Raw genomic sequence first — 144,179 nt, forward strand, 5'->3', positions numbered from 1 at the left:
AATCTACTTTGACTGACTATGGAAGCAAGATTGTTTCTGCTTACTGTATCATAACTGTGCATACATTTAGTGTGAGTAGGACCTAGCAGAGGGGAGAATGACTTCTAAGGTATAAAAGACATATATTTTTAGTTCTTGGATTTAGTGATGTATTATTATTTTTTTAGTGGCCTTTTCCTGGCCCCGTTCTTAATCTCCCCGAATTATTTATCTGGTTTTTAAAGTATAGTTGATGTGTAATATTATGTTAGTTTCAAGTGCTAGCTAGTTAATTAAGTTGCTTAGTTGTGTCTGACTCTTTGCGACCCCGTGGACTGTAGCCCACCAGGCTCCTCCGTCCATGAGATTCTCCAGGCAAGAATACTGCAGTGGGTTGCCATTGCCTTCTCCAGGGGATCTTCCCGACCCAGGGATCAAACCCAGGTCTCTTGCATTGCAGGCGGACGCTTTAACCTCTGAGCCACCAAGTGTACTACATAGTGATTTGACATGTGCATACATTACGAAGTAAATGATCACCGAAATAGGTCTAGTAACTATCTGTCCTAATGCAAAATTATTATATTATTGACCATATTCCCTGTGCTGTATATTATATCCCTGTGCTGATTTATTTTATAACTGGAGGTTTGTACCTCTTAATCCCTGCCACCCATTTTACTGTCTGTTCTCTCCCCCTCTGGCATTACCTGCTTGTTCTATCTAGGAGTCAGCTTTCATTTTTTGTTTTGCCTTTTAGATGACACACGTAAGTGAAGTCATACAGCATTTGTCTTTCTCTGTCTTATTTCACTTAGCCTAATAGTTCAGTTCAGTCACTCAGTTGTGTCTGACTCTTTGTGACCCCTGGACTGCAGTGCACCAGGCTTCCCTGTCCATCACCAACTGCTGGAGCTTGCTCAACTCATGTCCATCCAGTTGGTGATGCCATTTAACCATCTCTTCCTCTCTTGTCCTCTTCTCCTCTGGCCTTCAATCTTTCCCAGCGTCACGGTCTTTGCCAATGAGTCAGTTCTTTGCATCAGGTGGCTAAAGTATTGCAGTTTCAGCTTCAGCATCAGTCCTTCCAATGAATATTCAGGACTGATCTCCTTTAGGATGGACTGGTTGGATCTCCTTCAGTCCAAGGGATTCTCGAGTCTTCTCCAACATCACAGTTCAAAAGCATCAATTCTTCAGCACTCAGCTTTCTTTATAGTCTCTCACATCCATATAGGACTACTGGAAAAACCATAGCTTTGACTAGATGGACCTTTAGCATAAAGCCACCTATATTCATCCATGTTGTTGCCAATGGCAAAAAATTTTTAATGGCTGAATACTATTCCTATATATCTATATCCATTTCTTTACACATTCATCTATTGATGGACACTTAGGTTGCTTCCATATCTTGGCTATTGTAAATAATGCTTCTATGAACATTGGGGTGCATGTATCTTTTTGAATTAGTATTTTTGTTTTTTTCAGGTAAATACCCAGAAGTGAAGTTGCTGGATTGTATGGTAGTTCTATTTTCCAAAAAAAATTTTTTTTTGGCTGCACTGTGCCACTTGTAGGATTTTAATTCTGTGACCAGGGATTGAACCCTAGCAGTGACAACATGGAGTGCTAACCACTGGACATTTTTTGAGGACCCTCCACGCTATTTTCCATAGTGGCTGCAACCAATTTCTATTCCCACCAACAGTCCATGAGGGTCTTTCTTGTTTGTTTTTTAAAATTGAAGTAAATTCTAGATAGGAAGCATCCCAAGGCTACTATTCAAAACCAAAATCCCTAGTAAGATGATGATACTATTTAGTGGGGAAAATGTACTATTAATAGTTTGAAGGGAGAAGCAACTATTAAAAAAAAAAAGCTTAGAAGTAGCATTATAAACTGCTATAAAGTACTGTATATGATGAAATGGTAAAGCCATCCCCCCCCTAACAATTCCAAGTCTACATACAGAAATATGTGACTTCATAAATATATAGGAATGCTTTACAGTAGCAGTTTTGCAGAAACCTAAATGCTCAATGGGCTTCCCTGGTGGCTCAGAGATTACAGCGTCCGCCTGCAATGCAAGAGACCTGGGTTCAATCCCTGGGTCGGGAAGATCCCCTGGAGAAGGAAATGGCAACCCACTCCAGTATTCTTGCCTGGAGAATCCCATGGACGGAGGAGCCTGGTGGGCTACAGTCCACGGGGTCGCAAAGAGTCGGACACGACTGAGCGACTTCACTTTCAAATGCTCAATAGGGGAATCGTTAAATTTTGTCATGTACGTATCATGAAGGTTTTCTTTTTTTTGCAAGTCTTTGTAAAGAAGACTATCATGCAGTCATTTAAAAGAATAAGGTAGTTCTCCACATACAGGTCAGAGTGGTTAAGAATGCAAATTCTAGAGCCATGCTATTTGCGTTCAAATTCCTCCTTAACCACTTACTAGTTTCTGGCACTTTAGAGTTGTTCCTCAATCACCCTATCTCATAAAAATTCCTACTTCATAAGATCTGTAAGGATTAAACAAATTCATCCAAGTAAAGCACTTTAAGTAGTGTCTGGCACAATTAGTATTAGCTATTATTACTGATAAAGAAGGATACCTGTGATATATTGTTTGAAAGGTAAAGTTACAGAACACACATTGTAGGATTCCATTTTTGTGAGAATGAACATACCTATATGTGATTTGCACACATGTGGGAATCTGGAATTTCTACATAGGAGGAATTTGTAAGTTGCTAACTGGCTTTGTTTGGAAGTCAAAATTACAAACGACTCTTTTTTGAACTTAGATTCTATACTTTGGAGGTCACAGAGTTAGATACACTGAAGTGATTGAGCACACACAACACACACATGTACTTTGGAGGAGGGGTAGCTTTAAAAGGATCTATTGGAGGTTTTGGGAAATGAAAATTTCCCCATACTAGTCCTTGGTAGTCATGCTATCTATACATTCATAGAAATGATCAGGAAAGGTTGTATACACCAAGCTGTTAACAGGAATCCTCTCCAGTAGGTAAGACGAGGGGATGGCGAGCAGGGAGGTGGGCGACAAACTACTTTATATTTCCGGTATTGTGTTATTTGCAAATAGTTCGTCGACTTTCGTGTCACCATCAAACAAAAGAAGCAAAACGTCCTCAAAAAAAGGGACTGATTAACTTAACATACTATGAAGTCATCAACAAAAACAGTGGTGGTGGTGGAGAGCTTTTTGAGATAACGCGGCACAATATTTACGGGGGGAAAACAGTGATACAGAATTTTTATCATGAATCTGAACCCCCTCCCCACTTATTTACTTTGGGGGCTTTATACATGTGTACACAGAGACAAGGCCTTGGAGGATGTACATTCAAGTGCACCCGTTAAACTGCAGTTTTCTCTGGGGAGTGAGATGGTGGGAGGGCGCAAGGGCTTTCACTTTCAACTTTAAATTCTGAATATTTGAAAATTTTGCAAAGATCGTGTATAATTTCTATAGTAAAAGCAATAAAGGACACAAACGTCTTTACTGTTGTGTAAGTATCTTGTACTTGCACAAGTTACATCTGGAATGGTACGTATTCATTTTTCAAGAGATTAGGTTTTTATAGATTTCTTTTAGAGATAAACACAATTTCAACTCACTTAGGATCTTAATTTCTTCTTAAACACACACAAAATGTACCTGATCTTGTACCTAATTTGTTATGCCAGTACTATCACTTGAAGTAAAGCAATTATGCAAACGCCTTAACTAAGTGACGTCACGGGCAAACAAGGCGTAAAGTTTAAATCACTATATTCAAACTCAATCACTCGGGTTACCAAAAAGAACGTAGGGATTGCAACAAAAATGTAAGAAAACAGCTCCTGTAAGCATACAAACTTGCATTTGAACTTTAAAAATCCTAGTTTATTGAACTTTTAGTTGGAGTAGTGATCTTCCCTCACTGGGTAGTCCTAGTTCCTAAGAGCATCAGAAACCTACACGCTATGACTGCCTTTAAGTATAAAAGAAGCCCAGCGAGCAAGGTCGAGGGCCGATCGCCGCGCCGGGGCTCGCCCGGGACTGAGTCAGCGGCAGGGCTGAGAAGTTCGGCGGGAGGCGCAGGGCGGGGCTTCCTCCCGCCGACTCTGAACCCAGCTTTACTTTTCCGAGTCCACGTCTCTTCCTTTGGACGGGCGTGTTTCTCCAGGTCGGGACCAGCCAACGTGACAGCCACAGACCTTTACAGAAAGAGCTCCGGCCCGGCCTCAAGGATTTCCCCGGTCGGCAGCCCGGGCCAGCTCGGCCAAGCCCCTCACGGACGGCGGCGCGCGGCTCCCCGCGGGCCGAGCTCGCCGCTCGCCTCACTTCTGGGCGCCCGCGTCGCGGCGCCGAGCGCAGCATCCCCGGCATGGAGACCGGCTCGGACTCAGGTCAGAGGCCCGCGCGTTTGTTTCGCTCCGGGGCCGCCGCAGGGTGCGCGGGCGCGGAGGGGCGGGCGAGGAAGCGGCTAGGCCGGGCCGCCCGCGCAGGCCGCCGCGTGCGGGGTCCGCGCGGGGAGCGCACGCGGGGCCGGCTCCCGCGCGCGGGGCGGGCGGCGGCAGGTGGGCAGGACGAGCCGCGAGCGAGCGAGCGAGCGAGGGCGGGCAGGCGGGCGCGCGAGGGGCCCGGCGGGGGGGCCGCTGGGAGGATGGCTCAGCTCTTTCTAAATATAAAACCGGCGTGAGTCGGGCGAGCGCGGCGCGGAGCCGCAGAGCCGCCGCGCGGGCCGGGCGCACGGGGGACTCGGCCGACCGACGGCGGCTGCTCCGCAGAGGCGCCGGGCTGCGGGAGCGCCCCAGCCGCGAGCTCGCGGGGGACTGGGAGAGCGACGCGTGCAGCGAGGAGGACGCAGGCGGCGGCGGCGGCGGCGGCGGCGGGCGGGCGGGCCTCGCGGGCGCAGCGCGGCCCACGCCGAGCGACCGGAGGCGGCTCCCGGCCCCCGCCGCACCGCGAGCGGCGAGCCCCCCGCGCCGCCCGTCCGCACCCTCCCCCTCCGGCCCCTCCCTCCCTCCCCGGCGCAACATGGCTGCGGCCGCCGCCTCCGCCTCCCAGGACGAGCTGAGTAAGTGCCACGGCAAGCCTGCGGCCGCGAGCCGGAGTCAGCGCCGCGCCGGGCCGGGGGTGCGGCGGCCGGGGCCGGACGGGAGGGTCGGGTCGCCGGGCGGGACGGGCTGGACGGACGGACTGGCGGGCCGCGGCTGCGGCGTGTGGGGGGCTGGGGCGCTCGGGCCTGGTGGGCGGGCGGGCCGGCCGCCGCCGCCACCGCTGGCGTTTGTAGGCCTCAGCTTTGCACCGTCACGTTGCGAAATTGAAACCGGAGCCCCGGGAGGAGCCCTCTGTGTGCGATCCGCCTCGGCTCGGTGTGTCTGGGGGGGAAGCCTAGCTCCCCTGCCCGCTGAGGCTGGGCTGGCGGAGCGGCCGGAGCCCCAGGGTGGCGGGCTGTGCCCACCGTCCCGTCTGACCTCTCCGTGGATTTCTCCGGTCCTAAGTGTGGGGCAAGTTCTGGAAATAGCGCTTTCGGGGAGGGGGAGAAGGTGCCGTGTTGTGACACTCTGGAAATCAGCGGAAGGTCAAGAATAGGCGGTGACCCTCAGGTGGAGCAGGAAGGACTGGGGGGCAGAGAGGGTCGCGGCGCTAGCTGCAGGGAAAGCCTCGGGGTGACAGCGCTCTGGGAAAGGAGAGCCAGTGCACACTTGACCTTAAACGTTGCAGTTTTCCGGGGGACGGCGATCTACGTTCGGGGAAAGCGGTGGTCACCCTGAATCACAGGCCGCTCCGCCCGCCGCCCGGGTTCGCCTCGGTGCTTTGTGGGAAGTGTAGTTCCCGGGCGCCGCAGGCCCACGCTGGGGGTCAAAAAAAAATCGAATTTTCCTAGGACTTGTAAGATAATTTCTGATTGCGTTTTGGGGTGTTTGGATATAAAGCTTTAAGTTGAAGTGTTGGGTTTCTCCGTGCTGCCCTTCAGTTTATGATCAAAAACAAGAAAGGTATTATTTAGGGATGCTGTGAGTTTTAAATGGAATGAAACCTGGGACAGGTGTAACAAGCCTTGGGAAGTTTCTGTTGTTACAGCCTCCCCTCTCTCAATTTCCATATGAAAGTAGTTGTACACATAATAATAATTTCTGTTTCTTTGGTCTTTGGCTGTTTAAAGCTACTTTAATATGCATGATCTCACTTTTCCCCTCGTAACAGCCTACTAAAGCAGGTAGGTAGAAATTATCTTTGTTTTAAAGAGGAGGCGTGTTTAGAGAGTTAAATTTCCCTGCTGCTTTGACACAAAACTGGCGTAGCAGTAGTGGTGTTTGGTCATTTTGAAGCTGAAATAAAGAATTGATGTGACCCTGGTTAGGATACAGAGCCTGAGTAGATTGGGTCTCTTGCGGTAGTTAGAGATAGACAGGGGCTGATAGTCACAGAGTTGTCGCTTGCCTGTTATTGTCAAGCTGGAGCACCACCACCAGGCCTTCTGGGGAGGTCAGCTCCCTGATCTTTTTTCTTCCATTTTTTGTTATTGTGGTAAAATAAACGTACCATGAAATTTACCGTCATAACCATTTTTAACTGTATAGGCCAGTGGTCTTAAGGACATTTCATATTGTTATGCAACCATCACCACCATTTACCTTGAGAATACTTTTCATCTTGCAAAACTGAAGTTCACTGCTCACTAAATCCCTCCTCCTCCTCCTCCTCCCCCTCCCAGCCCCTGACAGCCTCTATTTTACTTTCTGTCTCTATGATTTTGACATCTCTAGATATTTCATGTAAGTGGACTCATACAAGATTTGTCTGTGACTGGCTTATTTCATCTGGCATAATATCCTTAGGGTTCATCCATGCTGTAGCATGTGACGGGATTTTCTTCCTTTTTAAGGCTAATATTCCGTTGTAGGTATATTTCATATTTTCTCATCCACTCATCTGTCTGTTGATAGATACGCTGGTATGTTTTATCTGTTGTGACTATTGCTGATATGAATATGAATGTGCGTGTATCTCTTTGAGATTGTGCTTCCAGTTCTTTTGTATGTATACCCCAAAGTGGGATTGTTGTGTGATATGATAATTCTATTTTTAATTTTTTTGGGAACTGCCATCCTGTTTTCCACAGTGGCTATATCATTTTATGTTCCCACCAGCAGTAAACCAAGGGCTCCAGTTTTCTTCTAGAACCTTGCCAACGCTTGTTATTTTCTGTACTTTTGATAGCAGCCATCCCAAGGAGTGTGAGGTGGTCTGACTTTTTAAGTGGTTCCACTGCTAGATGCCTGAATTCATGTTATACCACTAAACACATTAAACTATAAATTACTAGTTGGAATGGGGAACAAAACTGGAGGAAGAATTGGGTCTCATTCTTAAGTGGCTGATGTATTTCTATACGTGTGTACTCCTCTACATCAGTACCTGTTAAGATGTTTGCAGTTCTTCTGGTTAAGGAATTTATTGGCTTTAGCAGCTACTGGAAAAGTTAGGAGGAAGTTATTCCAGTCCTTGCCTTTTCATTCTGTTTGGCCAAATCCCCAGTCATTGACTACAGATGTCTGTTGACTTGGTTTCTGTATTTAAGGAGAGATTAAGTACTTGGTAGTTGATACCTTAGAATAATTTAACTTGAAATTACAGTCATAATATACTGCACATATATATAAGGAACTTAAAATCACTTTCAGTTTCAGAAAGGCTGTAATAAAAGGAGAGATGGCTGTAAAAAAAAAAAGGAGCTAAGTATCTGAATATTTGCTGGTTGTTGTTTATGACTAGTAGATGCTGTGTGTGCTCTATGCTTAGTTGCTCAGTCGTGTCTGACTCTGTATGACTCTATGGACAGTAGTCCACCAGGGTCTTCTGTCCATGGGATTTCCCAGGCAGAAATACTGGAGTGGGTTGCTGTTTTCTTCTTCAGGGGGTCTTTTGGACCCAGGGACTGAACGGCACATCTCCTGCCCTGGCACACGGATTCTATACCATCTGAGCCACCAGGGAAGCCCCAGTAGATGATAATAAAAGCAAACTACTAGATGCCAGCATTGTTCCCTCCCCCCGATATTTTATTATAAAAATCTTCACAGACATACAGAAAAGTTGATTCTACATATGATGTTTCACTACTGGCTTTATCACATATCTGTCCATTTTCAAGCCACACTTTACAGTGTTATTTTAATTATTTTGTTATTTTTATTTAAAAAAGGATTGTGGTAAGATACACATACGTAACAAAATTTACCATCTTAGCCATTTTTAAGTGTACCGTTCAGTGGTATTAAGTACTCAATCCATCTTATTTTGATGCATTTCAAAGTGAATTGGAGACAACAGTGCACTTCAGTATTTCAGCACTAGCATTCTTTTTAAGTGGTTTGTATATATTGTTTTATTCGTCAGTATAATCCTAAGAGGTAGGTAAAGTTATTACTGCTGTTTTATGGCATGGAAAACAGGCATTTTAGATTCCCAAGATCCCACAGCTAGTAGGTGGTAGAGTTAGAGTTGGATCGCAGATGGCTCACGGACATCGGTAGCCAGCCTTTAGGCTGTGTACCTCGGTGTACCATAGAACAGCAAGCCTCCACCTTTTGGGCACCAGGGACCGGATTTGTGGAAGACAGTTTTTCCATGGACTGGAGGTAGGGGGTGGTTTTGGGATGATTCTCATAAGGAAGGAGCAAACTAGATCCCTTGCATGTACAGTGCACAGTAGGATTTGCACTTCTTTGAGAATCAAATGCTGATCTGACAGAAGGCGGAGCTCAGGTGGTAATATGAGCGATGGGGAGTGGCTGTCAATACAGAGGAAGCCTCGCCTGCCTGCAGCTCACCTCCTGCTGCCTGGCTGGCTTCCTAATAGGAACCTGGAGGTGGGGGACCCCTGTCGTAGAGTGTTCATGCTGATGAAGAGATGAAGTCAGATGCATTCCTAACTTCTCAGCGACAGGTTACTTTAGTCCAGTTATCTGACTGCTTTTTTTACACTGCTGTGGGTGACAAAAGAAGTCTGCTGATGGAATTAAAATACTATTGAGAAGAAAGAGGAAGAATACATGTAAAGAGATATGTCAGGCCCAAACTGTATGAGTTGTTATAGATTATACTAGAGTAATATTAACAGTTTTGGTCCTCAGGTCTGTTATTTTGAGATGTGTAGTTGGTAACACTGCCTTTCTACAGATTTTAAATCATTGCGTTTTACCATTGCATTTGAAGTGATATGCGTGTTAAAAATTTAAATGGAATCTATAGCTGCTCTCAGTGTATCTGCTACCACACTCTAGGAGCTCCTGAGGAGGAAAACTGATGGGTAGGCTTGTCTTTTACTCTTCTCTTCTCTTTTCTCCCTCTCCCTCTCTCTCTTTCTTTTTTTCCGAGTAGTGTCATGGAGTGGTATCATGTATGAAGGTTGCCAAAAGGTAAGCAGGATAATCTTGGGTTGGAATTTGTTAAAATTTTTTATCCTTTCACAAACATCCTGTCATTGTCACTTTGAATCAGGTGATTGTAATAGAACAATGGTAAAGCTAATGTTTATTGAGAACTTACTGTTGTGTTCTGATCACTTTGTACATGTTAATTGGTTGAATCCTTACAACCCTGTGACTTTGGTACTGTTACTGTCTGGTAGAGCTGTCTCATATTACAGAGCTGGGGCTTGAACTCAGAGTCTTTGATTCCAGAGTTTGTGTTAATCCCGTGCTACTGCTGTACTACTGTCTCTAAAGGGGAAAATGCAGTTTATAAGAAGATCAGCATGGCTTTTTTCCCGATGTCTTGCTAGCCTCCAGAAGAAACCTCTTATCGTGTATAAAATGTTATAAGATTCTGATGTTCATTGAATAGGACATAATAGATTTTGGGGGAAGATGCTGAAATACAGAACAATTATTTCTGACGGCTAAAGGCAGTTCTGAAATCTAGTTTGTAAATTAAGATCACAGTCTGTAGTTTTCTTTCTTTATATTTAGGGTAATGTAGCTGTTTGGAATGGGATGAAATTCAGTGCAAGGCATGTCTAGTTTTTCTTCCAATATTATCCTCTGCCAATGCATGGAAATGTTGACATTGTAGTTATATTTTAGCAGTGGGTAGGGACATCTGACAGGAGAGGAAGCATTTGAGACTTTTCACCTGGTCAGCTGTTCATTGGTTTCATATTTTGGGCTGTATAATTCTAAGGCATCCTTAGAACCTGATCTTCTTTGGGGTAAAGGCAACTCAGGAAGGAGCAACAGCCTGGACTCTCAAACACATGGATGCTACTCAGCTTGACCGCTCGACACAGCCACTTTAGTTTTCAGATGTTGGCTGGATAGTCGTCATGTCATATGTCTTCTGAGAGAGTCTCTGCCAGTGCCAGGCATCTTAGTGGCTCTTTTAGGGAATGAGACAGGGAGGCTGTGTGTGTAGCTGTGTAGGTGAGCATGAGTCTGTGAGCACACTGAAACAGCCCCTGAGAGACGGCTGTTTTAATGGCAGCCATGCATGCAGCTGAGCTGAGCTGTGTAAACAGGCTAAATCAAGCCAGTATCATCTCCGTTTTGATTACTTAGCTAAAAAGGAAGGTTAGAATGGAAAATAGTGATGGTATTTCTGCTTTTTATAACTTGTCGTTTTTCACTTCTACCTCCTCTTGTTTTAAATTCTGCTTGCACTAACTTGTAATGTTTCATAAGGGCCAATGTAGGCGAGAATAATTGGCACTGGGGCATTCGACTTTGTTCAGAAGATAGATGTTAAAATTGTAGGCACTGCCAGTGTGCCCAGATGGTTTGATTCAAGTTGCTGGTCTCTGGTTTCGGTCCTGACCAGTCTCTGCCATGATGCTTGCTGTCTTAAATGCCTTGTTTTCCCCACACATTTTCTGGTTCAATAAGCAGACTTTAAAAATGGAGTAACTAGCTTATGGTCCTGGCCTCACAGAGCTTATCATTCAGTGTAGTATTTTTTGTTAGTTGCTCATTCATGTCTGACTCTTTGAGACACCATGGATTGTAGCCTGTCAGGTTCCTCTGTCCATGGAACTCCAAAGATTGGAGTTAAGAGATTGGCCCTTTCTGCCTTTTACAGTTTGAGATCTTGAGCAAATTGTATTTCTTTACTAAGTCTCCGTTTCTTTCCCATAAGAAATGCATGTTAATGCAATGTACAGACAGTTAAATTCTGTATAAATTATTATTCTTGGTGAGGGATGGTGGTAGGAAGTAAAGCTGGGAAGATAGGTTGGGACTGGCTTGCATACGAATGCCCACGCAACTAGTCTGAACTTTGTTCTGTAGACAGTAGAGGACCATCAAAGGCTTTTAAGCAGGGAATGTAACATGAGTAGATCCTTTTATAAGTTTAACAGGTGGCCGTAATGTTAACATTGATTGCAAGGGTCCAGAGACCAAGAGCAGTGAGACTAAAAGGAAGGTAAATATTAGAGTAGCCAAGTTAGCAGAAGCTTAAGGTCTGAACTGGGATAGTGGAAGTGGATTCGACAGGTAATATAATCTAAAATCCTGAAAATAGGCAGAAACTGTTGGCTGAAGAGTAGGGAGTTATTCATTGGAGGAGTTAGAAATGATTCCAAGAATCTACCTGAGAGATTACAAGGAGAGAGAATGTAGCCTCTAGACAGATTTTGGGAGTTAAGAATAGAGATAAGAGAGAACAGGATTGTGTTCAAGAAATAGTAAATCATTTGTTGAATGAATGGCTTAAATTATTGAGGCACCCATGTTGAGTTGTCTAGGGAGACTGTTTTGAATAGTGACTAAAACCTCTGGCCTTGAAGTCAGAACTAGTTTTGAATCCTGACCTTGCCACATTTTATTTTTTTTAGATATTTATTTGGTTGTGTCAGGTCTTGGTTGCGACTTGCAAGCTTCTCTCTAGTAGCGTTGCACAGGCTTAGTTGGCCTGCAGCAGGTGGGATCTCAGTTCCCAGACCAGAGATCCAACCCACATACCTTTCATTGAAAGATAGATTCTTAACCACTGGACCACTGGGGAAATCCCTGCCATTTTTAAGTTTTAATGTCAAAGGACCTAACTTTTGGGCCTGGATTTCTCATTTGTAAAGTGGGATAACAGAGCTATTTTACAGGGTTGTTCTAAGAGTGGAAAGAGATGATACATGCTAAGGACTTTGGTATAGTGCTGGGCACATGGGTTGCAGATGTGTGGGAACTTTGATTCTGAGGCTTGGGAGAATGTGGGGTGATGTGGACAGATTGTCCAGAAGACAGCTGTCTGGGGGCTATGCATAGATAAGGATGAGAGGAAGTCAGAAAGAACCAGGGAAGGGGATCAAAAGTGTCAAAAGAGGGCAAAGGTTTCCCAGGGTAATGACTATTGACCATTTACATTCTCAATTGTTGTAATGTGTTAATAGCATGTGTGCCCAACCACTAATGCTCCTATAAAAATATGGTATAAATCAGACACTTTGTTCTAATTTTAATGTAACGTTTTGTATGTTTATGATATATATGAACACGCACAATGTGTATGTTTATTGGAGTTTTTAGCCTTAATACCTACCAGTATGTGTGTGTGTGTATATATATATGTGTATATATATATAATATAAAGTATTAGCATATTACTTCTACACACTCAATTTTTCTTTAACTTAGCATACTTGATTTACAATGTTGTGTCTGGTGTACAGCAAAGTGCTTATTATACATATTTATTCCTTTTCATGTTATTTTACAGTATGGTTTATTACAGGATATTGAATATAGTTCCCTGTCCCATACAGTAGGACCTTATTTCTACACACCAAATTTTATTTATGGACATGTTCCTTACTACTTCTCCAATTTGGTAATGACTATAATTTCCCCCCTTATTCTGAATTTGCAAAAGCAGGGCATGCATCAAAGTAGGAGATCTTAGCATAAAAATGAAAATTGCTTATTTTGTTCTTTTAAATGGTAGCTGTAAATATAAATCTTTTAATTGTTTTTTTTTTCCCTGGTGTTCTAAATAATAGATTCTTTATACAATTGCATATGTACGAGTGGATGAACATACCATTGGTGATCCAGAGGATTTTTGCCAAGACTGGATAAACCATGTATCACATTGATTGTAGAGGTTAGTAGATTTAGTTCCTTAGGATGTGTGCATTTTTTGTAGTAGCATTTAAAAATGCATAAATTTATCAAGTAGCTCTCCCCCACAAGATCTTCATGGGTTTTTCTCCTCTGACTGTCCTGAGATAACCAGTGAAAGTTCATATTAGTTTTTATTTATGTGAAGCTTCTATTCTCTTGTCATCACATAAACATTAACATTTAAAAAAATTATCAAGAAAAAGATAAAACTTAAAGGTGCTACTCAGCAGTGTGTGCAAGGAAGAGGGTGTGGGTGTCAGTTCACAAGTAGCATTGTATACCACAACCAGAAAAGCATGACTTTATGTGCTCCAGGAGGGTCATCATGGGTTTAATTGTTTTATTTATGAAAAGAGGTGTTGAGAAAGGCATCATCAGGATAATTGGGTATTCCTAATTCTGCCAGTTTGACAGGTACTGTGATGGAAAAGCCATTAATTCTACTTCATCCTGAGGCTGAACAAGAATATGGTGTCGGGTTCACTCTTGGGTGACGCTGAATAGTCCTGTGATTGAAACTCTAAATTCAGATTGTAAAATTCTCTGATATTATGAGTTCAATATCCATGAGTACCTGAGATTTTGTAGCTTCAGTCTGAAGGTACATTTTGTTGCTGTCTTTCAATTTAACTACTGGATTCCTCTTCGCCCAGTTCATTCTACTGTTTCTTGGTGTGTACTTTGCTGCTAATGGTGTATGATGCCTTAATTCATTTACGTGGAATTTTGAGTGATGGAATGAATGGAATATTTTATAAACCAAAGTTCAACTTTAGAATAAACTTGAGTTTATTTTTGCTATTTCACATATTTTTGTTCCATAACAGAGGTGGAAAATGGAAAGGTTGGGGAAAGGGTTTAGGAGAGAAATGAGGACATTATTTGCGCCTAGATTCTTTTCTTGGAGCTTTTTCATGGGCCTACATGGATAGATGTGTTAATTACGATAGACTGAAGGCAAGCAGGTCAAACCACAAATGCTGGGATTTAAATAATGACTTAAATAAAAAGCTTTTCAGAGTTTACACATCCAAGTGAGCGTTGTCGTAAGTAATTAACTGCTTTGGGTGGATCTTAACCAGCACACATTTGACTTTTATGCAGTCTGACCTCTTGCATAGTATGTATCATCTCCTTTAAGCCGACTTTCATAAGCTGAACTAATCTTTCTGCTCATCAGTTTACTAACACTGATTTCTGACTGGGCCTCTGCCAGCGGCTGTCTCTGGGGGAAAGAGCCTCTTTGGGGGTTGGGAGTGTTTGTGGCCTCAGTGCATCTGGAGTTCGGCCCACATTCGTTAAATCTAGGGGACAGGTGAGCACTGCTGTTTCTTCACTTGACCCAGCCCTGCCAAGCCGACTGTGATTTCTTCCACCCCACCCTCTTTGTGTGTGCTGTTGCAGGGGTTGGTCAGCGGGGGAGTGAGGGGCTGTGTGTGTGTGAGCAGGGAGGGAAGAGCATTGCTCTGGGCTATCATGGGTTGGTAGTGGGCTTAAAGTAGCCTGACATTTGCAGATGGCTAGGACTTCTGAAGTAGCTGAAGAAGAAAGGCCACTTTCCTCTTCCCTGGAAAGAGTCTAGTCACTAGTGCATCCTGATGCAGGGGTTTCCACACAGGAGTGTCTGCTGGGGCCCTGGGGGTATTTGAGACAGGTGGATTGGGGAACAGGAAGATGGCTTGTCTGATTGCCTTGGTTCTGGGGCGAAGGAGTCTCAGCAGGGACTTTGTCAGCTGGAACCTCCTGCTCAGGACATCATTGCCTGAGAAGGCTCTTATCTACTGCCCGCTGGGTTCTTGGGCTGCCCTGGCTGGAGGGAGGCAACTGCTGCAGGCAGCATGGTGGATTATCTCCTACTGGGAATGGATTCCACACCTTCCCTTCCCTCCCTACCCCCCCTCCCCCAGCCACCCATTTTACTATATTTGTATTTACTGCTGGACTCCTCGACATTTTCTTTTTAATACGTTTGTGTTTAATGAGTTCCTTAAAAAAAAACAAACTGGGAAATAGGGGCAAGCCTGTCTTTAGAAACAGAATGACATCACAGTTGTAAGCATTAATTCCCAAAGAAGTATCCTACTGACCTCATTTAGATTTTGCCAAGTATTAGAGTGACATTTGGTGACCCAAAATGGGTAACAGGAATCTATAGATGTGAAGTTGTTCAGTCGTGTCCGACTCTGCAATCCCATGGGCTGCAGCCCACTGCAGGCTCCTCCGTCCATAGACTTTTTCAGGCAAGAGTGCTGGAGTGGGTTGCCATTTCTTTCTCCAGAGGATCTTCCTGACCCAGGGATCAAACCCAGGTCTCCTGCATTGCAGGCAGATGTCTGAGCCACCAGGGAATTTCAATAGACGATGTAGACTGGCACTTCCAGTGAGTATGTGGCTAGATTTTTAAATTCTGGTAGATTGATCCACCGGAAGAGATTGAGTATTACATATAAAATCTAGATTCCAGCTAGGGCGTCCATGTTCTTTGTAGTTTTAGCCTTTATCTCCTAATTGCAGAGATTGTCAAAGTCCAGAGGGACTCACTGCACTATGCCTGTACTCTATCACATCCAATTTTTGTGAATTTTTTAGTTTAATTTAACTTAATGCTTTTCTTAGCTTCTGGGCCCCATTTCTGAAAAAAAGTGTTTTGGTTCCACCCTTGTCAGTTTGGACATGAAACCCATGTGTTTCGCTGGTGATGCAGACAGACACAGACACATACACACCCTTGTTAATTTGGACATGAAACCTAACGTGTTTCACTGGTGACACACACACACAGATACACACAGACACATAGACACACCCCTCTTTCCCTAAGCATTTCAGGAATTCACTTAGCTCTAAAGCAGCTCTTAACTCATAGATGTAGTGAGTCATGGGGAAAGGCCTTGACTTTCTGCCCTTTCCTGGTCTGTCCTCCCCTTCCATCTTTCTTTTTTTCTCCTATCCTTCTCTTTGTGATAACTTCTGTACTCCTCCTTATTTGGAGCAGAACAGATCTGTCATCTTCAAACCTTCTGGATTTCTTTCCACCTCTTCTTTCTTTTTTAAAAGCCTTAAGCACTTGTCATGATATTAAAAACATACAGTCCCTTTCCCAAGAGATTCTGATGTCATGTGTTATGAATTGTTACCAATCCCCTCCTTTCCTTTGCTGCAGAGTTATCAACCTAAATAGCTTTTCCAATGCATGAGGAATTAATATTGCATACACCCAACAGGAATTTGAGCAGCTTCTTTCTGTGAGGCACTGAGTTAAATGCTGGGATACTAAGAGACTAAGTCAGTGTCTCAGCCTGCAGAGTTCTGGAGATGGATGAGCAAATGGGCACCGTCATGTGGAAGCACATCTCACGGAGCTGTACGGTCTTGGGAAGGAGATTGGCCGGTGGCAAAATGCACAGTGAAAGATAACAAGTGCCAGGGAGATGTAGAAAAGGGCTTTGAGAGTTTGTGGAGCCAGAATAGGTGTGAAGCATGTAGTATGTGAGCTGGACCTCAAGTGGGGAAGAGTTGGGTATGTGGAGATGGGGAGATGGTCAGGAGAGGTTGGGAGGGCATTCCTGGATGAGGGACTAGGTCGATAAAAAGAGCTGGGCAGAAAGAACACATGGCGCACTTAAGCAGCTCTTGCAGTGTGGACTTCTGGTGGGGAGCAACGTGATGCATGGTTGAGAAGGTCCTTTGTGGCTGGACTGGTCCACTCTTAGGAAGGACTTCCTGTCTCCTTTGATATTCACCCCAGGCATATGCTACATGTTCTAGCTGCTACTTACATTTTTAATGTCCTTTTTCCTTGGAGAAGGAAATGGTAACCCACTCCGGTATTCATGCTTGGAAAATCTCATGGACCGAGGAGCCTGGTGGGCTACAATCCATGAGGTCTCAAAGAGTCGGACACGACTGAGCGACTTCTGTGCGTGTGTGTTTCCCTAAGATTTTTTTTTTTTTTTTTTTATGCGGACCAATTTTAAAGTCTTTTAATCTGTTACCATATTGCTTCTATTTTATGTTTTGGTTTTCTGGCTGCAAGGCATGTGGGATCTTGGTTCCTTGACTGGGAATTAAACCTGCATCCCCTGCGGTGGAAGGCAAAGTCTTAACCACTGGACCACTAGGGAAGTCCCTTTTAATGTACTTTAATGGAAATGGATCTGGTTTTTTTTTTTTTTTGCCTCTTGGCAAAGGCCGTCCATTTGCGTTTGGACCCAGTGGTAAGGTGAATTTCCCTGAGGCTTCCCTGGTGACTCAGTTGGTAAAGAATCTGCCTACAATGCGGGAGGCCTGGATTTGATTCCTGGTTTGGGAAGATCCCCTGGAGAAGGGAACGGCTTACCCACTCCAGTATCCTGGCCTGGAGAATTCCATGGACTGTATAGTCCATGGGGTCGCAAAGAGTCAGACACAACTGAGCAACTTTCACTTAACTTATCTGGTGGTAAGGTGGTATAAGCAAAAATGGGATACTTACTATAAGGAGTCAGGGAGTCTTACAGATATAAGAGGGGCTCTCAGGAGGGGTTCGGAACTAAGAATTAGAGGTCCTCTAGTTCTTCCAGCTTCTCTGTGCACCTGAGGAAGAGATGGATGAGTCAGGGGCCATTCCTGTCACATTGGCTGTGGTCAGGGTACAAAGTCACCTTGTACATCGTTGTCTAGCAAGGCTTAGCGTCATCCCCGCCCACTTTCTTGTAATGTAGCATATCAGAAGGAGCATTGGGTTTGCAGTTGGACCAGGAGGTTGAGTCCTAGCCCTGCCACTTCCTACGTTTGTAAGCTCTGTTTCCTCATCTGTACGTTGAAGCGAATATTCCTACTTCAGTAAACAGCAGTAATACTTTAGAAGGTGGTAACTGTGTTCTGTTGTGCACTTGGAGGTTAAAGACCTCTTGGTTCAACTTGTGACTCTATGTCATTAGCTTTGACCTTTGGCAAGTCAGTCAGGATCCTGATCCCGTTTTTTCATCTACAAATGCAGACAATAGCTGCTCACCTCGCAGGGTTTTTCTGAGGCTCAAATAGCTGTGTAAAACTGCTTTTTGACTGTAGTATATTTACATACATGTGAAGCAGAAGAAACTGAGTACTTTTAGGGAGTCTGTTTCCTTGTGAAATTATTCTATTATAGTCTAGTGTATTTCAGTGGTGACTTGACAGATCTTTCTCAAAATATCCTGTAGTGTTGGACTGTTAATTGATTAATGATGCTGTGAGCAGTGGTCCAAGTATTTTCAGCTTTCCTTTTCAATCTCATCTTCCACTTCAGGCTTCTCAACCTCATTTATAATTTAAAATTTGCTTTCACATTCAGAAAAAAAAAAGTAATGTTGTTTGTAGAGAATTTAAACAAATGTAAAGAAATCTGAAACCTGTCCCCCTGGAATAACCATTTTTCTCTTTTAAATTTACACAAGTAATTCATGCTCATGAAATACTGATAAATTAGTAATGACATAGAATTAAACCAGCAAGCCAGAAAAGAATCCTCTGAAATTTGACCACCTAGGGGTAATTACTACCTTAAATGTAGTCCTGGTCCTTTTGACAGAAATGCTTTTCTTACATACTTTGTAAGGAATGTTTTGATGTGTAAGTTGTCATGAAGAGGTGATTCACCTAAGGAAAATGAGTTATTGCTTTTTCTTTTCTTCTTTTTCATTTTCTAAAATATTTTTTCCTTAAGTGATGATACGAGTGAAAGCCACCTTTTATAATTCTGTGAGAAAATAGCGTTTCTTCCCTGACTCAGAGGCCAAAGTTATATTTTTTGGAGAGCTACGAAGAATGAGTGATTTATCTGGACAGTTTTATTTCTCAAGGATAATGATACATTTTCAGAATTATTCATGACTAATGGTAGATAACACTGAAATGAAGCCCTTAAACGTTTCCTGGGTTATTTCTTCCGTGAGGGTTAGGAGGAAGGAAGGTCCTTTCTGTCCCTTTAGCTGGAGAAATTGGAGACAGGTGAATAATAAGAATCAGAAATATTTAATGAAAAGTGAATGAATATATTTATTCTTAGTAGATTTTTTTTTCCTACATGAATGTAATAGCTGATATAAGCTAAACTGAAAATTGTTTATTTGGGGATTTAAGAATCTCAGTTTCTGATGTGTTTCCTTCGATACTAAGTGTTTTTTACAGGCTTTTTTAGGACAGTTTTAGGTTTGCAGCAAGACTGACAGGAAGGCACAAAGGTTTCCCATATGCCTCGCCCTGCCCACCAGATGGCACGTATCTTACCAGGGATGGAGCTACACTGATGCATCATAACCACCCCTCTTCTGAAGTTCACACCATGGTTGACTCTGGGTGTTGTGTATTCAGTGGGTTTGGACAGATGTATAATGATACATATCCCATCATTGTAATATTGCAGAGTATTTTCACTGCTTTACAATACTCTGTGCTTGCCGTATTCATCCCTCCTCCCTTCTTCTTCCCTGGCAACTGCTGGTCTTTTTACTGTCTCCTTGAAGAACATCAAATAGTTAGAATCATAGTATGTAGTGTTTTCAGATCGTCTTGTTTCACGTAGTAATATGCTTTTAAGGTTCATTCTTCCATGCCTTTTCATGGTTTGACAGCTCATTTTTGTTTAGTGTTGAGTAATATTTCATTGTCTATGTGTACCAGTTTATTCATTCACTTGTTGAAGGACCTCTTGGTTGCTTCCAAGTGTTGGCAGTAAGGCTGAATGAATAAAGCTGCTGTAAACATCCGTGTGCAAGTTTCTCTGTGGACATATGTTTTTCAGCTCCTTTGGGTAAACACCAAGGAAGGCATTTGGCGGATTGTATGGTGAGAGTGTGTTTAGTTTCCCAAAGTGGCTGTGTCGGTTTGCATTTCTAACAGTAAATGTTCTTATTTTTGTTCTCCCGTATTCTTTTAAGGCTCCTTTCAAGTTGTAAATTTCTTTATCCTTGAAACATGGATTCTTTAAAAAAAATTTGCTCTGTATGATATTTTTCCTGAAAGAAATATATTTTTACTGAAGAATATTTGAAAAGTACATGAAAATATAAAGAGAAATTACTGATACATTTTCTTTTTATATAGTATCATAAAACAATTATTATGGTATGTATGCATATTCTTTTTTAACATAGTGAAATATTTCTAGTATGAAGAAAAATATATCGAATAATCTTAGAAACGGTTATGTCCCCACTCATCTTTGTCAGATCTGTACATTTTTTGCTGTTAGCTTCAGGTCTTTTATTTTTTAATAAGACTAAACATTACTGATAAGATTCAAACTCCCTGTGTTACCCCATACAAATTTTCCTTTTTTCTCCTCTCCTCTCCCCTTCCCTTCCCTTTCACCTAGGGCTTGTCATTCCTGTGCAGTGTATATCATAAGCAGTACACACACGCACACACACTGAAGAACTTGACATGAGTGGAATTATAATGTACAAATCCTGCAACTTGCTTTCTTTGTTTGATCTTAGTTTTTAAGGTATTGTTATGTTGGTCCATGTGACATGTGACTCTTGGTATTTTCATTGTTATGTGCTGCTGCTGCTAAGTCGCTTCAGTCGTGTCCAACTCTGTGCGACCCCATAGACGGCAGCCCACCAGGCTCCCCTGTTCCTGGGATTCTCCAGGCAAGAACACTGGAGTGGGTTTCCTTTTCCTTCTCCAGTGCATGAAAGTGAAAAGTGAAAGTGAAGTCGCTCAGTCATGTCTGACTTCACTGTTACATGAGCCTGCGACATTTGCTTTATCCATTTTCCTGGTAACTGACATTTAGATTGTTTCTGTTCTTTCTTTGATTTACTGACCCCATGGCAGTGAACGGTTTCTTTCTATTTTTAAAGTTTTTATTTATTCACTTATTATCGGCCGTGCTGGGTCTTTGTTGCTTTGCACAGGCTTTCTCTAGTTGTGGCAGGCGGGGGGTCGTCTTCTGTTGCGGTGTGCCAGCTCCTCGTTGCAGAGCGTGGGCTCTAAGCACGCAGGCTTCAGTCATTGAGGCGCATGGGCTTAATTGCCCCGCAGCATGTGAAGTCTTCCTGCACCAGGGATCCAATCCATGTCATGTGGCATGCATTGTCAGGTGGATTCTTATCCACTGTGACACTAGTGAAGTCCCGGAGCAGTTTCTTACAGGTGTCCTTGTGCTTGTCTCTCCCTGGGAGTTTTTCTCCAGGACTGTGATACACAAGTTGTTTTCTGAGGACTGGGGAATTATGTCTTGCAGATGGGGCACTCATGGCAGAATGTAAATCAACTCTCACTGTTATTTTATTTAACATTTCTTAGGCTGGTAAGACTTTCCTAGTGAAGGAAAAAGTGTTCTTTCTCTCTTAGGGGGCTGGTGGACTAGTTTGACTAGCACTGCCCGAGAGTATATTCCGCTGGAGGAGGGCTGCCAGGTTGAATGGATGTGCCTGTTGAGCTGTAGTGGAGACTGCTTACCTAGAGACTTGTTGCTTAGAGACTGTATCACTGTAGCCTGTCAGGCTCCTCCACCCATGGGATGGGATTCTCCAGGCAAGAGTGCTGGAGTGGGCTGCCGTTTCCTTCTCCAGGGGATCTTCCCGACCCAGGAATCGAACCCGGGTCTCCCGCATTGCAGGCAGACGCTTTACCGTCTGAGCCACCAGGGAAGCCCTCTGTCAGTGTACACCGCATGAACAGTGAGCCTCAGTTCCTCCTGGTTGGTTTCCAGTCCTTACCAACATTTGAAGATTTTTTTCTAATGTGAAGTGAAAGTCGCTCAGTCGTGTCCAACTCTGCAACTATACAGTCCATGGAATTCTCCAGGCCAGAATCCTGGGGTGAGTAGCCTTTCCCTTCTCCAGGGGATCTTCTCTACCCAGGGATTGAACCCAGGTCTCCCGCAAGATTCTTTACCAGCTAAGCCACAAGGGAGGCCCATTTTTCTAAAGTAAAAGGTGCGAAATTGTATCTCATTATTGTGTTAAGTTTGCGTATTCCTGATCAGTGTGATCGAGCATCTTTTTATGTGTTGTTAAATATATGACTCTCATCTGTGAATTGCCTGCTTATGTTCTTTGTCCATTTAAAAAGTTTGAATTAATTTGCTTTTCCTTGATTTGTAGGAGTTTTTAAAGTATGTTCTTTGCTCAAGTTCTTTTCATGTAATAACATTGTAGCTATTTATAATTTATTCTTTTACTTTATGGTGTGTTTTATGATATTTTAAAATCTCAACCTATTAGCCTTTTGTGCTTTGTACTTGAACTTTAGTGTTCCCTTTTCACTTTTCTCTTAAAAGCTTTAAAATCTTGCTTCTTACACTTGTGTCATTTATTTATCTGATGGAATTTTAAAATTTTTTGTTTTTAATACAGGCAAGCAAATTTTTTTCCAGTTCTTCCTGACTAGTCCATTTTTTCTTCCCTGAGTTCTTATGACCTCATACTCCGTTTTCTTCCTGTTTTTGTGGGGTGCCTGTCCCTCCCTTTCTCAGACTCTCCTTCTTCCAGCCTTAAATGCTCTTGTCTTGAGCAGTCCGTCTCAGGCCTTTTGTTGTTGTTTTCTCCTGCAGATGCCATACATGTGTGCTAAGCGTGAACACCAGCCTCGCCTCTTTCTTCTCTACTCTGTACCCATGCCCACCAAGCTCTGGCACACAGTAGGGCTTCGATTCATGCTGGAATGAGTGTGTGAGTGAATGAGTGACCTAGATAGCGAGTCTGCTTCATAGGGTGAGAGTAGCAGGTTGCTGGGCCTGGGAGGAGGGGCACATCTGGAGGAGCAGGCAGAAGGAGGTCAGTTATAGGTTGTCACGTTTGGTCTTAGCTTCTTCTTATTCATAGTAATGAGCTTTCTCTGGTGGTGTTTTCTGACCTTTGAATTTGTACATTTTCCCATCGTCACAGATACCACCTGAATCTGGCAAGTTCTTATGATTCTCTTATGATTCTCTTATGATTCTGGTGATTCTCTCAAACAGGGCTCCTTGTAGAAGGTGCAGTGTACAGGGACCCTGCCCTATAAAATACAGGTCATCATGGTGGAGGGTTGCATGGGTGGCTATGTTCAGCGGCTCAGTCGTGTCTGACTCTGTGACCCCCATGGACTGCAGCATGCCAGGCTTCCCTATCCTTCACTATCTCCTGGAGTTTAATCATACTCATGTCCATCGAGCTGGTGATGCCATCCAACCAGCTCATCCTCTGTTGCCCCCTTCTCCTCATAGGTAGGCAAAGGTTTTTAGACTGAACATCAAAAGACCCTGTTCTAGTTCATACATGGCTGTGATTACCTCTGTGATCTTAGATGACGTTGAAATTCACAGTGCTTTTGAGTGTTCGACAGTCTTTCAGTCCTCTCTAAGTCAAATAGAAACCTTTCTTTGTGTGAGTTTCAAAACAAATTTTTCTTCTTGACTTGGGCAGTAGCTACATAGGTGTTTATAATAACTCATTAAATTATAGTTACATCTTGCACACATTTCTAAATGTTTTATTTCATAATAAAGGAGATTTAAAAAACCCACAAAAGACAAGGTTTCTTTACATCCCTCATGAGCCAAAAAAAATTCAAGTTGGATTAAAGAAAGGAAAATTGTAAGAGCTAGAAGAAAACATAGGGGGGGTGGTGTGGTGTGTGTGTGTGTGTGTCTGTGTGTGTGTGTCTGTGTGTGTGTCTGTGTGTGTATGTGTGTGTGTGTGTGTATGTGTCTGTGTGTGTGTGTGTGTGTGTGTGTGTGTTGTGGTTGCCAGGACCACCCCCAGGCTCCGTGACTTGCTGGGATTCACAGGACTATGCACTTACTTGTACTCATGGCTAATATTTATTACCATGAAAGGATAAAAAGCAGCAGTCTGGAGGAAACCAGGTGCATGCTTCTGAGAGTCCTCTCCCACTTGAAGCACGTGGGACATGAGTAATTCTTCAGCAGTGAGTTAGGACAACTCACACAAGTTATGACAACACGTGTGAAGTGTTGTCTGCAGGGGGGGTTCATTAGAGACTCATTACTGAAGGCTTTTATTTGGTGCTCTTCACGTTGGCACCTTCTGCCTAACACATTCCAAAATTCCAGATTCTCAGGAGGAAAGCATGTGTTGAGCATACAGCATATTGTTTGCACAAACAGTTCAGACACAGCGAGTCAGTCTTCATCAGCCCTGGCAATGGTGGGAACCCTCCTGAAATCCAAGCTTTCCTGTGGCAGCCAAGGACTGGCCTTGACTGACAAAACCTCATAAGGACAGCAGTCTCAGGCCCGCTGTGTTAACTCTTTGCTGTAGAATATCGTGTTTTCATAATCTTTGAATTAAAAAGGTATTTCTAAGCATGGCTAGAAACTCAGAAGCCATGAAATGAAGGAATGGTACATTGATATTTGAAAAACTTACATACAATAAGAAAAAAGTCACTAGGCATACTGGGAACAAAGCATTTTAATTTAAGGGGGAACAGGTGGAAATTTTTTCACTATTATATAGAAGCTTTTAGAACTTAGCAGGTCAAAAGAATAAGGTAATTCACTGAAGAAGAGATTTCAAATGACCAATAAATATTTAAAAAGATACTTTACCTCAGTAATAAAATATATATGAAACAATAGTGTGGTTCTTTCTCATCTATCATATTCAGCTAAGATGGATTACTTACGATCTTGGTAAGATTGATTAGATTACTCAGTGTAGGCGGGAATACAGGGAAATTGGTATTTACAAGTACTGCTAGTGGTACAAAGGATCATAACCTTTTGAAGGGCATTTGTCAAAAATCTCTTAAACTTGACACTCCTACACTTTACCTCAGTAGTTCCATTTCTAGGGTTTTAGCTTACAGAAACCCATCCAAGTGCACGGATACACAGGGATAAAGATGTTCTTTGGAGCATTGTTTGTGGTACTGTAAATCTGGTAATGGGCTTCCCTGGTGGCTCAAAGGTTAAAGCATCTGCCTGGAATACAGGAGACCTGGGTTCGATCTCTGGGTCGGGAAGATCCCCTGGAGAAGGAAATTGCAACCCACTCCAGTACTCTTGCCTGGAGAATCCCATGGAGGGAGGAGCCTGGTAGGCTACAGTCCATGGGGTCGCAAAGAGTCGGACATGACTGAGCGACTTCACTCAAATCTGGTAATAGCACATAGTTGAATAAATCATTCTTCTAAAGTTGCTATTATCAATTTGATCTTTATTTAGTGTCGAGTGACTGAACTGGACTGATGGAAAGATACTTAAAATTTTATGCATATCTCAAGTTTTTTGTCTTTTTTTTTTTAGTGTAACTCTTTTGATAGTAAAACCTGACCTGAATGGATGTGAGTGAGGTTCTTTATCCACATAGTAAGACATATCCATATGTCTTACTGCAGAAATCTGAATGTATCTAATTATAGGAACTGCCCTAGAACGCACAGTGTGGTTAGGGTTATATGAAATACAAAGCATATACACTTTATTTTAATTAAGAAAATCTGAAAAGTCCTGAGACATGCATTACTCCATGTATTTGTGTTAATTAAAAGGAAAAAAAAGGCAAATTGTAAAATGGTATATGTTATATTCCAGTTTTTACGTTAAAATAATGTTAGTGTATGAACAGGAAAAAGTAATAGCTCAGAATATATTCCCCACATTGAACGGTGATGATCTGAGGGTATGGTGATGTCTTTAATTTACCCATAAGTGAAATTAAGTCAGTATGGGTTTGACTAAGAGGAATAACATCACCGTTGATGGAACTTGCTCTTGACTCTAGAATAATGTCTGTCATACCTCAGATGCTTTGGTGATGACCTGGAGGATCTCAATTCCTACAACTGAACACTAAGTCTTTGCGAAGGGTGAACTTGAACGTTAGATTCCTCTTGAATTTTCAGAGCCTGTGGTTATGCTTCTTGTTTCTGAATAGGCACGTCCGGGGTTAGAGGCCTGATGCCGACTGCCACTTTTCACGGGGCTCAGTGTCCAGGGTTGAGGGGAAAGTCACAGGTTCTCCTCCTCTTGTGCCTCTGACAACAGGATTCAGCCACCATCCTGTTGCCAAATGTTTCCCCCTATTTTCTTGACTTTGTAGGCTGAAAAGGTCAGTGGTTGATTATACCTGCATGTTTATTTACATTTCTTTTCATAAAGTTGAACAGGATTGATGATGGCTTGTTGAAAGTGCTGCTGTTACTCAGATGAGGCATCAGTGTGACGCTGACCTCCCCAACGGGTGCAGAGGCATCGCCTGTTCCCTAAGGGCGCTCGGCTTTTCCGACAAGGACCCCCATGTGATGTCTGAGGCCCTTTCTTTCCGTTCCCACATTCCCATCGTCTGCAATTTTACTATGTTGGGATGTTATCTTTTCCTTTCTAGTGAGGGAGAAAGTGTTTGGTGCTCTGCTGGGCATACAGAAGCAGCACCCAGATGATTGTATGAAAAATGAAAGGGACCAGATGTCACTTGATTTTTTTTTTTTAAGCCTTTGGCACAGGTTCTGCAGATGAGTTTCTTATGAAGAATCTAGCCCTGCCTTCTTCCACCGGACAATTCCAAGTTTCTGTAGCTAAAATCTGTAGTTTCCACTGCCTGAGATCTGTGAGGCGCTGAGGCAGGGCAGAGACGCCTTATCTCTAGTTTGCACAGATACGCTGGATGAATCCATTGTTCTTAAAAGCTACTTTTACAGCAGTGTTTCAACTACTAGCAAATCGAGGGGTTTGGTCTGCTAATCTCAGAGGCAGCATGCGCACCTCCCCTCCATTCCTTCCTTTACTATTTTAAAAGCTGAACTTGAGACTTTATTTGGATTTCACCAGTTTTTCCACTAATGTCCTCCTGCTGTTCTGGGATCCAGTGCAGGTTGCCACACTGCGTTTAGCTGTCACGTCTCCCCAGACTCCTCTGGTCTGTGACGGTTTCTTAGCCTTTCTCTTGCACAATCTTGAAAATCTTGGTCAGTACTGGCCATGTATCCTGTAGGCTGTATTTTGACTTGGTGGTGTTGGTTTATTTGTGTTACCCCATGTCTAGATGGAGGTCGTGAGTTTTCGGAAGGAATACCCCAGAGGTGAAATGCCCGTCTTGTCACATTTGGGAGCCTGATACCCAACCATGGCATCACCTGGTTAAAGTAGTGTTTATCCAGGTTGTAGTTGTACCACTGTGAAGTTAACGTCTTCCTCATTCTCTCTTCTATTCTTTGGAAGCAAGTTGCTAAATCTAGTCTACCCTACAGGGATGATGGGTAGAGGCAGGAATTAAGGTCTATCTCCTGTAGGGGGAAGTATCTACACATAAATTCATTGAAATTCTATAAGAAAGACTTACCTCTTTTCCTCCATGCATTTAACCATTCAGTCATTTATTTATATCACTGGGTCATGTAGATTTCTTTTATACTTTGGGTTAGAATCCAATACTGTGTTATTAGTTCCTCAATTTGGTCCAGCCTTGACTGTGATGGAGCTCTTTCAGGGTGGTTCCTGCATCCTTTTGACTCATTCCAGGCCCCCTTTCCTATCTGGCCCCCTTTCTTTTCTGCAGGACACTTCAGGTCCACCTGGTTTTTTCCTCACCCTGACCCTAGAGTCGGGCTACTTTGCCTGGAAATGTTTTTAAAAACTAAGATCTGGGCACTGGGTGTGCTTGTTGCTACTCGATTGTGCCAGGTTGTTGCCTCTAGGCTCCCCATAGAGATACATATCTACATACCTATATTTATGTATCTATATCTTTATGTGTGTGTGCATGCATATATATATAAATCTTTCTCTGAAAATTATTATGGAAATTTCAAGTATACACTAAAGCACAAATTCTCAGTATCTATCCCATAGCTTATACAGTTATCAACTAATGACTAATCTTGGTGTCATTTATATGGCTTCTCCCTATAGCTCACCCCAGCACCCCCAATTATTTATTTATTTTAAAATGAGAACCTACCTGAATGAAGCCATGGCTATTTTTATTTATTTTTACTTTATATATATATATTTTTTTTATTTTTACTTTTTGAAGTATATCTAAGGTGTTCAACATGATAATCTGATATTCATATACATAATGAAATGAATAGTTCAGTCAAGCTAATTAAAATATCTTTCTCACAGTTGCCTTCTTTTTTTGGTGAGGTGAACATCTGAAATTTACTCTTTAAGCAGATTTCCAGTACATCTTTGATTATTTGATGTAAATCTAAGTTGCTATGTTATTTCTCTTGTAGATATTTCAGTCTTTATCTCTGGAAGGAAAGAATTCTTTTAAATTTTTAAAATTTTTAAATAACTTGTAAAGTTGAAGTATAGTAGATACAGTAGAAAGTATGACAATATAGAGACTGTGACTTTTTATAATATATATTTTGATAATCACCACTCAGAATGTGAGATGTAGGACATTTTCAGCCCTTTAGAAGGCTCCCTAATCACTACTGATCATTTTCATAAGAACCTCTAAAAAAATAAACATAACCGCAATACAATGATAACATCTAAAAAATGAACAAAAGTCAAATATCCAGTCATTTGCCATTGGTAAATTCCCCTTTCACCTCTCCCCTCCCCTGTAGTGTATTGATTGAACAGATGTAAACTTTGAGTGTGTTATTTATTTATCCTAAAGTTTATCACAGACTGGGTTTTGCTGAAAGCATCCCTATGGTGTTAAGATGTTTCTCAGTGGCTTTCTTGGTGGAAATTTATCTTTCACAGTCTGGTTGGCTAATTCTAGTAGTAGTGGGCAGTGATTCTGTCTTTGCAGAAATTTCATCAGTAAGGTGGTTCCACCAAAGATCTATTATCCCTGGTATCTGATTAAAGTTCTCCTCCCTGACTCTTTTATCTAGAAAATTTCTTAAAAACTTCTGTATCTTTTCTGGTATCCACATCCTTTAGAAACACTGAATAGTTTTGTAAGTAGGAGAGAAATTTTGCCTTGTTTCCTTCCCTTCTAGAGGTTAAATGACCAGGACAGTTCTAAGACAGTATAATTAGCTAGTAAAGCTTTTTAGTGTTGTTTCACAGCGGGGCCAAAATCATCTGTACACAGGGCCAGCTATGGTTAAAGTTCTGACTGCAGGATCTGCATATAGGAAAAAGGATTAAGTAAGAAAAGTGATTAGTCTCGGTTCTGTTTGATTTGCTAAGTTCTCCTTTTTTCTTTTTATGTTATAGATCAGCTTGAACGAGTCTTTTTACGACTTGGACATGCTGAAACAGATGAGCAGTTACAGAATATCATATCTAAATTCCTTCCTCCTGTTTTGCTCAAGCTGTCCAGCACCCAAGAAGGCGTGCGCAAAAAGGTAAGCATGCTGGGATTATTGCGGGTGAATTAAATGGGGAATACATGGATGTATTTTATGAAGTGAGTTTTCTGTTCCCATTATTGAAATCCAGCTTCATGAACCCAGTTAAGGCCTTTCACAAATGGACAGTGAGTCCATAACCTCCTTCCATGATTTCAGAGTACCTTTTGAATGCTTAGCACAGCTACTTTTAGCTCCAGCTGTAAACTTGGCATCAGTACTAGATGATAATAGTTGAGATAATTGTTCTGGAATGCATGGAGGCCTGATTTAAAATCCATGCTCCTGAGTCCAGTATGAAAAGTGGTGGTTGTTCAGTTGCTAAGTTGTGTCCCACTCTGTGACCACATGAACTGCAACACGCTAGCCTCCTCTGTCCTTCACTATCTGCTGGAGTTTGTTCAAATTCATGTCCATTGAGTTGATGATGCTCTCTAACCATCTTATCCTCTGCTTCCCCCACTTCTCCTTTTGCCTTCAATCTTTCCCAGCATCAGGGTCTTTTCCAGTGAGTCAGCTCTTTGCATCAGGGGTGCAAAAATCTTCTTTAATCATTGGTTATGAATATGAGCTTAATTTAAAGGGATTACCAAGGCACCAGGGATTCCCTGGAGAAGGGCATGGCAACCCACTCCAGTATTCTTGCCTGGAGAATCCCATGGACAGAGGGTTCTGGTGGGCTACAGTCCATGGGGTCACAAAGAGTCAGACATAACTGAGCAGCTAAGCATGACAATGAATATGAATTTAATTTAAGGTAAGCAAAAGAGATGTTTTTAAAAGCGAGGCAGTCTTGCATAGCTCCTGTTTTAGGATTTTTATAAAGAACTATACTAGAAGTTGCATAACCATGACATCAAGATGTTCTTTTTTAACCTAATGTTCTACAGGGAACATTTGGACTCTTCAGTTTAAAATAGTTCATTAGCCTTCCAGTGTATTTATACTAGACTTTCGGGTTTTTGAGCTATCATCAGATTTCATCCCTTGGGCCACTCTAATTGATTGGCGATGACCTTCCTGGAGGTCTGCCCTGAGAGGGATTTTGAGTTCAGTGAAGAAAGAGTATCTTTCAGAATGTCTGTTATGTTTACAGGAAGGAATAGGACATTCTTGTCATATATTAATATTTGACATGCCTGTTGTTAATAACTGCTTTGCTGAGATAGATATGTGTTTATGTCATTTTCCTATTTAAAACTCTCCTATGGCCTTTTTTTACCCTCAGAATAGCAAGGTATAAAAGGCCTTCATGCGTTGGTTTCTGTTTCTTTATTTAGTCTCATCATTCATTTGGCAAATATTTGCTGAGTACCTTTTATACGCCAGGTGTTAGGAACACCTTGGTGAAGGAAAGAAACGTCTAGTTAGGGAGACCATTATTAAACCATCAGGCAAACAGTATAGAGTTGAAATTGCAGTCAGTGCTAAGATGGAAAAGGACCCTATGAAAGAATATGTTTGGGGACTTGATTTAAGTTAAATGTAGGGTGTAAGGGAGGCCTCTGTGATGTGTAGGAAATAGCCAGGCGGAGAAATGGGAGACCAGTAAGGGCAGAGAAGGCCCCATGCAGAGATTTTGAGCTGGAACTGAGTGTAAGGCCAGCGGGGAGCTGAAGAGGGCCACAGAGCTGCACCCAGCGCATCAGAAGGAAGGGCTGGGAGGTCGGGCGTGGGGAGTCCAGTGGCAGCTCGCCAAGGGTGTTGGTGATAGTGACTCCAGCACTCTGGCTGTGGCATGGAGAGAGACTTGCAGTGGCAACATCAGTCGAGGTTTCTTGGCTGAGTATTTTCAGTAAGGTGGTTTTTTTTTTTAAACTTGTTTACTTAGGATTTTTACGTTTCCTTGTGTTTTTATCTTTTATAGAAAATCATTTATCTCTAACCATCTATATGTTCCATTGTTTATTATTCACCTCTATCATACTATTTCTCTTAATATTCTGTCAACCATTCAAGTGGAGAAATTCCATTCTTGTTTCTACTTTTTTTGTTATTACCAAACCTTTGCTTTTTTTTTTTTTTTAAAGGCGAGAGAACACCTTTTAAAAAGAATTTGCAGTCTTTTTAAAAAATGCACTTGTTTATTTATTTGACTGCATCAGATCCTCGTTGGCACCGTGCAGGATCTGTCGTCGTGGCGCGCAGGCTCAGTAGTGCTTGCGGCAGGCTGTCTCTAGTTGTGGTACCTGAGCTTAGTTGCTCTGTGGGATGCAGGATCTTCGTTCCCCGACCAGGAATTGAACCCTTGTCCTCTGCATTGTAAGGCAGATTTTTAACCAAGGACTACTAGGAAAGTCTCAAAAAACAGCTTTTAGATTTTTTTAAAAGAGTATTTTTCTTCTGTTTGTATTCAAATATTCCTTTTTTTGTTTTCCTTTAGTATATTTTTCTCACATAAGATTTCAGTTTATATAGTAATGATAAAGGTTATTATGTGCCAGGAAAAGTGCTAATAACTTAAATCCTCACAGGATTACATGAGGTATAAATATGATTTTCATTTTATAGACTAAATTGAGACTTGGAATGATTGTCATTTGTTTAAGGTCAGATTAAAAAAAAAAAAAGAAACAGAACCAAAAACGGGTTCAGCTGAGGATTTCTTTTTGATTACAATTTTGGTTATACGCCTTGGGCTTCCCTGGTAGCTAAGCTGGTAAAGAATTTGCCTGCAATGCAGGAGACCCTGGTTCGATTCTTGGGTTGAGAAGATCCCCTTGGAGATGGGAATAGGCTACCCACTCCAGTTTTCTTGGGCTTCCCTGGTGGCTCAGGTGGTAAAGAATCCATCTGCCTGCTTTGCAAGAGACCTGGGTTCAATCCCTGGGTTGGGAAGATCCCCTGGAGAAGGGGAAGACTACCTACCCCAGTATTCTGGCCTGGAGAATGTCATGGCCAGAGTAGCCTGGCAGGCTGTAGCATGGGTCGCAAAGAGTCAGACACAACTGAGCAACTTTCACTTTCACTTATACTCCATTGTTATACTGATGAGCAGTATTAGGTTATTTTAATTTTGACTTAATAATTAGTTTATAAGAATATTGTTTTCAGTTTCAAAATTGTGTAAAATTTGCATGGTTTTATTGCATTCTGATTGGAAACCACAGTGAGCAAACAAACGCTCTAATCTTTTAAAGTATATAATTTCTGATGTTCATGAAAGCTATTCATAAGATTGAAAAAAACAGTTCCTTTGTGTGCAATATGGGAGCTCAGTGTGTGGAAAGGCCACTCAGCACCGCTCCCTCATTTCTCAAGAAGCCTGTCCTCTAGTCCTGTTGTGAACTGATGGTGAATTACGGTCTCCTGCTACTGTTGTGAGAATAGTCATTTCACCTGGATGCCTTTTGGTGCACAAATTGAAGATCTTGGCTTTCTTAGTACTTTATAATATGTTACATACTTTTCTCATCTTTTAAATCCCATTTAAGATTTTTTTTTTAACCCCAATACCTCTCCTCTGAGATAAGTATTGTAACCAGTGTTTTCCTTCCAGGTAGGTTTGATCGGTGAATCTTTGGCTCAGCTAACCAGTTTAACTTTATTGACTTTGGCTGCGTCTCTTCATCTGTATAATTGACATGTCTCTTTCTTTTTTTTTGAGGTTTGGATGGAGGGCATTTTACATCGGTTGCTCTGGTTATTAACCTTGCTCATCGCTTGATCCGTTCTCAGTCTCTCCATCTCTCCCTCTTCTCCTTCCTTACCTTCTCATCCTGCCACACATTTTCTGTGTAGGCCTTTGGTCACCTGTATTCTGTTTTAATATAATGATTAATCAAGCCAGTCTATCCACATTCTTAACCTTTCAGTCATTAATTTGTATCCGAGTAAACAAAATGTTTTATTCAGTTACCAGCAATCACATTATTTTTATCTTGATGAGATTTCTCCCCTCTCCCTCTCCCCTTCTGTTTCTTCCTTCTTTAGAAAGCACTGAGGATCTGGTGAGCTGTTTTGTGGTTGGATCCTGTGTGAAACTTTGAATCACTTAACTGTTGTTAGAATTCTAAGCAATATCCGCCTTTTTTCTTCATTTTACTTGTTACGTTTGTTCTCTTACTGCCTCCCCAGTCCTCACTGTGTGTTCTCCAAGATATTTGTCAATAAAAATATGTATGTTAAAGATCTTTTCCAAAGAAGGCATAGCTGCTTCTTTGTTTTTCAAGCTGTAGAATTCAGAAAAAAATATTTCATTTTTATATTTCATTGTGTAGCATGTCAGGTTTTTAGAAACTTGCTAATTTGAAAAAGGACCTTTGGAGTCTTTTCCCTAGAAGTTTGCCTTTGATTTTCTTCTCATATTCCAAATAATGCTGACTTTGATCTGTTGGTGAATTTTTCTAACCTTTTTACAAAAAACTTGAAGGAAATATGTGAACATGTATTTGAGTGATGAATAGTACAGGTGAGTTTTTGAAAACAGCTTTGAATCCTGTGGAATATTATGCAGCTATTAACAAAGAATGAGTTAGGTCTAAATTAAGAAGCTTATATATTTTTAACTGGAAACAAAGTGGACTCTATGCTGATGTTAATGATATATAGCTCATTTTTGTAAAAAGTAAAGATGTAAAATCTAAAATGTAAATATGTTTGTAGAAGTTTATGTGACTGCAGAGAAAGATGTGAGGAAGAACACTAGACGGTTAACACTGGTGTCTTTGGCTGTGAATGGGCTAGGGAAAAGGGATGATTACTTTTTTTTTCGATTTATTGTAATAAATGGGTTTTTCTATTATAATTTTGAAAAGCAGCAAAATAAAATAAAGTATTAAAGATATAATTATTATGAACTTTGTTTCATATTATAAAACATCGATTTTATTTGCTTTTTTTGCATATCGTTTCTGTTGATAAAGAGGTTTTGCTGGTAAGTAAGTGTGAAAACTTCCGGCCTAAGGGAAAAGAGATTTAAGAGCTGAGATACCTGTTTACATTCTAAGCAGTGTGCTAGACTCTGACATATCTTTTCATTTAATCCTCACAATGGCCTGTGAAGTGTTATCATTTGATTTCTGCAAATGAGGACAAGTGGTTCTGAAAATGATATAATGCAAAGCATTAAATGCCTATGTGATCATTGTCTCTCAATTCATTACAGCTTACTTAACAGCTCTGCCGGGTATAGATGCTCATGTTTTTCCCGTTTTATTGAGGAAAAAGCGGAGGCTCAGGGAAGCTAAATAATTAGCTTTGTGGCACATGGGATTTTATACCTGAGAGATGATCCTAAACTAAGTAATTTCTGCCAGGCTTTGCCTCCACTTGATGGCAAACATGTTCATTGTTTCTCTTACGAATGAAAGTGAATTCAGTACATGAAGGGTCAGTGAATGAAAGTTGGGGATGAGAGAATGACTGAGAACAGTAACATAATTTGCCTGCATGTTGTTTTGACTCCGGGCTTCCCTAGTGGCTCAGCTGGTAAAGAATCCGCCTTCAGTGCGAGAGACCTGGGTTTGATGCCTGGGTTGGGAAGATCCCCTGGAGATGGAAAAGGCTCCCCACTCCAGTATTCTGACCTGGAGAATTCCATGCACTATGTAGTCCATGGGCTTGCAAACAGTCAGAGACAACTGAGCGGCTTTCACTTTATTTTGACTCCAGGTGGTGGAGACTTGATGTATGTTTCCCTTTTATTTGTTTTGAAGTATTAGATACTTGGTCAGATTTTTAATTATTTTGAAATATGGCTATTTGGTCAGACTTTCATGATTTGTACAGTCCTGTGTTTATACTAATACCTTTTGCAAATAGAATCAATATAATAATTGGACTTTTGATTATTATGTTATTGTTAATAAAGGATATAGATGTTTGTCACAAATCTGGAATTCAGTTATAAACATTAGACCTTTTTTTTAATCATAAAAATAAGACTCCTATAAAAGCAGGGTAGTTTTTAGTAAAAGCTTATGTATAAATAGTTTCAGCATGTAAAGTTTTATCATCAGTGAAACTAGGAGTTAGTTCCTGACCAGGGATTGGATTTGGGCCATCTCAGTGAAAGCTCCTAGTCTCTTAATTACTGGACCAGCAGGGAATTCACAGGAGAAATAAGTTTCAGATTTCTGCTACCACATCATTAGAGTACATTTCCTGTTTTAAGGAAAGTGAGATATGGTATGTAGAATTCTAGTTTACGTAAAATTAAAATTAGAACTGACCACTGCTGGTGGGAGTGTCAATTAGTATAACCACTTTAGAAAACTGCTTGGAAATAGTCTAAGGTTTATCATACATATACTTCATGACCAAGCATTTCCAGTCCTGGGTTTATATACAATAAAAATGTATATACGTGTGCACCCAAAAGACATCACTAAGAATGTTCATAGTAATTATTCCTAATGGTCCAAACCTGGAAATAATCTAATCTATATCATGATGGAGGAGAATGGATACATTCTGGTTTTCTTCCTAGGAGAGCAGTGAAAGTGAACCATTACTGTGTGCAACACCATGGATGAATAGCAGAGATAATACAGAATGAAAACCACATAAATCTGGTATTAGGAGTCAGGAGGAAGCATTAGTGAGTTGAGTGCAGGAACTTTGTACTTCTGGTGTTACAAAAATGTGTTTCCTTTGTGAAAATTTATTAAGCCATACACATTCTTAACTTTGCTCTTCAGCTATGTGTTATACTTCCATTAAAAAGTTGGCTAATGAACAAATGAATTTAAATGAATGAGTAATAAGAAGAACTGATAGAGACAAAATATTATACACCCATGGCTAATAATTTTGGAGGTTTACTGACAGAGGTTAACTGTTGTTGATTTTAGCTGGGGGAAGGACTGGTTCAGTGGATTTCCTGATTTTTACAAGTTTATAAAGGGTTCCAGGCAGTAGATAATCTACTACTATAATCTAGTAGTAGAATTTGGAAAGTAAATCAATATTTAAGGTGATAATATTGCTAGAAGAAAATTAATTGACTTAGAATTTTAAAACTGTGATAAACAAGAGTATGTAATTCTGGGCACTGTTGTTTATCTCGGGTCCTTATAGGAATCAGCCCAGCTTAGATCGTGGGAAGAGGGCTGTTTCCTTTGGCCTGTCTCCTCCTAATTTTTTTCCCTGTCATCCAGCTGAATCATAAATCTGGATGGGCAGGAGGTTGGGTGAGGTAAGCCTGGTAATGTAGAATTCTCGGTCTTTGCAAAGTACCAGGGTCCTGAGAGTGTCTCACAGTGACAGACCCTTTAGATACATTGAGCTCAACTGTCAGTGTGTCTGATAAGGTTAAAAATATGGATCCTGGAGTCAGATCTTGACTATGCCACTTGCTGTCTCAGAGAGCTTGAGCAAGTTACTTCCTTTCCTGAGCCTCTGCTTCTTCCTGGGTCAAATGGGAGTGAAAACAGTGCCTCTTCTGGTTGTTTTGAGAATCAGATGAGACAGAAATGCAAAGTGCTGTTCTGCATGGAAACTGCTTGATAAATGTCAGCTATTTTATGATTATTATTATCACTTGTTTAATGAATATTATTAGATTTGTTATTCTTAAAATGCACTTATTTCATGATTGCTGTAAATAACTGAACTTTTGCTGTGAACATCCCTATAAGCTCTCCTTAATACTTGCTTTGAAGCTAGAGCTCAGATTTCAGAAATGATGGAGAATAGTGTAAGCCGTGCCCTCTGGAATAGTCTCACTTTACATTCTTGAGTCTTTAGTTAAGGCTTTCTAAAAATCTTATATCTCAGTGCTCCTTTATTAGTTAGATAAAGTGGTGTTATCCCACTTTATGGTTAAGACTGGGGTCGTTTGACGTGAGCCTGTGTAGCTCCCTTTCTTCCTGTGAGAATCGTTGCTTGTTGACCTCGGTTTCTGCCGTCTCTTCCCACTTAATGGAGAGGAAGCTTGGTGTTACTTTAAACTGTTGAATAGAATCAGAGGATCTTCAGAATAAAGCAAAAACTTCTCAGCATTTTACCCAAATCCTTTTTATAATCTAAGCCGCACTTTTATCTCTTACGAGCCAGACACGACTGAGCGACTGAACTGAACTGAACTGATTCTGTGTTTCAGTCAGGTACAGTGCACCGTGTTTGTTTAGACCTCTTACACCTACTTATAACTGATCTTCTGCTTGGGGTTTCATCTGCTCTTTAGGACTTCGTTTCCTGTCACTTTCTCCTTGATCTTGGCAGACAAGTTTTCTTCTTGAAACTCACGGTACCCTGAGTGCTTCTCTTTCTGTAGTACTCTTAGTTAGTAGAGGCTGCTAGAACAGTGTCCCGCAGACTATCTGGCGTAAACAGCATTTGTTTCTGACAGTTTTGGAGGCTGGAAGTCCATGATCAGAGTGCCGGCATGGTCAGGTTCTTCATCAGGAACTTTTCATGGTTTACACAGGGCTGTCCTCTTGCTTTATCCTCAGAGGACAGAGAAAGGAAGAACTGGTATCTCCGTCCCCTTATAAGGGCGTCCATCCCTCACATGTGAACTCTACCCTAGTGGCCTCATCCAAACCTCGTTACCTCCAGATCACAGCGGGGATTAGGGCTTTGCGATACGACTTTTGGGAGACACAGACATTTAGTCTGTAGCATGGTGTGTTGCAGTCATTTGCTCACCACCTTCTGGGGGACTGTGCCTCAGTACAGGCCTCTGTGGAATCTCAACTTTAATTAACATAGAGGACATTGTGAAATACATTGCCTAGTAAAATTCTGGTGTATGGATTCTTGGGGATAGCATTTGGAACAAGATTCCAATACTCTATACTCCCTTTCTGGGATGCCAAATTTACATCCTTTACCAGAAAAAAGTAAAATCGGTAATACTTGAGAAATGAATTTGTTTTTAAAATATGATCAAGAATTTCAGTTCACGCCTTCCTCTATTTCAGGTAATGGAACTGTTGGTCCATCTGAATAAGCGCATAAAAAGCCGCCCCAAGATACAGCTCCCAGTAGAGACGCTATTGGTTCAGTACCAGGACCCTGCTGCGGTCTCCTTTGTCACAGTGAGTATTGTCTTGGACTATTTTCTGACTCACAGTACGTTTTCTTCCATAACGTTTAGTAGATGTTATCAGTATATTGGCCAGCCTAGAATTTCATCTTAGACTATTTCTAAATAAAACATGAGATGTTTTTCTTCAAACGGACACACTGTTTTTCCATTGAGTATTGACCTGGAGGAAACGGTAGGAACGGGTTAATGTATGGCCGTTTTACACAGGGCGAATGTTGGTATAGTGATGTGTCAGGTATGTTGATATATAAAAGAATGATTGATTCTTAGTAAAAGATTATGAAACATTGGTATAAATAGAAAGAGAAGGGTTATGTAGCATAGAATAAGTAAAGGATGATAGAAGAAGAAAAAAAGGTAAACAGACAGGAAGAGATAGGAAGGCTGAACTAAAAATAATATATTTGATATATATATTATATATTTAGAAAGATATTCTTTTTAAAAGTGGAGTAAACTGGGGCTGGTAAGAAATATTCCTATTAAATGTTCTCTTCATGAAAATGAAGTGTAAAAAAAATTGATGCTATGTAATGGCAGATGATTATTCTTTTCCTGGTCCTTGCGGTTGTAGCTTTGGGGCAGAATTCTACTGGGTCTCATCTAACATCTGGATTCCAAACCTTTGGAGCCACCTACTGGCCCAGACCGTCTTGTCTGTTCCTGCTGTGGGCATACAGCTCCATTATACATGTGTCTTCCTCTAAGCAAATAGGAACAGTGTGTGCCAGTACAGCTGCCAAATAGGATGTCTTTAAAGGAATAATTTTACGAAGTCTGTTCTAAAGTCCTTCAGAAAAGCAAATTTCTATCCTATGTGTAAATCTGGATATGCATTTATGGGTTTGCTTAAAATGAGGCATTCACATGGTGACAGCATGCAGCTTCCCCTTGCTTCATCATCCATCGGTCAGATGTTGGAGTGAGGAACCACAGTGCCACAGTGTACTGAGGTTATTTTAGTAATTGACTAGCTTGGAAATGACAGCCTGGAACTTAACATGGGCCTCCTCTCAGCTTGAAAGGATTAATGTAACAGACTGGGAGATCTGATTCTGGTGTGTAGTATGTCAGTTTAGGTAGGTCAAAGGATTACTTTTTTCTTTTCAGTGAAAAGTAACTGCACATGTGAGTACCTAATTCCCCGCCCAGGTTTATTGAAACATAGAATTGACAAATAGAATTGTATATGTTTAGGGCGTATAGCAGGATGATGTGATGCATGTTTCAATGCTCTAGACTAGGTCATGCTCCCTCCTGTGAAGCCCATCTTAAAGCAAGCACTTTGAGTGAGTGGGGCTGGAGTTCTTCCTGAGACAGATTGGTTGGCCAGGCTGTAATAGGTGATAAGCATGAGGAAGGAGGATTCAGTTTCTTCATTATAAGATAACTACCTAGGCTATCAACCATGCATTTTTGTTGAAATCCTTGAATATTTCTTTTATACTAACTTGCCTTTCTCTCATTGCGTCAGAATTTTACTATAATTTATGTTAAGATGGGCTATCCTCGGCTACCGGTGGAGAAACAGTGTGAGCTGGCTCCTACGCTTCTTACTGCCATGGAAGGCAAGCCTCAGCCCCAGCAGGACAGGTATGCTGTCCCCGGCTACCTGCTCCCCCACCTCTGAGAGTCGGTGCTGCCGTTCAAAGACAGATCCACACGTCTGGTTTCACCCGGTCAAACGCAAAGGCTTAAGCTCTTTCAGCCGATATTGCTGTGTTACCTCAACATGGCTGTTTGGTTAATTTTGTAAATTATAAAATATCTTGTGAGCATATGGGAAACTGTGCAGAACCGTTAACATATTTTTCAATCTAAATGCATTTTCAGTTTGGTCAGTTATTTTGAAGCAACTGATCTTCTTGATTGCAAAAATTAGAGCTTGTGATTGCAAAAATTAGAGTTCTAATATGCTTTTCATCAAACCTTTCTGTCTTGGAGGATATAAAGTTTCAGAGCAGTTTTCTTAAGAAACCGATTACTTGTTTGTATTCATGTGGGAATTGAAAAGATGAAGAGGTTTGGACTGTCATCCTTAGTTTCTCGGTGTAGCCCCAAAGTTCTGTATCCTAGCCTTGTTGTAGTGAGAAACATGAAGAGAAGCTATGGAGGGAAGAGTTAAGTCATGTTTTCAGTTCGTTTTTTAGAGCATAAACATTTTTAAAACATCTTAATGCTCACATTTACAAGTAAAAAAAAAATTTCTTTGGGGAGTGTGTGGTAGGATCCCTTTAATGTCTGTGTGCGTGCGTGTAACAGGATAACAAGGTGCAGAGAGCTGTGTTCTTGTGGTAGCTAGTGCTAAAAGCCTTCCTACAAGTAAAATTAATAGACATTGTAAACATTGTTTGAAATTGTTTTCATAGCAACAGGTATAGTGAAAGAAGGAATTACTGAAGCTGTGTTACTTAAATTCACACAGTGGAAATTTAATATTATATTCCAAATATTGATATGATTCATGTTTAATTTCTTTAGCTTTCGAATGACTTTATTTTTAATTAAACATGAAAAGGGGAAAAAAAAAAGATTGACAGGACATGTTGTCTGTTGAACTTTACCTAAGATTTCATATTAAATCTCTTGTGGTAATAGCTACTAACATTGAGCTCATATTATATACATTTTTCTCAGGTGTTTTTGTGATGAGTCAGGTTGGCTAAAATGTCACTTATCACTCAATATACTGAGGTTTCAGTAAGAAAGAAGAATGAAGTCTAGGCCAGTCCCTAGACTTTGTAAATGAGTAATTTTGAAGATGAGTGGTCCTTGCTATTATTGCCATTTTTTGTCATGTGATTTTTTTGTTGTTATTGTTTTATCTGTTATTTGCATGTATAAAAAACCCTTATTTTTAAATAGTTGCAATAAATGTAATTGTTTTTTCAGCTTAATGCATCTTTTAATACCAACCCTTTTTCACATGAAATACCCTGTTGAATCATCAAAATCAGCTTCTCCGTTTAATCTTGCTGAGAAACCAAAGACTGTGCAGCTGCTTTTGGACTTCATGCTGGATGTCCTTTTGATGCCTTATGGGTAAGTAAACCAAAGCAAAACAAAACAAGTTCCCTTGTTCTTGACTGCTTTTACTGTGTGGAGTCCAGTACTCTTTTCAGTGATTCAACTTTCACGTGAAAATGAGTGTGTCTCAGGTTTGCTTTGGTGCAGCCCTGACCTCTCCTAAACTCCAGCCCCACTGCTTACTGACCTTAACAGCCTAGAGCCGCTTTTGTGCTTTCAGACTTGACCCATCCAAGCTGAAATCAGTCTTTCCCAGTAAACATAGTTTCTCTCCTTTAATTACATCAGTGCTGTGATGATTCTCTTAGCCATGTAGGCATACAGTTATAAGTTGCTCCAGCTTTCGCTTCCTGGTTGCTTCAATGTCAATTCCATAAAATCCCCTACCACTGCCTCCATGTGCCCTGGAGTCATTCCCATTGCTACCTTCTAGTTCTGGCTCCTTTCACCTCTCTTCACCTCTCTTCATGTTTCTCACCAGCTTCTCTTCTTTAGTACTGTCTACACTGCCGCAGAGTTTCCTGATTTTTCAAATGCAGATCTTACCAGGTTACACTTTAAAATCCTTGGGCTGTTATTTTCCAGTCGTTACATGCACTTGTGCATTTCATGCACTCCATGCACTCTGTATCTCCTGGCCTGTCTTTGTTTTAAGAGCATACAGTTCCCTCTGCTTAGAATGCTTCCCCATCACAAAAGAAAGGAAGAAGGAGAGAAAACAGCAAGAAGCGACAGCTAAGAAAATCACTTTGAAAAAGCCTTGCAAAGGAGCTTAGACGTCAGTGCTGTTGTCTCTGACGCAAACTCCTCGCCCTAGGCAGAGGACGCTCTCCGTGCCCGCATAACACCAAGCATGCGTCTGTGGGGCCGCTTGGTATTTTGGTGCAGTGTTGACATGTCCCTCTCTCCTACTAGGCTGGGAGCTCTTTGAAGTCAGGAGCTGTTTGCTTCGGCTCAGGCTCCTGGTGCCCACATAGTGCTTCCAGCCTGCTCATTGTTTAGGTTGTCCTGCTGCCAGAGATGTTTTTCTAAAGTACTGCTTCCATTGTGCTTCTTCGGTAATCTACACCACGAGCGTGGCATGGGGGGCTCCCCATCGTCTGTCCCTCCCTCAGCCACAAGAGAGCTGACGCTGTTCACTTTCTCTCCTCTCCCATTTGTTCTCTTGCTCTTCTGATTTGGCGGCTTTATTTTCTGGACCTTCCACTACCTCTGTGATGTGTGTGCTCAGTTGCGTGTGACTCTTTGTGACCCCATGGACCGTAGCCCGCCAGGCTCTTCAGTCCATGGAATTTTACAAGCAAGAATACTGGAGCAGGTTGCCATTTCCTCTCCAGGGAATCTTCCCGGCCCAGGGATCAAACCCACATCTCTTGTGTCTCCTGCATTGGCAGGCGTGTTCTGTACCAGCTGAGCCCCCAGGGAAGCTGCCGTGGAACTTGTGTCATATGATTCCTTATTTCTCTGCAGTTTCTTTGTTGTCTGATAACATCCTGTGCTGTTGCGCGTGCTGTGTTGTTATTTTCTCACCTTGCTCTAGTCGGCAGACACTCAAGTCTTACACCTCCTGTTGTTCCTCTGTCTGGTGTTTGGGGTGGTAGTCTGTACAATATTAGTTGTTCAGTAATTGATTGGTTTACTTCCCGTGTACTGCCAGTCTTGCTGAAACTTAGGAATAAATGAAAATCTCCTTTTATGGTTGTTAAATCAGGAGGCAGCCAGAATTGGCAAGTGATGATGGTTTTGGTAATTTAACTTGGAAGTCCAAGTTTTAACTTAGGCACACAATGTACCCAAGCCAGTGGTCCCTCACATTTTTCTTCCCAGTGAGAATTTGCATTGTTTATATACAAATATTAAAGTGGTTCTTCAACAAGTTTTAAAAAAATTAGATGAATTTAGGAATGAAATGAATATAATATATAGTAATGTGGAATAGTTTACTGTGCTGTTAGGCTCCTAGTGTTTAATTTTTACTGTAATGGATATTTTAATATCAAGTCTGGGAATTTGTCAGCTTAGAATTTTAGATTTCAAATGGACTTGATTCATTATTTATATCAAAATTTTCATTTTGTAGATGAGAAATGCTTAATTGGTTTAAATGCTTAACCAGTTTAATTGGTTCAAAATGAATTTACCAGAAATCTTATTTTTAATCTATAGAAGCTAAAAATGAAATAGGATGATAAATCAATAAATAAGTATTTGTGAAGCTGTATGCTTTGAACATATAATGGAAAAAGCTGATCCTTATGATTTTTTTTCTTTGGATCCTTTTGAATTTTTTCATTTTGGGGGCATTATATGCTTGTGTGGTAAGTGGTTTGGAGGTTTTAGTGGGTGTTCTAATGGAGAGATACAAGAAGTTTAAGGAGAATTGAACAGAAATCGGAATGAATATAAAATTATTCTCTGCTTTGGGTATAAAACAATAGCATTTTTTTTTTAACTTCCATTACAGTCAACAAAATGTAGTGGGTTCTTAGTGACTTTTAGAACAATAATTTATGGATTGAGCATGAACAGAATACTTATATTCATTATTGGTAACTGTTATGGTTCATTTGTAGTCAAATTGAGCAGATATACTCCAACGGTTGATTTGCTGAGGATGTGGATACCTTTTAAAGATACCTATTTTTAAAATTCTCCTTTATGATAAAACTTTAATTTCAAATGTTTATTCTTCAACAAAAATTCTGTGGGAGGAAAATATGTAACTGAATGTATTACATATGCATGTGTTTGCTTGTGTTTTTATAGAGGGGTTAAATTCCCATTTCCTTTCCAGATATGTGTTAAATGAATCCCAGAGTCGCCAAAATTCATCTTCAGCACAGGGTTCTTCTTCAAATAGTGGGGGAGGTTCTGGAATACCACAGCCTCCCCCAGGAATGAGCTTTTATGCAGCTAAACGAGTTATTGGAGATAACCCATGGACACCTGAACAGTTGGAACAGGTATCACACACTGTGTGTTCATATGGAGCTTAACCCTGCACACTTGCCCCTGTGAAGTCAGTCCGTGGAAGCATGTGTCAGAGAATTCCAGTTATTCAGGCTGTCTAATGAAATACATTTGAGAGAAGCGATTGATGTAATGTGCTCACATCATCATGTCATTTATTGATTAAAGCCCCAGGGAGAGGGAGGAGTGGGAAAAACTCTTCAGGTTTTCAAATGTTGCGTCCATATTTCACGTATAAAATACAGCCCACTTACAGATGGAATGTCTTTAACTTCTTTCATTTTAGTTTTTAATTATAGGTTTAATGTTTAGCTGCTTTGCTGCAGTTAAAATACAATTTATCTTATGTTATTCAGCTTTTTAGGGCTGTACGTTTTGTGTAAAGTGAGGAACAAGTGACCGTATGGGGGAGAAAGCATGATGCCCTTTTATATTTCTTCCTGGGAATTGAAAAATTGGCATTAAGAATTTTATTCTGGATTTAAACAGGACACAGATGTTCTCTGAGCAGCTTTTAAAAAAGACTGGTGCTCTACAGAGAAGGTGCCTCACTGTGTCTGTGTCATCAGGCACCTCAGGGAAGAACAGATGAGATCAGTATGTAATTATTTTGGAATTCAAGCAACATGGGTTAGTCTTCCAATCCTTCCTTTATCTCTCCATGGCAGTCTAAATGATTTGGTCCTTTTCTTTCCGGCAATGTAAGTGATCACTGATCAAAACAGTGTTCCCAGGAAAGGGAAGAATTCAAGTGGGCATTCTTGCCACTCATAAATTTATAGAATGATTTGTTCAGCAAGGGTTCTATGTGATTAGATTAAATCTTCATATTTTATAGATCTTTTTTCTTCTTAAACTGTGATGTAAGAAAGAAAGGTAAATAATAGCAGAAGCTACTCTTTTAAGTGTGATCTATGTGACAGGCACTATACTGAGTACTTTGAATACATCATCTCATTTAATCCTCACAGCAGAACTGACAAGGCATAGAAATTATTGGTTCCCTTTTGTAAAAAGAACTGAGTTTGGAGATTCACCACAGTCTCACTGCTAGTAGGAGGCTTTGCACCTAGGTCTCTCTGAGCGCTAAAGCTCTCAGTGCCGGAGAATCACTGTTAACATTAAATGGTAATCTTACATTGGTCATGATTTGCTGATTCCTGAGGGCTTCTGTATGCCTTTTGTCCATTTCATGGTCGAGCCTTGAAGAGTTTGGTTTCGAGGATGAAAGCTGTTTTCCTCTAACTTTTAAATATCCCTTTTGTTTTTTACATTTTTTTCTTTCAGATGAAACAGCTTTTCTCTTTTTCAAATGATGGTGTTAGTGATAGTGTAAATATTCAGATAATACAGAACATTATAACAAGAAATTAAAAATCACTCGGAATCCCACCACCCTAGTTTGTCGTTCATCTTTCACCTACGTTATATACGTGTGTGTGTACACAAATGTAATTTTACACATTACACTTTTATATATGTAATATACTATTTGAACTTCATTTTTTTAAACAAAATGTCAGGTTTTAAAATAATGTCTTTTTAAATGTCTGTATTAAATAATGCATAAGTCACACATGTTTTAAACTAGTCTCCTATTCCTAGACATGAGTATTGTTCTCAGTTTCCTTTGAACGCTTTTTCTAGAAACCTTTATGACTCTCATAGCTGCAGTCAGTGCTTGCATCTGCTCTGTTGCAGCGCTTGTTGCAAGTCAGCTGTATTGAACACACAGAGGGAAGGCAGGCATTTTTATGATCGGTTTGTCTGCTTTTAAAAATTGCATCCTTTGTCATTTAGTATTAATAATTGTAAACTTCATCGGTCCTATTTCATATACATGAGAACTATTATGTAACTGATTTTAAAGGTAAAATTTCATTTTTCAGGCATATTTATCCTAAATTCAGTTATTTGTGGTAAAATGCATAGCTTCTTCATGTTGCATGAAGTTCTTAGCAGAATCTAAGAATCTCTTCTGCAGTCATTTTAGCCAGTTAGATTGAATGCTGTTTGATTAGAATTTTCCTTACATTTGAAATTCTTGCATATGTTTGAAATCATGTCGTTTCCAGTATGTAAGAATGTAGAGGGCACAGTTAGTATGTTAACAGTAGAACAGAACTCCATGGACTGTGAGTTTTATTTCTTTTTGAACTGTCACAAGAATCCATGGAGTACTTCACTCCTCATGTACCACACTGTACCTAGAGGCTCCAGATTTGGACTTCAGTTCAAGGCTTCACCTTTCTAGAGAGGGTTTCCACCCAAATAGGAAGGGTTTGTATCATGGTGGCCTTGGAGTCTGAGAGACTTGGGTTTGGATTGTGCCTTCATCATTTATTAAATGTCTTAATCTCTTCAGCCTTGCCTCAGTTTTCTTATCATAAAAATGGGTATAATGATACTCATTTGGTAGATTGTGAGGGTTAAATGAAATCATGAATAGGTATGGTCTAGTATGGTCCCTGGCACACTGTAAGGCTAAATAGGAGTGGCTACTGTTGTTCTATTAATCTTTGGTTTATGACCATAGTAATATGTTAAACAGATACTTCAGGTTGGTGGTCTTTGTTTCTCTGATCGATGTTTTTCCTTCCCTTCATTTATCTACAGTGCAAATTGGGTATAGTGAAATTCATAGAAGCTGAGCAGGTGCCTGAGCTCGAAGCTGTTCTCCACCTGGTGATTGCTTCTAGTGACACACGCCACAGTGTAGCCACCGCAGCAGACCTAGAGTTGAAAAGCAAGCAAAGGTGAGCTCCTTCCCCCTTTAAACTTTAAAAATTGAAAAGATGCTAGATTTCTAAAAGCTTGCTCAGCACATATTCTTTTCAGCTTTTGCATAATGAGGCATTCAATTTATGAGATTGTGAAATATACCTAATTTGTATGAAAGACAGTTTGCTGAGGAGCAGAATTCTATATAAGGCAAAGAGGAAAAGCTGTTTGGAGAAGCAGTCTAAAATTGGAATGGATAAGGATAATTACCATAAGAACTGAGACCTTTGTTTAGGTAAATGAACTTAAAGAACTAATGTTAAGAAAAATGTCGAAACCCAAAAGTTACTCATTTTTGATTCTTCCTCTAAAATTCTTTGAGATGGCTTTTAATAAAGGATATGTAGGTATTATGGTTAATATGAAAATCAGGTCCTGTGAGAAGAGATACTGAATAGGTCTTAATATACGCAGGAGAAAATACATATAAATAGACTCATGGAAAAAATTGTATATAAGAAATCAAATCATACACAATAAAACAATAGTATGCCGACTGGTAAATAAAATTGTGTAACAGTTGATTACTCCATTTAAGTTTCTGTTGAAACTGCTGTGCTTATACCCTGTTGATTGACACCGTAAGTTGAAATAATTTTTGGAAAGCAGTTTGTAGTAGGTAATGAATCATAAATATACTTACAGTATTTTTTTTAATCTGAATTTTCTGGGACTTTATCCTAAGAGAATCACTCAAAAGAAGAGAAATATTATATTTAGAAAAATGTTATAGATTCATTAATTGTATTATTTCCTATAATTGTTAAAAAAGGAAAATCAGATTTCTACAGTGAGTAAAGAGTGAAATTAAGTATGTGACCTATATAGAGTATTATATCTATATAGGTATTATTATCTTCCCAAATAATTATAAAAATAATACAGCAACATGTAAATTGCTCCAACATAATGACAAGTGAATAACACATAATACAAAATGATATATGTCCTGATTTTTAATAAATGACATGTGCAAAGACTGGAAAATACATGAAAAATTGAAGATACCTTGTTTTAAAAAATCAGACTATGGAATACTTCATTCTTGGATTTATTTTAATTCTTAATGTAATAAAAAGACTATGGAATGTGGGTAAGATGATAAAACTTTATAAGGGTATATATCACAGTTTTCCCTCTCCAAAGAAATATAAGTAGGTATCACAGGATAATGAAATTAACTTCATTGTGTCTTAGTTTGCTTGTTAAAATACAAGTGATCTGTGTCTGTGTGGTGGTGGTTGGGAATGCATGTCTGTCATGGAATTAATTCTGGTCCTGCCTCTTGCTGATTGTCTGAATTTGGAAGACTCACTTAACCTCACTAGACTTTGGACTCTGTAAAATGAGAAATTTGGACCAGATTGTACTTAACATTCCCTACCAAGTCCAAAATTCTTTCATGCTTCTGTGACTGTGTCTTCCTGGTATCTCCTTCAAGAAACTTATTTGGTTTTGAAGTGTTAAAAAAAAACTTTTAAAAAATTTTATTCAAGTATAGTTGATATACAGTGTTGTGTTAATTTCTGCTGTATAGCAAAGTGATTCAACTATGTGTATATTTTTTATAGTTTTATAAAAATATAAAATATATTATATATATATATATATATATATACATATACACATATACTTTTCTATATTCTTTTCCATTATGGTTGACCACAGGATATTTAAGATAGTTCACTGTACCATACAGTAGGACCTTATTACTTATCCTTTATATAATAGTTTTATGTATTTATATTTAAAAAATTTAAGTATAGTTGATTATAGCATTGTGTTTATTTTCTGCTGTACAGCTAAGTGACTCAGTTATACATATATTCTTTGTCATATTCCTTACCATTATGGTTTTTCACAGGATGGTGAATATAATTCCCTGTGCTATACAGTAGGACCTCATTGTTTATCCATCCTGTGTATAATAGTCTGCATCTGCTTATCCCAAACTCCAGTTCTTTCTCCCTCCTCCCCCTTGGCAACTGCAAGTCTGCTCTCTGTATCCGTGACTGTTTCATAGAGAAGTTCATTTGTGCTGTATTTTAGATTCCACATACAAGTGGTAGATCATGTGGCATTTGTCTTTCTCTTTCTGTCTTACTTCCCTCAGTATGATAATCTAGGTCCATCCATGTTGCTGTGTATGGCATTATTTCATTCTTGTTTTGTGGCCAAGTCGTATTCCATTGAATTTATGGGCCACATCTTCTTTATCCTTTCATCTGTTGATGGGCATTTAGATTGCTTCCACGTCTTCATGTCTTGGCTGTTATGAATAACGCTGCTGTAAACATATGCATGTGTGTATCTTTTTGTATTATTGTTTCGTCAGGCTGTATACCCAGGAGTGGGATTGCCAGGTCCCACTGGCAAGTCTTTTTTTTTTTTGAGGACCCTCCAAACTGTTTTCCAAAAAAACTTCCTTTAAAACTTCGTTTTGTTTGGACTGGCTCCATTCTTTACACCATGCAATAGATTGGATTGTTGGACATATAAATGTGGTGCTAAAGAATTCTGATTAGTTTTGGATTTGTTCATTAAAACAAGTGTATTTTCCAAAAAAAAAAAAAAAGTGTAACATTGTTGAGAGGTAAAAAGTGAGTTGAGAACAATGTGTAGTTAGCCCATTTTGTTAAATAGAAATCCCAAAGTATCTCTTCAAGCGATCCTTGTCTATATTGATCTATCTACCTGCCATACCCATCTAGCTATTTTATGTGCATAGGAAAGAAGTCTAGAAAAAGATACACCAAAGTTAGTGGTTACTGAAAAGAAATAGAGAGGGTTAGGGTGCAGAGTATAAGGAATTGTATTCTCTATATTAATAATTTTTGAATTTTCATAAGCGTGTAATCAGAAAACTAAAGCTAGAAAGGTGACAAGAGAAAAGAAGAAGAAACAGTGAAAGTTATCCTTATTAGTTAACCACTGTTAGGTTTTTTGTTTGTTTTACTAAAGTGTGTGTGTTTTGTCAAATCTGTAAACTTGAAGTATTTATAGGAGAGAAACAAAGGTGGAACTCAAGGATTATTTAGTAGAAATCAGCCGAGGAAAGATATAGGTAAATATAAGTAGGATTGTAGACTGTCTTTGAGGATAGTAGGATTGTGGCTATCCAAATGAGGTATTTCGATAAGAGATGAAAGAAGAGCTGGATTAGGAAAACAGTCTAAGCACCGTGGTAACTTACATTTGCACAGATACCATATGGTTTGAAAGCAGAATCAAGGTCAAAAGAGAGAAGATAGTGTGGTTAAATCTTACTATTCAAGTGAAACACAGAACCGCATTATCACTTGGTTTATAGAATGACTGGCTGGCAGCTGCTGCAGAGGGTGGGTGTACATCACCAGTCACATTATATTTCTAAGCCAGGGGTCCCCAGCCTCCATACCATGGATCAGTGCTGCTCTCAGATCAGCAATGGCATTAGATTAGAAATAAACTGCACAATAAATGTATTGCACTTGAATCAGTCCCGAACCATCCTTCCCTCCACCAACCCGTGGTCTGTGGAAAAACTGTCTTCCAGAAAATCAGTCCCTGGTGCCCAGAATGTTGGGGGTGATGTTCTAAGTCACCTTATTGTGGGGCCCAATTAGGAATAAGTCTTAATGACTAAATGGCAGCAAGACTGCTCTGTAGAATTAGGTGTTAAGACTGCAAGTGTGTGCTGGTAGATAAGAGGGGGATGCTGGAGGTCACAGTGACACAGAATTTGAGAAATGCCATGGGCTGCAAGCTTCCTAGGGTTGTGGCTTTAATAGGTAAAATGGTTTTTTTGGTCACTTTCCATATCACTTTTGAATTTCCAAGTGGCTAAACAGAAGAACTGTGCCTCAGGGCTCTTTGAACAAGTGTAGTATGGCTCTGCTTTGTTGCACCTGCTCCGTGTCACTGACCCTGAGAATGGAATATAGTCCAGATTTCCTGAGTGGTACCAAATCGGGCCGCTGGCTGCAATGATCTATGTTACATTGAATCATGGTGGGATAAGGGACTTTATTTTTCCTGTTTGAAAACTAACTTTGATAGAAATGAATCCCCTTCCTTCTCTTTTGCAGTCAATTGCCTTCTCTTCATTTGTGTATTTATAACATTTTTCTTTAGTACTGTATTGAGGTTACGACATTTTGAAATTATTGAAGTGGGAGAGAAAAATAATAATTTTAACAAGCTTTGTTGAAACTTTCTGTAGCTTGATTGACTGGAATAATCCTGCCATCATTAATAAGATGTACAAGGTATACCTTGGAGATATACCACTGAAAACAAAAGAGGTAGGTTGTTTTGGTTTATTCTTACATCGTCATAAAAGCATTTTATTGACATGGTGATACTTGAACATTTTCTCCAGGTTATTTTGATTAGGCTGAACATACGCTGTAGGAAGTACTAGTTTGAGACCATACTAGTGTCGGTAGAGTAAAATCTCCTGAAGTAGCTTAGTTTACCTGATGTGGTGTTTTTTATTCAGCTGCCTAGACTAGGCCTCAATAAACATTTTCTGCAGATATTTTCGACTTTAATGGCTTTATAGTTCTGAGGCTGCAGCTCCTCAATTCAGCTATAACGTGGCAGCAGTCAGAGAACACAGCTGAAGGAGCATGGCCGTGTTCCAGTAAGGCTTTATCAGTAGTGAAATTTGAATTTCTTCTTATTTTGTGAAATACAATTTTACAGAATATCGCTTTGATTTTTAAGAAGTCGTTTGAAAATGTAAAAACTTCTTTTAACTCACAGACCTTACCAAGACATAGTAGGCTGGATTTGGCTCATGGGCTGTAGTTTGTTGACTCCTGGTCTGGAATCTAGGACAGTAGGTGGGTTCTTCTGAATTTTCAAAGTAAGATGTTGCTTAATAACATAAGTTCTTTTTAGTTCACTGTGTTTGGAAGTATTCCAAGTCTAAACCTAGACATGCAAAATTATTTGTTTGCTTTATAAACCATAGATAGTTGTTTTAAAAATCGTATTAACTCCTGTTAGATTAAATTGAGTGTAATAGAGACTTCCCTGGCTGCCCGGTGGTTAAGGCTTCCTGCTTCCAGTGCCAGGGGCAGGGGTGTGATCCCTGATTAGTGAACTGAGATCCCTCATGCTGTGACGCAGGCCTCCCCCCACCTCCCCGAAGAAGAAAAAGTTGTGTGCGATGTAGCAGAAAGAACAGTGAGTTGGGAATTCTCACCCCGCCCTGATTGTCCTCCTGAATGGATGTGTATCAATGTCTTGCAGAGGAGAGATCTGGCTTATTGCACGGCTTTTCTGGGCATCCTGTTCTTCATGTAGAAGAACCATTAGGTCAGTGGTTCTCAGAGTGTGGTCCGTAGGTCACAGAGGGTCCGAGGTTCACAAAGCCAAGACAGTTTTTGCCTTTTGTTTTCCTGTGTTGAATTTTGCACTGATGGTGCAAAAGCAGTGATGTGTGTCACTACTGGGACCTTAGCATGAATCAGAGCTGTGTCATTAAATAATTATTAGGAATCGTTCTGTTCCTCACTGTCAGCACTCTTGGTTAAAAAGGAGAGAGGAATTAAAACTCAGCTTATGAATATCCTTGATGAATTCATGCAGAAAAAATTATTTTATATTAAGAGTAGAGAGACAAACTCTGGTTATTAAGATGGGTATTTGGCATGAATTTTCTCTTTTAAAATGAAAAAAATAAGGTTTCAAGAAAAACAGTTAACATGCTCTGTTGGCAGTGGTGAAAGTTGAGCTTTTTAAGCAAAAATTAGAATTTTGGGAAATTTGTATTCATTGTGATGAGCATGACAGCTTGTCAGTATTTACAGAGTTTTCTGATAAGATTGGTCATGATATTAACGTGTGATTTGTGTGTGTGTAGATGTTTTATAATGAAATATTTGCGTAACTCAGTGAGCCAATATTTTCCAAATGACCAGTGTTGTTACAGAAGCATACAAGGGTAAGGGAACCATTTAATATAATTTAATAGAGTGGTGGAATTTAGTGTACTGTAACAGAGTATGCAGAGGTTCCATTGATACATTTTCAAATCCACATGACAACCTTTAAGAAACTATTGTATATCAAGTTTGTGGAAGTTTGTGGGTGGTATCTGTATTTAGAATATCTGTAATTAAGAATATCTGTAATGACCTGAAAAACCTAGTAAAATCATCACCAGTTTTCCAGTCACATATCTCTGTGAAGCTAGCTTTATTTTTTTTTAATATACTTAAACCAGAATAACATCACAACAGATTAAATGCTGAAAAAGATACAGGAATCCAGCTTTCTTCTATGAAAGTGGATAGTGAAGAGATTTATAGAAAAAACAATACAACTCTCTCAGTGCAGTTTTTTGTTTTGAAAAATGTAGTTTTTAATTTGTCTAAAAATATGTATTTATGAAAATATATCATGGCTTTAATACTATTTTTAAGTGAATAAGTACTTAAATTTTTTTCAGTTTTAATTTCTAATATAGTAAGTATTCATAGATATTCCAGTATAAAAGAAATATCTTTGGAAGCTTCAGTAGTTTTTAAGAGTATAAAGGAATCTTGAAACAGAAGTTTTAGAGACCATTGATTTAGATGATCTCTCATGATTTCTTTCAATTGATAATAATTTTGAAGTGCTGAATTATAATGTTTTCAACAGGGAGCAGTTCTGAAGCCAGAGCTGAAAAGGGACCCAGTCAGCACAAGGGTCAAGTTAAAGATTGTCCCCCACCTTCTTCGTTCTAGACAAGCTGCCGAAACGTTCCCAGCTAACATTCAGGTAACTGATTTTTTTTTTTCAAAAGAAATACAACCTGTTTACAACTTCTATGTCTATGTAACTAGAGAAAGAACTGCATTAATGAATATTCAGGAGGTAGGTTGATATGTATAACAAGATTAATGAGATTCTTTTTTCTCTCTCAAGTTTAGCTGTAGAAAATACTTAAAATTTTTTATTATTGAGACTTCCCTGGTGGTCCAGTGGTTAAGACTTTGTTTTCCAGTACAGGGGGTGCAGGTTCCATCCCTGCATGAGATCCCACATGTCTTGGAGCCAAAAGACCAAAACATAAAACAGAAACAGTGTTGTAACAAAATCTGTAAACATTAAAAAAAAAATGGTCCACATGAAATATTAAAATTTTTTGATTATAGAATATATACTCTATATGGTTACCATTCCCTCTAAATGTATGGTGATAAATCCCTTTCAAACTAGTGCTTTTCTGAGTGGTGTTTTTCCAAAAATGGTAGTAGCAGAAACTTGTAGAATAAGTGGAATAATGAGTGGAAATAACGAGTCATCCTTGCTTGGAGCCCCACGTGCAGGCAGCGGCCGCAGCCTCTGAGCTCTGCCGCCTCAGTATCTTCGTCTCCCTAGGGCAGGTGCTGATGTTAATGGAGCTCGTCACTTCTGGTTTTGCTTGTCTTCCTTACAGTTCTCTTCCTTGTTGCCCCGTCTTGCCCACAGTCAGTCTGTTTTCTGTGTTGCCACCAGAGTTATTTTTGCACTTGGAAATCTTTGTACTCTTTTGGTATGGGATATGAGCCTCTCCGCAAAAGCCCTTGCCTTTCATCCGAGTGATGACCAGTGCAGCTCTAGAGACAATTTATTTGAGCATGGTTTTGTCATTAGTTACTTGCTTTTGATCTTAAATAGGGCTTCCCTCGTGGCTCAGTGGTAAAGAACCCACTTACCAGTTGTAGGAGAGGCAGGTTCGATGCCTGGGTTGGGAAGATCCCTTGGAGAAGGAAACAGCAACCCACTCCAGTGTTCTTGCCTGGGAAATCCCATGGACAGAGGAGCCTGGCTGGCTACAGTCCATGGGGTTGCAAAGGGTCAGACATGACTTAGTGACTATAAGCAACAACAAGTACAACTTTTCATCTTAAATAAACCTTAAGGTTTTTTCCCTGTAAAAATCTGTAGAATGGGTGTAATGATAGTAGATAGCTCATAGAAGTGTTGTAAAGACTTGAGTGGGATAGCCGATAGAAGATTTAGAGCATGCTGCTGAAAGTTCTCAGTAAATGGTGGAAAGGCAGCGGTTATTTCCCATCTGGTCCCGTATCTCAGCACCCTCGCCCTATAGCTTACGCACCAGCAAAGGTCGTTGCTCTTAAGTGTGCCGTTTCCATGGCTCTGTTTCATGCCTCCTGGTGTAGGGCCCCTCCCCCTGTAGCCTGGTAAACATCTCCTCTGGTTTCAGGATCTTCTCTAGTGTGGCCCCTCCTCTCTAGAATGTCCTTATTTCCTGCCTCTCCTCCCTTTCAGTCCCAAAGTAAGAACACGCTCGTCTTGCTCACTGTATGTGTATGGTGGACATTGACTTCTGTCTTCATGTCTCTCCCTCTTAAGACTTATTTAAGTGGCTGCTTCCTCTTCTACCTTCTGTCTTCATCTCTCTCCTTCTTCAGGCTTATTTGTTCTACCTCCTCCTCCCAGGTGATACAGCTTTTATTCCCAATATCTGCTCTCCAATATTTAGTAGTAGTAGTGTTAGTCACTCAGTTGTGTCTGACTCTTTGCGACCCCATGAACTGGAGCTCACCAGGCTCCTCTGTCCATGGGATTCTGCAGGCAGGAATACTGGAGTGGGTTGCTGTTTCCTTCTCCAGGAGATCTTCCTGACCTAGGGATTGAACCTGGGTCTCCTGCATTGCAGGCAGATTCTTTACCATCTGAGTTACAGGGAAGTCCTTGACTGATTTCAAATACTGTGTTCTGTGTTTCCATAAACATAAAATAATCACAGAGCTTCTTCCATTTTGCATATTAGACACTGTTCTCCCTCGTAGTGCCTTAATAATTTTGGTTCAGAAATGGTGGTGGTAGTAATGCTACATTATATAATAAGCAGCTAGAATTATGTGGCAGAATACTCATAGACCTCTTGTAGGTCTACACTTTGTCAGTCAATTCAGTTCAGTTGCTCAGTTGTGTCTGACTCTTTGTGAGCCCATGGACTGCAGTACACCAGGCTTCCCTGTTCATCACCAGCTCCCGGGGCTTGCTCAAACTCGAGTCGGTGATGCCATCCAACCATCTCATCCTCTGGTGTCCCCTTCTCCTCCCACCTTCAATCTTTCCCAGCATCAGAGTCTCTTAAGAGTCAGTTCTTCCCATCAGGTGGCCAGAGGATTAGAGTTTCAGCTTCAGCATCAGTTCTTCCAATGAATGTTCAGGACTGATTTCCTTTAGAATGGACTGGTTGGATCTCCTTGCAGTCCAAGGGACTCTCAGGAGTCTTCTCCAACATCACAGTTCAAAAGCATCAGTTCTTTGGTGCTCAGCCTTCTTTCTAGTCCAACTCTCACATCCATACATGACTACTGGAAAAATTGTAGCTTTGACTAGATGGACCTTTGTTGGCAAAGTAATGTTGCTGCTTTTTAATATGCTGTCTAGGTTGGTCATAACTTTTCTTCCAAGGAGCAAGTGTCCTTTAATTTCATGGCTGCAGTCACCATCTGCAGTGATTTTGGAGCCCAAGAAAATAAAAGCCTGTCACTGTTTCCGCTGTTTCCCCATCTATTTGCCATGAAGTGATGGGACTGGATGCCATGATTTTAGTTTTCTGAATATTGAGTTTTAAGCCGAAATTTTCACTCTCCTCTTTCACTTTCATTAAGAGGCTCTTTAGTTCTTCGCTTTCTACCGTAAGGGTGGTGTCCTCTACATATCTGAGGTTATTGATATTTCTTCCAAAAACCTTGAACCAGCTTGTGCTTCATCCAGCCCAGCATTTTGCATGATGTACTATGCATAGAAGGTAAATAAGCAGGGTGAGAATATACAGCCTTGACGTACTCCTTTCCCAATTTGGAACCAGCCTATTCTTCCATGTCCATTGCAACTGTTCCTTCTTGACCTGCATACAGATTTCTCAGGAGGCAGGTCTGGTGTTCTGGTATTCCCATCTCTTGAAGAATTTTCCAGTTTGTTGTGATCTACACAGTCAAAGGCTATAGTGTAGTTAATAAAGCAGAAGTAGATGTTTTTCTGGAACTCTCTTGCTTTTTTGATGATCCAGCAGATGTTAGCAGTTGGATCTCTGGTTCCTCTGCCTTTTCTAAGTCCAGTTTGAACATCTGGAAGTTCACAGTTCATTTACTGTTGGAAGCCTGGCTTGGAAAATTTTGAGCATTACTTTGCTAGCGTGTGAAATGAGTACAATTGTGCGGTAGTTTGAACATTCTTTGGCATTTCCTTTCTTTGAGATTGGAATGAAAACTGACCTTTTCCAGTCCTGTGGCCACTGCTGAGTTTTCCAAATTTGCTAGAATTTTGAGTGCAGCACTTTCACAGCATCTTTTAGGATTTGAAATCACTCAAGTGGAATTCCATCACCTCCACTAGCTTTGTTCATAGTGATGCTTCCTAAGGCCCACTTGACTTTGCATTCCAGGATGTCTGGCTCTAGGTGAGTGATCACACCATCGTGATTATCTGGGTCATTATCTGGGTCATGAAGATCTTTTTTGTATAGTTCTTCTGTGTATTCTTGCCACCTCTTCTTAAAATCTTCTGTTTCTGTTAGGTCCATACCACTTCTGTCCTTTATTGTGCCTATCTTTGCATGGAATATTCCCTTGGTATCTTTAATTTTCTTGAAGAGATCTCTAGTGTTTCCCATTCTATTGTTTTCCTGTTTCTTTGCATTGATCGCTGAGGAAGGCTTTCTTATCTCTCCTTGCTGTTCTTTGGATCTCTGCATTCAAATGGGTATTTCTTTTTCTCCTTTGCCTTTTGTGTCTTTTCTTTTCTCAGCTATTTGTAAGGCCTCCTTAGACAGCCATTTAGCCTTTTTGCATTTCTTTCTTGGGGGTGGTCTTGATCCCTGCATCCTGTAGTGTCACAAGCCTCCATCCATAGTTCTTTAGGCATTCTGTCTATCAGATCTAATCCCTTGAATCTGTTTCTCACTTCCACTGTATAATCATAAGGGATTTGATTTAGGTCATACCTGAATGGTCTACTGGTTTTCCCTACTCTTCAATTTAAGTCTGAATTTGGCGATAAGGAGTTTATGATCTGAGTCACAGTCAGCTCTCAGTCTTGTTTTTGCTGACTGTTTAGAGCTTCTCCATCTTTGGCTGCAAAGAATATAATCAATCTGATTTAGGTGTTGACCATCTGGTGATGTCCACATGTAGAGTCTTCTCTTATGTTGTTGGAAGAGGGTGTTTGCTATGATCAGTGCATTCTCTTGGCAAAACTCTATTAGCCTTTGCCCTGCTTTGTTTTGTACTCCAAGGCCAAATTTGCCTGTTACTTGAGGTATCTCTTGACTTCCTACTTTAGCAATCCAGTCCCCTATAATGAAAAGTACTTCTTTTTTGGGTGTTAGTTCTAGAAGGTCTTGTAAGTCTTCATAGAACCGTGCAACTTCAGCTTCTTCAGCATTATTGGTTGGGGCATAGACTTGAATTACTGTGACATTGAATGATTTGCCTTGGAAATGAATGGAGATCATTCTCTCATTTTTAAGATTGCATCCAAGTACTGCATTTTGGACTCTCTTGTTGACTATGACAGCTACTCCATTTCTTCTAAAGAATTGTTGCCCACAGTAGTAGATGTAATGGTCATCTGAGTTAAATTCGTCTGTTCCAGTCCATCTTAGCTCACTGATTCCTAGAATGTTGATGCTCACTCTTGCCATCTCCTGTTGACCACTTCCAATTTGCCTTGATTCATGGACTTAACATTCCAGGTTCCTATGCAGTATTGTTCTTTATAGCATCGAGCTTTACTTCCATCACCAGTCACATCCAGAACTAGGTGTTGTTTTTGCTTTGGCTCTATCTTCATTCTTTCTGGAGTTATTTCTCTACTGATCTCCAGTAGCATATTGGGCACCTACCAACCTGGGGAGTTCATCTTCCAGTGTTTTGTCTTTTTGCTTTTTCATACTGTTTGGGGTCCTCAAGGCAAGAATACTGTAGTGGTTTGTCATTCACTTCTCCAGTGGACCACATTTTGTCAGAACTCTCCACCAGAACCCATCTGTCTTGGGTGGCCCTACACAGCCTGGCTCATAGTTTCATTAAGTTAGACAAGGTTGTGGTCCATGCAATCAGTTTGTGATCTTTTGTACTACACTTTGTTCTTCAAAAGTAGCTTCAATAAACCGTCTGGATAACAAACACAGTGGAAGCTACCACTAGGAAGCAACAGAGAGTTCATGCTGCAGTGGGCCACCACTCTCATGCAGAAGACATCAGGAGATTAAATTATTTGGGAGGTATTAGGTTTCTTAATTACATGTGAATTTATTTTGAGAGACCTTCTCTGCGGGGGAGTGGTGGCCCGCTGCAGCATGAACTCTCTGTTGCTTTCTAGTGGAAGCCCCACAAATAGTGTAATACAAAAGACCTGCTGTTGAATCCTCAGTCGTATTTGAAAATAATAAATTGCTGTTCTTCTTGATTGGTATTCTTGATATTCTGTTTTCATAGGTGGTGTATGATGGACTCTTTGGTACAAATACAAATTCAAAATTAAGAACATTATCCCTGCAATTTGTGCATCACATTTGTGTAACGTAAGTTTTTTGCACTGTTTATAAAGTTTTCAAGCCATTCGGAGCGATGAAGGGATGTAAGAGCATCTCACCTAGAAAGAAAATGTGTTTGCTTACCTTAAAATACGTCACATTTTGATAGATTATTTAAACATATGTCATTCATATCTGTTTTAAGTAATAATCTGAAACAATATGTAATTACGAGATTCTTACATCTTGCTTTGTGTATGTGTTGTTTTTTAACAAGCTGTCCAGAAATCAAGATTAAGCCATTAGGTCCAATGCTTTTGAATGGTCTCACCAAGCTAATCAATGAATATAAAGAAGTAAGTGACTTGGTTTTTTTTTTAAATTTTGTTAATATTTTAGTTTTTAAATTCTGTTTTAAACTTTCCTGGTCTGTATGTTGATACAGTTAAAGTTATTCCATCACTTCTTAACATTTTGAGGTGGTGCAAATTTCAGAAATTACCACCATCTTTTGCCCCTTTTTTGGGAAATAAGCATTAAAAATTGATATGGACCTTGAGGTGGTCTTATCATTTCTTTATGTAACATTTTAAAAAGCTGGTACATTTTATTTTAGAAACTGCACAAAATGGAAATGAAAAGAATTAGATTTTATTTTATGATTTATTTCCATATAGGTCTATTTGGATTTGCTTGTATTGAGAAACTGTTAATTCTTAGAGACTGAGATTTTATTGATTCAAAACTGTCAAAACATGCATTCAGTAAATTTTTGATTCCTTAAGCTAAGTGGGATGAGGATTCCTTGGATTGTAGTTTTTCAAATCCTGTTTTTTCTTGCTGTATCACTCTTACCATTTCTAGTGTTTCAAGGGAATTGGCTAAAAAGAAAAAAAGGTAAAGTTTTAAGAACTCTAGTTAATGTTCTTTTCCTAAGTCTTAGCTGAATATGAATGCATGTTTGCAGTAGTATAGTGACCAGTATTTTGCCATTTGGAGTTAGAATTGAGTTTGAATCCTAGCTTTGTTCCTTTGTGAGTAACTTAAATTCTTCGGACCTCTGTTCTTTATTAGAAGAATGAGGCTAATAGTATCATTTCATTGAATTATGGTGAAGATTAAATGATTATAGATGATTGTGAAGATTAAATGAGCTAATTTAGCATAGTGAAGCCATGTTAGTAGATATTATTATTATTGCAAACTGTTCACTTGCTGTGCAGCTGTGCTTTGGGGCAGTCCTAGGCCTGACTCTCCTGTCTTCTTCTGTTGAGTGAACAGAGCTTGCATGGTGCTTAAGGCCTTGGGAACCTTTCAGATTATTTTTATGGCATAGATACATGCTTTGGATGGCTGGTAGAAATAAAAATGCTTTGGGGCTTTTGGGGGAGAAACTATATATTTGAGACTAGATTAGAGTGGCCAGATAATCTACGGGGCTGTAATGATCTTAACCTCCAGATGACACCCGCATGTCTTCCCAACAGATGACCCATAAGAGTGGCCATGTGGGTGTGTGAATCCTTTGTGAAGTGTATAAACCTCACCTCATAGAAGTGCCGCTATGTTCCGAGTAGTGTCAGACTCCTGATTTTCATAAAGCAATGTAAAATTGTATCTCTATCTTTAGTGGACCCCTCTCTAACTCACCCGAATACTATGATCCCTTTAACTTTTTAAGGTGAAAGATATGAGAAGAAGCAATTTACTATAGTGCAGATTTATAGACAATTGCTCTCCTGTGTCCTGAAATTTGGGGTGAGAGAGGGTGGATCCTAGTCTGTTGGGCAGTGATTAATTCTCTGATAAGTTAAGCTGTCTTCCTAGTATGTTGGTGGTGAATTTTGGTATTTGCAGGTTACGTAGTATTGAAAGGATCCTGAAGTTAGCATCAGTGGAGAGAAACTTTTCTATCATATGACCTCTGCATTTTCCTTTTGGAGTGAGTGGGGGATGGAAAGTTTTGTTTTTGTTTTTTCTTTTAGGAGTCTGATGCATCCTGGGTTTGGACATTTTAATTTGTTTTGTTCAGATTGTGGTATCATGTAGTTAGGCACAGTGAGACTTAGGTTTAACAAGGAGTAAAATAATGCATTTCATTGCAGCAAAAAGGTTTTGCCGTTTACTGTGTTTTTGTTCTGTCTGCTTTTTTGTTCTTTTTTTTTTTTTTTTCTTAATTTCAAGGACCCTAAGCTACTGTCTATGGCATATTCAGCTGTTGGAAAACTCTCCAGGTGAGTAAACTCCTTTTCAGTGAGAGATACCTTGTTGGTAAACTAAGAAAAATTGTGGCATTTAATAGTGGATGGATAATAAATTTGTTATGATTCTGAAAGGAAATTATTTAATGGCTGCAGGTTGTTTAGAAATGTCTTCCTTGTAGAAGGATAATGATGTGAGACGTCTTAATTTATATTTGAAGATATGTTACTGTATTAAATGGCAGTATTGAAATGAGATTTTGAGCTGGGTTGTGTCCTAATGTGTTAGTTTTCTTGCACCCTACATAGAGACACTTGATTGATCTTAAGTGTTCTTGTTATGACTTACTACTAGTGATTATCATATCATTAATCAAGGGTTTTTCTAGTGATTCTCTTTTCTGATAGTGTTAACGATTCTTGAGTTTCCAAAGGTGGATTTTTTTTTTTCTCCTTTGTTTAGTATGGTTTCTTGCACCCACTTCTTCCTGGTTTCCTCTTTCTTCACGTATTTCAGAGCAGGGGGTGAGAGGAGCAGCATCTTCAGTGGCCGTAACCGCTGCCTGCACCCCTGCACAGGTTCTTTACTGGCCTGTGGAGACTAGGTCGGACTCTTCTGCACTGTGTAGGGAAGGAGTTTGGGGGCTCAGAAGACAGTCATTTCAGATCAACTGATAGAGCACAGCGTTGTCAACAGACCTTGTCCCTTGTGTGCTGGCATGCAGTTGACAGAACTTGTCACCGTAGTCTTTAGTTTAAATAGCACTTAGTCTCATCTCTTTTCTTTATTTCAAAATCAGAAATGTTAACTGAATGCATGGAATATTCTAGTGAGACTATCTGGATAACACGTATATTAATCTAGAGTTACTTGGACTAGACAGTAGAATTAAATATGGACTTTAAAACAATGTTTGGTTCTTTGGGGAGGTAACCCAGTGATGCTCACATGGTGCCCAGGGGTTAAAGTGCAAGTTCAGGAACACGTGTGTTTAGTTTCGTTCTTTTCTGCCTTATGGAAGTTTTTGATAGTAATGATGGTCTCACGTTCTCTTGCAGTCGAATGCCACATTTATTCACTAAGGATATAGCTCTCGTGCAGCAGCTTTTTGAAGCCCTGTGTAAGGTAGGGAAACACCTGGCAAGCGTGTGCTTTCTGTTTGGATGCTCAGCTGGAAACTCGACCGTGAAGGAAACACTGTTTTTATCATCTTTCACAGGAAGAGCCCGAGACGCGACTCGCTATTCAAGAGGCATTATCCATGATGGTTGGAGCTTACAGTACGTTGGAAGGCGCACAGCGGACTCTCATGGAGGCACTTGTGGCCTCGTATTTAATAAAGGTAGGTCTAACTGTGTGAACCACAATGGCTGGTAGTGTACACATTTTATATTTTTATGATCAAAATTTGAATTGCTTTTCTTCTTAATAATGAAGAGGAGTATTTGCTTTCCCTTGGATTGTGATTTATGATTTGTTTTCTTTGCCCCTGTAAAGTCTTTTATTGTCAGTCTTGCCTTTCAAACCAAGGTTTCTAGGCACAAACTAGGCATAGAAAATAGCTGTTTGAAGGGAAAATTCTAAAGTGCTGTGTTTTTAATTCTTCGTTATGGAAATATGATTTTAGAGAAGGAGTAGTGATATGCACAGAGGCCTTATGTTTAAAGCCTTCCTTGTTGGAGAACTGTTTTTAATGTCACGTTCTCCTGCTTGGAAGTGTTTTGTTTTAACTGGTAGCTGAGCCCTACAGTCCCTTGTAGTGGAGTTCTGTAGGTAACACTGGGGGAGAAGGGCAGAAGGAAATACACATTGTATGTATCAAAATGAGTCTGTAGGAAATAAGCCAGCACCGTCATACATACTCTTCTTTCTTTAGCCCTCTTCATCTGCCTGTTGTGGAAGTTTGTAAGAGAATTTTTAATATCTATGGTTATATACACATAGCGTTAGTCGCTTAGTCATGTCCAACTCTTTGTGACCCCATGGACTATAGCCCACCAGGCTCCTTAGTCCATGGGATTCTCCAAGTAAGAATACTGGAGTGGGTTGCCATGTCCTTCTTCAGAGGATCTTCCCGATCCAGGGATCAAACCCAGGTCTCCCGCATCACGGGCAGACTTTTTACCGTCTGAGCCAACAGGGAAGCCCAATATACATATACACGTGTGTATATATGGTATATACAGTATAAAATAATATGTATTGCTTTAATCAGTTTTTTGACCTCTATTTCTAAGAATAGAGAGGGAGATTAAAGAGGGAAAAATGTCAAATGTTGGTGAGATTAATATGATTTGCGTGCCACTGAATTTGGCTTCCATATTTATATTGAGGGAATTACTAAAGGTTCAGAAACGTGTCTGGCTTCTGTTGAAACAGAAAAGGATAATTATGAACATTCAGAAATCTTATTATATATAGAGTCCCATTGTCAAATGCTCTTGGTGTCCAGTGTACCTGGCTCATGGTCGTATAACATGAGCAAAGTAGTATAGGCTTATTTGGAAGCTCATTAGAATCAAATACTTAAAACTCTTCATCAGTAACCTCACAAGAAAATGGAATGCTTGTAGAGTGCACAAGTGCTGGTTGTACTTATGCAGATTAAGTCACATAACAATATTACCAAGTCATAGGTGATTTGGTTTGTTTTCCCAGACTACATGGAAGGCAGCCAGACTGAGAGCTAAGTCATACAGACTAGTCCTTAGTATATTGCCCTATAAAGGGAATGCTGAAGAGTAAGAACACCTGAATGAATGAGGTAGCACATGTTTCTAAGCACCTCTCATCTCACTTATGTTGTGACTGGAGGATTGACTCAGGGGGAAGGTAGATGAGAACAAAGCTTTAGCGTCATTAGACTCTACAGCTGCTTTTTCTGGTCGAACTTTGTATTTATAGATTGCAGTCTCAATCTATTTAAGTTAATTGGATATAGGTGAAATTGAAAGTTGCTCAGTCATGTCCGACTACTTGCAACGCCATGGACTGTACAGTTCATGAAATTCTTCAGGCCAGAATACTGGAGTGGGTAGCCTTTCTCTTCTCCAGGGAATCTTCCCAACCCAGGGATCGAACCCAGGTCTCCTGCACTGCAGGCAGATTCTTTACCAGCTGAGCCACAAGGGAAGCCCAAGAATACTGGCGTGGGTAGCCTATTCCTTCTCCAGCGGATCTTCCCGAACCGGAATCGAACTGGATTCTCCTGCGTTGCAGGCGGATTCTTTATCAGCGGAGCTATCAGGGAAGCCCCAACTGGATATATAAGCTGAGATTTTGCTTTGGAGTCATTTTTAATTTTAGAGCTAACCCAAAAGTGTTGGCGATATTTTACTTTAAATTTGTAGGGACTCCAGGTAGGCTCTGTTTGTGTTCCCTGCATACTATATGAATTTCACTCATGTGACTGAGAGCTTGAGAGTTGAGGAAACAGAGGTGGTGGCCGGAAACCGCCCCTGTGACCTTGGTCCCATGGTTGGGCTGAGTATGGGCATCTATAGAGAGATTCTCTGATAGCAGTCTTGGTGGGGTTTCCTGCTTTACTTGGAAGATCCCCTTAGGTCATAAAAGCACTTTTTAAGTAATGCGTTTGTCCAGAGACTTTTAAACAACATGGTTAAGGATCTCGACTAAAAAGATTTTTATTTATTTAGATATATTTATTGAAATATCAACTTAAATTTTGATTATTTACAGTTAAAATGACTTACCTTGACTGGAATGAGTTGTTACTTATCTTGACTGGAATTTTTCTTTTTTTAATCTCTGTGTTATGTGTCTGTGTGTGTGTGTGTGTTTATGTGTCAAATAGCCTGAAGTTCAAGTTCGACAAGTGGCTGTGAAATTTGCCAGCACGGTGTTTCCCTCAGACCATATTCCTTCCAGATACTTGCTCTTGTTAGCTGCAGGAGACCCGTAAGTTTCAAAGGTGGTGATATGAACTTGGGTTTATTTCACATTGTGTTGAAAATCGAATAAAATTTATGCTGCTTGTAGCATTAGTCTGTGGAATTTAGAAGCAATGTATTAGAGTTAAAAATATGGCCCCCTTGACACAGCATGCAGACCTGTAGTCATACCCTGTCTTGTTATTTCCTGTGGGTAAAATTCGAAGATGCAAGCCACGTGGCTAATGAAATTTAGAAAAAGAAGTGCTTGCTTCTCATGTATTTTATGATTTTTTTGCATGTAGCCAAGAATATCCTTAAGACAGGTGCCAGATAAAAGTGCTGATCTTCGTCTTCATATGATCACTCTCCGGTTGGTGAAATTCATTTATTTTTCTTCTCTTTCCGGAAGGCGGGAAGAAGTTCATGGAGAGGCGCAGCGAGTTTTAAGGTGTCTTCCTGGTAGAAACAGGAAAGACAGTGCTTCTAAGCAGATGCCGTCTTTCCCAGAAATGGTGTACTATATCCAAGAAAAGGTATGGTATTTACTCTCTAATATATTATTAGTTTGAATCATACAGTGAATGATGAAAATAAACATACTGGTTTTTTTTTTTGGTGACACTTTGTAAAATGCTAATCACTAAATGCTGAATAGTAGTAAAGTTTCTAACAATGTTAATATTTACCATAAGAGGGAGGTACAAGATGAGAAAAATATAAATCTCAAATGTAATTAATTTGCCCAGATCTAAATTATTTAGTTTCTTTTATGCTCTTCAACATTTTGGCTTTGTTTAAAATTTTTCCCCTTGGCAAGACATGCTTAAAAATATTAACACTTATTATTTTTGTGTTTATTTTTTGAGTTGTGCCATGCAGCCTGTGGGATGTGGGATCTTAGTTCCCCTACCAGGGATTGAACCTGGGCCCCCTCAGCAGTGAGCGCATGGAATCCTAACCACTGGATTGCCAGGGAATTCCCCCACATATATCGTCTTATTTTTAAGGGCATTATTTAAGGCAGTGTAACTTTAAGAACACTTTAGGGAGCAGTTCAGATTTCTCCCCGCTGTGTTCATGAGAGAACATCATATCTGCTCTTTGCAAGTCTCCTGTTTTACTGGTAGATCAGAGGATTGGCAGTCACAACTCAGACCTGTCCGACTTTTTACATGAATGTTTCTGAAAGTGTGCTGGGGGACAGCTTACTGCCTTCATCTCTACCGGTGGTCTTAGCTTTTTGCGTAGACAGACATCTTACAGGTGTCGGAGGGCAGTTTGTGGCAACCATGGTTCCCTTCCCTGTAGCGCTGCCATAATTGGGGGCAAAAGGTGCTTTCATGCTCATGTTTTTCTTCTACTTGCATTATTAATGAAAACAGCCGGCGTTCAGTGCCCTGGTTCGACTGTGTCATTAGATGCCTGGAGTAGGTTTATTCTTCTAACTTTTACTCTAACTGTGTCATCTTTGGAGCTTTTTCTTGTTTTCCTTTCTTTTAATGAAAGTGTAGGTAATTTGTAGGTTTCTTCTTTTTTAAGAAGCCAGTCAAAAGGCAACACATCTGTCACTTAGGGTTTGAGGTCTGTGTACAATCAAGCATGAATAATGTAAAAATATTTGACTAGAAAAAACAGCAGCAGACAATAACGTAGCTAGAAATAGTCACCTTTGAGTCAAGAAAAGGTACATGTGCTTTGTTTTTCAGTAATTGGTTTTGGGGGGTTTTTTCTTATTAGGCTTCCCATCGAATGAAAACACCAGCCAAGTACATGACTGGGACCACTGTCCTTCCATTTAACCCAGCAGCGTTTGGAGAGGTAGGACCGGAGTATATTTCTGTTTTGCTTTTGCAGAACGTTCTTGAAGATAATAATGTCACAGTCAAAGAGATGTCTGTGAATTTTTTGTCTTCTAGGTGAAAACCCATACAGTGACGTCATTGTTTTATATCAGATTGTTTATTAGGAAAAACAGTGCTTGCTAGTTGGTATTGTTTCAGTTCACAGCAGAGTCAAGAAATATGTTTATCTCAGTGAGATTCTCTTCACGAGAGACCTAGGTACTTTCCATTGATTGCTGTTGGGAATTCACAGCAAATTAGATTGGAATTTTAAAGCCAACGATATATTGAGGTTATTTGGATTATCTAGCTTTGGAGGTTGGAGGGTTAGATTAATCTACCTCATTTATTAAGGACAATTCTATTGTTTCAGTCATTGGCTTGAGATAAATGGCAAGAGATAATCTTGTTCACAGTGAGAATACTCACGATGGAATTGTCGCCAGTCCTGTCCCAGCTGTCAAGGAAAAGTGCTTCCAGAGGACTCCTGAGCAGCTAATTTGTGTCAGAGGTTTTTAATGACATCATAGCTACTCTTCTGCAGATGATTTGAACCCATTTTCTCAAATTTCTATGCTGGTGGAGATTAAATTCAGCTGGAGTTCCATAGGAGTAGATCACTGGCCCGGGTTTCTGCCTACTGTCTGTCTGTCTGTCTCTCTCTCGTGAACACACACACATCTCTAAAAAAAATGATTTTCGTTATACCTGTTTTAGACTTTAAAAGTTGAGTGTGCATTTTAACTCCATTAAACTCTATTAAAAAGCACTCTCTGGATTATAAAAGCTGGTTATGTAAAGTTATAGTTTTTTCAGTTCACATATTGAGTCATGTTTCCCAGCTACTGTGAGGATTATTGAATAGCTTTGTGAAGGATAGTGGGGGCATCAAAGCTGGGAACTGTCACTTTGAAGAACATCTCCCACCTTGATTTTTTTGAGAAGCTTATCTGGGTGTCCTTCTTTCTTCCATCCATAGATTGTCCTGTACTTGCGCATGTGCCTGGCTCACAGCGCGGGGGTGGTGCCTACCTCTCAGAGTTTAGCTGATATGCAAGACCACGCCCCAGCCATTGGACACTACATACGGACTTTAATGTCAGGCAGCCAGGCGGCACCTTCCTCCTCATCTTCCAAGAGTGGGGAAACCAACCCTGTGCAGATCTACATCGGCCTGCTTCAGCAGCTGTTAGCAGGTGTCGGAGGTAGGAGGTCATGATGCCGAGGATGGATACTAAAGCACTTAAGTAAAAATCTTAATTTTAAACTCAGCTGACAATTTTCACCAAAATTATTTTCTCTCCTCTCTCCTATAACCGAACGTGAATCTTTCTTTTCTAAACTTGTCTAATTTCAGCTTTGATACACTATTTCTCTTTGCAGAAAGAAATGCTAACAATAGATAATATATTTTTACTTTGGAAGTGGGAGTGAAGAACAGGGCATCTTTTTATAGACAATAAGGCTGTAAATTTGCTGTATTGAGTCACATACTATGTATTCAGGTTAACATTTGTTTTGTAAAACTTGGAAATGCCTCCTAAAGATGTAACCTTATGCTTTGAAGGAATTTAGTGATCCCTGTATGTGTATCACTTTTCTTGACATTAAAATGCTTCTGAATTCCTTCTTCTTTAGGTTTGCCAGTCATGTACTGTCTGTTGGAGGCTGTCTCAGTGTATCCAGAAAAGTTGGCCACCAAATTTGTAGACAAAACTGAATGGATAAAGGTATATCCTTTGCCTGTGTGTTTCTTTTTGATTCTCTGTGTTTTAAACTTCAGTGTCATGATTTCGCCTTCCTACCAGGGTTCTTGTGACCTTTTTTGCCTTTAGGTCACTTTGAAAACTCTGATCATCAGACATTTCCTAGGAAGCTTGTAGGTCAGTGTGCAGCAGTGATCCATTTAGATGAGGGGGGAGATGAATTGAGAGTCATATAAGTAAAAAAGAACTATTTTTCTGCTTTAAAAGTAAAGAAGTAATCATTTTGTATAGTTTAAATAAAACATTATGTAAAACATCTTTCTCTGTCTCTCACCTGCCCAGATTCCTTCAACTTCCTGCCTCTTCCTCTCTCACCTGACAGACATATAGGTCATCACTTATTTGTATATGGTGTCCCTTCTAGAGTTGAGGTACATGTATACATGCAGATGAAATCAGCATTTTAAATTTTTCTTCCTTTTTTCATATACAGGTGTTACACGATACTTTTTCACACTGTTTTGTACCTTCTTTCCCTTAGCTTTAGAACATGAAGTTATTCCTGCATGACTGCAGAGAGAACATCCTCTTTGTTTTAACAACTTGTTTATTTTCCACTCTATGAGCATGGAATTATTCTTGTTGATCAGTCGTTCAGTCGTGTCCAACTGTTTGCAACCCCATGGACTGCAGCACGCCAGGCTTCCCTGTCCATCATCTCCTGGAGCTTGCTCAAACTCATGTCCATTGAGTTGGAATTATTCTAGATCCTTACTGATGGTCATTTAGGGTACTTCCAGACTGCTGCAATGAACAGTCTGTCATTTTGAATACGAGTGGGTGTATTTTTAGTTGGATTCTGCAGAAATGGAATTGAGGCCACATGGATGCACTTCTGTAGACAGCGCACATCCTCCATATGAGAAAGTGGAGTCTTGCTCAGTCATGTCCGACTCTTTGCAACACCGTGGACTGTAGCTTGCTGTCCGTGGGCTATACACTCCTCTGTCCATGGGATTTTCCAGGCAAGGGCACTGGAGTGGGTTGCCATTTCCTTCTCCAGGAGATCTTCCCGACCCAGGGACTGAACCCGGGTCTCCCGCACTGCAGGCAGACGCTTTACCCTCTGAGCCATGAGTAGTTCCGGTTCACACTCCCACCAACCATGTGTTCCCATGGTCACACCAAAAGAGTTGCCAGGGTTAGCAAATAAAGATGCAGGATAGTCAGTTAAATTTGAATTTCAGATGAGCAGGATGAATCGTCTTTCTTAGTACAGGTCTGGCTTCTGCAGCTTTGTGTACCTCTTGTGCTTCATGACGCAGCTCTTTTTGGAAGGTACAGTTTGAATTATGGTAAAATGCACAGATTCTTTTAAGTGTGAATGCATGAATGTGGTTTACCAAGAGGAGTGAGTTTTACCCTTCTCTAAAAAAATCTAGTCTCATGAAATTGCATCTAGTTCAAAAAGATTTTTTACTCTGTGGAGATTTGCTGATTTTAAAATGATTTTAGACCTTTGGTCTTGTAGGTCAGGGGGTCATTAGCCTGCAGTCTGTGTGCCAAATCTGTCCTGCCTCCTGTTAGTGTGGCCTGCCAGCTAAGACTAGCGTTTACATTTCTTAAGGGCTGGAGGAAGAATCAAAAGATGAGTAAAATTTCCTGACATGTGGAAATTATAGTGTCGATGAAATTGTATTGGAATCCAGCTACACCCATGTGTTGTCTGTGACTGCTTTTATTAATACAGTGGCAGAGTAGACCTCCTGCGTCATTCGAGCATGTAAACCTCTGTTTTAGATCAGCTGTATGTTAATTCCAACTGCTTTATATTTTGTACCTTGGATGAAAATGCACATGAGATTCTGGTCTACCCTGTGTGTGGTCAGTCGTGTCCGACTCTTTGTGACCCTATGGACTGTAGCCCACCAGGCTTCTCTGTCCATGGGTTCTCCAGGCAAGAACTCTGGAGTGGGTTGTCACACCCTCCTCCAGGAGATCTTCAGGACTTGGGGATCGAACCCACATCCCTTATGTCTCCTGCTTAGGGGTTTTTTTTAGCACTAGCACCTTCCAATCAAAAAAGAAAGAAAGCATTTAATCCTGGGAAGGAAATCCTGGCACTTCCTGCCCCCTCCTGGCCCATGCACAGGCTCTCCAAAGATGAAGGTGCATTTTGAGGCAAGGCACTCCTCTCAGAACAGGACATGCCTGCCTCAGGCCTGCAGTGACTCACTATTATTCAGAAATGGTAACATCGGAAGTCTGCTGGCCCCTTATCCTGCAGTGACATTCAGGCACATGCAGGTCCCTTTCTTTCTTGAAGAGGAAGAAGTTCCCAAAGAACAAATTGGGGTGGGGAGGGGAGTGTGGTCCCCTGTGCTAAGGACCCAGGGAATTGCAGGAACCTGCCAGGAGGGAGAATGAATGCCCTTGTGGTCCAGAGGGCAGAGCAAGGGCGCCCCCATGTGACCAGAGGTGCCACCTGCAACCACGTGTTCTTTCCCATGGGCCGCATCCATCAGATCCTCAAAGCTAAAATGCTCATTTTCAGAAAGGGAGGGTAGCTGGGCTTCATTTTGTTTTGAAATAATAGGTTGTTTTATTTTCTCAAAAATAGCAATAACTTGAACATTGTAATGTATCATGTGTTCTTTTAACTTTAAATGTTAGAAGTTGTCAGCAGGGAGATGATCCTATATCATGTACATATTTCTTTCTACATTGCTCAGAGTCTCATGAATAGCAGTAAAGAAGAGATGCGTGAACTGGCAGCCTTGTTTTATTCCGTGGTGGTATCTACAGTGTCGGGAAATGAGCTGAAGTCAATGATAGAACAGCTGATAAAGACTACAAAAGACAATCACGTATGTCATCAGTTTTGCCTTTCTCTTTGTGTGTGTGTGTGTGTGAAATAGAAATTTTACAAAAGCATCTAGTATATTTTTTTTCTATGTTCTCATTTGTAAAATGAACACATAAATTGCTTGCTTTTATGATGGTAAAGATGAAATGAGACAGATAGCACTTGGATGCAGTCAGTTCAGTCAACAAGTCTGAGTGCCTTGTGTCTCACAGGCACTGTTTCAGGGGCTAGGACGACAATGGGGAGTAGATACATGAGAAGCTCTGGTAGTGCTTGGTGCTCCTTCCCCATCTTCTGCCACCTCTCTCTGTACCTGTCCCATCCGGAAACACTGTTGAAGTCATGTGCTTTTCAAATCATGCCTGCCCGTGTTTGGAGGTTCTTGCAATTAGAAATAGGCTTTAGTTCATTGTATTTTGTTGGCAGTAGGGGAAAAATCATGCTTGGAAATTATGATGGTATAGTTATATAAGTGTTATAAGGGAGAAGAAAACGTATGTGCTTATCAGAGCATTGAGGGAGTCACCTCACCAGAACTGAAGTATGGGATTAGGGAATCCAAATATAAGTCATGACTCAACTCAACTTCTCAGAATTCTCTGTGTTTGAAACTCTAGGTTTCTCTTGTTCGCCAGCTGATTTATTAACATCCCGTGGAGCTTCCCATGATCACCTTATTCTTTGGCCTTATGTTTTGTGGGGGAGATGACTGTGATAAGCACAGTTATTGCAGTGCGTTCACACACATGTGAGAGAGAGAGATAAGACATACGCTGTCGTGTTGTTAAATCCAGAGCCCGGAGATACAGCACGGATCCTTGCTTGCACTGGGATTCACAGTAGGAAGATACTTGGCTAAGAAGAAAATGAAAATGGCAGAGCAGCCAAACTTGGAGACACATGCTGATTTCCTGCCCGAACAAGAGGAGCTCATTCAGAGTGCCACAGAAACAATCGGTAATTAATGCGTTTATGCTGATGTGGATGTCAGCATAAATAGGTTACAAGATTTTGAATGAGGTTAAAATTTATTGTAACATTTTAATTTCTTTTTATAGCATTGTACTCTAAACACACAAGCTTTTTCACAAAATCTTGATGCTAAATAAATTCTGTTTTTAATAACTGAAGGTATTCTCATTTTTCTGTATATATTTTCTATTTGTTTCTGTTTAACAGAGATGATTCCATTATGGGAAAAAGTTTAAATGTCAAGAAAGGACCCCACTCCGTGGTGTTTTATTACTAAAGAAGTGATAACAAATTATCAATTAGAAAATATATTGTAGACTTTGATTTTTATTTGCTGTCTTTAAGAAAATCTCAATTACGTCTCTGGTTGTTTTGGATTCCAAGGGTGATAAGTATAATTCTGTTTTGTGTAAATGTGTTCACAGGCTCATTTTTGGATAGTACCTCCCCTCTCTTGGCGATTGCTGCCTGTACAGCCCTGGGAGAAATTGGCAGAAATGGTCCCCTCCCAATCCCCAGTGAGGGATCAGGCTTTACCAAGCTGCATCTTGTGGAGAGCCTGCTAAACAGAATACCCTCCAGTAAAGAAACAAATAAGGCACGTCTCTTCCTTTTACCCTTCTCTTCTAAAAACTGTTTAATTTTGGGTTGTGGGTGATCTGTATATAGCCTTTGTGTGTGTGCCCCTTTGACCCAGTTACTCCAGTTAAGGCCCATAACTTGTTAAGATTAAATGCATCAAGTTTATTCTTCTGTCATGCAAAAGGTAGATAATAAAGTATTAAATAGTTATATGATTTTTATAATTTCAGACCAGCTCTAAATCTTAACCTCCTATAACCAGGTGGGTTTTAATAAGTTTGGGCATTGGTAAGCAGTGTGAGTCATCTCTGAGGAAAAGGACCTTTGAATGTGAAAGTGAAGTCGTTCCGTCATGTCTGACTCTGCGACTCCGTGGACTGCAGCCCGCTAGGCTCCTCTGTCCATGGGATTCTCCAGGCCAGAATACAGGAGTGGGTTGCCATTTCCTTCTCCAGGGGATCTTCCCAACTAAGGGATCGAACCCAGGTCTCCTACATTTTGGGCAGTTTCTTCACTGTCTGAGCTACCAGGGAAGCCCAGAGGATCTTTATAGTATTTTAATTTTAGATAAAAACCTTCATAGACTTTAAATTTTTTCTTTGGGATAAGAGTACCTCAGTGTTGAAATGTAAAATGATTTAATGAACAGAAAAACTCAGTTTACTGCAAGTTTAATAAATATGTAATCTGATTCTCAATCTAGCTAGTTTTTAAAACTTAGCAAGAAGATTGCAGTGTAATTTTTATTGGCCGTTATTAGCTAGTCATTACCATCCAAGCATATGCTGAGTGCATCACTTGCTTTTATTAACTGAATCCTCAGAAGGTCTAGTGAGGTAGGTATGCTTGTCATCTCTGTTTTCCCAGAGGAGGAACATTCAGAAAAGTGAAGTAACTTGCCTGAGGTCACACAGCCTCAAAGGCTACTAAAAGTGGTCTAGCTGTGACCCGATCTTAGGTTCCTTCTGGGCCCAGAACCTCCATTTATAACTGTTATGGTTTGTAGGGTTCTGAGCTGGTTAAAGACTTTGTGCTTCCTTCTTTTGTAGTGGTGGACCCTTAATAAACTTAGTTTCGTGTCTTTCAACCTCCAGTATCTTATAGACGTAATTCTGTAAAATTGGATGCTTGAAAAAAAAGAAAACTTGCACGGATGCATTTAGTTAGACAGACTCCTCCTCCCTACCTTCTCATTTTTCTCCCAGAAGACATTTTTCTGGGACTAAGCTGTTATATACTTCCTTAAAAAAAAAAACTGTCTGTTCTTCCAGATGAAAGAAAGAGCTATCCAAACACTGGGGTATTTTCCAGTTGGGGATGGAGATTTTCCTCACCAGAAGCTCCTCTTGCAAGGTCTGATGGATTCTGTGGAGGTATTTATATTGCTATCTGATTGTTAAGTCATTCAGACGAAAGGCATTTTTTTGTTGTTGTTGGAATTTTGCATGTTGTGAGGTTTTAAAATGAGACTTTGATTCATTCGTTCCCCAAGTGCTTAGAGTACCAGCCATGGGCGGTGCTATAGTCATAGCATTGATTGAGCCGCCTGTGCGGGGAAGTCCTTATCTCGCGATTTGTTCTGTAAAGTGTGGTGCAGGGTGAGTAGAGGGGAAATATACGCAGTCACCTGGCTGAGGGGAGTGGGTGCCGGTGTTCCGGTTGCTCTTGAGTCTGAGGTCTTCTAGATAAACGTCCAGTGTGGTGGAGAAGACCTCCAAGTAGCTGCTAGCCAGTGTGATCAGTGACTCGACACAATTGGCCCCAGTTGGGCTTTGGTTGTTTTCACTGACTCCCGTTTTTCTTCCCCAGCCTCTTTCTCCGTCTTTGTTCTGAGCTTTGAAAGACCCTTGTGTACTTCTTTCTCAGGGTGTTGCTGCGCCTCTTTGGAGACCTCCCCTGACCCCTCACCCGAGGGTGGATTTGCTCGTTCTTTGTGCTTTCCTGCTTCTCCATGGTTTCTTCACATTCACCACAGTTCCTAATTGCCCACTAGGCTGAAGGCAGAGTTTGCTTTGTGCCCTGCAGCCCATAAAACTGGGGCCAGGTGGTGTGACTGGCAGAGTCTTCATGAAGTATTTTTGAGGTGAAATTTTTTGACAAGAAATTAAACTCATGTCAGATTCTCCCTGGATGTCACTGATGTTGTAACCTCTTGCGGAAAAGTCTGTGATGTCTGGTTTCTCATCCTTTTCCTTTTTTTAAATCTGTGATATAGATGGGTTTCTTCCAGTTTTATATAAATAAATGAAGGTTTGTCTCGATTCTTAACTTGCTACTGAAGACATTGTAAGAGTTTAGAAATTTAGAAATATGAAGAACTTGAAACATGCTGGAGAGATTAAAGGATTAAAAAAAAAGAGCAAGAATCAGAAGCAAAATATCTTCACAGTGTGCTAGGACAGAGTTCTAAAGGGTGTGTGTGTGTGTGTTGGGTGTGTGTGTCTCTTTGCGGCCCCGTGTGCGTGCGTGTGTGTGTGTGTGTGTGTGTGTGTGTGTCTGATGACTCCTCGGCCCCGTGTGTGTGTGTGTGTGTGTATCTGTGTGTGTTCGTCTCTTAGTCGTTTCCGCCTCTTTGCAGCCTCGAGGTGTGTGTGTGTCTGTCTGTGTGTTAGTCTCCCAGTCGTTTCTGACTCTCTGTGGCCCCGAGAACTGTAGCCCACCAGGCTCCTCTGTCCATGGCAGGCAAAAATACTGAAGTGGGTTGCCATTCCCTTCTCCAGGGGATCTTCCTGACCCAGGGACTGAACCCAGGTCTCCTGCATTGCGGGCAGATTCTTCACAAGCTGAGCCACCAGAGACTGAGCTTGGATTAGCTAAACTGTCATTTGTCCCTGCAGTGTCCCCATAGCCCTCATGCTCTCTGCTCTTCATTCTCTTCCTATTCTCCACGTTTAAGTCTCTTCCGGTTCCTAGCAAACACGAGAGAGAAATGCCAGAGACTGGCCCAATTCCAGATCAGTTGTGATTCACAATTGTGAGATGTGTCAGTTTCCAAATCTGATTTTAAAAATTTGGGTATATGTATACAATATGCATAGTTTTGATTTTTGAAATAATTTCAGATTTAAAGTGAAGTTGTATGAGTAATTTAAAGGACTCCTCTATATCCTTCATCCAAATTCACCAAATTACATTTTACCACATTTGCTTTTTGGTTCTCTGGGTTTTTTCCCTGAACCATTTAAGGTGGTGATTTAATCACTAAGTTGTTGTGTCTGATTATTGCAGTCCCATGGGCTGTAGCCCGCTAGGCTACTCTGTCCATGGGATTTTCCAGGCAAGAATACTGGAGTGGTTTGCCATTTCCTTCCCCAGTGGATCTTCCCGATCCAGGGATCTAACCCTGGTCCCCTGCACTGCAGGCAGATTCTTTACCGACTGAGCTACCAGGGAATCCCTAACAACCATTTGAGAGGATCTTGCAGATATCATGTAATTTAAGTGTACAGAGAGGAGATGTCTGTCAGTGATAAAGGCCAGTGTTATTGTGCAGTTACTAACAATCAGGTGTCTACTAGTTGCCGTTTGTATGTTAACCGTGTTTAATCCCTATGGCCTGAACAAGGTGGGTGATGGTATTATTTATGCTCATGTTACAAATGATGTTGAGGCTCAGAGTTTAATGCTGTTAAACTTAACTGGTGAGTGACAGTATTTCCCTCGAGATGTGTATGGCTTCACAGTCTGTCCTTCTCCCCAAGTGAATGATTCCAGTCTTCCGAAGGTTAAAAACCGCTGCTTATTGGTTCTCTGCTTAGGTGAAAAGTGCAACGCGGACTTGGGAAAAGATCTTCAAGTCATTCTTGGGCGCTCTGTTCCCTCACCCTGCCCCACTTTCCAACCATCCTGTTAGAGCGTTTCAGGCAAAAGAGTGGAAACAAACAAAGCACACTGAGAAACAAGACCAGTAAACAGCCTTTTTATGGAAATGGATGATTTGGGGAAATGTTCTCTCTGACCCCTGGCTTTTGTCCCCTTCATTGCAGGCCAAGCAAATAGAACTTCAGTTCACCATCAGTGAAGCCATCACCAGTGCCGCGATAGGAACTGGTTCTGTGGCCGCCCGGGACGCCTGGCTGGTAACCGAGGAGGAGTACACGCCCCCCGCCGGTACCTTACAGTCAGCGAATCGGTGTATTCCCGCTGTATAACTCTCTTCTGTTCTTGTTCCCACCTCTGAAGCCAGAGGGAAAATATATACATTCCATTTTGACTCTTTCCAGTAATTGTATATGTCTCCTGAGTTCGGCTCAGTCAAGAAAGATAGCTGGTTAAAGGAGACGGAGCACAAAGTGAGCAAGGGCCGTTCCTTTAGTCCTCTGGCAAGGAGGCCAAGGAATTGGCTGTCGATTCCCTTCAGACCTGTGCTCTGTCCGTGAGGATTCCTTGGGGTGTTTAGCCAGTGTCAGAGGTCAAGGCCTAGCAATCTCCCAAGTTTTGTGTGCCCTGATTCTTTTTTTTTTTAATTTATTTTTTAATTGGATGAAAACTGCTTTATAATGTTGTGTTGGTTTCTGCCGTACAGCAACGCAAATCAGCCATAATTAGACATACATCCCTCCCTCTGGAGCCTTACTGCCCTCCTGCATCGTGCCCCCTGCATCAGTAATTTTATTTATTTATTCTTGGCTGTGCCAGGTCTTCGTAGCTGCGTGTGGGCTTTTCTCTAGTTGGTGGCAAGCAGGGGCTCTTTTCTAGTTGCAGTGTTGGGCTTCTCTTATTGTGGAGCATGGGCTGTAGGGTACTTGGGCTTCAGGAGTCGGGGCATGTGGGCTCTAGAGCACAGGCCAGTAAGGCGCCTGGGCTTAGTTGCTCCTTGACAAGTGGAATCGTCTCAGACCAGGCCGTAGAACCTGTGTGTCCTGCATTGGCAGGCAGATAGTTTACCACCGGGGAAGCCCACCCCTGATTCTTCATCACGCAGTGCCAATCATGCTGCAGGTGCGTCTCTCCACTAAGTTGCTCTGGCTTTCAGTGGCCGTGTAGGTGAAGGAGTGTGTACTTTCTTACTGCACGTTACAGGTAGAGTGACTTCACATCTCTTGTGTGCTGTGAGCATCCTCCAGGGCACAGGATGGCTCTCTACAGCAAGGTGTCCTGCTGAGGCTAATCCTGCCGGCCTCAATAGTGCCGAGGTTGGGGAACTCTGAAGGGACAAAAGGAGAACAGTGGTGTAGTAGCGGGAGGAGGAAGGCGAGGTTAATAGAGGTTGGTTTATGTGTTAGTTTTTAGATGGGAGATGGGAAAGATACAACAGAGAAAGAAGAATTGCTGACACCAGAGAAAATGGGGATAATGAAAATTAAGACAAAATTAACACAGCATTGTAAATTAACTATACCCCAATAAAAATTTAAAAACAAAGAAAACCATTTATTTTAAAACCTTCATATGCAGTTAAGGTTCCAAAGGGAATATGAAGGAGGGGAAGTAACTTTTTCCCCCTACAGTCACAATTTAAATGAGTAAAGTTACATTAATCATATGGATATTAAAAAAAATTAAGATAGTGTCCTAGAAAGAGAAGTTTTAGGTTCAGAGCAAAATGAAGAGGAAGGTGCAGAGGTTTTCCACACCCTCCGCCACTGCACATGTCTAACCTCCCCCACGTTGGTGATAATTTTTCATTCTGGGAAACTAAAGGTGTCTGAGTACATTTGAATGGTTATTTAGTTTATGCTAGGTTCTGAAGTAAATGATGATCAGTTCCTTCAGCAATTTATTGAAACACCTTATTTGTTTAGATATTAATATGTTGTAGGATTGTTCTGTTGAGTAAATGTTGACTAGCATTTAACATTTTTTTCGGAAGCTCTATTCAGTTATTTTAATTTGCTTCTTATCATTCTTTGCTTTTCCCTAGGAGCCAAAGTTAATGATGTGGTCCCCTGGGTGCTGGATGTGATTTTAAATAAACACATCGTCAGTCCCAACCCACATGTGAGGCAAGCAGCGTGCATCTGGCTCCTTTCCCTTGTGAGGAAGCTAAGTACCCATAATGAAGTGAAGGTAGGCCATCTATAAATGTGATCCAGGTCTATTGCAGTCTATTTATGAAATATTTATAATAGGTGGTCGGAAGGGAAATGTATGGGGGCAAGGGCCATTAACCTGTAACAGATACTTTTGAATAAGCTACACATGAAGGAATGAGGGCTGATACCTGGTATATATGAACTGGAGGATGATTCTTAACTTGAAGGTGTAAAGTCAGAGGAAGTGATGAGGACGGGGAGGTTTGGACTGTGTGAATAGACTGCTGTCAGTGGTACAGCCTTCAGGTAATTTGGCCACCTTCACAGATGAGAGTACAGCAGGGTTTGTGACTGCCTCAGGTTGTGAGACTTCACAGGTGGTGTGTACCCTGAGAGCAAGATTTCTGTCTCCCAAGGGGTAGAGTTTCAGTGTTCTGAATGTCTCTTTTGTTATTTCAGTCTCATCTTAAAGAAATCCAGAGTGCATTTGTTTCTGTTCTGTCAGAAAATGATGGTAAGTTATTGGCAAATATTTGATTTCCAAACTTCTTTAAACTTGTATCTTAAATTTTGAAAAATCTGGATTATGACCATAAGAGAAGGCTACAGGAAACTTGATTCTTATGCACTTATTCATTGTGTGTGTTAATTCCTCCGTTGTGTCCAACTCTTTGCAACCCCATGTACTATAGCCTGCCAAGCTCCCCAGCTCATGGTATTCTCCAGGCAAGAATACTGGAGTGGGTTGCCATGCCCTCCTCCAAGGTATTTTCCTGACCCAGGGATCAAACCCACATCCCTTGCGTCTCTTATGTCTCTTGCATTGGCAGGCAGGTTCTTTACTATAGCGCCACCTGAGAACCCCATTAATTGTATTCATTAATGAATCATTTATTCATCAGATCAGTTTTGCATTTGAAAGTGGAGCCGAGGCTATGTTTAACATGCGTAGCTTCTACTAAATAATAGCTTTCTTCTACTTAGGATTCATTTTTTCCCTTTGTGATTTAAGCTAGGAGAGGGGGCAAATATATGTGTTAGATATTTAAATAGTAGCTTTGTTTTATAAATTGTTTTAAACATGTGATATAATATTGACCTTTCATTTAAAAATTACCGGTGGGTTCTCCTGAAATTGATTACCTCTCACGTGTGCACCTTGCATCCACTGACCGTTTGTCACTGTACACTGAGGCCCAGCCGGGTTGGCTCGATTTGTGAGTTGGATATTGTGTGAATGCAGTTCTCATTTACAGGGACTTGGCTGGTGTCCTGTCCACTCAGATGATTTAATACATTTTTTAACAAAATAGGTTGATGGTGTTTTCATATCTTTGCTTTGATATCATTTTTAGTTAATGTTGCAGGTTTATTAAAGTTTTTTTCACTTGATGGCTAGAGAACAAATTTTTATTAATATTGTTTTGTCTGACTTTTGTGTAGAACTGAGCCAGGATGTTGCCTCAAAAGGCCTTGGGTTGGTGTATGAACTGGGCAATGAACAAGATCAGCAGGAATTGGTTTCTACTCTTGTAGAAACACTGATGACTGGCAAAAGGTACTGTGAACTTGAAAACTTCAGATTTGAACATGCAGGGCAAGTTTTGTACACACCAAGAATATGCAGTGAAAGAAGGAGAGTTCAGTTTTTGAGTTTCCTGTTTATTAAGCCTTTTCTAAATTGCAAGTCATCAACTGCTATGCTGTGGACAGCAGTTTAATTATCCAGTGGATACTGTTTAGAAAGTAAACTAAATTACTGTTCACAAACATGCCAATAACTCAGGCTTTGAAAACTGAATGCTCTCGGGACAGGTAAAGCATTGGATTACAGAAGTACCATAATTATGATTGGCTAAACAGAAATGAAGACAGGAGAGAGGGCTTGCGTGTCCTTCACAGTCTGATCTGTGAAGAGAATCGATTTGTTCTTCCTGGACTTTATTTTACAGAATTCTCAGGCTAATGGGAAGGGCGAGTTGGCTTTTACATCTTGCTCACTGTAGATACTTAGTAGGGAATTTGATTTTATCGGTTTACGGCTGAAATGTTTACATTAGTTGAATGGCAGTATGAAAATTTTGAGGCTCATGTAAATTCTTGCTGTTGTTTTTGTTTAGAGCTAAACATGAAGTTTCCGGAGAGACAGTGGTGTTTCAGGGAGGAGGTCTCGGCAAAACCCCCGACGGGTAAGTGTGCCAAATCCACCCATCATTGGAGACGCCTTCCGTCCAGTGGAGAGGACACTCACCAAGTTGATTTCCAGCCTCGTGGGAAGTGTTGTGTGTTAGCGGAAGAAGACCCTTCAGAGAAAAAGCATAGGGTTTTAGATTCAGTTTCCTGGAAACCAGACTGAGATGGAACTCTATGTGCTGGAATTTGATTGAAGGGGACCTTGGGGTTCTCACCTGGGGAGTGAGGGGGCAGGACGTGGCCAGGAGCCAAGAAGGAGCTGAACTGCTGCCCACATTTACGAGGTCCTGACCCATCAAGGAGCCCGGGACTGGACTGGGAGGGCGATTCAAAAAAGTTCTTATCACTCTAGCTTAGAAAAGACCTAGGGAAGACAGAAGTTGTCTTCAGACGGCTCTGTCAGGATCCGCAGACTTTGGGGCACAGTGTACAGAAGGATTATCGCGGCCTTGGAGGTGGCGAGGGCTGTACCCACACGGGCGTCGTACGTGCCTTAGGTCACTCACCAGCTGTTGCCGAGAACTGAATGTGGCAACTTCTTATTTTCTCTTCACCCTGGTTCTCTGCCTCTGTGGTAAAGAGATAACTCAATATTGGAAATTCAGTGGAAATAATTTTAAGATGTCCTAGTGATATTGGTAGTGTAACTTTTGTTAGACTGGAGGTAGAGAAATACATGACTGCGTACTTTTTGGTTCTTGTTTTTAAGCCAGGGCCTCTCTACTTACAAGGAGCTCTGTTCTCTGGCAAGTGATCTTAGTCAGCCGGATCTGGTGTATAAATTTATGAACCTGGCCAACCATCATGCAATGTGGAACTCTAGGAAGGTAAGTGGCTGTTGCTGGACAGTTTTGTGTTTTTGTCTTCCCTTCAAATCAAACCTGCCTCACTGGCAGACAGTGAAAATTGATAACGCAGTGTGTTTTGTACAAGTCTGTGGTGAGAGAGCTCTATCCCACCCCAGAGCTGATATAGTATTGATACTGGACACTCAGTAAATCAGGCTATCTTCAGAGACAAGTCTAGGAGGGAAAATTTTGTGGTATTTAATGCATTAATATTTTATTGCAGTAGGTGTGTCTGAGCTACTTCATCTTGCTACTGTGTTTCTAGGGTGCTGCTTTTGGTTTTAATGTAATTGCTACCAGAGCTGGAGAACAGCTGGCTCCTTTCCTGCCTCAGCTAGTTCCGCGTCTTTATCGTTACCAGTTTGATCCCAACCTTGGCATTCGACAGGCCATGACAAGCATTTGGAATGCACTGGTCACTGACAAGTCAATGGCAAGTATCTGTGAACCCCGGTCCCAGGTTACAGGTGGGATGCAAACCCAGGCTTACCTTCCTTTCTCCTCTGTATACCTGTTCGTTTAAACAAATAGACTTTCTTTCATCTTTTTGCTTTCTTCCTCCTTTCAAGGTACCAAAGATGCTCATGGCAACATTTACTGAAACCTCAGAAATGAAAGTGGTGAAATGTCTAGTGGGTGGATGGTTAAGGAGATGCAGTATATCCCCACCTGTGGGAAACTATGTCTGTAGCACTGATGCAGTGGAGAACAGGAGGTAGATGAGGAGGCAGGCAGTTACCGTGATTGGCTGCTTCTCTTATTCGCTCGCATTGTTAGATACTAGGATTTCTCAGGACTTGCCTCTGAGTACCTTTTTCTCTCTCCACTTTCTCCTTTGAGATGAGCTCTCAGTTCCAGGGCTTGTAAATGTCACCCTGACTGTGACGGTTCCCAGTCTTATTCTTCTGACCCAGGCACGACTTGTGTTCCTGACTTCACTGCCTGCTTGACATTGTCACTTGGATGTCATTTCAAGATATGTTAGACAGACCACATTCAGAACAGGTCTTAAGAGAAACGGCCTTCCCTTGGGACTTCCCCAGAGGTCCAGTGGTTAAGACACTATGCTTCCACTGCAGCGGATGCGGGTTTGATCCCTGTTCTGGGAACCAAGATCCCACATGCCATGTGGCTGAAAACAAAAACTGTTGCAGCCTTCCTGCTCTCTTCTTCCACGTTCATCTATTTCCCCAAGCTGCAGAACTGGGCGGCATCTTGTTGCTGTCTGTCTCATCCCACCCTCAATTGAATCTAGTAGCAAATTCTGTTGATTCTTCTCCCAAGGTATTTCTTTCTTTCCTTTCTTTTTTTTTTTTTTTAAACTGCACAGTGTGGTTTGCAGGCTCTTAGCTCCCTGACTGGGGATCGAGCCTGAGCCCGTGGCAGTGAAAGCACTGAGTCTTAACTACTGGACTGCCATGGAATTCCCTGCAAAATATTTCTTGAATCTACCCTCTTTTTTCCCTAATTCTTCCCTAATGAATACGTTGTCATCTTTCTTTTCTATTTGCCCTCCTTCATTGACTTACCAGCAGTAAAAGTGATTTTTAAAAATGCAAGTTAGATTGTGTTTGGGGTTGAAATCCTTTGGTGGCTTCCTAGATCACTTTATTTTTTATTGATTTATCTTTTCAAGCAGATAATATTTTTATCCAAGGATGGGAGTAGGTCAGGGAGCGTTCCATGGTGGAAAACATGAAAATATCCTGGGCTGAATAATATAGTTTCCTTCTGTTATTGATTATTGATGCATTATTATTTGTTATTATTCCATTATGATCAAACACGTTTTGTATGATTTCAGTCCTTTTAAATGTTTTGAAACACTTCATGACCTTGCAGATAGTGACCCTGGAGAATGTTCCCTGTGTACTTTAGAAGAATTTGCATTCTGCTATTATTGAAAAGAAAATGTTCTATAAATGTCTGTTGGATCTAGGTAGTTTATCTTGGTGTTTATCTCCTGTCTAGTTATTCTTTTTTTCTGTTTTGTATTTCTTTAAAAGTTTTTTAAAATTTATTTTCAGTTGGAGGGTAATTAGTTTACAAGATTGTATTGGTTTCTCCTGTCAGCAACATAGATCAGCCATAGGTCTATGTATGTCCCCTTCCGCTTGAAACTTCCTCCTACCTCCCATCCCATCCCACCTCTCTAGGTTGTCATGGAGCACCGAGTTCAGCTCCCTGTGTTATGCAGCAAATCCTAGTTCAGTTAAATAAACCCCATGACCCTTACTGTGTCTTTCCATCCCTAAGCACGATGCGGCCTGTTCCTCTCTCTCCAGTCTGGTGCTGGAAGGCACTGGAGGGTTTCCCTCTGAGGGTTCGACGAGTTCTGTTTGCTCTAGGAGAGTACTTGGTACAGATGAGCAGCCGAGATCTCGGAGGCTGAGTTCAGGGCCCAGGCCGAGGCTCTTGAGATGTGAGTGTCATCTCTGTGCGTGGAAGGTAAAGCCACAGGTGTGGATGGGATCACTGTGAAGGCTGTCTAGAGACATGGCTTAGAAAGGCATCAGTTTCTTTCATCTTAGATGAGTTATTCCCTTCCTCTCTTGGTTTTCTTGCATGCCAGTGAGGATAACAAAACCTCTCACCTATGAGAGTAAAAGTGGAAAAGCCATACGTTTTGAAGTTCTGTTATTGTTGTTTAGTTGCTAAGTCCTGTCTGACTCTGCGACCCCACGGACTGCAGCATGCCAAGCTCCTCTCTCCTCTACTATCTTCCAGAGTTTGCTCCGATTTGTGTCTGTTGAGTCGGTGATACTGTCTAACCATCTCATCCTCTGCTGCCTCCTTCTCTTTCTTCCTTCCCAGCATCAGGGTCTTTTTCAGTGAATTGGCTCTTCATATCAGGTGGCCAAAGTATTGGAGCTTCAGCTTCAGCACCAGTCGTTCCAGTGAATATTCAGGGTTGATATCCTTTAGGATTGACTGGTTTGGTCTCCTTGCTGTCCAAGGGACTCTCAAGAGTCTTCTCCAGCAGCACAATTTGAAAGCATCTATTCTTAGGTGGTTTGCCTTCTATATGGTCCAACGCTCACACTGTATATGACTACTGGAAAAACCATAGCTTTGACTATACTGACTGATGTTTGCAAAGTGGTATCTCTGCTTTTTAATATGCTGTCTAGATTTGTCATAGCTTTCCTTCCAAGGAGCAAGTGTCTTTTAATTTCATGGCTGCGGTCACCATCCACAGTGACTTTGGAGCTCAAGGAAGTAAAATCTGTCATTGCTTCTGCTTTTTCCCTCTTGTTTTTTGCCGTGAAGTGAGGGGACTGGTTGCCATGATCTTAGTTTTTTGAATGTTGAGTTTCAAGCCAGCTTTTTCACTCACCTCTTTTACCTTCATCAAGAGGCTCTTTAGTTCCTATTCACTTTCTGCCATTAGGGTGGTGTCATCTGCATATCTGAGGTTATTGATATTTCTCCCAGCAGTCTTGATTCCAGCTTGTGATTCATCCAGTCTAGCATTTCACATGATATACTCTGCATATAAGTTAAATAAGCAGGGTGACGATATACAGCCTTGTCGTATTCCATTCCAGTTTTGAATCAGTCAGTCACAGTGAATCTGCTATCAGTGTGTTGTTGTTATCAAATGAAGAAGTGCATAGCAAAACTAAAAGGTTAAATTCATCTTCATTCCGAACAGTCAGATCCTTCTTCATGTGCCAGACACTGTGCAAGGTACCAGGGAGGCAAACACAAGTGAGATGCTGTCCCTGCCCTTGAGGTCTCAGTGTGAAGGGGCAGGACTGTTACTGTGCCGTCTGATATGATGCACTGAAGCAGGTGCCATGGGCATATATGGGGCAGGATCGATGATTCTTGTCTGTCAAGGTGATGCCTGATTTGAATCTCGGAGAAGTAGAAGTTAGCCAGGCAAGTAGGTGATAGAAGAGCTCGAGGTAATATGTGCCAGGAAGTGGAGGTGAATGAAGGTGAGATAGGACATGAGACCGTGGGAGCCAGAGAGCCGTAGGAGGTCTTCATATCCATACTTGGGTGATTGGACTTCATTATCACACACTGAGGAAAAGAAGAGATCGTGTTGCATTTTAAGATGATCGGTTGGGCAGCTTTTAGCAACCAAAGTGGGGAGAGAGTTGTGGACTGAAAGGCCTAGAGAGACACTTAGGCTGTTACATATAGAAACACAGTGTGGTAGAGATGCACCATTTGACTATTGATGGATTTTGCATTTTAAATTTTACCCTTTTACTATCATTAGGTGGATAAGTATTTGAAGGAAATTCTTCAAGATTTGGTTAAGAATCTAACCAGCAATATGTGGCGAGTTCGAGAATCCAGGTATCATTTTTGGAAATATAGCTAGTCAAAACTGCATTTTTTTCCCCTTCAAATTTCCAAGTTTTATACCTTGTGCAAAAAGAATGAGTTAAAACCACTAAAAAGCATATCTGTGGTTGGGTTAGATCATTAATAACATTTAAGCTATAGCCAGTGGTTTTCCTAAGTTGTCTTAGTTTTTCCAAGTATGATTTATTGGGGTGGCCAAAGTTTGTTCAGACTTTTCCATGCCACTGTACTGAAAAACCTGAATGAACTTTTTGGCCAGCCTGATGAAAATAGAAGATCACTTGTTCATCAGGGTGCATTTATATAGTCTCATAACTGCAGGGTAGCATTCATTTATGCATAAATAATTTAGGTCTACTCAGTGTCTGCTGTGTGCTTGGTAGTGTGTGCTGGGCTCTGGAGGGATATTGCCAACTGAAAAATGATGATGACATTTGATGGTTGTAAATGCCGTATGCCTGTGGTGTATCTCAGGCATCAAGGAGACTCATACCTATCTTGGAGTAAAGGGGTTAAGACTACAGGTATAGGCAGAAACCATATTCTTATCTGATATGAATATTTTCTAGTGAAAGACTGTGCTTTTTGGATCATATATTTGAAACCAAATTGTTTATTTTCAGCTGCTTAGCTCTGAATGATTTATTAAGAGGAAGACCCCTAGATGACATCATTGATAAACTTCCAGAAATTTGGGAAACCCTCTTTAGAGTGCAAGATGATATAAAGGTACTGTATAAATAAACCTGCATTTATTTGTAGACTAGAACAAGTTGGAATTGTTAAGATATGTGTGTTACATATTTCACAATTCAGTATCCAGATAATTTTTTAGAAGACCAGAATTTTCCGAATTTTCCTCCGAAGTCTCAGTCTTGATCTGTCTGTGAAGTGGTAAGGTTAGATATCTTTAGGTCTAAATTTAATTACCTTTTTTAAAAAAATAAAGGGTAGCTACTGCTTGATTTTCTTTCAGTAGAGATCTTGCAGTGCTATTGATGAATGACAAATAATAGTTTAGAAATAATCCAATATAACTCTACTTTGATCACTTTCATAACTTGCATCAGTCATTCCCAAATAATGTGTCCAGTTTTTCTCTAAATTTTGCCTTGACAATCTAAATTTTAGATTTTTCAATCTTACAATCAAAATTAGATGCTTCTTTTTTTTTTTTCTTCATCAGAGATTTTTTAGGTCTTTGAGAATCTTCACATACGTCTTCACACAGTTGCTTTTATAATCAATTTAGTTTCTAAGCTGTTATACTTAATATCCATATTTTTGTATGGTCAAAATCGGTTGTATCTAATTTAAAAAATAATAGTCTATCATGTTAATATGCTCCTTGATGGGTACAGAGCCTAGTGAAAGACTGTTTTTACTTGTTAATGAAAGTAGGGTTTTTCATCAGTTTGTGTAGATTTGGGGGCAGTTTAATTGCATGTTTGGGGGTAGATGAGATGGAAGCTCTGACTTGTATGATATCAGACTTCTCTTTTTTTTTTAGGAATCTGTACGAAAAGCAGCAGAGCTAGCTCTGAAAACTCTAAGCAAGGTGAAAACTCTTAATCTTTTACTGGGGGTGAAGTGGGGCAGGATTCTATGTGACAATGAAAATAATAACAATTTTTTGTCATATAAAGTGACATTTAGTTGCATTGTAATTGACTTCATGTTACAACCTACTGTTCTTAACGATGAATGGAAAAGTGAAAGAAAGTGAAAGGCACTCAGTAGTGTCCCAACTCTTTGCAAACCCATGAACTGTAGTCCATGGAACTCTCCAAGCCAGAATACTGGAGTGGGTAGCCTTTCCCTTCTCCAGGGGATCTTCCCAACCCAGGGATTGAACCCAGGTCTCCCGCCTTGCAGGCGGATTCTTTACCAGCTGAGCCAGGAGGGAAGCCCAGTGAATGGGAAACTGGGTGCTATGACATTAGAATATGAGCATTTCTAACAGAGTCTGTCTCTGGGCTCTTTAAATGGTTGGCTTCTCTGGGCCTTTATAATAAGATACGGCTTTCTCTCGACTCTGAAGCGTGCATTACATTTAGATCAAGCATCTGTTCTCTTCATTATTGCTCTGTTTATGTGTTAACCTGCCTTTCATAGTTACGAGGTTGGCAGCCTTTTTAAAACTAGTTTCCCATTTGTATTTTGTTTTGTGGTGTATCAGGGCCTTCTAATGTGTTCTAGCTTGTATGCCTTGCTGTAAGTCACATGACTAGTACGTAGTAAAACTGGGTTTTAAACCCAGGTGTTTCTTCTTCCACATTTGTGTTCTTGACCTCTGTGCTATGCTGCCACCCAAAGGTATTGAGGATCATTATGGTGACAATACCTTAAGCCTCTTCGGAGTGCTTTCTTAAATGGTTTCTCATTTCATCTTCAGCTGTTGCCTGTTTGACAGATAAGAAGACCAAAGCTTAGAAAGTAAAATGTGTTAGCGGATTTTCTGTTTAGTTATTGGCAGCCCTAGGACTCAACCCCAGATCAGGAGGTCTTCTTTTTCTCTCTTCAGTGGTAGAAAGTGTTGCATCACTTGCTCTCTTCTGTGGCTGTAGGAAGTGGCAAGTGTTTTGCCAGATGAACGCTTTATCAGATGAGGGGTCAGGTTCACTAATTTCTATGCTCTTTGTCTGTGAGGTCTGTGTGAAAATGTGTGACCCTGCCAAAGGAGCAGCTGGCCAGAGAACCATTGCTGTCCTCCTGCCCTGCCTGCTGGACAAAGGAATGATGAGTCCTGTGACCGAAGTTCGAGCCCTCAGGTTTGAATCAGCTGATGAGATGAATATACTGGATTTACTTAGTTCTTAGCCATCCAGTAGAAATTGGATTTCTTCAAAGGTTAAGATTCTGGGACATATGGAGAAGGGAGTTGAGGAGAATCCATTGGGGTGACCCAAGAGCGTGTGTGAGAAGTGGCGAGTCGGAACATTTTTGCAGAGACATTCTCTTGGGAACCTTGCTTCTGCCCAGCGTTCTGCCACCCTGCCTCAGCTGGGAGTGCAGGGTGGTCTTTTCTCGTCACTGGCCTCTGCCCCCATCAGGCACATCTTGTTATGCCTCTGTTAAGCAAGGTCTTGGGAAGCTTGCTTGTTGATTATATTACTTAGTAACATTTCACCGATTATTAGATTTAAAAATAAGCTGTTTACTACCTGTGAAGTATTCAAGAAACATGTATTTAGATTTGTATGGCTCTTCTAAGTTAAAGTCAGTAGTGAAAGATTCTAGTTTCATTTTTTTTTTTTAAACTAGAATACTATCTAGAATGAATTCCATTTTTATTTCACTCTTTATATTAGATCAGATTAATAGTATTAGCACTGTTTTGTGGTAATCAAGTAGTTGGTTTGGGAAAGTTCTTTTTAGAAGGATTCAGCTAACAAATGCAGAGGAATGATAAAATTAGGATACCACCATTTTGCTGTCATCAGTAAGATGACCCAGGTAATGATCGTAAGTGGCTCTAAGTCCACTGGTGAAAGGCTGATACGGGGAGTTACAGTGGATGGTTGGTTTGTGCTGACCAGACTTGAACCCTCTGATCACTCTTTGAGAGCACAGAAAAAGATAAGCATGCTAATGTGATGGGATTGGACATGACTGACCATCTATGAAAGAGTCTTATTTTAAAAAAAATTTGAACTAAACTTGAGTTAGTTCAGATCAGTTAGTTATGCAGATCTGCATAAGCTACAGAGGGACATGTTAAGTGATACCATCAGAATACGGTCAGTGAGGACAAATAAGTTATAAGAAAAAAAGAGGAAGGAGGGCCCTGTGAAAAAAGTTTCAGGAAATACAGTAGATTGCAATGTGTGGATGGACTCTGGATTCAATTCTGTCAAACCAGCTCTTAAGGACATTTGTGAAACCATCAGGGAAATTTGGATATTAGATGATATGAAAAGAATTCTTAATATTTTGGGGGTGTGAAATGGTATTTTGATGATGATAAAGAGTCCTCCTCTCTTGGTGACACATACTGAAGTTACCTTAGGGATTATGCTTCAAAATACGACGACGGCAGGGTTAAAAATTATATGTATGATCTGTATGCATGGTGGATGTATAAGTGAGACAGAATTGGCCAAAGATTATTTATTGTTAAACTGAGTGGAGAACATAATAGAAGTTCACTTATGATCCTCTCTGCTTTCATACATATGTGAAATTTTCTTTAATCAAAAGTAGAAACAAAATCCAGAGAAACAACACAGAGCTAAGACCAGGCTCTGAACCCAAGAGAGAATGTTCCTTAATGCAGGAAACTGCAGAATATCCTCATGATTAGACTTGTGGGGCTTCTTCTTTTTGTTAAAAGAACTCAAGAGTTGTGTTTTGTGTGTCTGTAGTATCAACACCCTGGTGAAGATCAGCAAAAGCGCAGGAGCCATGCTGAAGCCACATGCGCCAAAACTCATCCCAGCCCTGCTGGAGTCCCTGAGTGTACTGGAGCCCCAGGTTCTCAATTATTTGAGCCTCCGGGCTACAGACCAAGAAAAGGTGAGTTGACAGCACAAGCGTATTGACAATTATTGTGAAAGGAGAGGCCCGTTAAGATACTGAATAGGTCCTCCAGAGTCCTTGGTCAAACTACACAACTCAAATGATACTTTCAATACTCTCAAAATTTTTTTTTTAGTAGTGGGGTGGGCAGGGAGAGGACTCATACACTGTTATGTGAAAAATGACACTTCTAGCCAAAAAAATACATCAGTGCATTGATTTAACAGAGTTTTGGGTACATGTTTGTTTATTTTTTAGGGGTTAAGGCTACACTCTCAGAGTCTTTTTCTATGAACCATTCTTGCCCTACAAGTCAAGAGGATTTCTAGCTAGACTTTGGCATGGTTCAAAAGTATCTTGCTTTTTACGTATACTATAGTTCCCTAGTCTCTTAGAGTGTTGGGTTTTTTTTTTTTCCTTTAAATTACGGATGAAATATATTTATTGTGAAAAATTAAAACAACACAGAAGTGTAGAAAGTATCCCGCTGGGAGTCCCCTCTTCTCCGGCAGCACAGTGTCATCCCCGAGGAGTACACGCTGTCAGCAGTTCCCTGTGTCTCCTTTCAAGTTCTTTTGTAGTCACAGGCTACAAAATCAACAAACACATTAGTTTAGAAATAGAATCAAGCTACAAAAGTTGTTCTGCAGCTTGATTTGTGTTTTTAACAAAACACCGTGTGTGTACGTCGGTCTGTTTCATTCTTTTTCGTGCGTGTGTAGTGTTCAATAGTGAGGTTATTTTGAGCTTTTGTGCGGGAGCTTTTATAATATCAAAAGTTAGGAATGTTCTGTTTCCCTCCACGTCTGTGCCAGCACTGAATAATCTCCGTCCGATAAGAATCTCATTCTAATTTGCAGTTTCCTGTTACTAGTGTTGTCCATTGTCTTCATATTGTGTTAGCCATCCGTATTTACTTTGTGAGTTGTATTGTTTCTTTTCCGTGTTTGTTTTCCACTTGTTTATATTTTTGCGTTTGCCCTTATTAGAACCGTCAGGCTCCTGTCATGTGACTGTGAAAGCTTTCTCTAAGCTCTGTGTGGTTTTTGGCTCACCTAAACTGTTCTCTGCTCATTCCCTCTGCCTCTTTCTTCTTCAGTCATTCTTCCTCTTTCAGCAGTGATCTTGCCCTTTCCTGTGTTCCCACCTAATAGGTGTTGGGAATGAAGAAACGTAAACTGTAGTTCAGACTTTGCAGCCGTAGGCAAGTCGCTTCTGTATGCCTAATTTTTCTTGTTATTTTGTCTGGATAGTGTCAGCCCCTCCTGCTCCTTAGTTCTTGGACTAAGACACCATATGAGGGCCCTTTCCATAGTTAAAGGAAAACATGTATAAAAATTAACAATCATGTCTTAGATGGAAAATTATGTGATCTGTCTATTTATTGGATGGAGAACCTGAGGCTCCGGAAGGCTGGATAACTTGCCCAGAGCCATACTGGGGTGTGTTCTAGCCGTGGTTAATACTGAACTGTCGTCTGCATGTCTAACCTGTGATGAGGTGCTGCCTTTACATATCTGTGGTTGAATGCAGGACCAAAGAAGTTATTTAGACTTGTGTTTTAATTTGTTGTATCTATGTATTCTTTTTGAAAATATTCCTTAATTTGGCAGTCTCACCCAGCGGGAGTCTGCTGAGGTTATTCTTGAGTGATCGAATGTCCTTGTATTTGTGTTCTCAGGCTGCAATGGATAGCGCCCGACTCAGTGCTGCCAAATCCTCTCCCATGATGGAAACAATCAACATGGTCAGTGCCTCCTATAATGAGAACGTTTGTCGGCTTACTTTAGAGTGTAATGTACAAAGTCTTCAGGTTACAGTGCCTTGAATGAACTAGAGATTTAAGGGACGAGTCAAGCAGCTGTTGTGACTGTAGTTTTTTCTTAAGAATTCTTTTTTCTTCTCCTGTATTGCTAAAGGAACACGTACTTTACCCGATACTGGACTCCATTAGTCTAGATTTGTCTCATGCAGGGAAACAATATATTAAAAGATTTCCCTGTAAATCTGTATCTGTATGTCTTTTGGCCTGCCTGTCTAAAGAAAGGTTCAGCTATTTGTCTCTGCCTGAGCACTGTCTTGGGGACCTAGGAAGGTGTAAGCTGGAGGTGTTCAGAGAAGTAGACAGCAGAAAAGGTAGGGAGAGAGAACTGAGCACCTTTGATAGGTTGTTCAGTTAAAGGAAGGGGATTTGCAGAAAAGAGCTGCTTAGCACCAAGTTTCAAAGTTCCAGTGTTTGTGGAGTCGTAGATTAAGAGTCCCTAAGGTCACAAAAGCCGACTCTCCTGTGCCTGCCCTGGAGTGGTTAACTGGGAACTCATGAGCTACTGGAAATTGTGGTGGTAGGCAGATCACAAGATTAGACAAAAGAAGAAATTTTTCTAGTGCTTACTGGGGAATTATTACCAAAATTTGGTCTAAAGATATTATATTTTAGTTGGATGATGGAGGAAGAAAGATAAAAGAAATAGAAATAGTTAGCAAACTTCTTATAGATATGTTCATCAGTGATAGAATATAGTGGTTACACTGTCAAAAAAACAGTATCACAAATTCAGCCTACGAAGTCAACTTTAATAAGATGGCTTGGTAGGTCAGTTTTAATCTGGACTGATAAAGAGGAAATAGACCCAGAGAGATCCTTTCTTCTTGGGTGCTCATTATTTATTTTCTCCTTTATAAATCAGTGCTTTTTATTATTTTTGTTTCTAATTTTGAACCACTGATAAATGGCTTTCTTGTGTGTAGTATAATGGTGGTCTTAACACTGAAATTAGAGCAAAATCAAACCAGTAGTTTTTCAACTTCATGTCAAAACCAGTGGGGTGCACAGCTGACGTGGGCAGTTTTTTAAGGGGTAGGGGTGTGGCTAGTTCCCCGACCAGGGATCAGACCTGCTCCCTCTGCAGTAGAAGCTCAGAGTCTTCACCACTCAACCACCAGGGAAGACCCGGGCAGTTTTTAATTGAAGATATGGTACTGACTGACTGACTGACTTATTTCCTTAAGTTAACTTTATATTTATTCTCTTCCCAAAGTGCCTGCAATATCTTGATGTATCAGTGCTGGGTGAGCTAGTTCCTAGATTATGTGAACTGATCAGGAGTGGTGTAGGTCTTGGAACCAAGGTAAGTAAGTGTATTTTTTACCAGAGAAATTTGCATCTTCATTAGTTTGGGCCACAAACATAGCATAGATGTCATGTGTGAAATACATTTTTTTTCTTAAAACCTAATACTATTTTACATTAACTAGTTTGTTTCTGTGACTGCATTAGTAACTTAAAACATGTAACTCATTCAGAATATAAAACGCGTGATTTACTCAGTAAATATCATCTCCTCTGTCCAAGGGAGTTCTCCAGGCAAGGATACTGGAGTGGGTTGCCTCCTGGTGTCTCTGTGTGCATGGGTCTTACACAGTGCCTTCTTTAATGGCCACATGATACTTATTTTCTTGTGTGGCTGGAACATCATTTATTTTAACCCATCAGGGAACATCTGATAGGTTTTCGGCTCTTTTGATTCTCCACAAAGCACTGTGGTGAATGTCCTTGGACACATCTGAAGCTACTTCCTTTGGTTAAATTCCTAGAATTGGAAATGTTAAAGCAAGAACGGAAAGGACGGCAGGTTGCTCTCCCAGAAGATTGTATGAGTCCCCTCCTCACTTGCAGTGTATGAGAGCAGTGTACATTTGTGCTACAAAGGTTCCTGCTGGAACTCTTGAAGAAAATCTTCATGTTAGTAGTTTAAACTAAGAGTTTTTCCTAGATCGTCTCTTGGAGGGGCTGTTAGGCTTTGCGTATTTCTTTAAATCTTTGACTCCTAAAACAAAGTTTGATAGAACACGTGGCCATCAAATTTAGGCCTTTGCCTTTGTGACCCTGCAGGGAGGCTGCGCCAGTGTCATCGTATCGTTAACTACTCAGTGTCCCCAGGACCTAACACCTCACTCAGGTGAGTCTGTCTAAACCGTGTGCGGCGACGTTTTGGTATGGCCATGTCTTGTGTGACAAGGTTTTAAATGGAAAAATAACGGTCATTGAGCCACGCTTGAGATAACTGTGTACTTCTTCTTCCCTCAAGCTCCCCCGCCTCTGCCTTTATCTCTCTTTGCAAGAGGTACAAGGTGATCAAGTTTAGCACGTTTTCACTGGTTTACAGATTTTATTTCTTGCTGGTATAAGGAAGTGAAAGTATCTCCTCTTCTGTAGGATTTGTAATGTTACATGGACATTTTCATCTTGGATTGATTTCCAGGTGGGGGTGATGGACTTTTGTAAAAGTACCTCACTCATTTTTGCAGCTTTCCCCCCAGTATTCTAGGCACAGATTATTATTTGTTTACTTTTATTTCTTGACACACTGTGCCATCTGCAGGATCTTACTTAAGTTCCCCCTGGTACCTCCTGTGTTGGAAGCACAGATTCTTAACCGCTGGACTGCCAGGGAAGTCCTGATGCAGTTTAATTTTTAATTTTGCACCAAGCAAAGAGAAGTGAATGGATAGTACAAATGTAACGTGCAAGAGCTCTAGGCTACCATGGAATAAATCAGATACTAACTACAGGTTTAAGTTTGTTTGGGTCCTGGGAACAGAGCAGAGCGGTCGTTCAACCAGGTGTCAAGATTTTCCTCCTTTGTTTGCACCAGGTAAACTCATGAGTGCTTTGCTTAGTGGCCTGACTGATCGGAACAGTGTAATTCAGAAATCCTGTGCATTTGCCATGGGCCATTTAGTTCGGGTGAGTTGAATTTCTTGCTTAGTTAAATAAGTGTAGTGGCATAGTTATAGAGAAATGACTGGGATCGTTTCTCTTCCAGACCTCACGGGATAGCAGCACTGAGAAACTCCTGCAGAAGCTCAATGGCTGGTATATGGAGAAAGAAGGTGCCTTTCTTTTCCTATTTCGGTTACTGTTAATTTAGATGTAAACAGCCTAATGTAACAGGACAGATCAGGTCTTACCCTTTCTGATTTTATGTGCTCTGCGAGGAACATTGCTGGTTGATTTTACTGGTTTGTTTTGTTGTGGTACAAGTTCTACGGTGGTCTTTTTCAGCCAGTTACTCTTAAAGACGGTACGAGTCATGAAGATTGTGGGCTTTTCTGCTTCTCTTTAGAACCCGTCTACAAGACCTCTTGTGCTCTGACCATTCATGCTATTGGACGATACAGCCCCGATGTACTGAAGAACCATGCCAAAGAAGTTCTGCCTTTGGCATTCCTAGGCATGCATGAAATTGCTGATGAGGAGAAAGCAGAAAAAGAAGAATGTAACTTATGGACTGAAGTGTGGCAGGAGAATGTCCCTGGTTAGTAAACAGTGTCTATGAATTAAACCTGTTCCTTAAGAACCACAGTTGAAATTTATTTTTCTCTTTTTAAAAAAAAAACTTTTACTGGAGTATAGTTGAAATGAAATATTGTGTTAATTTCTGCTATACAGTGAAGTGAATCAGTTATACATACACCCCTTGTATTTTATATTCTTTTCCCATATAGGTCATTACAGAGTGTTGAGTAGAGTTCTATGAGCTATACAGTAGGTTCTCATTAGTTATCTGTTTATATATAGTAGTACATATATGTCAGTCCCAATCTCCCAATTACCCCTCCTGCCATACCCCCCCAGTAACCATAGTTTGTTTTCTGCATACCACTGTTGGAATTTCTAGCTCACTTTTTATTTGCAAACTTCTGTAGTTACTTTTCCCAGCACGTTAACAGTGTGTGTCCCGTTGGGTTCTCAGCCTGTCCAAATTGCTGAGTTCTCAGGTTGGCACTCAGAGCTCTTTTCTTTCCTCTCTCATTGCTGCCCATGTGAAGAACAGAAACTGCCCTAACACAGCAGAATTTGGCTTATTTCAGTTGAGAGTGAACAGTGATTTTCCTGTTGCTCTGAGTAATATTTTAGCGTAGTGCTTCTCCACTCTGCTTTTCACCTGGACACACATTCATGGGTGAGAGCCCAACTCTGGGCGCGTCCAAGTTCGTAAAGTCCTGCTGCTGTGAAGACTCCTCACACCCCTCCTCCCTTTCTCTTCCTTTCAGAGAGTGATGTGGTGCAGTGTCGCTGCTGAGTCACTGCTTTAAACTGACGTTCACCGACTTTTATTCCAGACTTAGGGGAAAAAAAAATCCATTAGTTTTGGGGGTTGTTTTGGTCATTTAAAAGTTGCTTTAATTTTGCTTTTCATAATCTAGGTTCCTTTGGCGGCATTCGGTTATACCTGCAGGAGTTGATTACCATTACCCAGAAGGCTTTACAGTCTCAGTCCTGGAAAATGAAAGCGCAGGGTGCAATTGCCATGGCATCAATTGCAAAGCAAACCAGCTCCCTCGTGCCTCCGTATCTGGGAATGATACTGACCGCATTACTACAAGGCCTAGCTGGAAGAACGTGGGCAGGAAAGGTAAAGGAACCATTCATGCCCAGTTAAACTTGAGGTATCCTTAAAGGATTATGACTTCGTCCTTCACGTTTCATTTTCTGTAAAAATTAAAATATTGTTTTGTGGGACAAAAGATGGATGGTTTTTGTGAAACAGATTTCTTAGGCAGTGGGAAGCCTTGCGTAAACTTTGATTAAATGTGATATTTCATCAGAGTATAACCCACATGTCCTTGAATAGTGCACAGTAATGCTGGGGGTTGATTTTTATTTATCCTGTTCAACTTTCCAAGATAAGTCTTAAACCAAGTGGTCATCCTTTTGTCCCTGTTGACCTCACGAGCAGACCGTCAGGACTGGGCATATGTGAAACTGAGTGTCCAGGCCAGTGTGTCTGAACCCCCGAGTTCAGGATGCACGTCTCTGGGGCCTGTGAATTGGTCATTTTTTATAGACGGTTGATGGTAGGCTACACACAGTGACCGTATATGGGGAGCAGGAGACTGTGATCGTATATAGTCTGTGTGACGTGGTGGAATCCCTGGTGGCCCGTGCAGAGCTGTAAATGAAGTGGGGGCCTCGGAGTCGGAGCCAGTTCTGATCCCATTGTTAATGCTTCTGCCTCTATGCCCTTGGGCAAGTCGGTTCTCTAGGCTTCACGCAGTGGAGATGAGGACAGTTATCCTGCTTCCATGGTCTGGAGCAAAACTCTGTGGATGTGCTCAGTAAACAAAAAGTATGTTATAGATGTGGTGACTGGTTCATTTTTGTTGCCATAATTTTTAGATGCTTCTGAGGTAGTTGTAGGCATGTGCAGAAAATGTAAATGACACATGGGTGCTGATCTTTTCCTCTTTCAACCCTTTAGGAAGAACTTTTGAAAGCCATTGCCTGTGTGGTGACAGCTTGCAGGTAAATGTTCCTTCAGTGAATCAGACTCCATTTCTTAAACTGAGCTGGAAAGCCACAGCCTTTGTTAATTGTTTGATGCTTTCGTGTGGGTCTTACAGTGCAGAGCTGGAGAAGCCTGTGCCTGGTCAGCCCAGCACAAATGAAATCCTGCAGGCTGTTCTGAAGGAGTGTGGCAGAGAGAACCCCAAGTACAGGATTGTAGCAATCAGTTGTGCAGGGGATGTCTTAAAGGCCACCAAAGAAGACAGATTCCAGGAGTTTGCCGACATTGTCATACCTCTCATCAAGAAGGTAATGACTGCCATCTTCTTTCAGGTTTCGTTTATACTTTAAAAATTTTTTAAAAAGGAGGAGAAGATTTTCCTGTGTCCTCTTTGCACATTTGGTTAGGATTCATGTAGCTGCAAATTGCAGAAGATCCCAAAACATCATGGCTTTAAGCAAGACAGACGTTTGTCTCTCACATACTAGCTTTGGGAGTCTGGCTCTTTACAGCTCCCAGCTCTGCTGTCCCTGGGGGGTGGCCACTATCTTCACAGTCCACCGTGTGTCTGCGTTCCAAGCGGGTGATGGCAGGGGAGATGGAGAAAGGATGAAAGGTCAGAGTAGGCACATCAGATCTCTTTTAAGGGGAGCTCCTGGAAACTGGAGCAGGGCCTTTTCACTTCTCCCATTGTTCAGTGCTTAACCAGATGGCCAGACCTGGCTGCAAATGAGGTTGCAAACAGGAATCTTCATTTTAGGTATCCATTTCCCCTCCATGGGATAATGGTGGATTTTTTTCTTTTTTTTTTTCAACAAAGCAGAGGGCTTCCCTGGAAGTCCAGTGGTTAAGACTCTGGACTTCAGTGCAGGGGGTGTGGATTTGATCCCTGGTCAGGGAACTAAAATCCCACATGCCATGTGGCATGCCAAAAAAAGAGAAAACAAAGCAGAAAGATGAGTTTATTGCAGAGATTTCATCCTGAGAGCCAGGAAACTTAGGGCTGCAGGACCAGTGAGTTCCTAAGTCTGGTATTGGAGTAGACAGTCTCTCTCATGGTGGTAATGAGCTTTGCATTGCAAGTCTGTGCAGCAGCCAGCCCAGGCATCCCAGAGTGAAGACAGGGAGCTCAGTGTGCCACTGCTGACTGCCTTTGCTACAGATTGGGGGACTTTGATCAAAAATGGACCTTGATTTATTTTGGATAATGAAGTTCTCGTTTTTAAAGGTTGGACACTGATTCAGAGAAAGAAGGGTATGGTTTACCAATTTTTTTTTTTTGGTGAAACATAAAATATTTAAAATAACATTTTTATTTGGTTTCTTGTGTTGCTGCTATTTTGCAGTTGTAAAAAAAGTTGTTTAAATAATTTCTGTTACACATATAATGGTAGTGTATGGATTTGGGAGACCTGTATTTTAAATGGATTATTTCACCAGCCAGCTGGACAAGTGACTTCCTAGCTTGTTTCCTTATCTTATAAAGACAGAGTTTGGATTTAGATCATTACTGAGTTCTTTCTCCTTTAATTCCATGATTGTAATGCCACCCTTTCTGTGTTGTGCTCAAAATACTATATATACGATAGGTTTTTTCACCTTTGCCCACAGAGTCCTTTACAGGATCACCCAAATTTATTGGAGAGATGTAGTCTTCCTGTTCAAAATTCTTTTAATGAATAGGGCGACCCATAGTAGAGAATTTAGCATTTAATTCCTGGTTAATATCTCATACTCTGGTACCCTGAATGTTTTAATAGTATACTTGTAACTTCAAAGAAAAAATTTTTTTTAATTTGCTTTCTTTTTTTTTTTGCCTTTCAGAACTCACCTGAAAGCATTGGAGTACGGACAACCAAAAATGAAGATGAGAATGAGAAGGAAAAGGAGCTCCAGCTGGAATCTCTGCTGGGAGCCTTTGAGAGCCTGGGCAAAGCCTGGCCCCGAAGTGCGGAGACCCAGCGTAAGCAACAGAAGCGGCATTTCAAGAAGGGCTGCTGTAGTCAGGAGTTACGTCACAAGAGCAGAGGCATTCTGTGTGATGATTTAAGGCTGCAGTTTCCTGTAGAGCCTGACTGATGGATAGAGAGGATTATCCAATATAAATCTTACTTCTATGTTGACAAATAATCTCATTGACCATTAATTTGGTATGGCTGCTGTAACATAGTCCTGCAGACTAGGTGGCTTCTTTTCTCGAAGTCTGGAGACTAGAAGTCTGAGACCAAGGTATCACCAGTGTTGAGGTTTCTTCTGGGCTCTTTCTCCTTGGCTTGTAAAGGGCCATCCATGTCTCTGTGTCCTAATGTTCTTATATCTTATATACCAGTCATCTTGGATTAGGGCCTTAATGGTCTCTTTGAAAACTGTCTCCCAGCACAGTCACATTCTGAGATACTTGGGGTTATTAGGACTTCAACATGTGAATTTGTGGGAAATGGCAACCCATTCCGATATTCTTGCCTGGAGAATCCCATGGACAGAGGAGCCTGTCAGACATGACTTAGCAACTAAACCACCATAACAACTGTGATACATTTTGGGTAGATAATTTGACTATAAAAAGAATTCTGTTGGTCTTGTTTATGGCACTGTATTCTGAGATATCCATAGAACTTATTAGTAGGGGGTCTCTGTCTCAAAATAAATAGCCTTGTTGCTCAACCTTCAGTAAGCAAATGAAATCTGTCTGCCTGAGAAACTTGTAATTTTCTGAGAGATTTGCAGATTTGAGCATAATCTTTCCAGGTGAAAAGTGAAAGTGAAAGTTGCTCAGTTATGTCTGACTCTTTGTGACCCCATGGACTGTATAGTCCATGTAATTCTGCAGGCCAGAATACTGGAGTGGGTAGCCTTTCCCTTCTCCAGGGGATCTTCCCAACCCAGGGATCAAACCCAGGTCTCTGGCATTGCAAGTGGATTCTTTACTAGCTGAGCCACAAGGGAAACCCAAGAATACTGGAGTAGGTAGACCCCTTCTCCAATGGGTCTTCCCAACCGAGAAATTGAACCGGGGTCTCCTGTGTTGCAGGCGGATTCTTTACCAGCTGAGCTATCAGCGAAGCCCAAGGTTTAAATAAATGGTAAACCTTTACTCGTGGGTTAGGTTGTAGTTAGTAGGAGTTTGCTTTGTATTGGTTCTTGCAGTGCATCCTACATCTGAATATTCCTGAATCTTATGAAAAGCATCGTTGACTCTGTGATTCAGTTCAGTTCAGTCGCTCCGTTGTGACTCTTTGCGACCCCATGGACTAGAGCACACCAGGCTTCCCCGTCTATCCCCAACTCGAAGGGACTCTCAAGAGTCTTCTCCAACACCACAGTTCAAAAGCATCAATTCTTTGGTACTCAGCCTTCTTTATGGTCAGGTCTCACATACATACATGACTACTGGAAAATCCATAGCTTTGATTAGACGGACCTTTGTTGGCAAAATAATGTCTCTCTGTTTTTTAATGTTTTGGATGTATCTAAAATCACACTTAAGAGCGTCATTGAGCCTTGCCATCCTTTGTGTGAACTTCAAAAACTATATTTGCTATGTATAGGATGGGTTTCCCCAGAGATACAGATTTGTAAGAGGTTTTATTTCTTGGTGTTAAGTTTGGACTGCAGTGGAAGCCCACTTATTTGATTTCATTAGGACTATTAACTTTTGCTTGATAGGTGGAAAAAATTCAAATAGGGAGTTATGTAAAAAGATGATATGTATACAAGGCAGTCATCAGTTCAGTTCAGTTCAGTCACTCAGTGGTGTCCGACTCTTTGTGACCCCATGAATTGCAGCACGCCAGGCCTCCCTGTCCATCACCAACTCCCTGAGTTCACCCAAATTCATGTCCGTTGAGTCGGTGATGCCCTCCAACCATCTCATCCTCTGTTGTCCCCTTCTCCTCCTGCCCCAATCCCTCAATGAATCGAGATGTACATTCATATATCAGTTACAGGGGAAGGGCAAAGGCCTTTGAGAATTTGTTCCACACTAGCTTCTCATATACATCTTACTCTTAATATGTCATCTTCAATTTCTGGTTTTATTTCCTTTTTTTGTTTTTGGTTTTATTTCTTTATAGTGGAGAAAGAAAGCACAATTTCTTAGGAAGCAGTTCAAATGCAGAATCTAGATTCTTAACCCCTATCCATCTTTACATTTGTGAACCTTACTAAATTCTGCAGCATTTCAAAAATAACTACTTTGTTGAGTTTTATGCTCCTGTTTCATCACTTAGCAAAATATTAATTACATAATTATAATAAGAGTGCAGTTGGCATACCAGATTTGGAATAAAGCACCATTGACTCTAGTTAAGTCTGCAATATGCATAAGCTTGTGAGTGTCCAGCAAGGACCCCCCAGCCTCCAGAGTCCTGCTTTCTTTAGCCGTCATTTATGGTATTTTGCAGGAAACATGCAGTGTGGTTGACTCTCTGTCAGTTTTGTAGAGAAGGATATTGCCTTGACAGTGAATAGTTACAACTTTTGAACAGTTATATACAGTTTGAGGGTTGGGGGGGGGTGCATATTTCTGATCAAGGAAGTTTGTGGGAATTTAACAGAGTCATGCTGAAATGTTTTTGAATTTTCATGGCTTTAATTAAAGGCTTTTGTTTTGTTTTGTTTTCACTTTTTCCTCTTTCCCTCTCTCTTCCACTTACCTCCCAACCCCACCCTCTCTCTCTTTGTCCCTCTCTCCCTCTCTGTTCTTTGTTTCTCTCACTTGCTCTGTCTCTTGCTTCTTCTTACTCTGTCCTGCTCTGTCCCAATCTTTCTTTTTTCCCAGGTTGTTATCGTCAGGAGTTGTGCAAACTGATGTGTGAACGGCTGAAGCTCAGCACATGGAAAGTGCAGCTGGGAGTCCTACAGGCAATGAATGCCTTTTTTCAGGGGTAATTCATTTCATAGTTCAGTCATTTATTTTACTTTCCCCTTCCCCTTAGCATTTTATGTGTAATCAGTGGAATTCTTTTACATTTCAAAAAGCTAAAATGACATCTAAAATAATACATGCAGATAGGGATCGTTTGTGCCAGGAAAGGCTTTAGAATGTTTCTGAAATAACTGGTATTTGGATCTTGCTTTCTAATTTGTACAGATTAATGCTTTTAGAAGAAGAACATGCAGATCCTGAGGCTCTGGCTGAAATTCTCCTTGAAACTTGTAAATCAATCACATATTCTTTAGGTGAGTGGTAAACAGATATGGTAAAGAGTCTGCTTGCAGTGCAGGTGACCCCGGTTGGATTCCTGGGTCAGGAAAATCCGCTGGAGAAGGGATAGGCTACCCACTCCAGTATTCTTGGGCTTCCCTTGTGGCTCAGCTAGTAAAGAATCCACCTGCAATGCAGGAGACTTGGGTTCAATCCCTGGGTTGGGAAGATCCCCTAGAGAAGGGAAAGGCTACCCACACCAGTATTCTTGGCCTGGAGAATTCCATGGACTATATAGTCCATGGGGTCCCAAAGAGTCGGACATGACTGAGCGGCTTTCCCTTTCACTTTCAAACTGACATGGATAAGGGGGTTTTCATTTTAAAGCTCAAGGAGTTAAAGTTCAAATATGTCCTACCTTGTGCTGGGAACTAAATTCATGGAACCAACTACTGAACTCTTCTATTTAATAGACTCAATCTGTGCCCCCAAACTGGAATGTATTAATCTGAAACTAATAAGGATTTCAACACCTAGATTAGAAAAACCTTTGTGATCAGTATTTTTTAAAACCTTGTATTTGGAAATAATTTCAAACTTAGAGAAAAGTACAGTAATAGTGCATATGATACTTGTATATGCTTTACCCAAAGTTACCTGTTAGCATTTTGTGCCAGTTACTTTGATTTGCCTTCTGTAGACATATAGTACTTTTCCCTGGACATTTGAAAGTATATTTACATCCTGCCCCTCTTCTCCTAAGTTCTTCAGTGTGCCTGCTTTTACGTAATCATAGTGTAGTTGCTGACTTTAGACAGTGTAATGAGGCAGTGTTTTTAACCATTCATAGTCTAGGTTTTCAGTTGACTCATAATGTTTTTATATAATTTTTTCCTCCTCTTCTTAAGGAATCTGGTTCAGTCATTTAGCGCATTTATTGATAGTTGTCGTGTCTTTTTAGTCTCCTTTGATCTGGAATGGTTCCTTGGCCTTTTTCCATCTTATATGACATTGGCAGTTTTGAAGAAAAGCCTTGGCTTGCCGTGCTTGAAAACCAGCGTGTTTCTCATTTGCCACTTGTCTGGCATTTCCTTGTGGTCAGATCCAGGTTATGAGTTCCCAGCTGTGCTTCTCTGTAAGGGGTGGTGTGTCCTCTCCCATCAAGAGGTACACTGTCCATCTGCCCTCACTGGTGAGGTTAATTGGGATGATCCAGGCAAGGTATTACTCCGTTTTCTCTGCTATGTGGTTACTGTTTTTTCCCATTCTGTCTGGTAAGCAGCCTGCAGCAGAACGTATTTTAAGACCATTCGAATAACTGCTCCTCTTCAGAACTGTGTCTTCTAAAGCAGTCTGGGAGAAGACACTTTAAGACCACATACATGTACTGCTGGTTTTGAAAATATCTCCTCTAGCTTCAGCATGCATTGATAGGTTTTCCTGAGCCAGCTTTTACTAAGAGGATTTTCCAGCTCTAGCACTGCCTCTGCATTTACCCTTTGACAGCTGATTTCCTCTCATAAGCCAGGTCCCTCTCCTGAACTCTATTAATCTGTTATCCACATTGTTTCATGCATCCCTTTATTTCCCCATTGGTTTATAATTACTTTCCTGAATTAATTTGTTGCTCAAATTACCCCAAATTTGGCCAGCGGAAGCCCCTTTAAGCTGACTCCTGTGTCCGGTTGTCAGCTCACCACCATTTTTTAAGCACTTGTGTACTTCATAGCATAACAACCTGTTAAAACCTCATTTTGTTCTTTCTTTGACTCAGGTCTGGTTATCTGTTAGTTTTTTCTCTAGACAGTTTCACTGTGAGCTAGATGCTCCGTGTAGAGTAGAGACTAAGGAAGCATATTTCTGTGGTGATCCTTGGAGGTAGCCACATGGTTTTGGATAAAGAACTGGCAGCTAAGAAACTAGTCCTCGTGGGGTCGGGTCCCGGCCAGGTTTCCCTGAGTTGGCTCTTTACCCCTGGATTGTGTCATGTTCTTTGCTAAAATGAAGAGGTGATGAAAACCTTAAGACTTTTCTTAGGTATCCTATGAGGTCAGTATGTGTTTGAGATACTGTCTTCTGATTTCTGACTTCTAAAATGGGTCCTTTAAATATTGCCATTTATTGTGGAGATTGGTATATTTCACTGATGGCTTTTTTTTTGTGGTAAGGAATGTGGACTTGTAACATATTTCTAGTATTTGATGATAATTGGCAAAGGGATGCTTACTTAAGAATAAGTATATCTTTTTCTGAATTTATAATTTCTGAATGTCTTTTTTTCGATAACAATAACTTAATCTTAAAAGTACTGTTTGTAAGGCATATAAAACGAATAATGTGAACTGTATGATTTCCTTCTTAGAAAATAAGACCTACTCATCTGTGAGAACAGAAGCTTTATCTGTGATAGAATTGCTGCTTAAAAAACTTGAAGGTGAGTTCTTGATACTTCTGATTGGAGGACCAGAAATCCAAGGAGACTTCATGGCAGATGTTTTAGGAAACTTTTTTATTTTCTGTTTTTATTTTTAATGAAGCATATATTCCAAAATGTAAATTAATATATTTATACATGAAAGTTGAAGATACATAGCTAAAACCTTCAATGATCTCTGTTCGTTTCCAAGGCAAACCATTCATATCTCTGTAATCCAAGTCTATGCCCCAACTAGTAACGCTGAAGAAACTGAAGTTGAACAGTTTTATGAAGACCTACAAGACCTTTTAGAACTAACACCCAAAAAAGATGTCCTTTTCATTATTGGGGACTGGAATACAAAAGTAGGAAGTCAAGAAACACCTGGAGTAACAGGCAAATTTGGCCTTGGAATGCAGAATGCAGCAGGGCAAAGACTAATAGAGTTTTGCGAAGAAAATGCACTGGTCGTAGCAAACACCCTCTTCCAACAACACAAAAGAAGACTCTACACATGGACATCACCAGATGGTCAACACCGTAATCAGATTGATTATATTCTTTGCAGCCAAAGATGGAGAAGCTCTATACAGTCAACAAAAACAAGACCAGGAGCTGACTGTGGCTCAGATCATGAACTCCTTATTACCAAATTCAGACTTAAATTGAAGAAAGTAGGGAAAACCGCTAGACCATTCAGGTATGACCTAAATCAGATCCCTTATGATTATACAGTGGAAGTGAGAAATAGATTTAAGGGCCTAGATCTGATAGATAGAGTGCCTGATGAACTATGGAATGAGGTTCGTGACATTGCAAAGGAGACAGGGATCAAGACCATCCCCATGGAAAAGAAATGCGAAAAAGCAAAATGGCTGTCTGGGGAGGCCTTACAAATAGCTGTGAAAAGAAGAGAGGCGAAAAGCAAAGGAGAAAAGGAAAGATATAAGCATCTGAATGCAGAGTTCCAAAGAATAGCAAGAAGAGATAAGAAAGCCTTCTTAAGCGATCAATGCAAAGAAATCGAGGAAAACAACAGAATGGGAAAGACTAGAGATCTCTTCAAGAAAATTAGAGATACCAAGGGAACATTTCATGCCAAGATGGGCTCGATAAAGGACATAAATGGTCTGGACCTAAGAGAAGCAGAAGATATTAAGAAGAGGTGGCAAGAATACACGGAAGAACTGTACAAAAAAGATCTTCATGACTCAGATAATCATGATGATGTGATCACTCATCTAGAGCCAGACATCTTGGAATGTGAAGTCAAGTGGGCCTTAGAAAGCATCACTAGGGACAAAGCTAGTGGAGGTGATGGAATTCCAGTTGAGCTATTTCAAATCCTGAAAGATGATGCTGTGAAAGTGCTACACTCAATATGCCAGCAAATTTGGAAAACTCAGCAGTGGCCACAGGACTGGAAAAGGTCAGTTTTTGTTCCAATTCCAAAGAAAGGCAATGCAAAAGAATGCTCAAACTACTGCACAATTGTACTCATCTCACATGCTAGTAAAGTAATGCTCAAATTCTCCAAGCCAGGCTTCAGCAATACATGAACCGTGAACTCCCTGATGTTCAAGCTGGTTTTAGAAAAGGCAGAGGAACAAGAGATCAAATTGCCAGCATCCACTGGATCATGGAAAAATCAGAGAGTTCCAGAAAAATACCTATTTCTGCTTTATTGACTATGCCAAAGCCTTTGACTGTGTGGATCACAATCAACTGTGGAAAATTCTGAAAGAGATGGGAATACCAGACCACTTAACCTGCCTCTTGAGAAACCTATATGCAGGTCAGGAAGCAGCAGTTAGAACTGGACATGGAACAACAGACTGGTTCCAAATAGGAAAAGGAGTACGTCAAGGCTGTATATTGTCACCCTGCTTATTTAACTTCTATGCAGAGTACATCATGAGAAACGCTGGACTGGAAGAAGCACAAGCTGGAATCAAGATTGCTGGGAGAAATATCAATAACCTCAGATATGCAGATAACACCACCGTTATGGCAGGAATTGAAGAGGAGCTAAAAAGCCTCTTGATGAAAGTGAAAGAGGAGAGCGAAAAAGTTGGCTTAAAGCTCAACATTCAGAAAACTAAGATCATGGCATCTGGTCCCATCACTTCATGGGAGAAAATGGGGAAACAGTAGAAACAGTGTCAGACTTTATTTTTGGGGGCTCCAAAATCACTGCAGATGGTGACTGCAGCCATGAAATTAAAAGACGCTTACTCCTTGGAAGAAAAGTTATGACCAACCTAGATAGTGTATTCAAAAGCAGAGATATTACTTTGCCGACCAAGGTCCATCTAGTCAGAGCTATGGTTTTTCCTGTGGTCATGTATGGATGTGAGAGTTGGACTGTGAAGAAGGCTGAGCGCTGAAGAATTGATGCTTTTGAACTGTGGTGTTGGAGAAGACTCTTGAGAGTCCCTTGGACTGTAAGGAGATCCAACCAGTCCATTCTGAAGCAGATCAACCCTGGGATTTCTTTGGAAGGAATGATGCTAAAGCTGAAGCTCCAGTACTTTGGCCACCTCATGCGAAGAGTTGACTCATTGAAAAAGACTCTGATGCTGGGAGAGATTGGGGGCAGGAGAAGAAGGGGACCACCAAGGATGAGATGGCTGGATGGCATCACGGACTTGATGGACATGAGTCTGAGTGAACTCCGGGAGATGGTGATGGACAGGGGAGGCCTGGCATGCTGTGATTCATGGGGTCGCAAAGAGTCGGACACGACTGAGTGACTGAACTGAAAACCTTCAAACTTAATGAAGTGTTAAATTTGGTACACTTCTATTTTATATACTTTTAATGCACTATGAACTATGATTATCTCAGTAAAGTTTTAGTTTCCAACACAAAAAACCTCAAATAGCCAAAGCAGTCTTGAGAAAGAAGAATGGAACTGGAGGAATCAACCTGCCTGACTTCAGAATATACTACAAAGATACAATCATCAAGACAGTATGGTATTGGCACAAAGACAGAGATATAGATCAATGGAACCAAATAGAAAACCCAGAGATAAATCCATGTACCTATGGACACCTTATCTTTGACAACAGAGGCAAAATTATACAATGGAGAAAAGACAGTCTCTTTTACAAGTGGTGCTAGGAAAACTGGTCAACCACCTGTAAACGAATGAAACTGGGACACTTTCTAACACCGTACACAAAAATAAACTCAAAATGGATTAAAGATCTAAATGTAAGACCAGAAACTATAAAACTCCTAGAGGAAAACATAGGCAAACACTCTTTGACATAAATCACAGCAAGATTCTCTATGACCCACCTCCCAGAGTAATGGAAATAAAAGAAAAAATAAACAAATGGGACCTAAGTAAACCTAAAAGCTTATGCACAACAAAGGAAATTATAAGCAAGGTGAAAAGGCAGCCTTCAGAATGGGAGAAAATAATAGCAAATGAAATAACTGACAGTTAATCTCCAAAATGTGCAAGCAGCTCATGCAGCTTAATACCAGAAAAATAAATGACCCAATCAAAAAATGGGCCAAAGAACTAAACAGACATCTCTCCTAAGAAGACATAGAGATGGCTAACAAACGCACGAAAAGATGCTCAACACCACTTTTTATCAGAGAAATGCAAGTCAAAACCACAATGAGGAACCACCTCACACCAGTGAGAATGACTGCTATCAAAAAGTCTACAAACAATAAATGCTGGAGAGGGTATGGAGAAAAGGGAACCCTCTTACGCTGTTGGTGGGAATGCAAACTAGTACAGCCACTACGAAGAACTGGAACTTGAACTGCCATACGACGCAGCAAGCCCACTGCCGGGCATCCACACCGAGGAAACCAGAATTGAAAGAGACACGTGTACCCCAATGTTCATTGCAGCACTGTTTACAATAGCCAGGACATGGAAGCAGCCTAGATGTCCATCGGCAGATGAATGGATAAGAAAGCTGTGGTACATAGACACAATGGAATATTACTCAGCTATTAAAAAAAAAAAGCACATTTGAGTCAGTTCTAATGAGGTGGATGAAACTGAAGTGAAGTACGTCAGAAAGAAAAATACCAATACAGTATATTAATACATATATATGTAATTTAGAAAGATGGTAATGATGACTCTATATGTAAGACAGCAAAAGAGACACAGATATAAAGAACAGACTTTTGGACTCTGTGGGAGAAGGCGAGGGTGGGATGATTTGAGAGAATAGCATTGAAACATGTATATTACCACATGTGAAGTAGATGACCAGTCCACGTTCAATGCATGAAGCAGGGCACTCAAAGCTAGTGCCCTGGGACAACCCAGAGAGATGGGGTGGGGAGAGGTTTTAGGATGGGAAACATATACACTATACCCGTGGCTGATTCATGTCAATGTGTGGCAAAAACCACCACAATATTGTAATTAGCCTCCTCCTGAACATTCTTCGGAAGGACTGATGCTAAAGCTGAAACTCCAATACTTTGGCTACCTGATGTGAAGAACTGACTCATTTGAAGAGACCCTGATGCTGGGACAGATGAAGGCGGGAGGAGAGGGGACGACAGAGGATGAGATGGTTAGATGGCATCACTGACTCGATGGACATGAGTCTGAGTGAACTCCAGGAGTTGGTGATGGACAGGGAGGCCTGGCATGCTGCAGCCCATGGGGTCACAAAGAGTCAGACACGACCGAGCTGCTGAATTGAACTGAACTAAAATTAATTAGTTAAAAAAAAAAAGGTTTTGTTTCTGTAGTGGATCTTGAGTTAATCTTGGTGAATTACGCCTCGCAGCTGACGGTGGCGTGCAGAACTCACTGCACACATGTCAGTAACAGGATGGCGCACTGAAAAGTGAAGTTAGGAAAACATTTAACAGTTAACTTCCGGAATCGTCCAATTTGATCGCAGTTTTCTCAGTTGATTTTTTTTTTTTCTTTTTCCCTTTTTAAAAGCTGTCTTATACAGAAGTGAGTTTATCTCAGGGTCTGTTCTATCACTGGTAACAGGAGACTGGGAGCATTTCTCCAGTAGTGTATCTGCTACTGACTTCAAAAGGAGGCCTCTTTACTTTTTTTTTTCTGTTTCCTGGTCTTTGTTATTTTAGCCATATGAATAAAGAATGAGGAAGATGGAACAGCTCTCTGTAGAGCCTTATGTATTTGCTGTTTCTCATTCTGTCTCTGACCTCGCCTAGCAATTAAAGCACCTCTCAAGGCTCCATAAAGTAGGCTGTTTAGATTCAGTAGCATTGCACAGCTCATAATCTCATTTTCCTTGTTGAAATGAAAGCTAGGAACTTAGATATATCCCTGGATTCTCAGGTTTGCCACATATGTATGCATACATTCTAGATGAGGAAAACGAAGCTAAACAGTGAAATCTCTAGTTTGAAACTCCATCACCAGAACGTATCAGAACCTCATAAACAAGATTTAGTATCTGACATACTTTCTGAATTTCTAAAATTTTGAGCATGCATGTAGTTCTTCTATGCTTCTCTTAAAGGTGTAATAAAGTATCATCTGTTCAAACTGTCTCTACAGTTTTCAGTTGTTTTTTTTTTTTTTTTTTTTACTGAGCTTATCTTATAGAGATATATTCAGTTCAGTTGCTGTGATGGCTTTTTGTCACTGTGTGCCCTGTCTCCTGAGTGGCTTCAGTGTCCCTTCATTCTCTTTGTCCCAGCAGCTCTGGAGGCAGAGGATGAAACCCCCTGATAGTCCCTCAGGTTATTGTCAATAATTAGATTGAGACAACTATTAAACCTGTGATCATTATATATGCAGGACAGTTATTGCATTTACTTCAGGGATAGGATGTGTGGCATAAAAGGAGAAAGAATAGTTTTGGGTTTTCTGCTTGCTGCTTCTGTAAGGATTCTTTTGTGTTTCTTCTTTCCATTCAGAATCGAAACAGTGGGAAAGTTTGACCCCTGAGTGCAGAGTGGTCCTGATTGAGTCTTTAGGAACTATGGAGACAGACAGCAGACCTGAGCTGCAGGAGAAAGCATCGTTACTGAAGAAAACACTTGAAAATCTGGAATAAATTAGAAGGGGAAGAAACAAAACAAGTGCCATGTTCATTGGGGTTTGAAACGGTGGTGTTCTTTGAAAAACCAAGTGGGGAAAAGTAAAGATTAATCTGTAGCATGCATCATTCCTTGGCTGAAATAATAAAAAAAAAATGCCTTAAATTTTGTTCCTTATTAGCTTTATTTTACTCGATGTTTTAAAAGTATCTGGACTGGATAAGCTAAATGGAACCTTGGATGATATTTGAGAGGTGGTTGTAGGTGAAACTGACAGAAATAGCTGTTTAAAGAATTAGAGCTGTTATTAAAGGAATAGACAAAGTTACAGCGGGAACCTGCATAAAAATCTTAGAACTGCATCCAAATTTTACAAAGTCCTTTCAGGAAGAGGGGCTGTGTAAATCGCTTAGTTTAACCCCCTTCTGTAACCTGAAGAAATAGGCTATGAGATGATGTAGTTTCCGTTCGGAGGCCTGTGCCGAGGCTGGAACCTGCATGTTTGTTGACCTACCCAGGACACTTTTCTTTTACACCCTGCTGCCAATCAGTGCTAACCTTGATCTACCTGAGAAATTCCCAAGATGAGAAGGTACAGTCATCCTGGCACCAGAACTGAACTGACCCATTATGTAAGCACTCTCGGATTCTTGAAGTTCAGAAGCTGAACGTTTTGTCTTATCATTTGTTTAGATGGTTGGCTTTTAGAACGGTTATTTACCAACCTTATAGATTGAGAGGGAGGGGAAATTCAGTTTTTATGTGATAATCGTCCTTCTTTTACAAGCAGATGAAGGTAGATTAGGAAAAAAATGTTCATTCTGTCGTGTGTATTTTGCAAAAACTCCAACCAACAACGATATCGTAAGTGCTTTGGTTTAGATCATTTGTAATCTCAAAACTGTAAAGGCAAATTAAAATTTTCTACCCACTTTTATGCTAACAATATGACTGTGGGACAGAAAGAGAACCATTTTAATTAGCCATCTGGGAATAACATGGTATCATTCAAAGTAATTGCAGCTAGGGAGTCTTTCCTTATACTGCTCATACTCCTGCCAAGGGATGTCAGGTAAGGGGGAAAGAAGTTTAAATAAGTGTTTATCAAGGTGAATGGAGAACCCTCTAGCTCACCTTGGATTCCAAGCACAAAATTGACTTTCACTCAATTCTGACCCCTTACTGATGTTAACAGCAGGGTGGAAATTCCATGTTGTTAATTTGGGGGGCCTCTGTTAACCGAAGTGGGGCTTCCCACGTGGCGCTTATGGTAAAGAATCCATCTGCCAATGCAGGAGATGCTAGAGACATGGGTTCGATCCCTGGGCTGGGAAGATCCCCTGGAGTAGGAAATGAATTTTCTTGACTGTGACCCATAGTCAAAGTAACTTTTTACATCGTGACTCAGAACTCTGTGTGTTTGTGTGTGAGAGAGACAGAGATAGAGGATGAATAAAAAATCTTTAACTTAAATAAAATGTTTTGTGAAATGATACACTCTTTAAGTGTGATCTGCTTTGATCCCTTCCCACCAGCTCCCCATCACCATTCTGAATGCCCTTCAGACCCACTAAATTCATTTTCTGACTCATAAGTGGGTTATTTATAGTTTGAAAAACACTGCCCTAGATAGTACCTAAGCCTAGCTGTATATGCTATGTTTTGGGGTTGCTTCTGATTGGAAAAGGAGTTTACAAATGAAAATTTAAGTGTTTATTACCAAAATATCCTCCTAGCTGATACTAAATATAATTGTGAGTTTTGGCAGCATCATGAATTTTAAGTAAACTATCGTGGATTTCCACTTGAGAGTGGTGTGTGTTTGGGGAAGAAAAAATAAACCCCATTTTTTAGAAAGCTTATGTCTTCATGGGACTTGGTGTTTTTCAGATCAGTATTACCCCTTCCACTAAGTGCCCTCTGACTTTAATTTTCAGTACCTGGGATACTCTTCCTAGGCAAGAATGCAGTGTAGGTCAGGTATTATCAGAAAGTAAGAGTGTAAGGGCAAGAATTGTGCTCTTGGCTCATATCAAGTTTAAAACCTCATCAGATTTTATGCTTTTTAAACTTTTTGTTACTCAATAATGGGAATTTCCCATGGTGCTGAGAGAGGTGCTAAGATACTTGAACCTTAGTGCTTAGTGCTATTGAATTAATTTGTTTTCATTTTCTAAGCACATTTCTAAGTTTTACACTTTGCCTTCATCTTGACCAGCCGAGTCATTTGCACAGCTAGTCACGTTATTCATGGTCTCCCGATGCAGCTTGTGTTGGTGTGCATATGCACACACAAATTTATTTAAAAGTTAAAAACTGAGAGTTTGTAATTGTGGAATAGTGATACTGGTGAACAAATGGCAGAAGGACCTGTGAACATCTGTATCTTTGGCCTTCACTTTCCAAAGCTATCTGAAACAGATCTTTATTATTTTTTTCCTAGGAACATTCAGTGCTACTCATCACATAAGCAACTGATTTAGAGGGTCTACTGAATTCCTTATTCCTGGAATACATATCGTCACAAATTTAATTGATAATGTGAAAAGGAGGTACCTGAGATTTGGCAATTGGAAATCAAAACAAAGTATAAAACTGTCTTTTTGGTGATAAAGAGCAGCCATTTCTTTAATGTTTGTGTCCAATTTACAATTGCCAGTGTGTCTGCCTGTAATACAGCGTACCTGCACAATAAAAACCGAGTGCCACCGAATCCCCGTTGCTTTACCCTCCCATCCTTTACTTGTGTATTCACTGATGAGAAAAGCAAAGAAAAAAAGATGTGACTGTTGGTCTGTGCTCTAGTAGCAATTGCACTGTGTAGAACACTGTCTGCCCATTGGGGGAGGTTCCTATCTGCTGCTGCCACAATATATTCATGCTGCTTGTGAAGTACAGGGAGTTGTTTTGACACTGGCACCCACTGTAATGTACAAACTGTTGTTAATGGATGTATATGTAACAGATTTTTGTATTTTATATGCAAAGTCTTCATAGAATCCTCTGCAATATGTACTGAGCTAGCGAAGCATGTGATAGTCTTGAAAGGAAAATCCTGATGCCCAAGGAGATATTAAGTGGTAAATAAAAGCTGCATGATCAGTTCTTTGAAGTGGTCCATTAATTTTTACTGGTTCTCTTGGAAAAGAGTTCAACTTCCAAGACATTGCTTAGTTACTCTTTAAAGACCAAAAAAGGTCCTACTGCCTGCCATATTCTGAGCTACTTCTAACCAAGCAGAAATTGTTGGCTTAGGTGTCTGGGAATTTCAAGGAAAAATAGAAACAGTCAAGACACCTGAATAATTGCTGTCAAATATGTGGAGAAATGCAATCATTGAAAGATTGGATTTTTTGATAAAAGTAATCCCAGCAGTGGTTCTGCTTTTGATCAAGATTAACATACCTGGCTATATACATAAAATATCAGAGATTTGGTTTCATCCTATATTGTAAATGGACACCAAAAGTTTTAGGCTGTGGAAGATAGGCTTGAAGGTGAGAGATAACTTGCTCTTTCTCTCATAGCAGATAACAAGCCTTAGATGCTCCCTTTTCTGTTATGCTTTTCTTTCCTTTTCCTGCTAGTTCCAGATGAACTGATTAGAATAACAGTTGGGTGTTTTTTTTTTTTTTTAAGTGGAACGTTCACAACTAGAGAGATGAAAATCACTAAAGGAAAAATCTCATTGTTAAAGGCAAATATACAGTGAAGGTAGTAAAGCAACCCTTTGTAAAGCTAGTAGGAAGGTTAAAAAAGTAGTAAAATCATCTAAATTCACAATAAGTTAAGGGATACACAAAGCAAAAATGTAAAATAGATAAATAGTAAATGTGGAACAGGTAAAAATGCAGAGTTGTTAAAATGCATTCAAACTTAAGGGATCTACAGTTTAATCATGTATTTGTATAGAGTGCTATATATAAACATAATAGCCACAAACCAAAAAGTATATAATAGACACCCATACAGAAAAAAGAAATCCAACCAGTACTAAAGATAGTCATCAAATCACAAGGAAACAGAGCTAAAGAAAAACAAGAAAGAAGAAACAAGAAAGCTACAAACCAACAAAATATCAGTAAGTACATACCCATCAATAATTACTTTAAATGTAAATGCACTAAATGCTCCAGTCAGAAGACAATAAAAGTGACTGGATACAAAAACATGACTTGTAAGTGAATAGCTGAAATATTCATAAGAGCTCAAAACTGAAAACAGTCTAAATGTCTATCAACTAGTGAATAAACCATTGTGATTTACGCAGTGGAATACTCAGTACTGATGAATATAAACATAAAGCAGTATGCTAAATGATGAGGCTGTTTATTATATAATTCTATCTATATGAAATTTCAGAAAAGGCAAAACTAGTGACAGAAATCAAATCAGTAGTTTGGAGGCATAGGATCAGAGGAGATCGCAAATGGGCACAAATTAAGGTCTTAGGTGTCGGGAGTGTTCTATATCTTGATTATGTTCATCAACCAAATTGTATTTCTAATGTATTTAAAATCCCATGGACAGAGGAGCCTGGTAGGCTACAGTCCATGGGGTCGCAAAGAGTCGGACACGACTGAGCACACTTTCACTTTCACAGTGTATTTAAAACAGCTCTCCTTGTCCACAAAATTAGATTTAACCCATTTCAGTTCAGTTCAGTTGCTCAGTCATGTCCGACTCTCTGTGACCCCATGAATCGCAGCACGCCAGGCCTCTCTCTCCATCACCAACTCCCGGAGTTCACGCAGACTCACGTCCATCGAGTCGGTGATGCCATCCAGCCACCTCATCCTCTGTCGTCCCCTTCTCCTGCCCCCAATCCCTCCCAGCATCAGGGTCTTTTCCAATGAGTCAACTCTTCGCATCAGGTGGCCAAAGTATTGGAGTTTCAGCTTCAACATCAGTCCTTCCAATGAACACCCAGGACTGATCTTTAGAATGGACTGGTTGGATCTCCTTGCAGTCCAAGGGACTCTCAAGAGTCTTCTCCAACACCGCAGTTCAAAAGCATCAGTTTTCTTCACAGTCCAACTCTCACATCCATACATGACCCATTTAATTTGGTGTAAAAACCATTTATGATGTCATTACCGCTTAATTTTAACAACTTAAAAATTTATGCTTCTACCTGACTCTTGTCAATGGCAACAACTTTCAGAGGAAAGAGTGCCAAATTAGAAGTTCTATGTTTAGAAAATAAGGCTTCTTGAGACCCCTGTTCACCATTAATTCCATTGTGTGCCTGGAATCTGGGGAGAAGCTTCCATGGGCCCTTTGTACATTTGTGCTCACAGAATTCCGTCTTGAAAAGTATGCAATCTGGGTGCTTTTAGGTGTTCTTTTTAATATGTAACTCCTAATATAATACTGTAAATCATTTGACAAAATAACAATCTGTTTAAATCCCTGGAGAATATTGATTCACAAAATGGATCCTGTTTTAATTAGTTTTACCAAAGGTTTTAATTTTGAGATCAGCCCACCAGTTCTGTCCCCAGCTTGCATAAACTCCTGTGCAAAGGGAAAAAGTCTCTAATCCAAAATCCTTATCAAGTTCGTACTATACACATCTCACAAATACCCTTAAATATTCTGAATTCCTGACCTAGGCTCCATAGGAGTTAAGAAAATGACTATTGTTTTAAGGCACTAAGTTTTGGTTGCTTTGTTATGAAACAATAGGAAACTGATACTTCTGATAGTAAATTTTCCTACTATGTTGGAAAGTCAAAATCTACTAAAGGTGATGTAAACATGTTATTTCACATATCAGTTTTCACTCCTAATTATATACTCAGACTTGTACCAAAAGATACACATGCAGGTTTGTAACAGCATTGGTTAAAGAAGCCAAAAAGTGAAGCCAATTAAAATGTCTAGTGTCTAAAAACAGAATGGTGGATAAAGTATGTTATGATCATAAAATAGACTATGATATAGCAATAAAAAATGAACAAACAGCAGCCACACTCATCAACATGGATCTTGCAAGCCTACTCTGGAGGGAAGGAAGAAAATTGTACTGCTTAATGGCATAAAATCAGCAGGTGATGCTCCATGTGTCCTTGAGAAGAATGTGTGTGTGCATTTGTCTGTTTTGTTGGATGGCGTGTTCTATAGGTTGTGTTAAATCTAGTTGATTTATAGTGTTGTCAGTCCTATATCTTTATTGATATGCTACCTCGTTTCTTTTATTTTTAATTTTATATTGGAATATAGCAGATTAACAGTGACAGTCTCAAGATGGACAGCAAAGGAACTCAGCGATACATATACATGTATCCACTATTATTTAGTTTGTTTTTTGAGATTTCAGTATTAAATTCTTCAACTATTACTGTTAATTGTCTAGTTCTCCCTCTGTCAGTTTCTGTTTTAAGTGTTTCGGGGCTCTGCTTTTCATATGTGTATATATAATTGGTATGTTATGGCAACAAAGGATGAGATAGATAAAGTACATCACCATTACAGTGGACATGAATTTTAACAAACTCTGGAAGATAGTGAAGGACAGGGAAGTCTGGTGTGCTGCAGTCCATGGGGTCCGAAGAGTCGAACATGACTTAGCGACTGAAGAACAACAACAAACTGTTATGTCTTCTTGATGGATTGACCTTTCTATCATTATTAAAAATGGGCCATATTTTCCTGTTGCTTTAAATGTCTCTTTAAATGTCTCTTTTGTTGAAAACTGGACATTAAAACATTATATGGCAAATCTGAAAATTGGAATCTCCTCCCATTGCACAGTTTTTTGCCAGTTGCTCTGTTCTTTTTTAGTTACTTCCTGAACCAATTCTGTAAAGTCTCAGTTCTTTATTGGACTTGATCACCTAAGTCTCTGTTCACTTAGCCTGGTGGTCAGCTAATGATTGGACTGGGATTTCCTTAAATGCCTTGCAAACCACAAGTTCCCCATTCTGGCAACTACTCCTGTTCCTCCATTAGCCACAGCTCCACTACCAAAGAGTGTTGTGTTTATATGACTTTGAATTTTTGGGAATAGCAGAGGGAGTAGAGAATAGCTAAGACCTGCCAACAGCCTAAAATTCAATATAAGGTATCTCTGTTTTTATAGATCCTTGGCCTTCCCTCTCAGACTCTCGGGGCTCAGTCCATCTTCCCCGCTTTGTTGAGCAGCTTCAACACCTCGTCGTGGATGATGAACACGAGGGCCACGTCCAGATATGCTGGGGCGGGGGGTGGTGCCATTTGTAGATTGCCTTGAGCCCCTCACCCCTCACTACCAGCGAGCAGCCGTCCACGTGTTTATTCACGTGTTCGTCCACGTGTTCAGTGTTGTTGCGCCTCCAGGCCCTGTACGGGGGTCTTGATCTCTTGCAAAGATGTGTTCCCGAAGCCCCTGGCTGCGCTCGCGATAGCTCGAAAAGCCTGTGGTCGGCGGTTTCCGGGGCTCGCTGGAGTTCGGCCCTGGGCACTTGTCTGTCGTGCAGCGAGCTACTGACCAGGAGGCGGATGATCTGGTGAAATGCGGCGGCTAGAAGCCCTGGTGAGTCCGCTTTCGTCCTTGTTTCGAAACAATCTCCCTGACCGTGTGGAAGAATCCTCTGTACCATGGGTTTAGGGGCGGTCTGGTTACAGATAAACTTCGCCTGGATGGTCTCCATGGGCGCACAGCCATCAAGGCGCCGGCCTTGTGGGCGTCCCGGCCTCCCAGCGGCCCGCCCTGCTGTCCCGCGGTCCCTGGGCATCTCATGCGTGGGTGCTGAGGGACGCAACCATCTTGGATCTGACGGCTGGAGCTGTAGAGCGGGGAGGAAGACTTGGTGCAGCGCGGGGCACCAGGGCTGCGGACCCTCTGTCATGCTCAGGACCGGGCCATGCAAGCGGGCATAGGTCTGCTCCTGCATCATCATGCGCCCTGTGGGTATGGTGATGCAAACTGCCATCTGAGCACTAGGCCACCTGCGGGGACCTGGCCTTGATATTTTTGAAAAATATCAGCTGGTTATTTTGTGGAGTATCCCTCAGTTTAACTGACTAGTTTTCCCTTATGATTAGATTCAGGTTACATACTTTTGAGAGGAATACCCCAGAAGTGCTATTGTGTCCTCAGTGGAGGCACGTGGATATCAGTTTCAGTTCAGTCCCTCAGTCCTGTCCAACTCTTTGCGACCCCATGGACCGCAGCAAGCCTGGCCTCCCTGTCTGTCACCAACTCCCGGAGTTTACTCAAACTCATGTCTGTTGAGTCCGTGATGCCATCCAACCATCTCATCCTCTGTCGTCCGTCCCCTTCTCCACCTGTCCTCAATCTTTCCCAGCATCAAGGACTTTCAAAGGTGTCAGTTCTTCACATCAGGTGGCCAAAGTATTGGAGTTTCAGCTTCAACATCCGTTCTTCCAATGAATATTCAGGACTAATTTCCTTTAGGATGGACTGGTTGGATCTCCTTGCAGCCCAAGGGACTCTCAAGAGACTTTTCCAACACCACAGTTCAAAAGCATCAATTCTTCGGTGCTCAGTTTTCTTTATAGTGCAACTCTCACATCCATACATGACTATTGGAAAAAACAATAGCTTTGACTAGACGGACCTTTGTTGGCAAAGTAATGTCTCTATTTTTTAATATGCTGTCTGGGTTGGTCATAACTTTTCTTCCAAGGAGCAAGCGTCTTATAATTTCATGGCTGCAGTCACCATCTGCAGTGCTTTTGGAGCCCAAGAAGATAAAGTCTGTCACTGTTTCCACCGTTTCCTCATCTGTTTGCCATGAAGTGATGGGACCAGATGTCAGGATCTTCGTCTTCTGAATGTTGAGCTTTAAGCCAACTTTTTCACTCTCCTCTTTTACTTTCAAGAGGCTCTTTAGTTCTTCTTCACTTTTTTTTTTTTTTAAATTTATTTTTTTTTCTTCTTTTTTAATTTTTAGTTTTTTTGTTTTTTAAATTTTAAAATCTTTAATTCTTACATGCATTCCCAAACATGAACCCCCCTCCCACCTCCCTCCCCAGAACATCTTTCTGGGTCATCCCCATGCACCAGCCCCAAGCATGCTGCATCCTGCGTCAGACATAGACTGGCGATTCAATTCACATGATAGTATACATGTTAGAATGTCATTCTCCCAAATCATCCCACCCTCTCCCTCTCCCTCTGAGTCCAAAAGTCCATTATACACATCTGTGTCTCTTTCCCTGTCTTGTATACAGGGTCATCATTGCCATCTTCCTAAATTCCATATATATGTGTTAGGATACTGTATTGGTGTTTTTCTTTCTGGCTTACTTCACTCTGTATAATCGGCTCCAGTTTCATCCATCTCATCAGAACTGATTCAAATGAATTCTTTTTAACGGCTGAGTAATACTCCATTGTGTATATGTACCACAGCTTTCTTATCCATTCATCTGCTGATGGACATCTAGGTTGTTTCCATGTCCTGGCTATTATAAACAGTGCTGCGATGAACATTGGGGTACATGTGTCTCTTTCAATTCTGGTTTCCTCGGTGTGTATGCCCAGAAGTGGGATTGCTGGGTCATCAGGTAGTTCTATTTGCAATTTTTTAAGGAATCTCCACACTGTTCTCCATAGTGGCTGTACTAGTTTGCATTCCCACCAACAGTGTAGGAGGGTTCCCTTTTCTCCACACCCTCTCCAGCATTTATTGCTTGCAGATTTTTGGATCGCAGCCATTCTGACTGGTGTGAAGTGGTACTTCATTGTGGTTTTGATTTGCATTTCTCTAAGAATGAGTGATGTTGAGCATCTTTTCATGTGTTTGTTAGCCATCCGTATGTCTTCTTTGGAGAAATGTCTATTTAGTTCTTTGGCCCATTTTTTGATTGGGTCGTTTATTTTTCTGGAGTTGAGCTGCAGAAGTTGCTTGTATATTTTTGAGATTAGTTGTTTGTCAGTTGCTTCATTTGCTATTATTTTCTCCCATTCAGATGGCTGTCTTTTCACCTTGCTTATATTTTCCTTTGTTGTGCAGAAGCTTTTAATTTTAATTAGATCCCATTTGTTTATTTTTGCTTTTATTTCCAGAATTCTGGGAGGTGGATCATAGAGGATCCTGCTGTGATTTATGTCTGAGAGTGTTTTGCCTATGTTCTCCTCTAGGAGTTTTATAGTTTCTGATCTTACATTTAGATCTTTAATCCATTTTGAGTTTATTTTTGTGTGCGGTGTTAGAAAGTGATCTAGTTTCATTCTTTTACAAGTGGTTGACCAGTTTTCCCAGCACCACTTGTTAAAGAGATTGTCTTTACTCCATTGTATATTCTTGCCTCATTTGTCAAAGATAAGGTGTCCATATGTGTGTGGATTTATCTCTGGGCTTTCTATTTTGTTCCATTGATCTATATGTCTGTCTTTGTGCCAGTACCATACTGTCTTGATGACTGTGGCTTTGTAGTAGAGCCTGAAGTCAGGCAAGTTGATTCCTCCAGTTCCATTCTTCTTTCTCAAGATTGCTTTGGCTATTCGAGGTTTTTTGTATTTCCATACAAAGCTTGAAATTATTTGTTCTAGTTCTGTGAAAAATGTGGCTGGTAGCTTGATAGGGATTGCATTGAATTTGTAAATTGCTTTGGGTAGTATACTCATTTTCACTATATTGATTCTTCCAATCCATGAACATGGTATATTTCTCCATCTATTAGTGTCCTCTTTGATTTCTTTCATCAGTGTTTTATAGTTTTCTATATATAGGTCTTTAGTTTCTTTAGGTAGATATATTCCTAAGTATTTTATTATTTTCGTTGCAATGGTGAATGGAATTGTTTCCTTAATTTCTTTTTCTACTTTCTCATTATTCGTGTATAGGAATGCAAGGGATTTCTGTGTGTTGATTTTATATCCTGCAACTTTACTATATTCATTGATGAGCTCTAGTAATTTTCTGGTGGAGTCTTTAGGGTTTTCCATGTAGAGGATCATGTCATCTGCAAACAGTGAGAGTTTTACTTCTTCTTTTCCAATTTGGATTCCTTTTATTTCTTTTTCTGCTCTGATTGCTGTGGCCAAAACTTCCAGAACTATGTTGAATAGTAGCGGTGAAAGTGGACACCCTTGTCTTGTTCCTGACTTTAGGGGAAATGCTTTCAATTTTTCACCATTGAGGATAATGTTTGCTGTGGGTTTGTCATATATAGCTTTTATTATGTTGAGATATGTTCCTTCTATTCCTGCTTTCTGGAGAGTTTTTATCATAAATGGATGTTGAATTTTGTCAAAGGCCTTCTCTGCATCTATTGAGATAATCATATGGTTTTTATTTTTCAATTTGTTAATGTGGTGAATTACATTGATTGATTTGCGGATATTGAAGAATCCTTGCATCCCTGGGATAAAGCCCACTTGGTCATGATGTATGATCTTTTTAATGTGTTGTTGGATTCTGATTGCTAGAATTTTGTTGAGGATTTTTGCATCTATGTTCATCAGAGATATTGGCCTGTAGTTTTCTTTTTTTGTGACATCTTTGTCAGGTTTTGGTATTAGGGTGATGGTGGCCTCATAGAATGAGTTTGGAAGTTTACCTTCCTCTGCAATTTTCTGGAAGAGTTTGAGTAGGATAGGTGTTAGCTCTTCTCGAAATTTTTGGTAGAATTCAGCTGTGAAGCCATCTGGACCTGGGCTTTTGTTTGCTGGAAGATTTCTGATTACAGTATCAATTTCCATGCTTGTAATGGGTCTGTTAAGATTTTCTATTTCTTCCTGGTTCAGTTTTGGAAAATTGTACTTTTCTAAGAATTTGTCCATTTCTTCCACGTTGTCCATTTTATTGGCATACAACTGCTGATAGTAGTCTCTTATGATCCTTTGTATTTCTGTGTTGTCTGTTGTGATCTCTCCATTTTCATTTCTAATTTTATTGATTTGATTTTTCTCTCTTTGCTTCTTGATGAGTCTGGCTAATGGTTTGTCAATTTTATTTATCCTTTCAAAGAACCAGCTTTTGGCTTTGTTGATTTTTGCTATGGTCTCTTTTGTTTCTTTTGCATTTATTTCTGCCCTAATTTTTAAGATTTCTTTCCTTCTACTAACTCTGGGGTTCTCCAACTCTTCCTTTTCTAGTTGCTTTAGTTGTAGAGTTAGGTTATTTATTTGACTTTTTTCTTGTTTCTTGAGGTATGCCTGTATTGCTATGAACTTTCCTCTTAGCACTGCTTTTATAGTGTCCCACAGGTTTTGGGTTGTTGTGTTTTCATTTTCATTAGTTTCTATGCATATTTTGATTTCTTTTTTGATTTCTTCTGTGATTTGTTGGTTATTCAGAAGTGTGTTGTTCAACCTCCATATGTTAGAATTTTTAATAGTTTTTCTCCTGTAATTGAGATCTAATCTTAATGCATTATGGTCAGAAAAGATGCTTGGAATGATTTCGATTTTTTTGAATATATCAAGTTTAGATTTATGGCCCAGGATGTGATCTATCCTGGAGAAGGTTCCATGAGCACTTGAAAAAAAGGTGAAATTCGTTGTTTTGGGGTGAAATGTCCTATAGATATCAATTAGGTCTAACTGATCTAATGTATCATTTAAAGTTTGCGTTTCTTTGTTAATTTTCTGTTTAGTTGATCTGTCCATAGGTGTGAGTGGGGTATTAAAGTCTCCCACTATTATTGTGTTATTGTTGATTTCCCCTTTCATACTTGTTAGCATTTGTCTTACATATTGCGGTGCTCCTATATTGGGTGCATATATATTTATAATTGTTGTATCTTCTTCTTGGATTGTTCCTTTGATCATTATATAGTGGCCTTCTTTGTCTCTTTTCACAGCCTTTGTTTTAAAGTCTATTTTATCGGATATGAGTATTGCCACTCCTGCTTTCTTTTGGTCTCTATTCGCGTGGTATATCTTTTTCCAGCCCTTCACTTTCAGTCTGTATGTGTCCCTTGTTTTGAGGTGGGTCTCTTGTAAGCAGCATATAGAGGGGTCTTGTTTTTGTATCCATTCGGCCAGTCTTTGTCTTTTGGTTGGGGCGTTCAACCCATTTACGTTTAAGGTAATTATTGATAAGTATGATCCCGTTGCCATTTACTTTATTGTTTTGGGTTCGGGTTTATACACCCTTTTCGTGTTTCCTGTCTAGAGGATATCCTTTAGAATTTGTTGGAGAGCTGGTTTGGTGGTGCTGAATTCTCTCAGCTTTTGCTTGTCTGTAAAGCTTTTGATTTCTCCTTCGTATTTGAATGAGATCCTTGCTGGGTACAGTAATCTGGGCTGTAGGTTATTGTCTTTCATCACTTTAAGTATGTCTTGCCATTCCCTCCTGGCCTGAAGAGTTTCTATTGACAGATCAGCTGTTATCCTTATGGGAATCCCCTTGTGTGTTATTTGTTGTTTTTCCCTTGCTGCTTTTAATATTTGTTCTTTGTGTTTGATCTTTGTTAATTTGATTAATATATGTCTTGGGGTGTTTCGCCTTGGGTTTATCCTATTTGGGACTCTCTGTGTTTCTTGGACTTGGGTGATTATTTCCTTCCCCATTTTAGGGAAGTTTTCAACTATTATCTCCTCAAGGATTTTCTCATGATCTTTCTTTCTGTCTTCTTCTTCTGGGACTCCTATAATTCGAATGTTGGAGCGTTTCATATTGTCCTGGAGGTCTCTGAGATTGTCCTCGTTTCTTTTAATTCGTTTTTCTTGTTTCCTCTCTGATTCATTTATTTCTACCATTCTATCTTCTATTTCACTAATCATATCTTCTGCCTCCGTTATTCTACTATTTGTTGCCTCCAGAGTGTTTCTGATCTCATTTATTGTGTTATTCATTATATTTTGACTCTTTTTTATTTCTTCTAGGTCCTTGTTAAACCTTTCTTGCATCTTCTCAATCCTTGTCTCTAGGCTATTTATCTGTGTTTCCATTTTGATTTCAAGATTTTGGATCATTTTCACTATCAATATTCGGAATTCCTTCTCCGGTAGATTCCCTACTTCTTCCTCTTTTGTTTGGTTTGGTGGGCAACTCTCCTGTTCCTTTACCTGCTGAGTATTCCTCTGTCTCTTCATCTTGGTTATATTGCTGCGTTTGGGGTGGCCTTTTTATATTCTGATAATTTGTGGAGTTCTCTTTATTATGGAGCTTCCTCACTTTGGGTGGGGTTCTATCAGTGGCTTGTCAAGGTTTCCTGGTTAGGGAGGCTTGTGTTGGAGTTTTGGTGGGTGGAGCTGGGTTTCTTCTCTCTGGGGTGCAATGGAGTGACCCGTAATGGGTTATGAGACATCAAAGGTTTTCGGATAATTTTGAGCTGCCTGTATATTGAGGCTCAGGGGAGTGTTCCTGTGTTGCTGGAGAATTTGCGTGGTATGTCTTGTTTTGGAACTTGTTGGCCCTTGGGTGGAGCTTGGTTTCAGTGTAGGTATGAAGGCATTTGATGAGCTCCTATTGCTTAATGTTCCCTGAATTCAAGAGTTCTCTAATGTTTTCAGGCTTTGGGTTTAAGCTTCCTGCTTCTGGTTTTCAGTTTTATTTTCACAGTAGCCTCTAGACTTCTCCATCTATACAGCACCGATGATAAAACATCTAGGTTAAAGATGAAAAGTTTCTCCACCTTGAGGGACACTCAGAGAGGTTCACTGAGTTACAAGGAGAAGAGAAGATGGAGGGGGTAGTTAGAGGTAACTGGAATGAGATGCGGTGAGATCAAGAGAGGAGAGAGCAAGCTAGCCAGTAGTCACTTCCTTATGTGCGCTCTATAGTCTGGACCGCTCAGAGGTATTTACAGAGTTATACGGGGAAGAGGAGAGGGAGGAAGTAGACAGAGGTGACCAGGAGGATAAGAGAGAGGAATGAGTAGGAGAGAGACAAATCCTGCCAGTAACCAGTTCCTTAGGTGTTCTCTACCGTCTGGAACACACAGAGATTCACAGAGTTGGATAGAGAAGAGATGGGGGAGAAAAGAGACAGAGGCCACCTGGTGGAGAAAGAGGAGAGGCCAGAGGAGGAGAGAGTGGACAAGTCAGTAATCTCGCTCTCAGGTAAACTTGGGTAGTGAAGTTTGGGTTTTTAAATGTACAAAATTGACAACAAAGATTAAAAATCTGGAGTAGAGGTTGGATTTTCAAAGATACAATATTAAAGAAAAGCAGAAGGAAAAAGGAAGAAAGAAAAAAAAAGAATTATTAAAAAACAAACAAACAAAAAAAAACAAAACAAAACACCAACAACCATCCAAAGAGTATATATGGTGTTTGCCTTAAAAAAAAAAAAAGTCTTTTTTTTTAAAAAATAGTAATACTAGGTTATAGAAATAAAAATTAGAGGAGAAATAGAAGACTTAACAATTAAAAAAAAGCTCGGAAAAAAAAGAAAAAAAAAAGCAAAAGGCAAAAAAAAAAAGAATGATTTTAAAAATATTAAAAAATTAAAAATATATCTGGCTCTTCTCTGATGTTATGGGCCGTGTGGGCTCACTTCCAAGGTGGTTCCCTCTGTTTAACTTCTTCTGTTTGCTGGTTTTTAGGCTCACTAGTTCAGTCGCGCTGTGGGGAGGGGGGATGCTGCAAACAAATAGCACTGTCGTGTGTACACAGTATCTCTGCCCCGCTTGACCTGTCCTTTCTCGCGGCGTACAAACCGCTCCGGCTCTACGATGCTCAGCCGGGAACCGTCTGGGGCCGGCCCTAGGCTGCGTGCACTTCCCCGGTCCAAGCCGCTCAGGTTCGGCCCTCAGGCAGCCCTCAGAGGCACAAATGCGGCTGGGACTGCGCTTTGTGCCCTTCCCAGGTCCGAGTAGCTCAGGAGTTTGGCGAGCGCGATCGCCGGGGCTTGTCACCTTTTCCGCCACTACCGCTCAGCTCTCTGGGTGGACCGCTGGCGCACCCCGTGAGGCAGACTGTGACTGTCCAGCACCCCCAGAAGTCTTAGCAAAGGAGCCTGCTTGCAGTTAGGTAAGTAGTCTCTCCGGGTCTGCAATTGCCCCTTTCCAGTCCTTACGGCTCTGGCTGCCTGTCCCCGGCGGGGAATGGTCTGCAGCCGACTTTTTCCGCTCCGTCCTTTGTTCTGTGCTCAGTCCTGGCGGTGTCTTATGTTCGAGCTTTTCGCGTGGTAGCTATCCCACAGTCTGGTTTGCTAGCCCAAGTTAGATCGTTCTGGTTGCGCGTGGGGCGTTCCTGCCCGATTCTTGCAAAGCTCTGCAGCCCGCGCCTCCCGCGCGTCCCTGCCCTGCCCCCACTTCCCAATGGCGGATGCAGGCGTCTGTGCTGCTTTTCCGCTGGGGGAGTTACTGGTGGGCTTGTAATCTCTTGGTTTTAATTATTTATCTATTTTTCCTTCCTGTTATGTTGCCCTCTGTGTTACCAAGGCTCGCCACAGACTCGGCAGGGAGAGTGTTTCCTGGTGTTTGGAAACCTCTCTTCTTAAAATTCCCTTTCGGGACGGAGCTCCCTCCCCACCTCCTTTGTCTCCTTTTTCGTCTTTTATATTTTTTCCTACCTGTTTTTGAAGACAATGGTCTGCTTTTCTGGTTGCCTGATGTCCTCTGCCAGCCTACAGAAGTTGTTTTGTGGAGTTTGCTCGGTGTTGAAATGTTCTTTTGAGGAATTTGTGAGGGAGAACGTGATCTTCCCGTCCTATTCCTCCGCCATCTTTTTCAGTAACTCTTCTTCACTTTCTGCTGTAAGGGTGGTGTCATCTACATATCTGAAGTTATTGATATTTCTCCCGGCAATCTTGATTCCAGCTTGTGCTTCTTCCAGCCCAGCGTTTCTCCTGATGTACTCTGCATATAAGTTAAATAAGCAGGGTGACAATATATAGCTTTGACGTATTCCTTTTCCTATTTGGAACCAGTCTGTTCCATGTCCAATTCTAACTGTTGCTTCCTGACCTGCATACAGATTTCTCAAGGTCATGTGGATATATGTCCCATTATTGGTGATGTTAAGGTATCTGCTATAAAGCTATTACTATCTTGTTTTTGAAATTAATGAGTAGTTTGTTGCGAGATACTTTAACATCATGTAAATATCCTGTCTCTTATCCAACTTTTGCTTGTGCAACTATGATATTTACATTTACCTGCAGTAACACTTTACCTATGATAATCTATTACTGTAACAGCCCAGTCCTTGATTGATGATTTTCTAACTACATTGTTCTTCCATGTTTATAGTTTAGCATTCTGCTGTAGGGAAGACCCTGCCTTCTTCCCTTCCTTCCAAAAGAATTCATGCACTTATCCCCTTCTATGGATTATAATCCACTTTTACCATTATTTATTTTGATGCTCAAAATAATCTGTCCCAGATCTGGCCAGTGGAAGCCTCATCAAGTGGGCTGCTAAAGCCCTTTCAAATATCCCAGTTGTTCTTTGCATACTTTCTTACTGTTCTAGTGCAATAAACTACTGCAAGCTGCTCTTGTCCTTTACCTGCTCTAGCCTTGACATCAGCCATTTCTCTAAGGAGCTATGTTTCCTTTTAACTGAGAATTGCCTTTAGAAACAAAGGTGTGGGTGGGTGGGGTGTGTGTGTATGTCTTTTGTTTTAAGACCTTCTCAAAATATGTAATTGAATAATTTTTTTTTTTTAAGTTGCTGAGATGAGTCGTGTTTGACTCTTTGTGATCCCACGGACTATACAGTCTGGAATTCTTTAGATCAGAATACTGGGGTGGGTAGCCTTTCCCTTCTCCAGGGGATCTTCCCAACCCAGGGATCAAACCCAGGTCAGATCTCTGGCATTGCAGATGGATTCTTTACCAACTGAGCTATCAGAGAAGCCCAATTGAATAAAAGTTCTGATCATTTGTTGGGACAAGTGACTTAATGAGTACTCTTTCTTCCTTTAATCTCTGAAAACTAAGGAGCAGTTTCACAAATGAAAAAAGATACATGTAGTTTCACAAGTAAAAAAAATACAGGTTTTAGAATTTTAGGGCTCTCTTTTCTCTATACACTGTGGAGTACTCTAACTGTAATCTTTCAAGAAGAAACTCTTCATTGGCTGGATTGGACAGAGAGGAGAAAGAAAATTCTGTTTTTATGAGTTCTTTGAAATTATTTTGGGAGAACTGTGGTTCACGCTTTGTCTCAATGTTTAAAAGTTTGATATAATTGGGTCTTTGGGACTTTATCCCTGAAGGATATAAAGTTTCAAACCTCTGCATGAACTTTATAGCTACTGAACTTTAAATTGTTCAGGGACAACAGGTATTCCCCCAAAACAACAGAGCATTTAAATTTGCATAGTATTTCAATTGTTATACCTTGGCATTTTTAGTTACTGAGGTAACAGACAATTCTTCTAAAAGAAATGATTTGCGTTGTTGACTTTTAAGGAATATGTTTAACATTGTAAACATGGGTGCAGTTCATTCTTTCTTGCACACAGCTAAGTTTATGATGTATTTCATAGACAATATTTTAAATGGCATCGGTGATAGGGAATTCAAATTTTCTTGGCTACTATTTTTAAACTATAGAAGATATCAAGTCCCAGGCAACTGAGCTGATTTTAAATTCTTGAAAAAACTGTTTTCATTGCTAGTCTAAAGAACAGCAGTCTTAGAACCTGTTTCGTTGAAATCATCTCCTGCAGTAATATAATAAAATTTTTGTAGGAAATTTGTTAAATATAAAATCTGGTAGAGAAGTTTCTAAGAAGTCATCTCTTAATTAACAAATAAATAAGAACTAGGATGTAGGAAAAATGAAGTTCTTAGGAAGAAAAGCAGAAACTCTGCCTGCTCAGTTACCACAGAGGGCAGTAGTACTGACAAGTATTCCCTAAAATACTCAGAGTATTCAGGATTACTGATAATGTTTGGATCTCAATGTAAGCTGTTGGAGGTCTGATAACATAAACAGGAAAAAATATTGACAGGTTTGATAATAGACTGGATATGCGATACAGTGAGGAAGAGGTGAGAGATAATAATGTAATATAATGAAAGGTATTTGACAAATATGTCCCTGTTATATAGCCATGATATAAGGTATTGCCCACGACATTATTATTTTCACCATCACCATTTAGGCCAGGTTTTTACATAAGGAGAACTGGAAGACAAATGATAATATTGACTGAAATTAACAAATGAGTGATGAGAAAGTGAAGAGTGAATTGCTGCAAGATAAACCATATAACTGAGGAATTTACCTGTGAAGGGAAGAGCAAAAATAGGATGCAATTTGCATATGTAGCATGACAATGAAGGGAATTTTTAAGATCAGTGTATTGGAAAATAGAAAGGAAAGAACTAGTGGGGAAAGGAAAAAGATTGATGGTGACAAAAGAGCAATATCAGTGCATAAGCAAGGTAAGTTAAAAAAAAATTTTTGGTTAATTATGTGAAATGTAAAAACAAAAGAAATAAAACCTTAAGTGTCTTGTAGATAATTAGATGATCTGTAATCTTTTTTTGTTATATTCACTCATCTGTTTTAGATTCCACTATTAGTGATATCATACAGTATTTGTCTTTGACTGATTTTGCCAAGCACAATATCCTCCCAAGTTTATCCGTCTTGTTGCAAAGGGATTTTAAGATAAGTTTTAAAGGGAGTTTCATTTCTACATTTCCTGAATCTTCATGAGTTTTAGTGTATAACAGGGTATAGTGTATTGCCTGGGTATAATTTTTAGAACTATTTACATACTCACAAAGATATGGGTCCCTATAATGAATAAAACATTATAGTGGGTGTAACAATTTTTAAATGAGGTAAGTTATTTTGCATGACTTGTAAACTGGCTCTTACGTAGAACCAGAATGGGTATCTGCAACACTACAAACAATGTCACCATTTTTGAAACAGGTGTATGGACCTCCAAGCTGTTAGCTGGAAGATCATTTTGACCCAGAACTTCATAGGTGTTAGTTTAAAATTAAAAAAAAAAAATTCATTTGCTTGTTCCTTCCAAGAATTCTCCTTTTCTTCCAGTGAAGATCATTACTGGTTTTTATTTTTACAGATGTGCTTTCTTTTCCTCATTTATTTGACTGACTTTTCTAATTAGTGCTCAATAATATATACATTATTCTTTCCTATTTTTCATTACTGAGTACTTTCAACTGTTTACTGAAAGCCTGCTGTGTGCCAAGCAAAGGATTACAAGCTGAGACTCACATATTAAATTTGTTTATTCTTGTTTTCAGATTCACTCTTCTCTACATTTTGTTTTGAAAGAATCAACTTTTTATGTAGATCTAACCTATTTCCCCTCCTCTTTGATCAATAGATACATTGTCCTGTGACTTCTTGTGGTAAAATTGTGTTTTTAATAGTGAAAATAAGTGCAAAAGTGTTTTCATAAGTCAATGAACATTATACTTGATCCATCCATTTTTGTCCTCAGATAAAGTGAATAGAATCATATTAGAATAACTACAGGTAAAAGGAAGCAAATGCAAGGCGAAAATCTCACCAGCTGGAGTTTCTTTTTCCTGGAAGGTTTTTCTAGATACCCAAAGTTAGAGATTGTTCTCTTCATCTTCAGCCTTTTAATGTATCTGATAACCCTCTTGGGCAACAGCACTCTTATTTTAATCACTGTCATAGACGCACGCCTTCAGACTCCCATGTACTTGTTCCTTGGAAATCTCTCTTTCATGGATATTTGTTACACATCTGCTTCGATTCCTACTTTGCTGGTGAACTTGCTGTCATCCAAGAAAACCATCATCTTTTCTGGGTGTGCTGTACAGATGTATCTGTCCCTTGCCATGGGCTCCACGGAGTGTGTGCTCCTGGCTGTGATGGCATATGACCGTTATGTGGCCATTTGCAGGCCGCTGAGATACCCCATCATCATGAACAGACAGGTCTGTGTGCAGATGGCCACCATCTCCTGGGTGACGGGCTCTCTGACAGCCCTGCTGGAAACCAGCTTCGCTCTACGGATACCCCGCTGTGGGAATCTCATTGACCACTTCACTTGTGAAATTCTGGCAGTGCTGAAGCTAGCTTGCACACGATCTCTGCTCATGGACACAGTCATGCTGGTCATCAGTGTGCTCCTCCTGCCTGTTCCAGTGCTCTTAATTTGCATCTCTTATGTCTTCATCCTTTCCACTATTCTGAGAATCAGCTCAGCAGAGGGCAGAAACAAAGCCTTTTCTACTTGTGGTGCCCACTTGACTGTGGTGATCTTGTATTACGGGGCTGCCCTCTCCATGTACCTAAAGCCTTCTTCATCAGGCTCACAAGAAATAGATAAAATCATCTCGTTGCTTTATGGAGTGCTTACCCTATGCTGAATCCCATAATTTACAGTTTAAGAAACAAAGAAGTCAAAGATGCGGTGAAAAAAGTGCTGGGCAAAATGTACTTGCAACAAACACAGGAACATCTCTGACTGTGTGTCCGTGATTTTTTCCAGGGGTGTGTCCTTGGCGGAACTCACCAGAAAAATTCAAGATAATACACTCACACTCAGTAAACTAACTTGTGCTTGACCTTTGTCATTTTACAGTTGTGAAATAGGTGTATATAGACTGATTGCCTATGGACGATAGTAGGTTCCAATTTGCACTTAGTTGTAATTTCTGTCTTTTCTGTCTTATGGTTATGAGAAGTTTGGGGCTATAGAGTCATCACACGTTTGTTCCAAAAGGAAACTTGGATGAATTTAGCCTGTAAACTCTGGTGCCAGAAGAAACTTGTCTATCATCTCTGCCCTAAATCCTTTCCAGAGTGAAGTGGGAGCATAAAGAAACAAAGACACAATGGCCTTGGTTACTTAAGCAATAAAACAGAATCTTTGAAAAATTAAAATACTTGGCTCATCATCACACAGTTGTAAAATTGGAACTGTAACCCTCATCCTTTGGGTTTCTTTGCCAGAGCTTGTTCTACATGCTGAGTGGCTTACTACCCTTCCTCATTGAAAACTCCTCATTAAAACTCTTGACTTCTTGAGTAAGGTTGTAATGCCTGCTTGATTTGCTCACTTGCTAACTTTGCTTTTTCAAGCACCTAGATACTTGGATAACTTGTATATGTTTCTGTGTCAATATACCACCAGTACTACTAATTAGACCTTTTTTGTATGTCTTTGTCTTTCTTTCTTCATTGGATGATTGACTTCACAAAGTCATGGATTCCTATTATTTTGTATCTTTTATGTTTACATAAGTCAGTAAACTAATAAATTTATCATCTTTGAATTAGTCACTGTATTTGAGAAGTAAATCCCACTCGTGAAAATTATGAAGAAGAAACAGCATGGGCAATGAGGTCTGTTGCTTTAATAAACCATCTTAAAATGATATTTGATAGTAGAATTTTATTAAAGTAGCAGAGCTGGATTTTAGAATGAATTTTCTGTCTCCTGGAGTTAGCTGTAATATGTGTGATACCAAATATAAACAGGAAGAACTGGAGTTATAGAAGAAGCTTTAAATCTTTACTGCAGAGAGTGAACTATGAGAATTTGAAGACATAGACACTGAATACCCTTAGTAATTAGTATATCAGCTTTGACAAAGGGAACTGAGCTAGTTGGCATGAGTCACTGAAGCAGGTTATAAATGACCCTTATGTCAGAAGAGGACTCAGGATGGAACCTAGGCGGATATCTCCCTAGTAGCTCTTGGCTAAGAGATTAGGAGTTACAGTATTACAGCCATATGTTACCTAAAGTTGCTGTGAAAAACAGGAAGTCAATATAAATATAAATGTGTTTCATGTATTACAGGCGGTACTAAAGGAAATTATTGGCAATTGGTACATTCTGTCATTTGGATTAGATTCCATGAGACATTAAACTCTGTTTCAATTACAATCCTTAATTTTATGGAGTCTCGGGTGAGGGATTCTTGTCAGGTATTAAAAAGAGGAATATATTTGACAAGAAGGTAAAACCACCTCTGACAGTCAGTTCCTGAAAGATTGGTAAGATGACCAGATTTATGCTTTAAAAAAAAATATTGAATCATGTCACTTCCCATTTAAACCCCTTATTGGCTTTTTATTACCCTAAAGCTTGAAGTCCTTAAGATGACATGCATGAGCTTTCAAAATCTGATTACCTACCATTTATATTCTTTGCTTTGGGAAACTCAGATTCCCTTTCATTCTACAGAAGTGTTGTGCTGTGTCTTTTTATTGAAAGCATTCATCAAAATTTGTAATCTGATAATAATTTGTGGGTTTGCTTGTTTAATATTTCTCTCACTAGTCTGTAGGTTCTTTGAGGCAGGGACCGTATCAATTTCATTTACCACTGGAGACCCAGAGCTTAGTGCAAAGTCTGGCACAGGAAAGGCATTCGGTGCATACTTCTGTGAAGCATCAAGTGCTCAGAGAACATCTGTTGAATATAAATATGCATATAATAAACTTTTGATGGCTATTCAATTAAGTACTTGACCATTCCTGTAGTGAGAGAGATGAGGATGTCAAAGGTGGCTTCTGGGTGTCAAAGAAGCCTGATATGTCATTAACTGACATGGGGAATACTTGACCAAGTTTAGGGGTTGAAGGGAAACCATGAGTTATAATTTAGACATGTGGAATCTGTCATGATTTTGAAATGTGTAAGAGATGTCAGTTGGATATGCTGGTTTGGAATTAATGAGAAAGATCAGCCTGGAGATACAAACTTGTGACATATTTGCATATATATATTTAATAATTTAAGTATTGAAAATGGTTAACATTAACTAGGGAGACAGTATACACAGTGTGCGAAACACTGAATATTCATTGGGAGGACTGATGCTGAAGCTCCGGTACTTTAGCCACCTGATGTGAAGTGCCGACTGATTGGAAGAGACCCTGATGCTGGGAAAGGTTGAGGGCAAGAGGGGAAGGGGGCAACAGAGGATGAGATGATTGACACATCATTGACGCAATGGACATGAGTTTGAGCAAACTCTGGGAGATAATGCAGGACAGGGAAGCCTGGTGTGCTGCAGTCCACGGGGTCACAAAGAGTCAGACACAACTTAGCGACTGAACAACAACAAACAGTGTGAAAACTGCCTAAGTGAAACTAGGAGAACACTAATATTTAAAGCCCATCAAATAGGAAAAGCCAACAAAGCGGCGTTGAAAAAGAGCAACTTCTAAAGCAGGGAGAGAGCAAAAGCCAGAAGACACATTCTAGTTTTGATCAAGATTAAGTAAGCCCTCTCCACCCTGCTTTCCTGCCAAATGTAATTAAAAACTTCAGATAGAAATGCATGGGGCAGTCATCTGAGGGCTCTGAAAAATAAATGGTATCATGCATACCTGAGAAGGAAACTGGAATGCAAGGTACCAACAAACTCACAGTGAATTTTTTTTTTTCCTTTTTTTCTCCACCGTCCAGCATCTCTTGGTCTAGACTCAAGGGCAGCCTGAAGCCCAAACCTACACACTGGGTTCAGAGAGAAAGATAGCATGAGCTCCAAGGGAAGCTCCCTTTTGGTGGTCTGAAATGAGAAATGGGGAGCAAAGGAAATTTACTAATTAAAAAAAAAACTTGTCTCTTGCCCAAACTCCCAGGCAGTCCTGTGGTGACAGCGGCAGCACCAGCAGTGGTGGCTGGGCAGGGTCCCAAAACCCTTAGGGAAGAGACCCTTCTTCTTGGTTTAGAGGAACCGTGGTCCCATGAGCTTGGGAATAGTCCCCATTGCCTTTTTCTCTATCGTGTCCTGTTTGGTACTTGAGGCAGAGACTTCCGGCCTACAGCACTGTGGGAAAATACATTTCTGTTATTTCAGCCATCCAGTTCAGTTCAGTTCAGTTCAGTCACTCAGTCGTGTCTGACTCTTTGCGACCCCATGAATCGCAGCACGCCAGGCCTCCCTGTCCATCACCATCTCCCAGAGTTCACTCAGACTCACGTCCATTGAGTCCATGATGCCATCCAGCCATCTCATCCTCGGTCGTCCCCTTCTCCTGCCCCCAATCCCTCCCAGCATCAGGGTCTTTTCCAATGAGTCAACTCTTCGCATGAGGTGGCCAGAGTACTGGAGTTTCAGCTTTAGCATCATTCCTTCCAAAGAAATCCCAAGGTTGATCTTCTTCAGAATGGACTGGTCGGATCTCCTTGCAGTCCAAGGGACTCTCAAGAGTCTTCTCCAATACCGCAGTTCAAAAGCATCAATTCTTCAGCCATCCGGTCTGTGGTTTCTGTTATGGCCGCCTGAGCACTCTAATGCACGGGCCCTGCTTCCATCTCCAAAGCCAGCAAGATGAGTCGAGTCTCTCTCATATTGCATCATTCTGACCCTGCTTGTGTCATCTCATCTCTCTTTTCATTTCCTTCTTCCACTTTTAAGGACCTGTGTGATTTCAGTTGGGCCTAGACAGATAATCTCTTTAGGGTAAGCTGATTACAACCTAATTCCGTCTGCAACCTTAATCTCCTTTGCCATCTAATCTAACATATGCTCTGTTTCTGCATCCTAATCGGATATAGACCTCTTTGGGACCATTATTTTTCCTACTACATCGTGATTTCAAAATGGCTGTACCAAGAAATGGAAATACTTTCAGATTCTTGGACATTCATGCAGAACTTCCTCCAATTGCTAAAGACCTAGAACAACACTGCAATATAGATGTCAGTGAGTCTGCATATGAGTCTCAGGTGATTGAGATTCACTTCAAAGTTCACATTTGGAGACTCTGAAAGCACCCCATGGTTTTTTCCTCGGTTTGCATGTAGTATTTGGAATAGATACTATCAACAAGTGGCACATCCCCACACTGGCCCTGTGGATTATGGAATAAGGAGCATTGTAGCAGGAAAATATAAACTGAGGCCCCGGAACTTCTCTTTTTCCCACCAAATAAATACACTAAAGACCATATTGCATTCTTGGTGAAATCATAGAAACTAAAGGCATAGCATAAAAGAGAAGAAAATAGTACTATTTGCATGGCTGCATCTGGAGATATCATGCTAATTGAAGTCAGAAAGAGACAAATACCATATGATCTCACTTATATGTGGAATTGAAAATATGACACAAATGAACATACCTATGAAACCCAGACAGAATCCTGGACACAGAGAATAGACTTCTGTTTGCCACGGGTGAGGGGTGGGAAAAGGATGGATTGGGAGCGTGGGGTTAGCAGATGCAAGATAGTATAGATAGAATGGATAAGCAACAAGGTCCTACTGTATAGCATAAGGAACTATGTTCAAAATCCTGTGTTAGACATAATGGAAAAGAATATAATTATAATTGAGCCACTTTGCTGTACAGCAGTAACATTGTAAATCAACTATACTTCAATTTAAGGATAAAGAAATAAAAAGAAATCTTGGAAGATTCAAGGAACAGTGATTTGATTGTTAAAATATGCATACATAGAATTTATCATCTTAACCATTTTTGAGCACACAGTACCATAGTGTTAAGTATATTCATGCTGTTGTATAGCACATCTCCAGAGTTTTTCATTTGCAAAACTGAAACTCCGCACACATTGAAAAACAACTCTCTGTTTCTCCTCCTCATGGCAACCATGATTCTACTTTCTGTTTCTATGAATTTGACTAGATGCTTCATAAAAGTGGAATCAGACAGCATTTGTAATGTTGTGACTGGCTTATTTCACATAGTACAATGTCCTGAAGTTTCATTCATGTTGTAGCATGTGACCGAATTTCTTTTTTTAATGAGGTTGAATATTCCAGGATATGCATATACCACATATATATGATGGTATATGCATATATCCATCCTTCCACTGGTGGACATTTGTGTTGCTTCCACCTCTCGGCTATTGTGAATAATGGGGCAGTGAACATGGGTGTGCAGATATCTCTCTGAGATCCTGCTTTCAATTATTCTGTATGCATATGCACAAGTGAGATTGCGGGGTCATACAGTAGTTCTGTGCTGTGCTTATTTGCTCAGTCATGGCTGACTCTTCGTGACCCCATGGACTGTAGCCTGCCAGGTTCCTCCATTCATTGGGATTCTCCAGGCAAGAATGCTGGACTGGGTGGCCATGCCCTCCTCCAGGGGACCTTCCCAACCCAGGGACTGAACCCAGGTCTCCTGCATTGCAGGCAGATTCTTTACCATCTGAGCCAGCAGGAAAGCCTAAGAATACTGGAGTGGTAGCCTATCCCTTTTCCAGGGGACCTTCCTGACCCAGGAATTGAACCTAGGTGTCCTGCATTGCAGGCAACTTTTTTACCAGCTGAGCCACCAGGGAAGCCGCTTACAGTAGTTCTAATTTTCGTTTTTTGAGGAACTTCCATAGTAGTTGTTATGTTTCCTGTAACAGCTGCACCGTTTGATATTCCCACCAACCGAGCACAGGGATCAATTTCCCACATCCTCGCCAACACTGTGTATTTTTTGTTTTGGTTTTTCTTGTATTGGCCATCCTGATGGGGTGAAGTGATATCTCATTGTGGCTTTGACTTGCACTGATCTAATGATTAGTAACGTTGATCATTTTCCACAAACTTTTTGGACATTTGTGTATATTTTTTACAGAAATGTCTATTCAAGTCTTTGCCCATTTTAATTATTTTATTGTCTCAATTATGTCCTCAATTAACTGATAAATTCTTCAGTATGGGTTACTTTGCTCTTTTTTTTTTCATTAAGTGTTTTTGTAGAGTAGTTTTAGGTTCGTAGCAAAATTTAGAAGATACAGAGATTTCCCATATAATCCCTGCTCTTGCCCCCTTAGCCTGCACCATTATCAACATTCCCATCAGAGTGGTGCGTTTATTGATGAACCTACACTGACACATCATAGTCACCTCAAATCCATAGTTTAAATTAAGGTTCACTCTTGGTGGTGGGTGTTCTGTGGGTTTGTACAAATGTATAGTGATCTGTATCCATCATTATGGCATCAAACTGTGAAACTTTATGGGATTTGTAATTTATAAAATGGAGTAAATTTCTTAAACTTGAGTAATACTTTCCTTGGACATTTTATGAGTACTTTGAATCACCCCCTCCTCTCTACTCATAAATAAGATCATTTCACTTTGAAGACACTTCAGATCCCCCTTAGGAAACTTTCTGAGAAAAGTAAAGTTCTCTTCCTAATAAGTCTCAGTTGAATTTTCCCAAGTTCGCTGCAAACCTATTGCCCACTCGTGGGACTAAGTCCCACACTGTCTTATTTAACCTGTGTGCACCTCCAGGGAAGCAGGGCCACAAGGGTTCTAAACTGTAATGAAGCTAGTGAAACACTGGGCAGTGAGAACTGGTCTGTGTCTTGTACTTGTCTAGTGGGAATAGTGTCATAATGAAGAAGTGTTGCAGAAAAAGAGAAGCATTATAACTGTCTTGATTGGAAAATGCTCTAGAGCTATTTGGAGAGCTAAGTAGTTGTTCCTCCCAAGGGGCCATGGGCAGATCTTCTCAGAGGGGTAGTGGAGCATCTGGAAATGAGAGAAGGACTAGGCAGAGTGGTGTGCATGCATTTTCCTGTTTCCTGAGCAAAGAAGTACCTCCCCAGGATGATTCTTCCCTCCTCATGTTTCCTTTCTGCAAATGGGCCTTCAGATTAACCTATGCAGCATTTCCCCCCACAGACATATTTTGCTTTACTGTGCTTCACTTTATTGCATGTTGCAGGTAGTGGGTTTTGTTTTAAAACCGAAGGTTTGTGGAAAGCCTGTGTTGAGCAAGTCTATGGATGTCATTTTTTTCCAGCAGTGTTTGCTCACTTCATGTCTCTATGTCACAATTTGGTAATTCATGTAACGAACTTTTGCATTACCATTAGATTACTATGGCGATGTCTGATCTTTGATATTACTATTGTACATTGTTTGGGGCACCATGAACTAGTGCCCATATGAAATGATGGGCTGAATCCATAAATGTTGTGTGTGGTTTGACTGCTCCACCAACCACTGTTACCCCATCTTTCCCCTTCTTCTTGGATCTCCCTAGTCCCTGAGACGTAACAATATTGAAATTAGGCCAATTAAAACTCTACAGTGACTTCTAAGTGTTCAAGTGAAAGGAATATTCAAGCATTTCTCACTGTAAGTCAAAAGCTAGAAATGATCAAACTTACTGAAGAAGGCATGCCAAAAGCTGAGGCAGGCTGAAAGCTACGTCTCGTGCTAGTTAGCCAAGTTGTGAATGCAAAGGATAAGTCCTTGGAGGATGTGAAACGTGCTACCATAGCGAGCACATGAATCATAAGAAAGGGAAACAGTCTTGTTGCTGAAATGGAGAAAGTTTTAGCAGTCTAGATAGAAGATCAAACCAGCGACAATACTCCCTTACCTAAGCGAGAGAAAGGCCCTAACTTTCTTCAATTCTGTGAAGGCTGAGAGAGGTGGGGAAGCTGCGGAAGAAAAGTTAGGAAAGCTAGCAGAAAAGAAGCTAGCAGAGGTTGGTTCCTGAGGTTTAAGGAAAGAACTTGTCTTCATAGCATGAAAGTACACGGTGAAGCAGCAAGTGCTGATGTAGAATTTGCAGGAAGTTATCCAGAAGATCTAGCTAAGATAATTAACGAAGATGGATCAACAACAGCTTTTCAGTGTAGGTGAAATAGCCTCCTATTGGAAGAAGATACCATCTAGGATTTACATAGCTAGAGAGGAGAAGTCAATGCCTGTTTTCAAAGCTTCAGTACACAGACTGGCTGTCTTGTTAGGGTCTAATGTAGCTGGTGGCTTAAGGCTGAAGCCAATGCTCATTGACCTTTCTAAAAATCCTAAGGACCTGAAGAATCGTACTGCTTCTAGTCTGCCTGTGCTCTAGAAGTGGAACAACATAGCCTGGATGATAGTACATCTGTTTACTACGTGGTACTGAATATTTGAAGCCCACTGTTGAGACCTACTGCTTAGGAAAAAAGATGACTTTCAAAATACTAATGCTCATTTGACAGTGCACCCAGTCACCTAAGAGTTCTGATGGAGATGTACAATACAATTCATGTTGTTTTCATGCCTGCTAACACAACATCCATTCTGCAGCCCATGGATCAAGGAGTAATTTTGACTTTCAAGTCTTATTATGTGAGAAATACAACGCATAAGGCTATAACTGCTGTACACAGTGATTCCTCTGATGGATCTGGGCAAAGTCAATTGAAAACCTTCTGCAAAGGATTCACTATTTTAGATGCCATTAAGAAAACTTGCGATTCACAGAGAGAGGTCAAAATGTCAACATGAACAGGACTTTAGAAAAAGTTGATCCAGCCCTCAAGGATGACTTTGAGGGGTTCAAGACTTTAGTAGAAGTAACTGCAGGTGGGTGTAAATAGTAAAGAAAGAACTAGAAGGAGAGGTGGACCCTGAAGATGTGGCTGAATTGCTGTAGCAGCATGATGAAACTTTAATGGATGAGGACTTTCTTCTTCTGGATGAGCAAAGAAAGAGATTTTTTGAGATGGAATCTATTTCTGGTAAAGATGCTGTGAAGGTTATTGGAATTATCACAAAGGATTTAGACTGTTAAATAAACAGTTGATAAAGCAGGGTTGAAAGGGAATCGACTCCAATTTTGAAAAATGTTCTACTTTGTGTAAAATGTTATCTAACAGCATTGCATGCTACAGAGAAATCGTTTGTCAAAAAGTTAGTTGATGCAGCAAACTTTATTGTTTTATTTTAAGAAATTGCCAAAGCCCCCCCAACATTCAGGAACCACCACCCTGATTAGTCAGCAACCATTAACATTTGAGGCAAGATCCTTCACCAGAAAAGAGATTATAACTTGCTGAGGCTCAGATGATGGTTAGGTTTTTTTTTTTTTTTTTTTTTAGCAATTATGTATTTTTAAATTAAGGTATGTCAACTAAAGAAAAATGAGCATCCTTAAAGTTGTGAGTTAAGATTTATTAGGAAGCCTTACTTAGGATTTACTGAGCCTTACTGAGGACTGGGTTTCCCTGATAGTTCAGTTGGTAAAGAATCCACCTGCAATGTAGGAAACCCCAGTTCAATTCCTGGGTTGGGAAGATCCAGTGGAGAAGGAATAGGCTACCCACTCCAGTGTTCTTGGGGTGCCCTTATGGCTCAGCTGGTAAAGCATCCACCTGCAGTGTGGGAGACCTGGGTTCAATCCCTGGGTTGGGAAGATCCCCTGGAGAAGGGAAAGGCTACTCACTCCAGTATTCTGGCCTGGAGAATTCCATGGACGGTATAATCCATGGGGTTGCAAAGAGTCAGACATGACTGAATGACTTTCACTTTACTTCACTTCACTGAGGACTAATAGCCCCGGAGAAAGCCTGTCAGCTCTGAAGAGCTACTCGGTAAGGAAGGAGCCAGGACATACAGGAGAAAATGCTGAAAAACCAACAAAACCCGAACAAACCCATGTAGCTGAACATCAAAAGATTACTGCTAATAAAAAACAGACCTCTCAAGTTAATGATTTTAATGCTTTTGTGTGTGTGGAAGATGGAAGAGTCTGGATTACGGAGATGGTTCCTTAGATAGGCATCTTCTCTATCTTGGGCCAGGATCCAGAGCACAGAAAATGTTTCCTGTTTTTCTCCATCTTGAATTCCCCTCAGAGTTCACTGTGGTGGGGGGGTGTGTATGTGAAGGGATGTCTTCAGTGGCTGATGGCTTGATGGTGGGCTGCATTTATTGTTTACTGGAATGTCAGGTCCGTTTGGTTTACCCTGGTATGTACATGTTTTTTTAGCCATTATATTGCACACTTAATAGACTATACAGTAGAGCGTAAACATAACTTTTATATTCACCATGAAACAAAAAAATCACGTGACTACCTTCATGTCAAGGTTGGCTTTATTGTGTTGGCCTGGAACCTAAGCCACAATATCTTGGAGGTTTGCCTGCATCTTTATCATCTTAACCCATTGTAGGAAGAAGGTCCTTTAATATCGTACTAATAGTAGCATACAGCCCAGAACAGATCAAGGGCTAGTCCTCTCCTA

General features: G+C 40.5%; 2 protein-coding genes across 5 annotated transcripts; both read left to right on the top strand.

Annotated features, from left to right (window-relative positions):
• The first annotated feature begins 3,806 nt into the window (after positions 1-3,806).
• ECPAS (Ecm29 proteasome adaptor and scaffold) lies at positions 3,807-112,559 on the top strand. 4 transcript variants are annotated; one of them, XM_069575445.1, is made up of 50 exons: positions 4,068-4,398; positions 12,990-13,093; positions 29,222-29,352; positions 38,223-38,339; positions 39,825-39,943; positions 41,243-41,392; positions 44,172-44,340; positions 46,964-47,103; positions 51,330-51,411; positions 53,762-53,881; positions 59,566-59,651; positions 59,881-59,959; positions 61,788-61,837; positions 62,864-62,930; positions 63,025-63,147; positions 65,620-65,723; positions 66,108-66,231; positions 67,436-67,516; positions 68,519-68,744; positions 69,178-69,269; positions 71,978-72,112; positions 72,906-73,068; positions 73,509-73,681; positions 74,937-75,038; positions 77,652-77,775; positions 79,529-79,674; positions 80,100-80,154; positions 81,084-81,198; positions 81,761-81,829; positions 82,543-82,660; positions 82,947-83,114; positions 86,916-86,995; positions 87,628-87,733; positions 88,515-88,562; positions 89,654-89,775; positions 91,369-91,519; positions 93,204-93,269; positions 94,561-94,650; positions 95,415-95,481; positions 96,178-96,269; positions 96,349-96,415; positions 96,649-96,840; positions 97,733-97,941; positions 98,788-98,831; positions 98,930-99,122; positions 100,639-100,777; positions 103,595-103,700; positions 103,907-103,995; positions 106,323-106,394; positions 112,272-112,559. In XM_069575445.1, exons 2-50 carry the CDS (start codon positions 13,072-13,074, stop codon positions 112,409-112,411), a joined length of 5,523 nt encoding a protein of 1,840 aa, XP_069431546.1. In that variant the 5' UTR covers positions 4,068-4,398; positions 12,990-13,071; the 3' UTR covers positions 112,412-112,559. The 4 variants fall into 4 exon arrangements, with proteins under 4 accessions (XP_069431543.1, XP_069431546.1, XP_069431547.1 ...); XM_069575443.1 differs by lacking the exon at positions 4,068-4,398 and adding an exon at positions 4,685-5,069; XM_069575442.1 differs by lacking the exon at positions 12,990-13,093 and having other exon boundaries at positions 3,807-4,398.
• A 20,171-nt stretch (positions 112,560-132,730) lies between these two features.
• On the top strand, positions 132,731-133,582 carry OR2K2 (olfactory receptor family 2 subfamily K member 2). Its single transcript, XM_069575451.1, has one exon. The coding sequence runs from the start codon at positions 132,731-132,733 to the stop codon at positions 133,580-133,582; it is 852 nt and encodes a 283-aa protein (XP_069431552.1).
• Positions 133,583-144,179: the final 10,597 nt, after the last annotated feature.

This window comes from Ovis canadensis, chromosome 2 (genome assembly GCF_042477335.2).
Source record: "Ovis canadensis isolate MfBH-ARS-UI-01 breed Bighorn chromosome 2, ARS-UI_OviCan_v2, whole genome shotgun sequence".
In the NCBI taxonomy this organism is placed as follows: domain Eukaryota; kingdom Metazoa; phylum Chordata; class Mammalia; order Artiodactyla; family Bovidae; genus Ovis; species Ovis canadensis.

Coding starts and splice junctions, on each gene's coding strand:
- ECPAS (XM_069575446.1), top strand. CDS start 5,030: ATGGCTGCGGCCGCCGCCTCCGCCTCCCAGGACGAGCTGA. Junction 41,393..44,171: donor GTCCTTTTGATGCCTTATGG/GTAAGTAAACCA, acceptor TTTCCTTTCCAG/ATATGTGTTAAATGAATCCC. Junction 96,270..96,348: donor CCATGGGCCATTTAGTTCGG/GTGAGTTGAATT, acceptor TTTCTCTTCCAG/ACCTCACGGGATAGCAGCAC.
- OR2K2 (XM_069575451.1), top strand. CDS start 132,731: ATGCAAGGCGAAAATCTCACCAGCTGGAGTTTCTTTTTCCTGGAAGGT.